At 50.8% G+C, this 142,567-nt stretch overlaps 4 protein-coding genes across 6 annotated transcripts; 3 read left to right on the forward strand and 1 right to left on the reverse strand.

Moving 5' to 3' along the window:
* Window positions 1-53,986: 53,986 nt before the first annotated feature.
* Window positions 53,987-56,441, forward strand: FOXF1 (forkhead box F1; the record flags this gene model as incomplete). Its single annotated transcript, XM_080936676.1, has 2 exons — window positions 53,987-55,018; window positions 56,281-56,441. Exons 1-2 carry the CDS (start codon window positions 54,043-54,045, stop codon window positions 56,439-56,441), a joined length of 1,137 nt encoding a protein of 378 aa, XP_080792802.1. The 5' UTR covers window positions 53,987-54,042.
* Window positions 56,442-66,604: 10,163 nt separating this feature from the next.
* On the reverse strand, window positions 66,605-76,289 carry MTHFSD (methenyltetrahydrofolate synthetase domain containing). 3 transcript variants are annotated; one of them, XM_080936869.1, is made up of 9 exons: window positions 76,258-76,289; window positions 74,766-74,869; window positions 74,049-74,162; window positions 73,026-73,139; window positions 71,537-71,627; window positions 70,150-70,262; window positions 69,892-70,017; window positions 67,610-67,769; window positions 66,605-67,379 (listed from the first exon to the last, which is right to left on the reverse strand). In XM_080936869.1, the coding sequence occupies exons 1-9, from the start codon at window positions 76,271-76,273 to the stop codon at window positions 67,312-67,314; spliced, it is 906 nt and encodes a 301-aa protein (XP_080792995.1). In that variant the 5' UTR covers window positions 76,274-76,289; the 3' UTR covers window positions 66,605-67,311. The 3 variants fall into 3 exon arrangements, with proteins under 3 accessions (XP_080792995.1, XP_080792994.1, XP_080792996.1); XM_080936868.1 differs by having other exon boundaries at window positions 66,605-67,769; XM_080936870.1 differs by lacking the exon at window positions 74,049-74,162 and adding an exon at window positions 74,193-74,306 and having other exon boundaries at window positions 66,605-67,769; window positions 76,258-76,285.
* Window positions 76,290-86,505: 10,216 nt separating this feature from the next.
* On the forward strand, window positions 86,506-88,245 carry FOXC2 (forkhead box C2; the record flags this gene model as incomplete). The annotated part of the gene is made up of 1 exon (XM_080937399.1): window positions 86,506-88,245. One exon carries the CDS (start codon window positions 86,506-86,508, stop codon window positions 87,988-87,990), a length of 1,485 nt encoding a protein of 494 aa, XP_080793525.1. The 3' UTR covers window positions 87,991-88,245.
* A 9,435-nt stretch (window positions 88,246-97,680) lies between these two features.
* Window positions 97,681-98,703, forward strand: FOXL1 (forkhead box L1; the record flags this gene model as incomplete). The annotated part of the gene is made up of 1 exon (XM_080937455.1): window positions 97,681-98,703. The coding sequence occupies one exon, from the start codon at window positions 97,681-97,683 to the stop codon at window positions 98,701-98,703; it is 1,023 nt and encodes a 340-aa protein (XP_080793581.1).
* Window positions 98,704-142,567: the final 43,864 nt, after the last annotated feature.

Consider the following 142,567-nt stretch of genomic DNA (forward strand, 5'->3'; position numbering starts at 1 on the left):
CCCTCCCCAGCAGAGTCCTGTAAGCTTATCTCAGGGTTCCTAACGGGAAAAGGAGGTATTTACAAGAGGTGAAGTCCGCCCTGGCCACAGGCCAGCTCACATCCTTCGCAGAGGGCAAGTGCTTTTTTCAGACTTCCATAGCCTGTGAAGCTGAAGAAATGCACTCCTGCATTTTCCCTGGAGAATGGGGAGGAGTCGTTGCCTGGCTAAGAGCAGAAGAGTCTGCCTGCCCCAACTTACAGCTGCAAAATTAATCACATGGGAGGAGTGGGTGGGACCAGGAAGGGCACTTGCCTAGCATGTACAGTTCTGGCTCCGAGCAGAAGAAATAAGTATTTTTCCCCTAACCTGACATCAAATGGACCCCAACACACTCATGGGCCCGGTCCTGTTTGTTATGTGAGGTGTCCAAGAGCTGACAATACTGGACTGAGTCTGTGGCCCACCTAGTCACCAAACAGGTACAGATCATCTAGGAATTATTTTAATATATTTTTATTTGTTAATATGTATATTGTGATATGTATTAATATGTTTTATTAATAAGAAAATTGATTTATTATTAATATTATATATATGTGTGCAGGGGGTGTGGCTCAGTTGGTAGAGAATCTGCCTAGCATACATGAAGCCCTGGATTCAATCTCAGGCACCAAATAAACCAGATGAGGTGTACATTCTTTAATCCATCACTCTGGGGGTAGAGACAGAAAAATCAGGAGTTCAAGGTCATTCTCGACTTCATAATGAGTTTGAGGCCTGCCTGAGTTGTGTGGAATTTTATCTCAAGTAGACAGATAGAGAGAGAGATAGATACATTCATACATACATGCATACACATAGATAGATGATAAATAGATGGAAATAGATGATATAGATAGGTATGGATAGAGATAGACAGATTCACAGGTGTGGCGGTACAGGTCTATAATCTCTACATTCAGAAGCTAAGGCAGAAGGATCATGAGTTCAAGGGCAACTCCGTAAGAAGTGCTTAGTTCAAAATGTAAGAGGAAGCTAAGGATGTAGCTGAGAGTTAAACAGCGAACAAGTGTCTATGAGGTTCTGATGAGACTCTGGGTTCCATCTCTAGCACTGCAGGTAAATAAAGGGACAATAAATAAATAAATTTACAGCCCAAGTTCCTGTGCAGAAAATGTTAAGAATGGAAAAGAGCTACATAGTAAAAGTTGGTCTGCAAGATCAAGTCCAAAAAAATGACTCAGCGGATAAAGGAGCTTGCTGCCAAACCTGATGGCAAAATGGGAGAACCAGCTCCAGCAAGTTGTCCTCTGACCTGCATATCACACACACACACACACACACACACACACACACACACACACATTTATGTATACACACAAACATATGTGTAAAAAAAAATAGGGGGAGAGACCCTGAGATCATGGATTAGTTATTACTTTCAAATACAGGACAGAAATAAAGATATAATTAAAATTTAAATATGACTGGATTTAAGGGGTCAATCTTAAACTCCTTTATTTAAGGGGTTTGAAATAGTGAAAACCCTTCTAAGTAGGTTTGGGAAGGCTAGGTAGAAAGGAGTTCTACAGTTCCCAGGTCCCCCAAAGCTTACTGAACTCCACGTACTAGCAGAGACTTGAACCCCAGCTTAGAAAGTACAGGGCATGAGGTTTTCCTGTGCTAAAGTACAGTGTGTGTGGAGGTGCAAGGCTCAGAGATGCCCTGGAGTCCCTAAATGTCTGCTCTGCCCACACCCCCTCATACCCATGCTGTTCTGCATAGTGTGTGAGGTACCCTGGAACAGAGCAGGCCTGTTGGCTGTTCCAGCTCCAGAGCATTCAGTGTGGGTCCATTGTGTGGCCCAACCCTTCTCAGCATTGTTTGAATCTCCATCCCCCAGAACCAAGCTACTGTGGATGCCCATAAAACACAGAGGCCCTCACCTTCCTGTTTTTCCAACCCTGGTTCCCTCAGGATATGCCTCACCTCAGGGGTTTGCTCAGGTTCCCAGGCGCCTCTGAGTGTGCAGCTCCAACATCTGTAGCTGCCCAGAGCTTGAATCTCCGGGGATAGCCTTGATCCATGGTGGGGGGGGGTGGGAGGTTGTCCAGAGAACTTGGGGGCGGGGATTTATGTGGCTGGGCATCCGTTATTCTCAAACAGCAATCATTGAAGGGATATGTACGCCACACATGACTATGAGGGGTGTCCCAGGTAGCTGATGCTGTGTAACGAGTCATCCCAAAACTTAGAGCTGTGGCTCAGGGATCACCCGCCATTGCCTGTGTTCATTTGCGGAAAACGCTGGACGTCTCCACTGCAGCTTTCACTCCCGGGAGACTCACACAATAGTATTTCATCCTGTCAAAGACCTGGAGCTGAGGGCACACGTTTTCAGACATAAGAATGAAGCCAAGAAAGCAATCAGAAATGGGGTGAAGCTAGACTCTCGAAGCCCACCCTAGAGGCATACTTCCTCCAGCAAACTGCACCACCCTAACTTTCCCAAACAGCACTGCCAACTGGGGACCAAAGTGTCTGAACACCTAAAATGACAGGGGATACTCATTCAAACCACTGCAATCTCCTTTAATTTGAACCTCTGTTAAGACCCCATTGCCAAATAAAATCACCCAGCAGGGGTTGGGACATACATCTTATTTATGAGAAAGGGTTTATGGGTGCATGCTAGCATCCTCTCTGGGTCCCATGGTTGCCAGCAGCAGGGTAGGTTTCCACCCTCCTTAGGACGCCTGAGCTTATCAAAGCTAGCCACGAATCACTTTGTGTCACAGTTACTCAGTATCACAGGTGACCTTTCTTGTCACCCAGAATGGATACCTATATGCGGCAGTACATCCCAGGGACTTAGAGGCCGGGCATGTGGGGAAAGCCCCTTCCTGTACACCCTCTGCTGGGGTCTGAGTCAACATCTGGATCTGCCACAGTACCGCACTGCAGGAGCGTCAGTGAAAGGTGGCTTTCCTAGAGCAGAGTTGGAAACCTGAAGACCAGGGTAGAGCAGATGTCCTGCAGGGGTGGCTGGTTGAGCATGAAAAACAGGGAGCAGACAGCAGGTGCCTCCCTGGAAGGAGGGGCCTCAGCTTGTCCTCTCTAGGCACAGTCTCCAGGGATCCCCAGGTCACCAGTCACATCTGAACATTGCTGAGAACCTAGTGCCTCCTCCTGTGAATACATGTCCAGTGTCATAATCTTTTTTTCCCCCTGTGTCATAAAGACACCCTTCCCACTGACAAAAGTGGGGCCCGTAGACTCCAAGTTTGTGGTGACATCACACATGACCGCTGGCAGGGTCAGATCTGGGAACAGAGTTGTAGCTGGGAAGCAAAGACAGACAGACGGCCACCAGACAGCCTTCACTTCGGGACAGCACCGGCTTCCTCTGTGAGCACCTGCTGAGCTGTCTGTCTGTCCATCCCTTGCTACGGTTTGCATCTCCCAGTGCAAGGTGAGGTTTACTGTTCCCATCTTTGACACAGGATAGGGAGAACTCACCACAACCAAGTCTTGCACATCATTGGGATATATTACAGCTGTCCTCACCCTGGGTTTTGTGGTTGGTAGCGGAGACTTTCCTCCAATGTGGAGATGTGGACAGGGAACGTACGACTTCAAGGGGTGGTTCATCAGAGGTAAGTGGGAACGATGGGACCTGAGCCTGTGTTTACCTGATGCCAAAATCCAAACTGAACCCTGAGTGCCCCCCACCAACCCTCCCACTCCACAGATACCAGATGTTTGGTGTGGGGTGGCCATATCTGCTTATTGAGCTGAGTATTCCAGTTGTCAGTCTGTTCCAGTCTTAGAAACCCACCATACCTCACGCTCACACTGGGAAAGACCAGCCCCGTGGGAGCTAGACCCGATTTATCCCAGGACACAGATGAGTCTAGAAAAGACCACGGGTGGCAACAGGCCTGTTGAGGAGAGGCCTCCAAGGCCACGTCATACTCCTCTGCCCCCATGAGAGGCCACTTTGAATAATAGTATTAAAGGGTCAGTGACACGTGATCAAAACAAGCCAGGCACAGACGGATCCGTGTAGAGCTGGCCAGGGCCGCACATGGTTTCTTAACGTGGCCTCAGCATCAAGGACGGGATTTCACAAACCTGCTTTACGGCTCCCCTAAGTAACATTATCTTGTTAAAGACATTAACCTCAGGCCTTGGCTGTTACATATTTAGTTTTATTGTTTTTTCATCCTGGGGAGAGACCTGTAGGAGACACTCCTCGGGCGAGAAAAGGGTCGAGGGTCAAGAAAACATTGAATGTCAAGGTGGCCAAACGGCTGCTTGGGGAACGCTGGCCAATTACAGAGAACAGGCCGTGCTGCTCTCCCGGGTCTGTTTTATGGTCTAAAAAAAAAAAGAATCTATGAAATAGCAAACGTTAATAACCCTTTCATGGTTTCGCCCAGTATGACACAGCTGTGAGAGAAGGTTCCTGAGCTCGAGGGTGGATGCAGCCCAGAAAGGCTGTCTTCCTGTCCCACAGGACTAAGGCCACCCCAGCTGGGGAGGGTCTTCAGAAGAGCGAAACCCATCCATCTGCCTGGGCACCCCACCTGCAGGCCAGCCAAGGACCTTTATTCCTACCGGATCTACTAGGGGGACTCTGCAGACAGAGCCTGAACTTGTATGGTCTCAGCTTGTCTAAGAGTTAGGATTCCCTCATGTGGTGGTTTGAATATGTATGTCCTATCTGGCCTTGTTGGAGTGGGTGTGGCCTTGTTAGAGTAGATGTGTCACTGTGGGTGTGGGCTTTAAGACCCTCATCCTAGCTGCCTGGAAGCCAGTCTTCTAGCTACCTTCGGACCTAGAGGTGGAACTCTCAGCTCCTCCTCTATCATGCCTACCTGGATACTGTCACGTTTCTGTCTTGATGAGAATAAACTAAACCTCTGAACCTGTGGGCCAGCCCCAATTGTTGCCCTTGTAAGAGTTACCTTGGTCATGATACCTGTTCACGGCAGTAGAACCCTAACTAAGACATCTAATCTGAAGAGAAAAGTCTAGGTATAACTGAGGCCAGTGGGAACCAGATGGATTCCCTGGAGCCAGGTTACAGATGGTTATGAGCTATCTGACAAGGGTGCTGGGAGCCGAACTCCGAGTACCTCTCTATCCCACGAATCTTTCTGAATCGTGTCCATTCCTTGCTTGATGGAAACCCTGGACCTCAGTACTAAAGCAAAGCCATGTTCTTCCCACATGCCACAGTGTTTCTCCTTGATCAGCCCCAAGATTGACCCGCAGAGTCTGAGGCCACAAATGAGTGACTAATGGTAGACCAGGCACTCAGATATCTGAGGTTCCTGATTGGATGATTCCTTTGCCTGCCTTGCTCTGACTAATTAGCCTTGTGAACTCATGGCCTGTCACTTGACCATCCTGTATAAGTTTATAAGTTTATCTTCTCCATCTGAGACAGCTCTTCTGGTGCCTTGGAATGGAACTGACTCAGAACAGCGCCTTGCCCACCTTCTTCCCATCCCATGTACAAATGCTTTGAAAGCCCAAACTGATGCTGGAGAAGAGGCTTCCTTGAGAGGTCTGCACAGAAATCGGCTTCTCCATCTTTCCCGCCATCTTTCCTTCTTTTGAAGGCACAGTGGAGCACTGGCTCAGCTTCCTAAAGTAAGAATATTCCAGCTTGGAATATCATCTGAGTTTTCGTGGCCAAACAGCCTCTGCAATACTGGAGTCTTAATTCAGGAAGTCTTTTCAAAACCCTGCCTACTCTCAGTCCTGCTCTTCAAAGTATAGATTTGCTCAAAGGGCTTTTCTGGAAGTCTATGTAGTAATATCTACCAGCTTTGAATAAACAGCAACTTGGCTTGCCCAAGGTTAGGGATTACAGAGAGGAAATAATTGAGGGTGTGTGTGCACTTGCCAATGAGATGTTCACTGCGGGGATGTTTATCTAGATGTCGGCCCCGTAAGTGATGCCAGCCGCCCTAAACTGCAGGAGATTCCATTCGGAGAACGAAAATGAGCTGATCCGCAGCTACGGAGAGACCCATCACAGCTGCCTGCCTGTATCACGGTACAAGCATCTGGGGAAGGGTGAGGGCTCTCAGGTGGAGCTCAGCAGCAAGACATTGCTTCAGTTCAATCCCAGAGCCATGATGATGGTGGGGAAGGGAGGGAGAGAAGGAGGGAGGCTGAGAAGGAGGGAAGGAGGAAGGAAGGAAAAGAGGAAGAGAGGGAGAGAGGGTGAGAAGGAGGGAGGGAGGGAGAGGGGGGAAGCAGGGAGGGGCTGGGTATATGAATCATCAGGGCCATGCAAGCACAAGGACCTAAGTTCTGTCCCCAGTACCTAGCAAAGCTGGGTGGCATTTCATGTCCTAGCTCTGGGGATGTGGGGACAGGTGAATCTCTGGGGTATGCTGGCTTACTTTCAGGCCAATGAGAGAAAATATCTTTAAAAAACAAAACAAAACATTGATGAATGAAATGTCTAAGTGGGTGAAGGTGACTGAGGCCAATCCCCAGCAGCGTGGGCATTGAATGCCCATGGTGGAAGGAGGGAACTGACTCCATAAATGTGTACATACATGCACACATATATATACATGATAATAAAAACCTGTGTATAACATAGCCAAGGTTGTTCTTGGTATGCACACACACATGTATATATACATACTCTAGCATGCACATGTGCACACATGCATGCACACATGAGGACACACACGGATATGCACACAATGCACTCACAAATGCACACACATGCTCACACACGTATATCTGTGCACACACACATATACACACATGTTCACATGCACTCGTGCACATGCGCACACACACACACAAATCAGAAAGATCTGGGTTCTTTTCTCAACTTTCCTCTTTTTTTTAGTTGGTCTGGAACTTCAACTCAGAGGACCGTGGTGGTCATATTAGGAGTGGGTGTTCCTACTTTGATTAACCCTCTCAGGAAACGTTCTTATAGACACACCCAGAGGTTCAGTGTCTTCTCTGTGATTCTAAATCCAGCTGACAGTGGTGATTAGACACCTCAGTCCCACCCATCAGCAACTGGAGGCCTAGATCCAACAATTTGAAGCCACAAGACTCCATCCCGACCCTCACAGGCTCACCTCGCCTCATAGTGCAAGATACCGTCAGTCCAGCTTCAAAAGCCCACATAGTCTTAACAGTTTCAATGTTTTAATATCCCCACGTCTCTTCTAATATTCACAGTAATCTCTTCTCAGTGAGGCCCTTATGAAATGAAAAACAAGTTAGACTCTCCCAATAAATACCGACACAGAGCAATCATCCCCATCTGTGTGGAAAAGAGGTATAGTAGGGAAAGACCAGAGCAGACCAGACCAGAGCAAAATGTAGCAGGACAAACACCAAGTCCTGCTGACCTTTGCCCTGCACCTGGAGCTCCAGGTGGGCTCATCATGGATGCCCACAGCTCTGGGTAGCCCCACCTACCTCCTGGCATCTCCTACATCCTCGGGGCTTGTCGCCTATTGTCCCACAGAAGAGCCAGAGGTTTCTCTTTATTGGCATTAGTATCTTGAACAATTACCGCCACCTTCTCCACACCCCCTTGCTTGAGACACGAGGCTTGCTCACTCTTCCTTCCTAGATGAACAGTCTGCTGTTCACTTGCTATGTCTGCTTGTTATAGGCTTTTCTTTTTCCTCACCGTCTCACTGGACCATCAGCCGAGGGTGGTGAGCAGTAACCGCACCACACTCTGGATGCCCTCCTGTCATGAAATTTCCCGCACCAAAGAAGGCAGCTTGTTGCTCTTTAATTTCGGGCTGGACCAACTTTTGAGGACGTAGTCGGGATGTAGCCAAGCTCTTAGCCTGAAGATGGCCTGAAAGGTCTCTAGCTCAGTTCCCGAGAGACTCCTTGTTCTCAGCAACTGCATCGGACACGTTTCTCAAAACGTTCTTGTCTTCTAAGATCCCACTGGAATGGTCCGCTGAGCTCTGTTGGGTACCTTACTCCACAGCCCCAGATTCAGCAACACTCCTCAGCACGCTATTTTTAAAGGCTCAAGACTCCACAACCAGCTTACCAAAGCAACAGCCCCACTCCTCCGTGTCAACTGCTGTTCTAGTCACCTTAACGAGTCACTGAGAGGAAAGAGCGGTTGCATCTTGACTCGAAACCGTCAGAGAGGTGACAGCTGGTGCTCAGCTCACTTTTTCCCCCTCATTTCTCTAGTTTAAGTCTGGCACTAGCTCAGAAGATGGTGCCGCTCACACTTGGGGTGGGTCCTTCCTCCCCAGTGAAGCCTCTGTGGCAACACCCTCACACATACCTCGAGGTCTGTTTCTCAGGTGAATGAAATCCTGTCAAGCTGACAGCTCAGGCACATATTTCCTTATAAATGCTAACAGCATCTCTAGACAGAGCAGAGCCCTAACGGTGGTCGTCGAGAGGAGGACAGTACACAGCTTCTGGGGGCAGAGACAAGACACAGGTGGGTGGATGCAGTCTTGTGGTTTTATGTTTTTATTTTAATCCTATTTGTATTTTCTTAGGAGCAGGCAAAGCTCCTACGAGATATTGGAGCACCGGCTCTGACCACGGCTTCACGTGGATTAAGCACTTCTTGGTAATCACTTTGGCTTGCCAGCATCTCTTTCCAAATCTGCCAGAAAGCACCAGGCTCTCTGTGCTGTGAGACTTTTGGCACCACTGTCCTCTGCAGGCCTTTTCTCTTATCTAGACGGGTTACCTCTGAGAGATGAGCTACAGCCCCTCTCCTCATCACAGCTTACAATACCGGTCCCTTGGAGAAAGTCGGGAGTCCGGGAAGCCCCACCCTCAGCAGAGAAGGGGGCAAAGCATGACCTGCCAAAGGGTGGGATGGGGAGGTTTGGACCCCAGATGCAGCTGGGGGGCCACAGCAAGTGCCTTGAGTTGCCTGACCCGGAATCGCAGGGACTCCTGTGGGCCACTGAGTCTTCTAAACAGGCCGGCAGAGGTGATGCCAGCTTCTATGGCTTTGGCTGGGCAGAAGAGGCCTGCAGTTCAGTAGTGTGTGGGGCATTGGAACTTGGGGAGCTGGCAAAGGGGACAGAGCCAGTGATAGAAGTACCTAGAGGCAAGAGACACAATGGTTCAAGCCTTCCTTCCCCTGTAGGGTCAGTGTGCACTCACAGCTGAGGGGTTCTGGACAGCAGGACTTGATTCTAGAAAGTTCCTGACATTTCTCTTTTTCCAGCTGACTGGGAGAGCTGACTGTGCAGCCCTGGCTTCCTGCACACCCTCCTCTACCGCAGACAGCTGATGCCAGGGTTGGTTTCCCCAGATGCATCTTTGAGAGATTTTCCCTCACACAGGTAAGTCTCAGTGGGCAGCTGGGGCCAGGCTGCCCGAGTGTCACACAGCAGGAGCAGGGTGGGAAAGTCAGAAAGGTGTCAGAGAGGTCTGTGCGGATCCCTGATGGAGCCACGGGTCAGTGGGTTACCTCAAAGGAACATGAGAACGGAATGTCAAGCAAATAGAGAAAGACTGCAAACACTTGACTCGTCAGGTCGCCTGACATTCACTCTGGTTTGTTCCAGACAAGTGTTCCAACCTCTTACCCATCCCAGGCTGCCAAGGTTCCCTAGTGCTAGCTCCTGGCAATGACACAGCACCACCACCGCCTGCTCCTCCTCCTCTACCTCCTCCTCTTCTTCCTCTTCTTCCTCCACCCCTTCCTCTTCCTCCTCTCCCTCCCCTTCCTCTTCTTTTTCCTCCACTTCCTCCTCTTCCTCCTCTACCTCCTCCTCCTCTTCCTCCTCCACCTCCTCCTCCACTTCCTCCTCTTCCTCCTCTACCTCCTCCTCCACCTTCTCTTCCTCCTCCTCCACCTCCTCCTCCTCCACCTTCTCCTTCTCCTCCTCCACCTCCTTCTCCTCTTCCTCTACCTCCTCCTTCTTTTCCTCCTCCACCTCCTCCTCCTCTTCCTCCTCCACCTCCTCTTCCTCCTCCACCTCCTCTTCCTCCTCCACCTCCTCTTCCTCCTCCACCTCCTCCTCAATCACCACCATCACCCACTCTGCTGCCACTGTACCTAGGGCAGGGGAATGATGAAGTTTCCCAAAGTAACAGAAAAGCATTGCAAGCCGGGTTAGCAAGGTGAAGGGTAAGGACAAGAGTAGGGTGGGGGATCACATTAATACCAAAACCACCATGACAGGGAGACTCAACTCAGGCCTGGCTTCCAACTGGGCAGCCTTGGGCAAGGAATTAAAATCCTAAGCCTCTGGTGGCCCTCTTTAAAATGAAGACTTGGATTAGTCACAAGCTGATCATGGAAACCTAGTACACTATAAATAAGGGGCCGTGTGGGTGACAGAAGGTTCCCAGGAAACAGTGGCTGCAGTGGTCTAGAACCTTCTGTTGTAACTGGAGGTGGGCATTTGGGCCCCAATGCTCTGCTCCACAAAGCACCTAAGGATCTGCTTCCACCCTACCTTGCAATCTTACGTTCTTTCATGGGCTTTTCTTGCTACAACGGCAACTTAGTCACCAGCCCAACATGCACAGGCCATTCAGGATGAAGGGAGACTATGTCCTTCTATTTCTTGGGCACCAGCAGTGTGGGATTGTCCCCAGGGTCATCCTGAATCATGGGAGGAAGGTATCCAAGTCTAATGGATACTGACTAGACTCCAGCTTAGGGCACTTTCCTAAAAGTATCCTGGGTGATCAGTCCCTCACCCATTAGCTGCCCAAGAAAGCAGTCACCCATCCCGGACGAAAGGTACTCATAAAACCTTACCCAGGCCAGGTGGACAGGAGACCAAGTGGTACCTGGTGTTCTTGGGCAATTAAAATCAGAGCTGCTCTCACACACAGGTCACCATCTGGAGTCCTCTACCATCCTGTGGTTCTGTGAGGAGACGCCCACCCTGAGCACCAGGAGGTGTACAGAAAACCTATTGGCCTGTGGCCTACAAAATGGGCTTGTTGAAAGAGTGGGTTTTGTGACGTTCCCAAGGAAGCCTGAGGGTACAGTAGAACTAGAGGTTGGCGGCAGACTAGGCAGTCCCTGGGTTATCTCAGGATAATGGTTCATCTCCACTTTCCTCCCAGGTTTAGAATCGTCGGGGAGACACACGGTGTCTCCAAGGGTGCTTCCAAGGAGCCACAACTGATGGAGAAAGACATGTCCAGATATGGGTGGCTCCATTCCTGACTGAATAAAAAGCAACTTAAGGAGGGGTTTGTTTTGGCTCAGTTTGAGGCGACAAGGCCAGCACAGTGGGAAGGCACAGTAACAGGAACATGAGGCAGGAGGCCCATGGCGTCCGCAGTTGGGAAGCATAGATGTGAAAGCTGGGTCTCAGTTCCCTTTCCGTTCAGTCCGGGATCCCGATCCAGGGAATGGAATCTCATCTCAGCTAACTTGATCAAGACAATCCCTCCCAGGCCTGACCAGAGGCTAACCTAATCTAAGTAACTCCTCACTGAAGTGCCTGGAGGCCGGTCTACTGGGCTATTCCAGACCCAGTCATGCTGACAAGCTGTGTCCATCACCATAACCCTGGGGTCACCAGCTCTGTGGCTGGATACAGATCCAGCCCCTCCACTCCCTGGTCACATGTCTTTAGGCAATGTGGTGTAAGGGTTTGGATCCTTGCCTTCCATCCTGTGTAAAACAGAAGACAATAGAGTCTGCCCCAGGGTGGTGTGAGGGGTTGAGGAAACCATGAAGGTCAAGCTTCTGTCATGTTTATGGGTAGAAGAGTCTTCCTGAACGACAGTTCCTTCCATTTGAAGCAAACATAAAGAGTGTATCAAGCCTCCCCAGCTCAGCAGGCACACCACCAACCGTTTAAATATATCTGAAAATATATTATCAGTAACCCAGAGGGGATCCAGATGGGGATGGGGGCTGGGAGAACGCCTGACAAACATCCCTGCCTCCTTTCTGACTTTGTGTTGTCTAAGCCAGAGTTTAGGGTTCTTGTCAGACCCCAAGATGTGTTCCTGTTGGTCAATGGTGGAGAAAGGATCGTGTGTCCACCCTCTATCAAGTGACGCTAAGCCACAAGGACTCCTTTGTGGTTTCGGCTCGCCAACCCAACAGACCATCTGGACACTTGGTGCTGTGGTTTATTGTGTCCCCATATTCATGTGTGGTAACCACTTGGCCCTGTGACAACATGAAGAGGTGGGGCCCCAAGGGGAGACTGGATCTCAAGAGAAATTTCCTCATGGCTGGGATTAGGGCTTGGTGGCATATCCAGTCTATTCCTACCATCCCTTCTACCACCCCAGGACATGGCATTTAAGATGCCATTTTAGAAGCAAAGACAGGGCCCCCACCAGACATGGAACCAACTAAGAATCTCTCAGAATCCAGAACTACAAGAGAGAGGAATAACACCCTTTGCTGTTTATAAATTACTCAGAATGTGGCATCATGTGATAGCAACACAGATGACTCTCACACATGGGATGCTCACCTTAGGGTAACCCCAATGGCTTATCTCATGAGGCAGTCACAGCATGGGACAGAAGACCAGTCTCTAAGAGCATGCCCCTGGAGTCCAAAACATTTGTCACTTTGGGTAGTGAAACACAGGATGGAGGCTCCCAAGGGTTGGCCATCTCCATACTGTGTCCTGACACATCCCCTTTCTTTCCTGGTCACTGTGTTCAGAGCCATTGATGTCCCTTTTGCTCTGAGCAAACACAAGCTTGTAAAGAGCCATCCGGGGTAACTCTGAAATATAAGTTGGCCACGAGAGGTTGGGAGATGGCTCAGTCTGTCCAACCATGAGAATATGAAATGTGTGTCCAGCATGATGGTACACATCTAGAATCCTGACAGTGGGGATCAGAGACAGAAGGATCCCCAGAGCTCACTAGGCAGCCCATCTAGCTGAATGGACGACCTCCAGGTTTAGTGAGAGAGGCTGTAACCAAAAGGAAGGAAGGCGATGGAAGAGGAAGTGGATGTAGACCTGTATGGCCTCCATACAGAGGCATCTGCAACCACACACGTACCCACAAATGCATATGCCTGTCCATACACCCACACACTCATGTATGCACCCACACATATACACACCCACACAATCACACATGTGCCTACGAACCCACCCACCCACCTGCCCACCCACGCACTACTGGCAAGCATTCACCTCTAGCACCTAATGCTGGGTTCTGATCTTGACCTGTGTCAGGCTCAAGAGAGGGTGTAGGGTGTGCCCCTTCACAGCAGCCCCATCTAACCACCCCCCAGGAAGAGTCATCACCCTACCCAACCACTTCCTGGCTGAAGAACAGTCTCATCATCGTGAACTTGATCATGAGTCAACCAGGGGGCACCGTCTCTCCTGGGCCCCCTCCGTTGGGCCCCTTGGAGCAGGTGTTCCCCGGGCGAGGTCTCAATGCTTACATAACCCTGGTTCCATTTGGAAGGATGAAAAATCACCCTGCAGTTCACTGTAAACAGGCTTAGGCTCACCCAAACACACTGAGGAAAGGTCGGCCGATTATTCATGAGCCTCTCCTGACCCTTTGCCCCTCCACCCCACCCCAGCTGAAGACATCCTGATACTCACCCTCTTCACCTGGCCAGCCAGGACACGGCAATGGGAGTTGCACTGAGGACCCTGCCTTGGCAACCATTCCCACTGGGTCTCCAAAAGAGACCAGGGGGAGGGGCACAGGAAGTCACTGGAGAGGCCTCTGTGAGTAGAAGCTTGCTCATGGAAAAGCCATCTTTCACCAGGACAGAAATGGAGCTTGGAGAGGCCGGAGAGTTTTGTTCAGAGGAACAAGGACTCGGCTGCACACCAGCTAATGGAGCCTCATAAGACCTTCACATGCCACACGGAGCATCCCACAGGTGGCTCGCACAGATCCGAGACAGCATCGAGCTAAGCTAGGCCTCTGCTCTGTGGGCTCTGTGTGGATGCAGCTGGATCCCCATCCGAGATGGCACAAGATATATGGTGGCAGCTGATACCAGCCCAGGTAAATGTCGAGACTTGGTAAGGGTCTCAAGAAGTGTCCCATTTGGAAACATAAGCTGTCACGATGACCAGAGGTCCACAGTTAGGCATACTTTTTGCTAACACAGAGAAATGCCCTGTGGATAAGATCCCAAGTAGACAGTAGCAGCAGCATCTGGAAACTCCATGGAATTAATTTGGGTGTCACTCAGAACTCCTGAAATGTCGTGGATAGGGAACCGCCTATCCACGTTCTCTTGTTTGTTTGCTTGTGTGTGTGTGTGTGTGTGTGTGTGTGTGTGTGTGTATGCACACTAAGCAGGTGCACATTAATATTTGAGTACACGTACATACACGCATGTGTTTAGGTGAGAGATGGCCAGTCATTTTTTTTTACTCTTCACCTTATTTTTATTATTTGAAAAAAGTGTTTCTCATTGGCCTGAAGCTCAGGGAGTAGGCTAGGCTGACTGGCCATCAAGCCCCAGGAATTACCCTGTCTTGTCTCCATCTGTGTCTGTCTGTCTCTGAGTGTGTGTCTCTCTCTGTCTCTGTCTCTTTCTCTTCGTGTGTGTGTGTGTGTGTGTGTCTCTTTGTGTGTGTCTGTGGGTGTCTTTGTGTGTTGTATGTGTGTGTCTCTGTGTGTGTCTCTCTGTGTTGTATGTGTGTGTGTGTGTTAGTGTGTTGTATGTGTGTGTGTGTTGGTGTGTTGTATATGTGTGTGTTGTATGTGTGTGTGTTGTATGTGTGTGTCTCTCTCTTTGTGTTGTATGTGCATGTGTGTTGTGTGTTTGTGTCTCAGAGCTGGGGTTACAGTCATGAGCTATCATGCTTAGATTCTTTCTTTAAAGGCTTAAAAAAAAGATTTATTTATGAGTACTGTCGCTGTCTTCAGACACACTAGAAGAGGGTATAGAATCCCATTGCAGATGGTTGTGAGCCACCATGTGGTTGCTGGGACTTGAACCCAGAACCTCTGGAAGAACAGTCAATGCTCTTAACCACTGAGCCATCTCTCCAGCCCCCATGCTTAGATTCTTGAGATGGAACACGGGCCTTCCCCATTTGGTGACAAGCACTATCCTGACTGAGCCATCTGTGTTCTATAACTACACTATCCTGTGCTGCTGAAGTGCCAACTCTGCAACCTGATGTGTTGACTGGAGTCTGTTGGGCCCAACCCAGGTGTTTAAGATTGGCAGAAAATGCAAAAGGAGATTGGACCAATTTTTCACGCACTAGTTACATCAACCCCAGAAACAGGGCGATTCCTACCTGCTCCCTGGCACATTGTGGACATTGCCCAGATCTAGCAGGAACAGTGGGGACACCTTTATGCAAATGCTGGGGGCCACACAGCCATAAAAGCACCTCCTGTAGGAGGACCTAATTGAGGACTGCCCATGAGACCAAGGATTGCTGGTGCAGGCGATGCCAGCCAATTAGAAAGAGATGCTTTCTTGGGACCAATGGGGTGCAGATGGAGGGCATTAAATGAGCTTGCAACAGAGTTCAGATGAGTCTGCTGTCTGAGCCACCTCACCTCCAACCCCCAAGGGCAGGTAGGGTAGTGCATGGCACAGGCAGCACCCAGAGACTTGTCAGAGAAGTTCTGAGGCTTCCCGTGGACTCTGGCTGAAGCAGGGGACAAGTGGATGGGGCTCAGGGTGCCCTGTGCTGGGTCAGGGCTCATGCTTGGACAGCAGGCTGTGGTGGGAATGAGGCCCTGAGAGAGGACTCAAACACAGAGGATAGTTTGGGGATCAGGATCATGAATCATGATCCTGGGGAGCATAACCAGGGAAGAGGCCACTTGGGGTGAGTGAAGCATCTCGTGTCATAAAGTCCCCAACCAATAGTGTGGTGAATCCCATATGCCCAGTTAGAGTTTCTATGGTCATACCCGTTCTTAGCTCTTCATCTTTGATGGTGTGGTGGTTTGGATAGAAATGACCCACATAGATTTCTGTGCTTAAATGTGTGGACCATAGGGAGGGGCACTATTAGGAGGTATGTCCTTGATGAAGTAGGTGTGATCTTGTTGGAGGAAGTGTGTCACTGAGAGGGTGAGCTCTGAAGTCTCAGATGCTCAAGACAAGCCTAGGGTGACATTTACTTCTGCTGCCTGTAGAATTCTCAGCTCCTTCTCCAGCGCCATGTCTGCTACATGATGTCACTCCTTCCTACATGAGAGCGGACTGAACCTCTGAACTGTGAGCCAACCCCAGTTAAATGTTTTACTTTCTAAGAGTTGCCTTGGTCATGGCGTCTCTTCACTACAGCAGAAATCCTAAGACAGAAGTCGGTACCAGAAGTGGAATAAGGCTGTGACAAGCCTGACAGGCTTCTGCTTGGAGAAATGTGGATTTTGGAATTTAGGATTAGAAAAGCAGTTGAATGGTTTAAGTGGAGCTTAGTGGGTTATCCTAGTAGGAACACAGGAGACAGTGGTGCTGAGGGTGATTTGAACTTTGGGGGCCCTGCTCAAGAGGTTTCACAGGAGACTATTGATATGTGGCTTAGAGATCACTCTTGTGATATTTTGACAAAGAATGTGGTTGCTCTTTGGTCCTGTCTGAGAAGTCTACCTGAGGCTAAATTGAAGAGTTTTGGATTTGTCGCTTTGGCAGAGGAAATTTCAGAAGAGCCCAGGGTTGACTCTGTCATGTGGTTTTTAGTGTTCACTCTTATGAAGATCTTTAATGAAAAGGAGCAAGCTGAGCAAGGAAGAAAATAAAATGTACAGGTGGAGGAGAAAAGGGCACCGGTAAGCAGATGGAGCTTACCTCCCTGTGTACAAGGAGAAACTGACTATAGGAAAGCCAGATGTTTAATTAAATAAAGGGAGTGGTGGTCTCGGGGCAATAGATATCCCACCCAGCCAAGCTTCCAACCTTTGAAAAGGGATTGAAGAACAGCTTATGTGCAGACATGGTGGTGCACACCTTTAGTCCCAGCTCTCTGGAGATAGAGGCAGTCAGATCTCTAATTTTGAGGTCAGCCTGGTCTACAGAGAGGGTTCCAGGACAGCCAGGCTTAGGCAGTGAAGGAAACCATTGAAAACAGAAAGCTAATGACGATGGGTTTGGATGAGGGGGCCGTGTCCCAGCTCCAGCAAGAAGCAGAACTTGGCCGCTTCTTCAGGCACGTGGTTTAGGCTTTAGAGTCAAGGGCAGAAGAAAGGGATTGTGAACTCCCTCCAGAGCCAAGGAATGTGGCTCAGACCTGGCATAGGTCAAGGGTGTCCCTGTACGGAGGAAGCCCTGTTGTGTGAAGCTGTGAAGGTGAGGTCTGGATTGCTCTGGAGACCCCAAAAGGATGCAGGTGCCAGAGCTGTGGGATCCTGCCAAGGACAGCTGCAAACAAAGTAGAACCAGCCACAGAAAGAAGGTGCTGCAGCCAACAGAGCTGGAAGAAGTGGGAGATCTCGAGAGCTTTGACTTCAGACGTGGAGATGCAGAGTTTGGAGTCTGCCCTGATGGTTTTCAATCTTGCTTTGGTCCAGTATTTCCTCACCCTGCTCTGTTTCCTCCCCTTTGGAACAGGAACGCATGTCCTGTGCCACTGTAGGTTGGAAGTACGTGATCTGCTCTTTGTATTTTTGGTGTTATAGAGAATCACAGTTAAGAGATTGCCATGAATCTCAGAAGAGACTTTGAACTCTTTAAAAAAAAAATCAGAAAAAAACTTTTTATTGATTTCTGACTTGGTGAGTTTCACAGCATGCACCCCAACCCCATTCATCTCTTTGTTCCTTTGTACCCACCCTCCGCCCTGCAACCCCCCAAAACAAAAACAAAACAAAACAAAATAATAAACAAAACATAAAAACATCTCATTGTGGAAAGCATTGGTGTGTCACAGTGTGTCCAACAGTATACCTTCGGTCCACACTTCTTTACTTGCAAATGTTTGTTACAATGATTCATTGTCTAGTCCTCTGCCTCTGGCTTCTGTTCTATCTGCAATACTGGATCTCCACCAGGACTCATCTCAGATCTCCTCCTGTTGCCCTGTGTCTTGGAGACCCTGCGCAGCTTTGGATCAGCAGGTCCAACCCTTTCATGTGCTCCAGCAGTTCACAGGAGGGGTCGATGTTGGGGTGAGCCAGCTCAGAGCCCTGGTGGCAGCTGAGGTCAGCCTGACAGCTCACTTCCAGGGTAAGCTCTCCAGTACTCCCCTGGCTAGCTCACCCAATGGTGCAGCCAGCAAGGGGCAGGGCCAGCTCTCCTGCTCCCTCATGCCCTGGGGGCTGACTAACCCGCACCATGCCACCAGAACTGGCACTAATGTGCTGCCCGGGGTGGGGATAGGGGAAGGACCCACTCTCAGGAGTGCTACTGCAGATGCTGGGTAGGGCGGACTCTCCCAGTCTCCTGACCCAGACTTCCACCTGCCACAGGTGTCAATGGGCAGGGTGGCAGGGATGACACTTCCCCATTCCAATGCCACTTCTTGTCAGACAAGTGGTCAGACAGCTCCCTGAACCCCCATGCTCATGCCCTTGGAGCGGATTCTCCCACACCCCCACCATCAGGGCCAGCTCTATTGTTCTGCCTAGGTGAGGTGCAGGGCCCTCTCTCCTGAGTGCTGCAGCCAGTGGGGGACGATGAGGAGGGGATGGAACTTTGAACTTTTAAACATGTCTAAGACTGTTGTAGACTGTGGGAGTTGTATTAGTCAGAGTTCTCTAGAGACACAAAACTTATGGGTAGTCTCTATGTTGTAAGAGAATTTGTTGATAATTTAGAGTCTGTAGTCCAACTCCCCAACAATGGTTGGCTGTAGCTACGAATGGAAGTCCAAGGATCTAGCAGATGCTCAGTCCTAGAAGACAATCAGGCTAAGAGAGCAAGTCTTCCTTTTTCTAATGTCCTTATGTAGATCTCCAACAGGTGTGTCCCAGATTAAAGGTGCACCACACATCTAGATTTGGGACTTGCTTTGTCCCAGATAACCTTGAGCTCACAGATCTCCTTGCCTTAGTGTCCTAAGATCTTGAGCATCTATGCCTCAAGATTAAGATGAGCCTCCCAATCCTGGATTGTGGCTCATTCCAAAGGGAGTCAAGTTGACAACAAGGAACAGCCACTACAGGAGTGTTGGAGTTGTATTGAATGCTTTTTTTTTTTTTTTTTTTTTTTTTTTTTTTTTGCATTATGTTATGGTTACAAGCCTATGTGGGCCAGGGAGTGGAATGTGGTGGTTTGAACAGGTTTGGCCTCCACAGACTCATATACTTAATGTTTGGCCCATAGGGAGTGGTACTGTTAGGAGGTATGGCCTTGTTGGAGTAGGTGTAGCTTTGCTGGACAAAGTGTGCCACTGTGGGGGTGGGTTTTGAGGTCTCAGATACTCAAGCTAGGCCTGGGGTGACATTCACTTCTGCAGATCAATATGTAGAACTCTCAGCTCCTTCTCCAGCACCGTACCTGCCTGCATGATACCATGCTTCCTACAATTAAGATAGTGAACTAAACCTCTAAAACTGTGAGCTAGCCCCAACTAAATGTTTTCCTTTAAAAGGACGACCATAGTCATCCTGAGCATGCTTAGTGATGAATGCGTGTTTGAGTGGATGGATGGAAGTAGACACAGTGGGTTAGTGGAGCATTGGTGAAGGGTGAATAGAAGGTGGGTGGATGAGGTAAAGAGATAGGTAGACAGACGGACACATGGGTGAGAGGATGGGTGGGCTGATGGGTAAGCTGATGAGGATGGGAGGATGGGTAAGCTAATTGGGTTGATGGGTAACCTGATTGGGAGGATGGGTAAGCTGGTGGGTGGATGGGAGGATGGGTGTATAAGCTAATGGATGTGTGTGTGTGATTGGCTAACCGTAGATAAACAGATGGGAGATGTGCAGGTTAGAGACAGTAGATAAGCAGGTGGGGAAGAAATGGATGGACGGATGGAGGAATCAGTCTCAGCCCACCATGTGCTCCTATGCAGATCTCTTTATCCAGCCAAAAATTCCTAGATAGACTCTGGGTCCTCGCCCTATCACACTTGTATTTCCGTGTGGTGCTGCAAACACATTAGTAAAACCCAAAGCAGAGACATTAAGTGGATTGGGCTAAGTTGGAAGCCTCTTTAAATCAGCAAATTTGTGAGCCAGTCAGAAACAGAGCATGGGCCTGAACAGAAGTACAAATGCCCAGTGAACATTTTCTTTATTGCTCAAGATCCATGGTTGGACCCAGTGGTGGAGCCCACACTCAACAGTGTCAATCAAGATGTATCCATTGGTGTTAGTGGCTTGAGCTTTATGGGAGTAACCAAACACTTTATACTTGGAGCCAAGGCCAGTTTAATGTGAGGGAATTCATGCCTGGTACTGTAAATCGGCTTAAATATTAGACACTAGGGTAAAACCTACAACTGTTGTTTTGCTTAATTGACACATTGTACATACGTCTCTTTCTACTTATAGATTAGTGCTGCTTCCGACCTTGGTCAGGGAAACATCTTCCTGCAAGAGGCAGTAGTTAACTCAGAGACTCATAACTGGTTAAAGAACTAAGAACGTGTAATAGTGGATGCTCAGCCATAGACAGGACACCTGTATCCACCATCTCTCTGCCCCAGGTCCGGGGAACATCACAGCAAGGGACAAGGGAAGAATGTAAGAGCCAGAAGATGGATCAATGCTCTGAAACGTCCTCTGGACAGGGCGTGGTTACTGCACTCATGAACTCAAAGCAGCTGGGGGCACCCGGCACAAGATCGAGCCAGACAGCATTCCAGTACAGATGAGGAGGGGCAGGGCTTATGATGCTCCATCCCTGGATTCGGACTTTTGACAGCTGATGGCATCTGAGGGAGGGAGAGTGACTCTTCCTTGGGGCATGAACACTGGTAGAGTGCCCAGGTTCTGGTAACACCACACCTATGCACACCAGGGCAGCACTCACTGAACGCATTAGGTTTAAAGGGGAAAAGCACATGTAATCGGGAAAGGGACTTGAGGGGATCCTGGGGACACACGGAGGAAGCAGAGAGAGATGGGTATGATCAAAATACATTGTATACATGTGTAACATCCTCAAAGAACAAGTAAAAGTTACATAGTAAAGTTGTAGAGACTACTTGAAGGGCACACAGAAGCATAGCTGTGCAACACCAGGTCAGTGGGTAAAATAAAAGAAACATAAAGAATAAACAAGGCCTGGGAGATGGACAGAGGGAGGGGACAGCAAATTTCAGCAGCTGTGCTACTTGCTGTGAGTGTGCCTCGGCAGGGTGGCTTACTCTGCTGGCCTGAATTCAGTTCATGTCTTAAAACCTCATAGGACATGGGAGTATTTTTTCCATATCACGGATGGGGAAACTGAGGCTCCTCAAGAGCACTGGGTATTCACGGTGTCTTTCTCCAAGGTCCTCATGGGGCTGGAGGCTGAATCTGAGAAGTTGTATGCCACATTTAATGGCCTGGATTTTCCCTGTATATGAGGTGACTCAGTTTCCCCTCCTCCTTCAGTTTCCACTGAGCCAGGCACACACTCTGAACCAAATTCTACACTGGTTCAGCATAACCCACTGACCTCAAATTTCCCACAAACTTAGAGCCAAGACTCTGGGGGTGGGGTGGGGGTGGGAACAACCGAGTGGTCCCCACCATGCTAGAGAGCTCTGGCCACTTCAGAAAGCTCTGAAGCAACTCAGATGTCAGAGGCTTCATTCAAAAGTGTCAAGGGGAAGTTCCAGGAGGGAGGATCATGAGTCACCACAACTTCTCCCCACTTTGGTAGTAATGTCAGCCTCCACCAAGCCAAACCAGGACAGGCGGGGGCTGTGAGTTCAGTTTATGGGTCTCTTGGGCCATTTTCGGGTCTGTATCAGCAGCAGGCAGCAGGTCAAATCTGTTATGACTGGGCCTTTTCCAGCCCTCAGTGGTTGGAGGCAAAACCAGCCTTACATAGTAGCTCATCCCATGTCCCCAGCTACAGCTTTCCTCGATGACACTCCAACCTCAGAACTTTCCAATGTCCATCTTCCCAGTGGAGGTGGGCCACAGCCCCCCCTTTCCTCTTCTCCTAGTGAGAGGGGTGTGGATGGTTTCTGAGGAAGATGATGGGTCTTTCTGCATTCCAGACTCAAGCTGGGAGCACCTGGGAGTCAGTATTCCCCAAGTATGCCCCAGGAGTTTAGACCACAGGGGAGGGACTCAGGAGCTTCTACTTACAAAGCAGCCCCTCCCAGGTATTAGTGAGGTGTCCTAGTCAGAGGGCCATTTCTGTGGCTCTGTTCATGGTTGTTGGAGCCACACGAGAGGGGTCAAAAATGAACTCCCCACCATCAGCACTTCCTGTTCAGTAAATATGGATTGTGGCCAGGAATAGATATCACCGTTTATAGTCATTTTAATTAGCATGCAAAGTAATGGGTTCTAGAGGATGGAGGTTGGGGCCAGAGAGTGTGTTTAGTGCGTGTGAAGCCCTGAGTTCGATACCTGCTATTGTAAAGAGAGCAGGGGGCTCCCTGTGGCATGTCCATAACTTTGCCTTGTTGGTCTCTGCAGCATGGGTCACTTCCACGCATAGTGAAACTTCCTACACCCCTCTTGCCTGACACCTGGAGACCCTGGCCAAGAAGTGCCAACCTCTCGTCCCACCTGTGGAAGGACACCTCCTACCCCAAAACAAGGGGCTCTGAGGGCAGCTGTGCCTGCGGTGGGGAGGCTGCAGTTGGTGTTTCAGGATTACAGAAACCTCTGGGCAAGCTCCAAACAGCAAGCCCGGGTTCTCATAGTAACAATGACAGAGCTGGAGACCTGGGAGAACCTGGCTGGGAAGAGAAGGTGACCTAAAACATGGCCAAAGCAGGGAGTGGACTGTGCTGCTAGGGAGTGTCTGATTCATATTGAAATTTAGATGAAAAAGCCACAAGCCTCACCTCTAGAAAGAATGTCCTTAAGAAAAAAACAAAAATAAACAAAGAAAAATCAGGCAACTGTTTATTAAAGTCAAACGTTAAGGACAGAAAAGCTATAACTTGGTGTAAGGTTTGCCCAGAGTGCAAACATCTCAGGTTCCATTCCCAGCACCATCAAGTGGAATGGTTGCATGTGCCTATAATCTCATCACTTGGAAGGAGGAAGAAGGAGCCATCAAGGTCATGGTCATCCTTGGCCACACAGTAATCTCATGTTCTGCCTGTGCTACAGGAGACCCAGCCTCAAAAGTAAATAAATAAATAAAACTGTAAAACCCCATAACAAGTAAAATACCAAAATGCTTTGAAAGTACAAAATAGGATTCTGACTTTATAATAACTCTTCCTTGCTGGCCCCTGCCTGATCCTGGCCCTTAGCCTAATACAACTTTATTAAAAAAAAAAAAAAAAAAAGCAAAAAAACAAACAAACAAAACCATACTAGCCAATCACAGCAAATAATGGTTTACAATTTTTGGTTTTGCTCCTACTCCAAACTGCCAGTCATCCGTCACAAAGATTTCAGAAACACTTTTCGTTTAAGTTGTTGGAGACAGAACTCAGGGACTCCACCACACTGGGAAAGGTCTCTGCCACCAGGCTGCACCCTTGGGCCTTAAGTGCATTCAGCAGGTGTCTCTGTCCTGTGTTGTACTTCCTGAATCTGCCAGGCCTTATGCATGGCACACTTGAGGCTCGTGAGCAGCAGGGCTTGGATTTGGGGGTACAGCTACGGTTTTCTGGGTCCTGCCCTGCTTGACGAGCCTGCATATTTGCAGAGAATGTTCTGGGGTTCTTTCTGCTGACAGGGCACAGCCCTTGCCAGGGGTACTGGCATCAAAGTCTTTTCAACTTTAATGATGTATGACATTTTTGAGACAAAATACAGTTGGACTAATCATATTTTAATGGCCCTACCTTTCTGTGCAGCCTGCCCTGCCCCGTGCACAGTGATGATTTAATTTCCCAGCTCTGATGAGCCCCATTCCAACAAGGCATTTAGTTTCCTCTCTTACAAGTTTCTCTCCCAGATGTCTGATGCCAGGGAACTCTCCTGAACAACTCCACAAATATAATACTTAATATTGGATGTCAGTTTGGGTGTTCCACTCAATTTCCTGGAAAGAGCTTGAACCGCCTCTCCTTTGGGTGGGACGTCCAATCAGCTCTGCGCTCCCAGCCCGATGGAGTGCTGCATAATACCACGGAACCGAGCACTCTAATTTCTGAAACGAAAATTCGGAGCAGATGTAAGGAAAATGTGTCATTTATTTCCAGATGCGGCCGTTATCGGCCCAGGCAGGCAGGAGGAATAGTTAGCGAGGACCAAGCTTGTGAACCTCTTCCCTCCGCTGCAAGGCAGGCTGTCTGGGTAGCTCATCAGCCCCCAAAGGAAAGGCAGGCAAAGGTGGCTAGCATAGCACCCAATTCTTGAAGAGGAATGAGGGTAAGATGCAGAGGTTTGAAACAGGCTTTGCATTGGAGTTGGGATTTTATTAAGAAAAAAGTCTGGTATGGCTCAGGCTAGCCCCAAATTCACTATGTAGCCCAGGATATCCTTAAATCTATGCTCTTCCTGCCTCTACCTCCCAGTGCTGGGATTACTGGCATGCACCATCATACCTTTATGTGTATGCTAGGCACTCTACCAACTGAGCCATATCCCTGGCCTCTGACTTAGAGTTTCAGAGCTACGTTCTTGGGATGCAGACAGAGGGAAGAAGTCAGCCCATTTCCAGATATCCACCCCAGTTGGAACCCAGAACTCGTGAATATCCTCTGTCCAGCTGTCTCTTAATTTCTTGAGGTCACCCAGTTCTTTGAGCTTCGAAGTTTCTGTTCCTGGCAGAGGTTCCTTGGTAACTTTATGCTGCAGTGAGCTGGAGAGAAAGCCCCAGGGCAGTGTCATAGACAAAAACAGCCTCAGACATCCAGGCCTGGAGACGCCCCAGACCAGAGCAGACAGTGTGTCAAGGGTGAGAATCCTGGATCAGGGGACATCTTTTCTAAGAAGCCACAGACACCTTAGCAGCCTTGAGAAAATAAGTGATAGGCCCCTGAATCGGGACCTTCTCTCTACAGATGGTGACAGAGCAAAGCTGGTAAATAAAGCACCTGCTGATGGGACAGTGAACTCCTGAGACCTTTGTGCTCTCTCTAGGCAAGCCTTCTGGGAGTCTGTGAAGTCGGAAGGTTGGTGTGTTGTCCCAGTTCTCCTGAACCTCCGAGGAACTCACTTCACCATCTGGGCCTCAGTTTCCCGTGTCAAACTGAAAGTGGGACAGAGGAGCTTTGAAGTCCTTCCTAGAACTCCAATTTCTCTTCTCTACTTCTGTTGAGGACAGAAGGGGAAGACAGGGCCCTTTGTCACATGTTTTTGCCAGGATAGAAGGCAATGTGAGTTCTTGGTCCCAAGCAGGACTTAAGGAGCCACAGCTGCATCACCGTCTGGGGGAACTGTGAGGGTGATTTCTGACTACCTCCTCGGTTCTTGGTCTGGCTGAGTGTTCAGGAGTATGTCTGTACCCCACAAGGTTATGGAGCCTCCTTTTCTCTTCACCCCCATAACAAATGAGTGGGCCTCCCATCTGCCGATGTTTAGGAAATCCATTGCTAATTGAATTATAAAAGATGACCTCTCCTCACAGTTGTCTGCAAAGCCAACTGGGTCCTAGTAACTGGGGTCAGTGAAGACTGTGGGGCAGGATTACCTGGAACATTCTCTGCAAGGGCTAGCCTGGTGTTGGAGGGGTGGGATTGAGAAATGACCCAGGTAAACGGAGAGGGCGCTTGGCTTCTGGGGAGGGCAAGGTCTCTCTGTAGACCTCACCCTTGCCATGGGAAAAAATGAAGTCCTGAGCCACCGAACTATACCCGACCAGTGGCACATCACGGGACTGTGCCCACCGTGTGGTACTCAGTGTACAGTACTTATCTCATAGTGCTCATTGCACAGTGCTCATCATAGTGCCCACCATGTGGTACTCAGTGTGAAGTACTTATCTCATAATACTCACTGTTAGCATTCTAAGCTCCACCCCACAGTTACCTGGCAACAGCCAGGTGTGCCTGATACTATAAAATGAGCTGTTTTCCCCCTCTTCGACCTCTTGTTCTCTCTTGCTCTTGCCTTCCTGCCCGTTCTCTCCCCATTCCCCTCACCCTCTCTTTCCACATGCTCATGGCTGGCCTCTACTACTACTAGTTCTTCCTCTTCTTCTTCTCCTTCTCCTTCTCCTCCTCCTCCTCCTCCTTCTCTTCTTCTTCCTTCTTCTTCTTCTTCTTCTTCTTCTTCTTCTTCTTCTTCTTCTTCTTCTTCTTCTTCTTCCTCTTCCTCCTCCTCCTCCTTCTTCTTCTTCTTCTTCCTCCTTCTCTCTCTCCCTCTCTCCCTCTCTCTTTCTCTCCCTCTCTCTCTCTCTGCTTTTCTCTACCCCTATTACTTTCTTAACTCCCCTCTCCATGCCCTGAATAAACTCTATTCTATACCATAATATGGCTAGTCCCTCAGGGGAAGGGATGCCTCAAAATGGGCCCACCAGAGGCACCCCGTTCCCCCACACCTCACCACAGCCCCATAGAATATATCTCCTTTCTATCTTTTTATAAACACATCACTCATGACAGTGTACACACACACACACACACACACACACACACACACACACACACACACCAGATTCTCAGCTCAGCCCAGACCTTGGGCTACTCCCTGCATCCTGGAGCCTGGATCCATACGCTCCCCAGCCAATGGTCCAGCCTCCTCTCTCCTCAGGTCTACACTGGTTCTCTGGATAACCCAAGGAAACTACTGAAACTGTCTCACAATAAAAAGTAGGAGCAGGGCCCGGCAGGGCTAATCGGTGGTAGAAACCAAGTTATCCTCTGACCTTGGCATGCTTCATGCACACACAGTAATAAAGTTTAAGGTTTTGCTATTTATGTGCACGGGTGTTCTGCCTGTGTGCATGCATGTGCACCACGTGCCTGCCAGGTACCTATGGAGGCCGCAGAGGGCATTATTTGTCCCTTGGAGTTACAGATGGTTGTAAGGGGCCCCGTGGGTGCTGGGAATCCAATCCAGGCCTCTGCAAGAGCACCTACTGCTCTTTACTTCTGTCCCATCCCCAATGCCCCTCCCCCAGTTCTTAAATGTTTAAAATAAACAAAATGGGGAAAGGCAGGGACATACATCCCAGCACTCTACAAAAAGCCTGGGAGCTTCTGGATGCTCCTGGGTGTGCTAACGTAGTTTTCGGCTGTGTGTGTGTGTGTGTGTGTGTCACAGTCAGGGCTGAGCATCTAACCTCTGTGTGGATGATCCCAGCAGGCATCGGAGGTTGACAAGTGCCGCAGTTACTCCAACATCCACAGAAGCTGCTGTGGGGAGACCCTCAACTGTAGACTTTGCAAGACAGCTTTTCCTGGCATTCCTGAACTGTGCAGAACAAACTATTTTCTTATGGGGGGGGAATGTCCTTTTATGGGAAACAGGCTCAGTCCTGTGTATGATTCTCACATGAAAGCTGCTCTGCCCTCATTTGTGGCCGCCTGACCACAAGACAAGATCTTTAATTAAAATCGGTTTGGTTGTGTGTATGTGTCTTTCAAAGAAAACCATGGAAATGATGTTTGTGAGTCAAGACCTAAGAGACACCACTTAAGCAGTCTCTTCATCTAGCCTGTCCCACACGAGACACTGCGTGGCTGGAAGGCGGAGGCATTTTGGGCCTGTGGGGCCAGGGCTGGTGAACCCCTCTGAGCATAGTTGTCCTGGTCTTTACCAAGAGCAGGAAGACAAGGCAGAGGGTGCCTATGGTATTTCATGGGCAGGCCTAGGCCAGAGCTGGGGAAGGCCTGGCCCCTGAATGGCTGGAAGGCCAGGGCCAGCCCAGATAGATTTGCTCATTATCCACACATGGCCAGGGGGCATGTGGAATCAGATGGCTTTTGGGAACTGTGTCTAGCCCAGGAATGAGCCTGCGGAGACCTGCGTGCCATCTAACATGTTAGCAAAATTAATGCTTAGCAATGTTTTTGGGAATTCTGTGGTTGGGCGTTCCATGTTTTTTCCTCTGCCAAAAACTCGCTGCTCTCCTCACCCCTCCACTTGCTGTGACAGGAAGCCAGGGCTGCACAGGACAGAGCTCTGCACTAGCAAGACCCAAAGCTGCCGGCTTTGCTCCCACAGGCTCGCCCACCCTGCACAGTGCTTAGCTCCTGCTCCCAGAGACAACAGCTTCTCTTCACCACAGACCTTTTCAAGTCTGCAGCATGGGCCTGGACTCTGGCGTTCAGACATGCACATAGTATTTCCCTGCTCCCTCTCCTCCCCAGCTGTGCTCAAAGAGCTACATAAGCCCAGGTGGACATCTGTGCTGCAGAGGAGGAAGCAATCTGCTTCCCAATGGGCAGGAATGGAACTCCATGATCTAGGGGTAAGGGCAGAGTCCAATGGTGACAGGATCCAGGTGTACCAACTTGGGACGGGTGTTAATTATACACAGTCAGCGACAGGATTTGCATTTTATTTTATGAGCCGTCAAAGTCCAGAAGAATAGAAGTGCTTTTCTAGGAAAGCAACTGAAGGAGATACCGAGAGCTGGACAAGTGGGAAGTGTGTGGTCCTCGCAAGCCCTGCACACCGTCAGCGTGTGTCTGCGGCACATCAGCCTGTTTGTCTCACCGCTGTGACGATAATGCCTGTCGAAAGCCCCTTAAAGAAGGAAGGGTTAATGTTGGCTCACAGTGTGAGGGACACAGTCCATCAGGGCAGGGAGACATGGTGGCAGGAACATGAGACAGCTGCGGATCACATGACATCACAGTCAGGAAGCAGAGAGAGGTGACTACTGGTACTCTGCTTGCTTGCTCCATTTCATTCTCTGCAGGATCCCAGACCATGACCAGACGGCACTGCCACACACGCACGGTGGCTCCTCCCACTTCACTGAACACGATCTAGAAGCTTCCTGGAAGGCATACCCAGGGGCTTATTTCCATGGTGGGTCTGAGTCCCATCAAGTTGACTTTCAGCACACATCCCAGTGATACACAGGTTACATAAACTGGGACCTGTTCAAATCCCACCCTCGGCTGATGGAATAAATGAGCAAGACAAACTAGTAAACTCACGAGGCTGACACATTCCCACCCATCATCCTGACCTGAGGAATTCAGAGTACTCACCCAGTATCTGTAGGTGCCTCATTCTTTCTGAGCACGTAAGAAGCCGACACCAGGACACACCACGGTGTGGGAGTCGGACATTGTCATCTGTCACACGGAACTGAATGTGCAGCTGGTTCTCTGGCTGCACGGGAGCTGTCTAGACCATTTCAGGGTAGCTGGAAGTTAGGAGACAAAGCCAAAGTTCAACAGTAGCAATAATGGTATAACATATCGGAAACCAACTGTGTTCTGACTGGAACTGAGGTCTGCTTTGTTAAGAGGTAATTTAAAAGTCTAGTGCTGTACACCTGGTCAAAGCTGTGGGTCAGGAGCTCACAGGCCCTAGGGGAGAAACTACTAGTTAAATGGACACACTGTTAAATTGCCTCCTAAATATTTCTATTTATATCTTCAAATTAGCACTGTTCTAGGCATTGGTCAGGGAAGCTTCTTCTTCCAGTGTAGTGGTTAGTGCTGGGACCCACAACTTGGTCCAAGTGCTAACAAGAAGTGGTTATGAGTGGTCAACCCTGATGAGACACATCTCAGGGGACATTGTGGGACAGGAAGCAGGAAGAACATCAGAGCTAGAGGCTGGGGACAGGGCGTGAAATGCTGTCATCTGGTCACGACGTGCGCATCTGATTCACAAACTCACAGCGGCCGTGGTGATGTGTACACGATCGAGCCAGTCAAGATCCAGCATGGACGGGAGGGGCTCATAAAGTCTCATCCCTGGGTGAGAACTTACTGACAGCTGATGCTTCCAGGGAAAGAAGGTTGGTCATTGGATAGCTCAATCCCAATGGCATCCAGGCAACACTCACTGGACTCTGTAGTTTTAAAGAAGAGGAGGAGAAGGATCAGGGAGAGGAGGTGTTGAGAAGACATGGGGAAGTGAGGAGGTGTTGACATAAAATGTGATCAGCAAACACTACATGTGTACATGTATGGAACTGTCAAAGAATAAAGTGTGTGTGTGTGTGTGTGTGTGTGTGTGTGTGTGTGTGTGTGAAGGCAAAAACATTCATAGCTAACAGAAGCACACATGGGAGAGAGCTCACCCCAGACCAGCAGCAGCAAGGAAGAGCATTTTCTAATTTGCTGCGTGTGGCTCACAGGATCCTGGGAGAAAGAATTCTGGTTGACGTGTCACGTGAGCTATGAGTGACGTTTGAGTAGGTCCTGTGAGCATCTGTGTTAGGGAAGAGAAGAGGGAAGCAAGTTAAACTCAAGATCCAAGGGAGGGATAGCAGAGAAGAGGAAACAGTAAAGGGCCGGTGTTGCAGTAAATTTTAAAGAATAAAATATCTCTTTATCGGCCCTGTGGTCTCATTCCGCAGGCCCAACTTTAGTACAGAGCTCCGAGCAACTCTGTTGCCCTGTCCGAGCTGCCATCCACGGTCTCTCTTTGTTCATGTGACTCCCTTCCCTTGGTGGTTTTACTCTGCCTGTTACTGCCTCTCTTCCAGGGTGTTTCCTTACCCCAAAGCTAAACACAAACACAACTCTACAGCCCGATAGCTTTTTATACATGTTTATGTATTCAATTCTCAATCCACAAACCCTCTACACAACAAGATTTCATCAAATAGACAAAGATACAAACTGCCCTTCTATATAAAATATTAGACCTATAAATCCTAAATATTCATAGCTATTTAACGCCAATTAAGCCCACCAGTATCTAATTCATCCTTCTGGAGGTTCATCTTGGAACTTCTCCACCCTCCTTTGTCCTCTAACCTCTGACCCTCCCTCTCCACCTTCCTTACCCCACCCAGCCACTGGCTCTTCTTTATTTTTCTAATTAAAATGGGAAGGTTCGGATGAAGTCATCTCGTTAGGATGTGACTAGAAAGCCCTTCATAGGGAAGTGGAATTGACATTAAAATACAAATGGCTGCAGGATAATCTACAGGCTTGCAAGATGGCTCAGCAGGTAAAGGAGCTTGGTACTGAGACCCATGATCTGGTTCCCATTCCTGGGACCTATACGGTGAGGGAACTGACTCTGTAAAGCTTCCCTCTGATCTCCACATGCATGTGCTAGCATGCAAACAAAGAAACAAAAGCAAATGTAACAAAAAAGACATTAAAAATAAGGCAAGAGAAAAAAAGCAGAAAATTAATGATGGCCCAAAGCAGTATCTTTGAAAGAATTGATACATGGGATATATCTCTGTAACAAATGTCCAAAGAGGAAACACAAGAAAATAAAATAGCACACAAAGCACAGATACTAAGGACAAAGGATGAGCCATCACTACAGACTTCACAGGTTTCCTTTTTAAATGATCTGCATAGCCTGGTGCTGGTAGTGCATGGCTTTGAGCCCAGCACGTGTGAGACAGCACCAGTACATGTGAGACAGCACCAGTACGTGTGAGGCAGATGGATCTCTATGAGTTTGAGTCCAGCCTGGTTTACAAAGAGAGTTCCAGGACAGCCAGGGCTACACAGAGAAATCCTGTCTTGAAAACAAAACAAAACCAGAAAACAAACAAAAACTTGGTCTGCAAAACACAGGAACCTGTTTATGATAATAAATTCAGTGAGAGAGATGTGGAAACTACATGCATGCACACACACACATACACACATATGTCTAAGTAACAAGACTATCTCAACATCTCTGAGTCCACTGAGGTTGGACACAATGCCCATTCTTCCTTGACTCTCAGGTCCTAGGCAAGCCTGGGTCCCAACACCCATACCTGTGTTGTATGTGACAACTGCAGCCAGTGCACAGACACTCCCATGATGCACTTCTTTCCATATGTATCTCATCGAGAACAGGAGACCGCAGGAGTCTGAGCAGAAAAAGGACCTCTCTCCCAAAGTCATATAGGGCAGGCTGTCAAGTTTGGATAGTCCCAAGGAAGCATATGCTTTAGTCACCAAAGTCTCCTTCCCTCCCCTAAACAGGATTCTAGCTAGTCAGTCTGACCTACATGGTAATACAGCCCTACCGGACCCTGCTGGTCAGCAAAAGACACAAGTGGTTCACTCATGGCAACACAGCCAAGATCTGCATCCTGGTCATGGAGTGTGTCCTCGTAGTATCTATCAAGTTGTCCAAGATAGACAAGGGACCCAGAGCTAGCCACCTCACCTGCCTTCTCCTGATCCTGTCCTGAGGATCACAGGGTTTATGGAGGGGCGGTGCTGGCCCTGACATTGTGATTCCTCGAGGGAAGAAAATAGATACATTGTTGTAGGCCTCCAAGTACTCATCCCCAGCAAGTCTCACTTCCACCCACTAGCTTCCCAAAGGTGGAGGGTATCATTCTGTTATCATTGCCTCCAAAGAGCAGCTCAGAGAATTTCATGAACTTGCCTGAAGCACACAGCCATTATGGAACCATTTTATAAAAATGCTTTGGGGAGCTCTGGGATTTGTGTCAAACACTTCCAGTCTCATGAAAGAGCAAAATCCAGCCACATTCCCTTCATGTTCTTTCTAGTCCCTTCTGGATGGCTGGGTTTCTTCTGTGTACCCTTAACGGACTTCACACTGGGACAGTCCCCAGGCAGCCCATGCTCCAGAGGGATATTCTACCCTTCTCAACACACGCTTGCTTGAGTGGGTTGGATATTTGGAGTAATTTCTGTTCATCACCAGTAGGGTCAAATAGGACCAGACGGCAGGGATGCATGCTGTAAAATGCTGGCTCTGGCCAGTGCACTATTCTTAGGTGGGGAAGCACAGAAGTTCAACCACTGCACATTGAGGACATCCTCTTCTCTTGCTCCTTCTGTGTTTCCTTCCCAGAAGACACCATCTTACCAAGGCTACAGGGAAGGCTGCCTTCCTCCTGGTCTGGGAACCATTTTGTGTGGGAAATGGAAGCAGCTCTTTTGACCAAGTAAAAGGACAGGGTGATCGCCAAGTGCACACAAAATCATTTCTGCGCTGGGAGCCGCCAGTACTCAGCTTAATTACACAGAGGACCATGCCCTGAAGAGAGCAATTACACTGCAGAGCTTCCCCAGAGCATGCACAACCACACATGCGTGCACATACATGCGCACACTCAGCATTCACAGTCAGATGGATCCAAGCCTCCTCTCATCCCAAAGATCCTACCTCCCTCCCTCCCTCCCTCCCTCCCTCCCCCCTTCCTCCCTCTCTCCTTCAGGAGTGAGTGTGTCTGGCTCTTTACAGGGTTTGAGAGCATTTGGCTGACTGATCCAGAGTCCACAAGGCCATCGGACTACATTTCTTGCCCCCATGTCATCTGTCACCAAACCTAAGCCGGGAGCTCAGAGGTTGTCAGCCTTACTTGTACCTTTTAGGGATTCAGTCATATTGTCTACCCATTCTACCGTGCCTGGTCCTTCTCCTACAAGGAAATAACCTCCTAATAGAGATGTTTATTAGTGCTCTGTTCTGCCCCTGTTTACAGGGACTACACAAACACACAGCTCTCTGTCCCCAGCATACACATGTGCATGCACACACATACACACATGTGCACATACATGTACACACATATACCCACGCACACATGTGGGCATGCACACTTATGCATACACATATATGCACATGCATACCCATGCACATACATATTTATGCACTCACATAAAAACATACACTTATGCACACACATGTGAACCCACACATATGCACACACATATACACATATCCATATACATGTGAACACACACACATGCACATACACACACATGAACATACATACTTATGCACACATATGTGCACACACTTGCACACATATGCACATACATACATACACATGTGTACATGGAAGACAGGGCATGTGCCCCGGAGCCTAGGTGGCTGGGGTCCCACCCCATCAGCTCCTCTGAAAGGCCCCTTTGTAACAGGAGGGTTCTGACCCCACACAATGCCCTCTTGTCCACTGGCTTCCAGAGAAGGAAGGGAGTAATTTTGCAGCGGTTTCCCCAGCCCTGAATTCTGCCGGAGACTCACGTTTCCCAGACTGATCTGCAGCACAGACTCTATCCCCAAGGAGACCCAGCCTGTGCCTGGAGAAGGCCAGCAGGGCGGGAACACAGGAATTCAGGGCCATCCTCCCTGGATGCTGCAAAGCTTAACTAGGCTGTGGCCACACTCTGGCGGGCCACTGGAAACAAGGTATCCAGAAGGAAAGCCCAGCCGGCAGGCCAGGCAGCACCTTTCTTCCTGTGATTTGAAAGAAAAGCTCTGCCTGTTTGGAAAGGCTGATTAAACTCTGGATTGGGAACTGACTTCTTCTCCTCACTGAGGTGTCAATCACAGAAGCCTTATCCACATTACTGTTTACAGGTGCCACCTGGGGACAGACCACACTCTTCCTGTGGGACAGCACAGTTAATTTCTCTAGAACTCCTCCTACCTTGGCCCAGCATCGTCCTGGCCCCGATGATGCCACCGGCTTGTGGTACCCGAAGGTATGGTACGAGCCCCTGAGACTCAACCTGCAGAAGATTCCTGTTGAATCCGGCAGGAAGAACTTCTGGGCTTTTATGCTGTCTTTGGGTAAGCCTGAAGACAACCTACAGCTGAGTGGAATAAACTAAACTGGCATTTGGGAAAGTCTTCCCATGCTTCTCCAGAGTCCGCAACAGGAGTGACTTCTCAGAACGTTCCAGACAGGGGAGCCTGAGATCTGCTGTCTGGTCCTGCTCCAAGGTTTGCAGACACACCCTGTGCTGCTAGCATACCATGACAGAGCGGTGGCATCCTGAGATGGCACGGAAAATCACATGCCTGACCACCGCTGCTCTGTGTAATGGCCATGTGTCTGGAGACCTGAGTTTCCCATACCTAAGCAATAAGTATATAACTACAGCCCCTGAGTATACACAAAGGGGTTAATACTTACAGTGGCCGAAGACGGCTGGTGCATAATAAATGCTCAGCATGTCACCGGGGCTGTCTTCATTCTCTACACACATGTGATGGATCCACTATTACCCCACAGCTCTACCAGGCTGGCACAGAGACCAGTGGTGGAGGCTGGGACTCACCGTGCCACACTTGGACCTGGAGAATGGCAACACAAACTCTACTGGACAGCATACTTATTGAAGATCCCTGGGCCAGGCTTGGATCAAAATGGCCGACAGTGGCCTGCCCAGTGCCCAAAATGGACCTGCAGGGCAGATGGACAGCAACGTTGGCGGATTTATGTATCTCTATAACCCAACTGCAATCAAGTCCCTCGTTGCTCCCAAGGCCTTTGGTGGACATGGTGATGATCTAGTCCTCTGGCTTTAAGTAAAGGAGACAAGCTGCCATAAAGAAAAACTGGGATTTCCAGGGCGGGGTGGGGGGAAGCACCCCAAGGTTGAGTGTCAGCACCTGCATCAGAGCCCGGCTGTGGCTATCTGACAAGTAAAACCTAGCCGCTGGAAGAATGGCTGACTTTGTCTCCCTTCAGTGCCTCCCCACCCCCACCGCATTCCCTCTTTACACCAGGTACTGAGGCAGGCACTGGGACACATAAGCAGGGCTGTGTTTAATTGTGGGTGCCAGGACAGGTGAGAAGTGGGTCTTTCTGTGTGAAGTGCTGGGGTCCAGAGCCTCTTCCTTTAGGGACCAGCACCCCATACATGTAACCACTGGTTCCGTGCCTCTGAAGATCTGGGAGGTCTTCCCAGAAAGTGTCCCCATCATCTTCAAGCTTTGTCCTCCCAATGTTGGCTCCTATTGTGATGTCATCACGGGACATCCGGTCTGGTTCTGGTCACTCTGGATCCTGTTCATCTGTAGGTCTGCTTTGTCCTTTTCTTCCAGAAAGAAGTGTGTGATGTCTGGAACACCAAATAAAGAAGCCACTAGGTATGGGGATGGGTGTTAGGGGGGCGTATCCTGTGAGCAGGTCTCGTGACTCCCAAAAGCCTGGGATTATGTTTGTTAATGTTTCTTGATTCTGTTTCTATCCTTAACCTCTGCCCTTAGACAGGAAGGCTGAGGTCTCAGAGTGGATACTTCCCTTCTGCCAGGCTCACGTGCAGGAGGCTTTGTCCTCAAATGTGTCAGAGCTGGGATATGGTAGGATATTTAATGGGCATGTCCTAGAGGAAGGTGGTTGGGTCGCACAGCATTAATGGGGATTCATAGGAAAGAAGGCACACTCAAGTGAGATAGCCCCTCAGAGTCTTTCAACGGGGGTCTAACCTTGTCTGTCACTGTGATGCTATTAGTCACACCGTGGCACAGCCAGGGCTTTAACCACACCACACCCCCATGCTGGTTAGGGTTGAGTTTTTAACCCCAGTTTGTCTTTGTGAACTTAGTATGGGCTGGCATCATCTGGGGAGAGGGAGCCTCTATTACACTGTTCTAGGGATAAGTCTGTGTGGAATTTTCTTGGTTAATGTGGGACAGTCCATCTCACTATGGGTGATGCCAGCCCTGGGTTGGGGTTCTGCTACCTAAGAAAGCAGACAGGGGGCTGGTGAGATGGCTCAGCAGTTAAGAGCACTGACTGCTTTCCCCGAAGTCCTGAGTTCAATTCCCAGCAACCATGTGGCAGCTCACAACCATCTGTAATGAGATCTGATGTCCTCTTTTGGTGTGTCTGAAGATAGCAACAGTGTACTCATATACATAAATCTTTAGAAAGAAAGGAAAGAAGGAAGGGATGAAGGAAGGAAGAAAAGAGAGGAAGAAAGCAAGCGAGCAGACTAAGCAAGCCGGTAAGCAGCTTGGTTCCCCATCTTCAGTTCCTGTTTCCAGGTTCCTGTCCTAATCTCCTGCCCTGGTTTCCCTCAATGATAAAATTTGAAATGGGCGTGTTATCAGCCAAATAATCACTTTTTCTTTCCAAATGGCTTTTAGTCATACTGTTTTTCACAGATATAGGAAGCAGACTAGGAACACATGCCACGCACGCACGCACGCACGCACGCACACTGCCATCAAGCCTCTGGTGTTTTATAAGAGAAAATGCACTAAAGCATTTTGCAGAAGGATATCTGTCCCCAAAACTCACAAGGAGACTCTAGAGAGGCAACTGACTGAGCCAGCCACCCCAGCCAGGGCAATGGCACTCTATGTAGAGCTCATTTCTGGGAAAGGCTCCACAGTACAAAACCCCAAACCCCACAGACCCGCCCCCGAGAGGCTCTGCCTCATGTGTCTCCACCATGCTGGGAAGTTCAGCACTGAAATGGGTTTGAAGAAAAGTAACTTCTCTTGTTTGTCATGGCCACATTTGTTATTTAACGGAGTAAAATAATTTAACCCAGCAGCCCAATGCAGCTTTGAGTTTTTACCTTTACCATCAAGTTTGACATAATATTCACAGGATAACAGAAGCTGAGGAACTTTATCGGTCACCTATGACTTACAATACCGGATCTCTTATTTAACAATAGATGGAAATTAGATTCTTTGCTGTGGTCGGCTTCCTGGGACCAGCTTCTCCATTTATCTGACTCAGGGGCTTAGACAGCACAGCCCATTTCTCGGTGCTCTGGAGGGCAGAGCTGGCCAGTGAGGGCACAGCTGGTCCTTTTAGGGGATCTGGGACTGTTCTGCCTCACTACATACAGCATCCTGTGTCCCCAGCCATCTCAGACCTTAGACCTGAAATGACTCTTCCAATGTCTACCTCTGTCATCATGAGCCTGTCTCTTAAAAGTTGTGGAGGCTGGAGAGGTGGGCCAGCGGCTAAAGGTGCTTGCTACCAAGCCTGCTGGCCTGCGTTTGATCCCTGGAACCCACATGGTAGAAAGAGAACATAAGCCCAGCTGGGCATAGTGGCACAGGCCTCTAATCTCAGCACTCAGGAGGCAGAGGCCGGTGAATGTCTGCATTTGAAGCCAGCCTGGTCTACAGTTCATCTAGTTCTAGGACAGTCAGAGCTACAGAAAAGCCCAGTCTCAAAACAAGAGAAGGAGGAGCAAAGAAGGGAGGGAGGGAAAAAAAAAAAACAAAGAGACCTCCCCAGTTTACCCTATGTGGGACCAATTAAGAAGACAATTTTTGGCTGCACATGGTAGTACACGTCTATAATATCAGCACCTGGGAGGCAAAAGCATACAGACGTTTGTAAATTCAAGGCTAGCCTGGACTACATATCCAGTCCAGAGAAGCTAGAGCTATATAGTGAGTCACTCACTGTCTTAAACAACAAACAAAAGGCCACTTTATTCCTTTTTAGTCACAGAATAACAAACCATAACAAGGTGAGTGTGGTAGTCAGCCTCCGTGCACTGAGACCAGCGTCAGCCAGACCAGCTCAGGCCTGCCTTACTTCTTTCTGCCTCGTTCCCACCTCTTTCACCAGGTTGGGGTTCACCCTTCATCTGTGGATGGGGCTGGCTTCCACAGAGATGCAACTGCTGACTTATCCTGTTTGCAAAGTGTCTGGATGAGGGACAGACACCCTAATTTCTCTGAAGAAAGAAAAGGCACAGGTAAGAATACACACATTCCCATGTGCATACACATATACACAGGCATGCAGGAAAGGCATGCAAACTCATACATGGGCATGCAGACACATCATACACAAGCTCGAGTGCACGGGCACGGGCACACACAAAATGTGACTCCAGGTGCTTGAAAACCCCCAGTCAGCACATGTAGAGATTCAAGATTCAGCACCCATACATCCTGAGCCCAACTCCTTCAGTACCTTCCAGTGGGAAGTGAACTAAGGCTCAAGCTCAACCCCTTAAGGTCACATGATAAAGGGTATCAGCATCCCTGAGGACTCCAGCTCAGACCCTAGTCTGGATCCTGGCTCCACCACTCCCCAGTGTGAGACCCTGAGGGCCCCTCCACCTTCTCATCTGATGCCTCCCCCTTCATTTAGCTTCTGTGAGCCTCCCTGCTGCTCAGGAATGATCCCTAGACACCTTAGCCAAACTGGCTGGATACCCTCTTCCTTCAGCCTCCCTGTGGGTCAGCTATGATGATGATCCTGGAAAGGCAAAGGAATAGGTCAAATCCAATTCCAGAAAAGCACAGTGGAGCCTGATCCTGAGTCTGCTGAGTGTCACTGAGCTAGTCTCCCGAAAATCCCACCCTCAGAGAGAAATACACACACACACACACACCCTTTGGAATATAAAGCCTGGGCTGTGTCCTGAGGCATTGGTACCACAGTGGGCACTCGGCCTGCCTTCCTGTTGGAGCAGCTGGAGGTAAAAATGGCTCTGGAGGGAAACAAATCTGTCATCTCTCACGGAGAGAAACTGAGAGACGACCCCAGCAACGAAACAGCCCAAGTGCTAGCGAAGATGTGGAGATTCTCTGGCTTCTGATCCAAGGAACAGGTGGCCAGAGTTCACTGGCTGGGCACGGAGCCTGGTGACAACGTATGGAACTCTTCAGCAGAGCTGTCACCCCAACTGCCCATGTCTTCTGTCCCTGGTTCCCGCCTTGGAGGAACAGGAGCATAACCCGGACCACTTTCTGTTCCGATCTCACCACAGTAATTCAGACCTCTACATCAAGCGCTGGAGAATGCGCCTGACAATAGCCTCCGTTGATGCTGATGGGGGTGAACGCTGGAATCTGCATCCAGCTCTCTTGTGAACAGACCCTCTGTTTGCCTCCCAACTACCAACCAATGCAGTGAGCACAGCCAGCAGCACCAGGCAGAGACCTGGAGACCAGGGAAGAAGGCTGTCTTCGCTCCCAGGCCAGACCCCAGGTTATCATCCCTCAGCTCCAGCTTGGGCTGAGCAGAAGAGGTTCCAAGTCACCCTCTAGCCTCCTCTGTCACCCCACTGCCCCATGCCGCGCCATCCTGGGAACAGGTGGCCTAGGTGGACACGGACCCTTTCCCACACACCAAAAGCCACCCAAGTCTCAGAAGTCACAGGCTCTTCTTGTCAGCTGGAAGTGAGCCTTCAGTTTCTTGCTCAACTTCTTTGATTCTGAGAAACAAGGGCTGTGGGGACTGAACCCCTGTGAGAAACCAGTATTTCTTTCTCAGGGTTACATGGTGGTGCCACCAAAGAGCTCCAGTGGCCCTCCCTGAAAATGGTCATGTGCGTGCGTGCATGCGTGTGAAAAGGAAGGTAAAAACTGGTTCCCCTCACCAAGGCTGGAGGTCAGGCCCAGACCCATCTAGGGTTTTGAATGGGTGCTAAGGAAGGGAGAAGAGCAGGAGCATTCTGGAAGCTGAGATGTGTGCCTGTGTGCATGTGTTTGTGCGGCATAGGTATGTATTTTAGCAGACAGGGCCCAGAAGACCTCTCCTCTAGCCACTACAGCTCACACTGTGTGAGACTCAGGGTGTCCAGGCAGAAGCAGGGAGTACAGGTAGAAGGTTTTGCTTGATCTTGCCTGACCTGGAAACTGAAAGGTGAACACTGGCCAGCTGAGCTAGGGACCTAGACTATGATCTTCTAGATCATGGCTGGGGTGTGTGTGTGTGTGTGTGTGTGTGTGTGTGTGTGTGTGTGTGTGTGTGTGTAGGGGGCATTCAGTCTTGTGACTAATCTGCCCTCCAGAGACCTGGGACAAACATTTAGACTGGGGACTCCCTCCTCTCCTCTGTTCCATCCAAATATTTGTAGCTTGTGGGTCACCCAAGCCACTTCCTGAGAGGCAGGATCTAGGATGTTCTTGCCCACACAATCCTGGTCCCTCAGAGTGAGGCTGAGAGACTTCAGTGTGTGTGAAAGGTTCTGGGTCCTCTGTCCCCAGGATGGTGCAGGAGGGGGTGCTGGGGTGAGAGAGGAAGCAGGAAAGAAACTCTTGAAACCTCTTCTACTCAGCCCAGGCTGGATGCTGAGGGATGCTGACCTGGGGCCTCGCCTGGGAGTCAAAGCACAGCCCTGTCTCCTGGTCCCCAGTTCCTCTGCCTGGTGCTGTTGTCTCTGCTCTTTCAATCCTCCCAGAAACCAGGAGTTACCCTCCATTCCTCACTCACCCTTCTCCTCCCCTCCCCCTCCTCCCCTTTCCCTCACCTCTCCCCTCTTTTGTGATAAGGTCCAACCCAGGACTTCAGGCAGGCTGCCACACTGAGCTGCACCCCCAGTCTGACCTTTACTGTTTCTCGAAGTCTCTCCCTGGCTGGCCTGCAGCCTTCAATGAACTCTCCGACTTAACTCCTCTCAAGGGTCCTGGGAAGAAGCTTGACTTCTCCCCTATACAGCACAGAGAGGCTGGGTCACCCACCCAAAGCAGCCCAGCAGCCTGTAGAAGTTGTTCATTCCCACACTGTTGCTGGCACCCCTGGGTACAGTCCTCTAGAGGCCTCCCAGTTGCAAGCCTGGTGGGCATTTGTCAGAACACCAGCTCCTGGTCCACAGCGGTGCAGCAAGTCAGAGGCAAATGCCAGACCTGCGGTGGGCACAGGCAATGCCAGAAGAGCCTGGAAGCCTGCTGCTCCTGCCTAGGTCGCCTGGAAAGCCCAGCCTGTACTTAGCTCTCGTGGTAAATAACAGCCCTGGTTTCTGCTAAAAGGATTCATTCCCAGAATGCAGTCATTTCCATACTCTGCTCCGGACAACCCTTATTTTATGGCTAAATATACGCCATAATGAGGCTCTGGTCTGATAGCGTCGTTAAGGAGATATTTGACCTCGGGTTTAATTGCAGGATGGACAAAATGGCTGGGGCGCACACCAGGGACCCTGCCAGCGCACTCAGGACTCTGCATCTGGTGTCTCCGGCCCAGGAGAAAGTGGAATGGAAGAGAAAGCTGTGCCTGGGGCCAGGGATGCTCAGCCAGGACCCACCCTGGGGTCTTAGACCCTCCTGCTCCTGCACCCCAGGGGCAAATAGAAAGGTTGGCCAGCTCGCTGACAAACCCACTGGGTTTGGAGGTGCAGAGGTGCAGATGATGTGGACTGCACCTGTACCCACAGTCAGGCCCGGAGATGGATGTGGGGCCTGTCCACTGCAGATCGTGGCCTGGCAGGAAAGTAAGGGAAAGTAGGAGAGGAGCTGTAATCTCGCTGGCCTGCAGCCACGGAGAGGCTTCCGCTTCTGACTCTGCATCTCCCTCTGCACGCTCCGATTCCTCTCTAGGCTGCTCAGTGTCAATGCTCCAGAGCCTGTCAAGGGGGTGTCAACAAGTCCACGGGTTTGAAGAACATCTTTGAAAGACAGCTAGCTGCCAATGACTGTGACTTATGCCTGCCTTGCTCTGTTTTGGTGGGTTAGGACCCTAAGTGTCTGGGGAAGTCAAGGTGCTGCCGTACTCCCCCAACCCCCACCGGACAACCACACACTGCCCTCGCCACTCAAGATCTTTTGGTGACTAATTAAGAAAAGCCCAGCAAGCAGGGCATGAAGGTGTACACATTCTGAGTTCGAGGCAAGCTTGATCTACAGAGCAAGTTCCAGGACAACAGGGCTACTGAAAAAAAAAAAAAAAAAAAAAAAAAAAACCTCTCAAAAAGCAAAGCAAAACCAACAGAAAGGAAGGGAGGAAAGAAAGAAAAGAAGAGAAAAAAAAAGGAAAGTAAAGAAAGGCTCCATTACAGAAAGTGGGGACACCCAGGGGCCAGCCAGTGCACTCAACCGAAAGGTGGCTGAGCAGAGGAACTAAGTCCTCAATTGTGTGAGCCGGCTGGATGGTTAACCCTGGAGTGGTAGTTCATCAGGCCTGTAATCCCAGCCTTCAGAAACGGAGGCAGGAGAATTCTAGTAGTTTAGGACCAGTGCTCAGGGTCCAGTTAGGCTGCATAAAGTGAGATCCTGTCTCAAAAGTAAATACAAATATATGTTTTCAAACCCAAAAACTCTCCTCTTGAACACCCCATCCGAGGACAAGCTTGTGGCAGAATATCTTATGGGGTCCCTCTCCCCTTCTTTGGGAGGTCTCTCCTGAGCTGGGTTGGGCTCAGCTCCTTCATGTTGAGTTGCCAGAGCTTTACAGTTGGGAAGAAGGCCCTAAATGAGGGGGAGATTATGGTACCCCAAAATTGGGGTAGGAAGCTGACATGGCCCCCTCCTCCCTGCAGGCACCACTGAGGCCAGGTCCCATGCAGACTGCAGAACAGAAGTGTCAGATAACCCTAACTGCCCAGTCCACTGTCTTCCAGGAAAAGAGCAGACAAGGCTCTGAGCTGAGCAGCTGCGTGGACAGTCCCTGAGTGGGTCTGACCTCATGGTCAAGCTGCTGTCCTGTTAAGGGACTAGAAACATTTCTCCAAAAGTCCGGCAGCCCTCTTGTCCTGGTTCCTACCTCGTTGGACCACCACCCACCTCCCAGAAAAAGCATGTGGCTCCCGGTTTGATTTTTTTGTCTTCTGAGTTCTCCTTTGACAGAAGCCTGTTCTGCTTTCCCGTGGGCGGAGAGGGGGAGCAGCAGTTGTTGGTGAAAAGGAGGGGGAAAGATTGTCTTAGGATGAGGGTCCCAAGTCTGTGTTTGCAAAGACCTCTGCTCCCCCTCAGAGCAGAGGTCTTTGCAAAGAGGGAGAAATCAGAGTCAAACTCTTGGCAAATTCTGTTCCGGAAAAGGGAGAAAGGGAAAGTGTGGTGGGGAAGGGTTACCACCCCTCCCAGGGCCCTTTTAGAAAGAGCCCTTTGGGTCCTTAATGAGGCCTTTCTTCTCTGTAAACCCTATTACGCTGCTGCCTGGGGCAGCAGAGTTTTCTAGGTGGGGAGAGCTGTGTGCGTGCACCCGTTGGAGTTGGGGTTCCTACAGCAGCACCCCATGCTGAGTGGTGTTCCCTGCGAGTCAACCCAGGGGAAGCGAGAGCCCTTTCAGAATCCCCAGCGGACCCTGACTCCAATCCCGGGCTGTTTGTAACACCATCCTTTTTCCATTAACGTAAACACCACTTGAACAAAAATATACAGGGCCACCTACTTCGCGGGAAGATGGTCCAGCGCCCACTGGCCCGCCGGCTTCTGTCCAGGCGGGCGCTTGGGGTCGACTGGCTCCCCCTCGCCAAGGCAGCCGCACAACAGGCGGCTTTGAAGCCTGGGGTTCCAGCCTCTCACCTCAAATTCCTGATTAAGCCACTTGCTGATAATGCTCTGTGCTAGCAGGCTCCTTCTCAACCTGCCTAGCAGGATGCTCCCTGCCCTGCCGGCTGCGCAGGCCAGGGCTGCCCGCCGCCCCGCCTTTGCACTAATTGGGTTGGAGCCGGCCAGGTCTTCCTACAATTGAAGGCCGAGGAGGAAGGGGGAGGTAAGGCCGAGTCTGGGACCTTAACTAGGCGTTGGCGACTGGGAAAATGACCGCTCCGGTCTGTTAGGGGCTCTCTGGTTTCCATTTGGGCCCAGTGATAGCTGGAACTGAAAATTGAAAAGTATTGGAAAATCAACCGGACCCGCTAAACCTCGATGGAAGCCCTTCTTGACAGGACCGCTGAGGATTTTTCGCGACTGGATCCACCATCTCCCAGTTGAAGACCACCTCTTGAGTTGTGTCCAGTCTGGAACACACCTTCCCTCAGAGGCAGCCTGGGCTGCAGTCCTGCACCCTTGCTCACTTCTCCCCTCCTGGCCCCAGGGTGGAGGGCCTGTATCCAGGGTTGAGTACTCAGAACTCACTCAGCCAAAGGAGGTGTCCAGGACAGAAGGTGCTGAAGTGGGTCCCCCAGAAGGTGGCTAATGTCTCCCTTGGGCCCCCTATTGCGAGAAGAGGGGGGGGAAAAGGAAGGCTGAAACCTCCCCTAACCCTGATAGCTATTGCCCAACTGGTTTGTGTGGAGATGGGGCACAGTAGGAGAGAAAGCCTCAGCAGGTTTCCCAGAAGCACAGTGGGATTTGGGCCCGAGGGTCTTTCCTCTGCTTGCACTCCTCCCCCGACTGGTAGAGGGAAAATAAACACCGAGTTCACAAAATCAGGACCCGTCATTAGCCCAACCGCAGTAAAGGAACTGCTCTCTGCAAAGAGCGTCGGGAACCAGCCAGGCACCCTCCCCGCTGCCTTGCAGCTGGGGTCACCCGGCCAGAACCGACCCAACTCAGTCAGCTACTACTAACGGTGCTTTCTCAGCCTCTTCCGTCACCCAGACCAACACCATTACCGCCTCGGCCGAAGGCCAGCCAGACGTGCTTTTTCCCTGAGAGACTACGATGAAAAAAAAAAATGGTCCCGACAGACTCAGAATCGAGTGGGGGCTCCGCTGCTTAAAAAGGAGAGAGAGGAAATCTTAGGAGCAGGTAGGAGGCTGCCAAGAGCAGCGTGGCACTTACCTCCTTAGGAAGGGAGTTCAGAGAGCCCGAAGAAAACCGGCTCAGAGCTGGGAGGGAGGAACGGAGGGAGGGAGAAGAAAACACGCGCGCGTTCAAGCCCGCGAAAGAGAAAGAGCGAATTCGATTCCTAATTAGGTTGGTTTTCATGGCGAATTAAATAGGTCTCAGCCCAATTTGCAGGAAAAATAATGACCCCATCAGAGGGCAGCAGTAGAAAAGGCTGTCTACGAGTCTTCACAGGGAGAGGCGACCTGACCTAGGGATAACACGAAGTATTTGAAAAATGTTTGCGTTTATATTTTTTTTAAAAAAGCAGCTAATTATGAACATCCTCCCATGCGAGGGACTGAAGTTTTGGAGGCAATTAATTGAGAATTACTAAGAACACAGGGTGTGGGAGCTCCCTGGTGCTGGGGTAGGGAGCTTCTAAGTACGAGTGAGGCGGGGAAATTCCTTTCACAACGAACGAAGAATGGGACCAGGGACTGCAAGGGATCAAACTGTGAAGAACTGGGGGTACATCTGAGCTTCGAAAAAATAAATTGTAAAATGAAACAGCCGTAGCTCTGTGGTGGTTTTAAGTCCTTTTTGTTTTGTGTCAATTTGCCTGGTTAGGCTGGGGGCGTGTGGGAGTAAATACTTCAGGCTGGTAACACCTTGAAAGTTGAGTGGGTAGCAAAAAATAAAAGCCCTAAAGAGATGAGGATGAAGAGGAGAAGGCGGGCAGAGACACAGAGAGGTAGGGAAGGGATGGAGAGAGAATCATAAACTACCAGGGACTAACGGTCTCTGTCTGTCTGTGCTAGTGGGTTTCTGCAAAGGCCCTAGATAGAGACCCTGGTTCCTAAGTACCCACTCACTGTTTGTGACAGGAACTGGCAGCTCTGGCCTCCAAAAAACAAAAGCCCCTTCTCTTACAAGTTCATACCTTGACAGGAGCCTCAACAACGACGCTCTTAACTCCCCCTTAAGGAGTTAAGGGAGGTCGGAGGGGTGAGTCACCTACTGACTGGGACAGCCCTAAAGACACTGCTGCCCCTGAGGTGGTCAGCTAGCGACACTCCACCCCTCCCCCTGCGCTTCTCAGAAATGGGCAAGAGAAAGTGCTGCTGGGAAACTCCTGCTCAGCCTTTCTGCCAAGCCTGGAGAGGAGAACCAGTGGCCGGGAGCAGAACCAGACCTGGGGAGCTGGAGACTTGCTTTTGTGAACTGTGGCGGAATGCACGCAGTGGTGTCCGACTCCTTTAATCCCAGCAATCAAGAGGCAGAGGCAGTCAGATCTCCGAGTTGGAGGTCAGCCTGGCGCGCCGAGTGAGTTCCACCGCGACAGCAAAAGGAAAATAAAAACAAACCTCACAAAAACAAAAACCACCACCACCACAACAACAAAGAAGAGAGACCAAGAAAGAGAAGGAAGGAAGGAAAAAGAAAGAAATAAAAGGAAAGCGACAGACAGACCTGTGTGGGAAGCTAGTGCACCCAGCATCAAGCTTCCTTCTGCCCAGGTGGAGTCTGGAGACACAGAATCTCCGACCCCGTCCCACAGCGGCACTGAAGGGATCTCCACATTATCCAGAAGGGAAGGCCCTTCAGCCAACTCTCAGAGTACTGAGACCTTCCTGTTGCCTGCTATCCCACCATGGAGCAGGCTGAGCTGGCAGGTGCTCAGAGCTTCCCCCAGGCAGTCCTGAAGTCTTCAGGGCAGCCCTGAAGGGAAGCCCTTCCGAACGAATATCGCAATATCGAGCTGCCTGGAAATCGGGGCCTCTGAATGGGGAGGGAGCCTGCTCCAGGACAACATCCCGTGAGAGCGGGAAGCTCGTCCAGGGCTGAGACCAGGACTAGTTCCGTAGAAGCCAGCACCTGAGCTGGCACCCGCTTCTCTGTGTGGGAAGAGCTCAGAGTTATCCAAGGCCCCACACCCTTCTCTAAGAGGGCAGAAGCACTTGTTCCTTACCTGTACCTCCATCTCCGACCCTCCTTCCATTTAGCCCCTGTGCCTAGGCTAGGACTCCACCACTTTGAGCAGCTGCCCCAAAGAGGGGATTAAACTCTCAACTTTCAGCCCTGTAAACAGCAAGGCTCCTGGGATCTCTGTACCTTGGGAAGAACAACCCCAGCCAACAATCACTGGCATGTCTGTTTCTCTCAACCGCACAGAAGAGAGACTGTATCCTTACTCTTGTCTGCACAGAGAGGCAAGACCACTGGCTCTGGGCCACAGAGCAATGGAACCCAAATGTAAACCATAAATCCTTACTATAGGGCCTGAGTGGTTATGTGTGCTTGTTTCGTTTAACAATTTAGTATGGTTTGGGTTTATAGCATCTTTCCTCCCTGACCTGCCAGGCTCCTAGAACACTGTAGTTCTGATGTTTCTTTTGTCCTGGGTCAGCCCAGGAATGGGCAGACATTACCCTGTTGGCAAGATGAAGAAACTGAGGCAAGTACCCTGACAGCCCTTTTTTTTTTTTTTTTTTTTTTTTTTTTTTGCCTCTGGGACCTTCTCTGTACCAACAGTGGGTAATCAGAGTCGACCAGTTCCTCACCAAAATGCTCGAGCACTCACACACATACACAACCATCACACATACAGGCACAGGCACATAGGCATATGTGCACAATACAAGCATAGGATTGTGTAAACATGCATAGGTGTGTGTGCGCGTGTGTGCGAGCGAGAGTGTGTGCGTATATAGGAGTGTGTACACATTCACAGATATTTGAGAGAGGGAGAGCTCTCTTCCCCCAGGACCCTACCCTGCAGCAAACACACTCTTCCTGAGGGTTCTCGGTCTGTGCTTTAAGCTTCTCTGTGAGGATGCCATACTCTCTGCTTCCACTTGGTCCTCTCATTCCAATGAGCCCCCCCCCCCATCCCCTTCCCGGTCTCTCCAGGTGTGCACTACTGACTTCCCATCCCAATGGAAATCCTTCTACCTCAGCCTTCTGGATTGCAGGTGCCAGTCAGCCGTCACTCCCCCATCCCATGTTCCAACCTCATTTCCTCTCTGATTCCCTAGAAGATGTCACCCCCCCAGGCTATTAGTTTATTCTTGTAACCTGAATGCACAAAGCGGGTCTACCATGAGCCCAAATATAAATCCTTCTAACTGGGCTGGAAAATAAAAGAAGGGGGGCAGTGGGAGAGACAGAGAGAAAGACAGAGACAGAGAATATATAATATCCACACAATAGCTGGCAGGGGATGTCACCCCTACGTTTTTTTTTTTTTTTGCCAAGCCTTGGCCTTTGCTGCAAGCTGGCTGGTGAGCTCCCTCCTCTCTTGATAGCAAGGCTGAGTGGACTTTGTTTCTCTCTGCAGGCCCCTACCCCTTTTCAATGCCCGGCTGGCTGTGCTGAGGCACCTGGGTAGTGAGCCCAGCACACCACCAGGCTGCTGGCTACAAATTGCTAGTTTTTAAGGAACAAATGTGGGCTGGTTTTCCTGCCAGACTGTTTTAGCTAGTGGCTGAAACCTCTCTCGGTTCCCCTCTGGGTGCTCCTGCAGACTGTGTGCATGCTCTGTGTCGGAATAGATATCTCCTACAGTGAACATGAAAATAAAAATATCTGACCCTTGACATTGAATGTGTTTTCCTGTTGGCTTGTTTTGGAAGCTCACTCAGCTTCCCCTCCCCTCATCCTTCCCTTCAGCCCTAATTTCTCTGGGAACCCACCACCACCACCAATCCCTCTGCATCCTCAACTCTCTGTGAGGAGTATCCCCCTGCTCAGATCTTGTCCCAAAAGTCCTCTCTGGTGGCTGTTTCTGTCACCCCCAACACACACACACACACACACACACACACACACACACACACACATTTATCTCCATCCAAGTACAATCGCTCAGGCAGATAGAATTAAAATGTCTGGAGATAGCTGAGGTGCCTCTGCTGCAGGAAAGAGCTGTGGGATCCTAGCCTTCTTGAAGTACCGGGATCTGACGTCCGGGAAGGCTCCCGACCATCTCTCTCAGGGAAGAGCTGCAAATTCCGGGACTGCAATGCCATCGAATATTTCACTGAGGGACGTCATGGAAAATGAGGCTTTGGGATATAAGGGCCAGTGGAATAGCAAGCTCAGGCTTTGGCATCAAATGTTGCTGGCTTTCTTATTTACTTGTTTAGACAGCGTCCTGTAGCCCAGGCTACCCTCAAACTCACTGTGTAGCTCAGAATGACCTTGAATTTCTGATCTGCCTGTCTCTACCTCCCAGGCTTGTACCAAGCCGATTTATCTGGTTCTGGAACCCGGGGCTTTGTGCATGCCTGGCATGAGAATTTTTGTTTGTTTTGCTTTGGAGTTTTTGTTTTGTGTTTTTGTTGTTGTTTGTTGGTTTTTGCCAATTGTGCCGCCTTCACGGCCTTCTTTTTTAAACTAAATTAATCTGTTCTCCAGAGTTGAGCGCCTAGTGGGAATAGGGGTTTTAGAAGCTGGTGAGGGCAGCTGGCAGGCTCCAGACAGGGGGAGCCCTCTGCTCCCCTCACCTCCTTCCAGGGAGAGCAAATCCCCTGGGCTTGGCTAGGCAGAATACCCAGCCCCCCCTTACTTCACCCCAATACGGCTGCCCATGCCTTCTTCAAGGGCACCCCCTCCTACACCCCTGACAGAAACGGCTCACAGCACTCTGTACACCCCAATGCTGTTTTTCTGAGACCTGCAGAGTTACAATAGTCTACCTTCTGGGCACATATTTAAAACACTCCAGAACACAGACCACATTTCTCCACTCTGCATAAAGCAGTTACACCCTGCAGGTGTAATTACAACCTCACAACCCAACACTGTTCATGCATACAGGGTGTCTTCCACTTTTTTTTTTTTTAAATCTGTGGAAGAGTGATCTCAGATATCCCAGGCTGGCCCTGAACTTGCTAAATTCAAGGACGACCTTGAACTTCTGATCCTCCTGATCGCCTCTGCTCTGATTTACCAGCGTCAGAATGGAACTGAGTGTTTCTGTACACACTTTAGATGGACAATCTACTAACTCAGCCGGCGGATAAATTGAGCGTCCTGCCCAGTTAGATTTTTCAAATAATGATTGCACGTGAAGCCACCACACCAGGTCCTCCAGTCGTGAGCGGGGCTGAATGCATGGTATTTGTTTACTCGCCATTCACCCTCTACATCTACCTCTCAAGTTTCCAGGAAAGTCCTTGGTACCTGCCCCCACGCGTGCACTTTGCCCATGAGTCACCTTATCCGACAAGCAGCACCCCAGATTCTGATGTTCAAAGTCTGAATTATCCGAATCACTTTCCCTCCCCCTCGCCACCCCTGCACTTCGGCCCGCGTTCCCTGGCGCTCCCTCAGGATGCCGGGGATGAGCAGTCTCGCGTGGGGTCGGCCCTTGTTAACGTGCAGCAGGGCGGCCAGCCTCGCTGTGGGTGGTCGGCGGCGCCCGCGGCCCGACGGCCGAAGCAGGATCTGGTTCCGCGCTCGGGTTTCGCCGGGCGCGCTCTCGGCCGGTGGCTTCACTTAAGCAATTAGCCAGCGTAGATACCTGGGGCCCCGGAGTGGGGGCGTCCTCCCCGAAATGTGGGCATTCTTGGGGACAGTGCTAAGCACAGTGATTTGATGTGAGATGGAGGGGGAGTCTTGTGGACTTTCAGCTCCGGGGAACTTTGTGTGACGCTCGTCCCTTCTTGTAGTCTCATCTCTGCTGCCACAACCTTACGAAGTGGGTGTTTCAGTAGGAGCTACGTTTAAAGGGGGAGACTTGGTTTGGTACAAAATGGCCTAGGCAGGGAGCATCCAAATTTGTAAGTGGTCCTACACTGGAATATTGGGGAAAGCGGCTCCCACAGCCTCTCAGGAGGGAAGCTTGGTGACCCTGCTCCTGAAGTCAGACTCGTCCTCGTTACACAAAGTGGTCAAGAGTTTGACACGCCACCGCCCCCTCCCCCAGTCGCAGTTGGCACTTTATAAAAGCCTCAAAGAGTGGTTTGGAGATGGTTTATGGGGTCAGGAGGCATACTCATCAACTGATAGAGCCCTATGACTGAACCTCCCTTTCTCCCCTTCAAAAATGCTAGGTTTGGGGAGATCTCAGAGAGAGACACACAGGCAAGCCCCCTCGTTGCTATAACTGTAGTTTAACTGTGTAATGGGTCCTCTAAGCTACAACACGAAGCTCTCAGACTTCCTATGCGCTTGGGTACCACTTCCCTCTCTCTCTTCAGTGGAAAGTGGGAATCTGGGTAACCCTCGGGCTGCTGGGCCCCCTCTTTTCCCTGCCTCGATGACTGCTATCCTGACCCTACCCTCAGAGGCGGCTTTTGGGCCTAGGCCTGAAGAGCAAGTGGAACTCCGACTTCAGTTTCCTCCCCCGGGAAAGGAAAGTTCTCTACAAAATAACCTAAGGATCCTCCAAGGGAGGAACTTTATGAAGGACTGTGGGAAATTCTGTGCGATTTTGGGAGGAGTTGGCAGATATGGAGGTCACCTATGGGCAAAATCCTCTAACTGGAAAGGTGCGTCATGCCCCTGGATTTGAGGGACCCTTGATCTGAGATCAGAAGCACTGATCAGGGCCACGACCACTTTCTTGGACTGAGTGAGCGAGCAAAATGCAGCCTGTGCTGGCTCAGAAACTGGACGCCTTCCTCAGCTCACTTCTCACTAAGATCCAGTATGTAGTGCCCTTCTGAGAACTTCCGTCCCTGAGGTACAGCCCAGAGTCCCCAGGTCTGGAGTTGACAATGAGGAGAAAAATGGAAATAAAAAAGAAATAATGGAAAGGAAATGACAGGGAGAAAAGAAAGACGGAAAACATTGGGGGTGTGGGAATGCGTGGCTTGGAGTGGGAGGGTGTGCCCTGGTCTACAATGTCCATTCCTGTGATCCTGTGGCTACGTGTGGGCGAAGACACAGTCCAGCAGTGTGTAGGCCACAGGTAGTCCGTCCTCCCAGGGTGGGGCCCCTGAACTGTACTTAAGTCCCCCGAGAAGGCGAACGCCAGTCAATGAATGGTGCTGAGAGATGCTGGCTAGGCCGACTATGTGCGACAGAAACCATCGTGACAGAGCGTCTATGCGCAGGAACACATAAGCGTTCACGTCCCCCTCCGCCCTTTTTATTTAGTTGAACCACAGAGTTCTAAAGTCTGTCCTGGAGAAAGTTCCGGTATAGCGACTCTCGTCTCCTGCGAACCCGGCCGGGCCAAAGGAGGCGGCTACAGAGCAGCAACCTAAGTCAGTAAGCCCCCAGACCCTCGCACTGACGTGCCAGGCGCCTCAAAGGCGACAAGGCGCCTACCGCCACGGCTGAAGACGTGGGGGTTGGGGAGAGGATGGGAAACTAGAATTCCAAAGAAACTTGAAGCCAGCGGGCTTTGAAGGAGACCCGCACTCAGCTCTTGCAGCTCGCGTCAGGGCTCAGTCCTCTAGCTCCAGGATCCCTCGCACCAACTCGTGAAAAGGACCCCTTCGTCACCATCCCTGCCACTAGGGCTCCTTGCGCGCGCGTTTGGGCTGCGGAAGGCCCACACTCACCTGGTTTTGGGAGCGCAGAGTCCAGCTGGGATCCTGAGCGGTCCTGCGCCCCGCACCACCTCTCCACGGCCACGACCCCGCAGCCAGGGCCGCTCCCTACCGCGCTCCCCGCCTGCGCCACCCGTTTTCCGGAACCCGGCCTGGCGCATAGCGCCAGAGGCCCCGCGGCGGCGGCAGGCCGAGCCCATAGGGGCATCAGGCCAACTCCCCCCGCGCCCGCGGGCTTCTCTACTCTTATTATTAAAGGATCCCCCGGAACGTGTTTACGTTGAGCCTTGTAAACTTCCTGCCCGGGACTTTGCCATCTCTCAGGAAATCAGAACCTGCGCTTGTAAAAGGGGACACGGGGCCGCGGGGCCAACTAAGCGGATTTCAGAGTTAAGCATGGGGGAGGGAGCTCCAAGGAGACTTTGCTGTGTGAGTTCAGGCCTGAGAGTGGCAGCTCCCCCGGAGACCCTGGGGATAGTGAGTGGGGCGCGCACTGGGTGCTAGCCTGAGCGTCTGAGTTGGTGATTTGTAGATTCAGTTGGGGGCATCGCTGTGTGTGCACGCATGTGCGCTCCATCGTGAATGAGTGCACGGAGCCGCCTGCTAGGGAACCTGTGCGGCTCGTGGCCCTGAACGACCTAAAGCCACTCTCCGGGTCCCGCTTGCAGCGCTTGGAGACAAAGCACCCGCTAAGCCGCCTGCGGTTTCGTTTTCCGCCCGCCCGCGCTCGGCCGGGGCAGTGGTTGCAGCGAGGTTGGGCGAGTCCGAGGAGCGCCGGGCGCCGGCGCAGCGCTTCCCAGGGCGGGGAGTGAGGGGAGGCGGTCCCTCTCGGGAACTTACGCCGTCCTGCCCCGGGGGCCGGGAACCCAATCGCTCTCTCTGCCCGCGCTGGTCACGACCCTAGGCCTCCGCCACCGCCGCAGCCCCATGCGCCGGGAAGAGCGGGGTCCTGGGCGCGTGTCCAGCACGGTCGTCCGGGCCTAGGAGGCGGGGACCGGCGCACCGGGTCCAGGTCGGCAAAGGCGGGGCGGACTGCGCAGTCCCGGGAGCGGGGGTGTAGGGGGGGGCTGGGGACGCGTGGGGAAAGGACCTGGAGGGGGGCTTGAGCCGACTGAGTAGCTACGGGGAATCGGACACTGCAGGCTGCGGGGGCGCAAAGGCGTGCAAGGGGGGGTGGGAAGGCAGGGGGGCGGTGCCGGGCCCCCTGATGCGCGTGGCCTCCCGCAGGGAGGAGGAGAATAGCGCCCCTGGGGAGGGCGGGCGCGCGGGGGAGGCGCGCTCGGGAGCCGCAGTGACGGCAGAGGTGCAGCCGCCCCGCGCAGCCCCCTCCCCTCCCTCCCCTTCTGCTCCTCCTCCTCCTCCCGGCTCCGCGGCGCAGAGCAGCGGCGGCAGCGGCGGCGGCAGCAGCCATCCGATGTCCGCGCCCGACAAGCAGCAGCCGCCGCACGGCGGGGGCACAGGAGGAGGAGGCGGCACGGGCAGCCAGGCCATGGACCCCGCGGCGGCGGGCCCCACCAAGGCCAAGAAGACCAACGCGGGCGTGCGGCGGCCGGAGAAGCCGCCCTATTCGTACATCGCACTCATCGTCATGGCCATCCAGAGCTCGCCCAGCAAGCGCCTGACGCTCAGCGAAATCTACCAGTTCCTTCAGGCGCGCTTCCCTTTCTTCCGCGGCGCCTACCAGGGCTGGAAGAACTCGGTGCGCCACAACCTGTCGCTCAACGAGTGCTTCATCAAACTGCCCAAGGGCCTCGGGCGACCGGGCAAGGGCCACTACTGGACCATCGACCCAGCTAGCGAGTTTATGTTCGAGGAGGGCTCGTTCCGCCGGCGGCCGCGCGGCTTCCGAAGGAAATGCCAGGCGCTCAAGCCTGTGTACAGCATGGTGAACGGGCTGGGCTTCAACCACCTCCCCGACACCTACGGCTTCCAGGGTTCTGGAGGCCTCTCGTGCGCGCCCAACAGCCTGGCTCTGGAGGGCGGCTTGGGCATGATGAATGGCCACTTGGCGGGCAACGTGGACGGCATGGCTTTGCCCAGCCACTCGGTGCCACACCTGCCTTCCAACGGCGGCCACTCGTACATGGGCGGCTGCGGTGGCTCCGCGGCCGGGGAGTACCCGCACCACGACAGCTCGGTGCCCGCTTCTCCGCTGCTGCCGGCCGGCGCCGGCGGGGTCATGGAGCCGCATGCCGTTTACTCCAGCTCCGCAGCAGCCTGGCCGCCCGCGGCCTCCGCGGCTCTCAACAGCGGGGCTTCCTACATCAAGCAACAGCCTCTGTCTCCTTGCAACCCAGCGGCCAACCCCCTGTCTGGCAGCATCTCTACCCACTCCCTGGACCAGCCATACCTGCACCAAAACAGTCATAACGGGCCAGCGGAATTGCAAGGTGAGTGCCGGGGTCTCCCACCCCAGACCCAAGCCTTGACATTCACTATGAGTCAATCTTGATTCTCGAACATTAGCCCCAACTCTGAGGGCAACAGCCCACCGTTCCTTTGGGTATCAACTGTCCTCATTTTGGGGGAGTGAAAACAGTTGTGACATCCCCGGTTTAGACTGGTCCAGTTTCGATTCTCTTTTTCTGGCTGCCCCAAGCCTGACCAGGTAGGCCCCATTCACACCAAAAAAAAAAAAAAAAAAAAAAAAAAAAAAAAGCCCTCAGACTCAGCGCTGTGAAGTCCATTGTACATTTGGGTTCCTTTACTGTAGCAAAGACCCTGTGTATCTAGCGAGGGGCCTAGCCCTGGCCAGCAGGCCCACCTTTCTGATACTTCGCAAGCAAAGAATCTCTGTTAGGCAAGAGCGTAAGAGTTAGGCCCAAAGCAAGAGTTAGGCCCAAATCGGCCTGGGCCCAGTCCAGGCCCTTCAGTAAACCTGAGTCCGAGGGCATTCTGTGCTGACATAAGCTTCATCCATGTGGTGACCAGACCTGTGGTTGGGAGTCTGAGTTACACATCCTAAGGCTGTCAGGATCCAGGTTTCAAGGCCCCTCAGAGTTCACCCCAGACTCAGCCACTGAAAAAAAGAAGGTAGCTTTCAGCTTCTGAGCCCGGTTCTGGAAGGAAAATTGGGTAGAGGGATAGCTATAAAGAAGCTGTCAGAACCGCTCCTGGGGAGACAGAACGGAGGATAGAGGTTAGCTGGTGGTCTACCTCTCCACAGGGTCACCCCCCCCCATTTTGTACCTGCCCTTTAGGGGACTCTTCAGCTGGCTAAACCTTGATGCAGGCTTTGAATCCGCTTTGGGCTTTTGGCTCCACCAGAGTGGAAGTCGCAACTGTAGAGATTTCAGCCTTCCAGGCTCTGGGGCATCAGAAGCCATACGGGCCTCCTCGGCCTTCCTCTTCCCCTTCCGCATCAAAGAAGCCGTCTGCCGGCTGGAGAGGCCCAAGCAGCGAGCAGGACTGGCAGCCAGTGATTTAGTCCAGGGAAACACAGAAAGGCTCCATTCCCCGTTTCCAGTTTGGCCCCCACCAAGGGCTGGGAACCCCAGGAAGGTTTTACTAGGAAGTGGGGCTAGGAAGAGTGTGTGGATCAGGGCTGAGGTGCCTAGTGCATCCAAGTTTGTTGGGACTTCTGGGCCTGGTCCTGAACCCCTGCCCTATAAACTAACGTTTTGCACCTTTTTGGTGTGGCCCAACCCTACAGGCATCCCTCGGTATCACTCACAGTCCCCCAGCATGTGTGACCGAAAGGAGTTTGTCTTCTCTTTCAACGCCATGGCCTCCTCTTCGATGCACACTACCGGCGGAGGATCTTACTATCACCAGCAGGTCACCTACCAAGACATCAAGCCCTGTGTGATGTGAGGTGAGGCCACAGGCCCTCCAGCCCAGCCTGGCCGGCCCAGGGACCAGGAGCTCACCGACACAAACTGCTTTACTCTGGAGGTATAACGGGCAGCGAGAGAAAAGGGCCAGCCCAACCCCTAATGGATTATTTGTAAAGAACACCCCAACACAGACTGGGAACATCGGCTGGCGACACCCCCATCCCCCTCACTAATTTCTAAAAAAACAAACAAACAAACAAAAACAAAAAAAAAAAACCAAAAACCAAGTGGGGCCAGGTCGGACTGCAGCTGTCAGTAAATAAATACTTACCTTCAACCCCATTGAAAGCGGCTACGGAGGTGCTGTGTTGGGGAAGCCAGATATGTGGAAAAAATTCTACCAGGGTCTCTCCACCCCTTCCCACACCGAGGGACAGTTTTTAGAAGCAGGGATTCATGAGACCAGTCATTATCAAATACTTTTATTTTTGGTTGAGTATTTATCTTTTAGTTTTTAACTTTTTGAGAGAATGTCTTGAAATGCACCAATCTCCCCTCGACCATCTTTTCCCCACTTACCCCCCTGGGGGGAGGAGGATGGGGGCCAGGTGTGGCATCCCTTCTCCCAAACTGGGGTCTTCTCTGGCATCACAGGTGAATCTTTCTGGGAATGACGCAGATATTTTGGAGCCACTGTATTTTTAAAAAAAGAAAACAGTGTCTGAGAAGCTGTCCCAGCCTCCCGCCCCTCCATTTTCTTCTTCCTCCAGGGTCTTTCACCTTGCTTGGAGTTACATTTTGACTCTCCCCTCCCCGGGTGTTTTTCTGTCTCTACCTTGACTCTGAAAAGAAAGGAACACATTGAGATGTGGGGGAACCGAGGCTCGGATCTGGCGGGTGTAGTTCAGGTGTCTGATACCGCAGACAGGCTCGGCCTGTTATTTATTCCGCTTTACTGTCCTACTCAAAACACCACGTAGCCCTGCTCTCTCAGTATTAATGGTGTGACTTGGTTGGCAATATTTGCCATGTAGAGTTGTTGATTTTTTTTTTAGATATCCATTGTAAATTTGAACCAAAGACCAATCCATGTAAAAACAAATTTCCATATGTTTTATATAAATATATATAATATGAAAGACTGTCCCCCTCCTTTTAGTTTTTTGGCCGCAGAAGTGCGGCGTCTGTGACACATATTTTAAACCTCCTTTCTGCACTGTGTAAAAGGGACAATCTGAGGGTATGCTTTTTGTGTATTTTTTTCCTACAAAAAGAACAAAAATAAAAAATGTATAACATTTGTACAAGGCCTCTAAAACTCTTGTCGCTAGATAGAAATTCGAAGGGCTGGTTTATTGGGAGATAGTAGACCAAGCAACTCATTGGTACCCCAGAAACCTCAGCCCACTGTGGAAGGGGGATTAGATCCAGGTGATTCTGAATCTTGTTCTTCCTAATTAACCCTCTTCATCCTTCATTTCACACGGGGGAGGTTGGGGGGCTGAGTAGGGATAACTTTTTCTTCATTTCTATCTTTTGAAAATGAACCACCAGTATCCCTCTAAATGTCATTCTTTAGTTTTGAAGAAATAATCAGACATTTAAAGAAAAACTAGTCCTTCATTCCAGGTAAAGGCAAGTGTGTGTGTGTGTGTGTGTGTGTGTGTGTGCGCGCGCGTGCGCGCGCGCGCGGGGGAGGGGAGCCTGGCCTGTTGTAGATAGTGAAGCAACTTCAAAGCTCTGTTTGTTCGTTTTTTACTTATTTTGTCTACCAGGTTTTTTTTTTTTTAATTGCCTGATGCCCTTCTGTGGAATTCTATAAAACCCAGTCAGGAAGGGATCATCCGTGGGTTCTCGGGGCTACGCCCACGCTCCCGCCCCGATCACATTTCCCTTTTAAACCGTAATTTTTTTTTTCCTTCCTCTTCTGGAGACAACGAACAGCTAAGCTCCAGTCTCCCCTGATCACCATCTCCATCACCAACCGCCCACCTAGGAAAACAAACATAATAAGGCGCATTTTTCGGTGCCGCGGTCCTGACCCACCGCAGTGTCTGTGCACCGTGGGGTCGCGCCTCAGAACCTGCTTCTTCTCAGACTTGACATTCTGGACGGGAGGGTAATTTCTCCGGTGCTCTGTTACATCAAAATTATCAATAAACTAGTCCGGGCAATTAATGTCCCCAACTAGCAGCTGTCTATAAAACCCAGATAAAGAGGACAGGGGAAAGCCAGAGCTGGGGCGCCTGGACCATCGGGCGGGGGCTGCGGCCTTGCTGCTCTCTCAGTCCCGCGTCCTGGAGCAGGTTCGAAGCCAGGGGGCCGGCTCTGTCCTCAGCAAGCCGAGGCCTCCTCTCGGGCGGGAAAGCAGGTCTAGGAAAAAGCCTCCTGGCCCTAGAGCCGCTGCCTGGAGCCGGGGCACCTCCTTTCCCAGGGCAGACTGAACCCCAGTAAGGACAGGGATGTGCTGAGGCGGGCCCCGGGTGCAATGGCTCCTGCGCTCCGGATCGGATCCGTGGACCCCGGATTCCAGCTAGTCACTAGGCTGCTGTGTGGGGCTCAGTGGGATTTCCCAGCTCCCTCACATCGGGGCCAGCTGGGTGGAAGGCACTCAGAGTCGCCTCTGGTAGAACTGGCCAGGACCCAGGGGATGGGGGACTGGCTCTGCCTCTCGCCTGATCTGTCGCTCGGAGGATAAGAGGGAAAGTCCGGCCTTCCCCGGAGGAGGCCGGGCTCCAGGCAAGCCTAGAAGGGCCGGATTCGGCCGGCCGGGAAGATTGCCTGAGGTCTGCTGCCGCTTTGTTGGCGCCCGGGTTTCTCTAGGGGCACATTGTGGCTTAGCGTGGTGGAAAGCGCCCGCCGCGGTGCCCAAGCAAGCATGTGGGCACCTGTAGGTTACAGGCATGAGTATCACAAAGTTGTGTGTGAGTGCTCACCTTCGGCTCAGCGCACAGTGAGCATGCGCTAGTTATGGCCAAATGACCCCTGCAGAACCTTCCAGACTCACTGTGTGTGAGACAGAAGGCAAGGAGATGGACAAGCCGCAGGGAGGCACAAAGCTCGACCCTGGGTACACCTCCTCTGAGGCCCTGAGCAGTGCCTAAGGCCTAGAGGGCAACAGGGTTGTGAGCTGTGACTCACAGGCGCCAGGCCTACAGAAGTGCGGTCTATACACAGTTGTCCTTATCTTTGGGGTTGAAAGGTTCGGACAAGGAGGGGTTGGTACTACACCAAAACCTGGCTCCCTGTCTGCCAGGCCCACCAGTGATTTTTATTCCCAGGAGGGAGTGGAAATACTGACCCGGAGTCCTTGCCCCGATGCCACCTGGCTTTGTGTAAACCAAGCCACCCCTCATCTTTGAATTCCTCTTCTCTGACAATGTTATTCCAGTGAGTTGGAGTGGTGATGCTCAGGAGGAAGGGGGCATATTTTCCTGGCACCCAGAAGGGAGAATGGTGGCCTTCAGACTTCCTGGGGTTTCTCACTAGAAGGATGGGGAACACAGCATAGGAACCAAGCCACACTTCCCAGAAACCTCCTCTTGGGAGCTTCCTGTCAACATCCAGTGGGGGGATATCTGAACTGCAGGTTTGGGCCTGAGACTCCCACACAGACTACAAGAATATTCTGACACTTGGTCCCAGGATGGGAGAAGAAAAGTCACTTTGTATCTGCCAATGACTCTGAGACTCACCACATGGGGGGTGGTGTTCTGTTCCAGTCTGTTAATATCTGGGGGAGAGACAGGGAGAGGAGTCCCTACCCCAACAGGAGCCATGGTAAGGGCTGTTGTAAGCTCTTCATTGGAGACCCTGCTCAGGTAGCTTGGTTTGGCCTCTTCAGTGGGTTGGGAAAGCTGGGTGACCAGGGTAACAGGCAGCATTCTGGGGACACTCCCATCCCCGACACCCAGCCCTTTCCACAGGGGACATTGCAGCCCATCCTCACAATGCCCCTTAGGTGGCTCTTACTCCCCCCATCCCCTCCCCCTCCCCCCACAGGAAAGCCAAACTCAAAGAGGACAGGGGTAAAATAAGAAATCTAAGGACTGGGGCTCAGTTTCCCTGGGCTTTCAGACCCCAATGCCTTTGACCTGTTTCACTTGATGACCCCTTGTAGGCAGAGAGGGGGATGTTGAGGGAGTTTGGATCCAGCCCAGTTTCCCCACTGAGCCCAGGAGGGCTACAGCTCCCAGACTTACAAAGATGGCCATTCCCATCATCGCCCCCCCCCCCCGCCTTCCTTCAGCCCCTTGGTACAGTGGAATAAACAGCAAAGCTGACACAGGACTGGAGAAACTGTGGATGGTAGTAGAGCGCAGCTGCCTGAATCTGTTTCTCAGATGTGAGCCCTCCCGAAGGGGGGGGGGAGTGCGTCTTTTCTGCTTTTCTGCAAGACCCCCCACCCCTGGGGGAGGCAGACAGTACCAGTCACTGGACTCTGAGCTACCATGGAGAAGTACGGTGGCTCAGATGGATCCCTGGAGCTTTAATGATGAGCTTTGTTTCCTGATTGCATTTCCTCACTCCCAGCCCAGCCCACTTCTCCCCACCCCCTGCCCTTTCTGCAATGGGCATCTTAGCCAGGGTCTCACTCTAAGGATACCATTTACTGTAAATCTCTACTCCCACCCGAGATACCTGCTGAGACAGAGTGGCTACGGCTGTTCAATCCACCCACACCGAGCGCCCATGGATGCCTGCCATTGAACTCCTTCATGCAGGACAGGTGGGCCCAGCCCTGCTGTCGCCTGTCACCAGGCTGGTCGTATAGAAACTTTGAGGAGAGTCTGATGGGAAGGAGGGATTACCAAGATGGGACTGGGTGTGTGCTCTGTTGAGAGTAGGCGCAGGGTCATGCTGCTGTTGGGACTACCAGGAAGGCTTACATGGATCCCCTGAAGGGGTGACACTGGGCTTGGGTCATCCAAGAGACAACGGGGTGGGACAGACTGAATGTTGTTTAAAAAGTTAGCCCTTCTAAACTCAGCCATAGTGCCGGCAGGGCCCTTGCAGTGGGCCGGTTTGCCTGTCCAGGGCAGACAGCATGGCTGGGACCCAGCCCACATTACATAGTTCTGCTGTTCAATGCCCTTGTGGTGAACAGCACTGGCCTGGGGAGGGACCATGTGCTAAACCTCTCTGGGCGTCTTATTAAAACTAGTGACCTCACACCAGGGAGGTAGGGGCCCCATGTTCCCTGACTGTCCCGGTCATGGCGGCCACGTGGAAGAATGCCAGGTTCTTAGATGTCCCTGACAAAGGACAACTAGTCTGTCTTTGGGAATGTGCCCTGAAAGCAAGTTCTAGACAGGCACACGATGTCTCTGGTTCTGTGACAGGGGCCTGACCAGCCTGGGGTCTCACTGGACTCCCAGCACCCACTCTAGTAGTGGAAGTGAGTCAGAGAGATGGGCCGGTGTGTGAAGGAAGGACCTGTGTGTGACCTTCTGCTACACAGGAAGGCAGGGCAGCAGGTAGGAAGGGGGCAGGGAAGGGGAGAGGGAACAACAGGCTACACTTTGTTGTGGTGTCAATATGAGGAGAAAGCTCAAGGTTAAGGACCCCTTGAAAAGAAGGGGGAACCTTGGATACTGTGTGAGCTGCTCCGGAGACTAACCTGGCAGTGTGTCCCCGGCTGTCTCTCACGAGGAGACAGCGCCCCCTGCTGCACGTTTCTCACAGTGCATGTTAGAACTACGGAAAATGGGTTTTCACCAGGCACCAAGCCTAAGTGCACAGATGTGTGGACCCTACTTATTCAAGGCCCCATGACCTTGGTTTAGGGGAGTTTTGGAGAGATGTATTATTTTTGTTGGAAGTTGAACTAATTTTTTTTCCTAGTCACACAAGCACCTAGGGCTTCAGAAAAGTGAAGGCCCCTGGACACATGCCCTGTGTAGGAAGACCCTGTGGACCCCTGGAGAAGCAGATGACTGACATCCTGATTCAGGGTTTCAGGCCTCTGGGTGGAGTTACTGGTTCTGCCTCTCCCCAACTTTGCTTCCCTCCTGTGGTGCATGGTGGGTGACTTGAGAAACACGCTATGAGTCTCAAAAGCGTTTAACTGAAGAGCTCAGGCACAGAGAGCGTGAGCCCTTGCCTGAGGTCACACAGCTAGAACACACTGCAAACCCACTGCACCCTTCAGGCAGTGTGTGACTGACTTGGAATTCTTCCACCACTAAATGTTCTCTGTGTTCTGACAAGCTGCTGTGGCTTCCAGTTGGCCTACAGGCCCGCTTGTGGCAGGTCACTGTTCCCCCTGGGACTAGCCTTTTTCCACTCAACAGGGCCAGGCTCCAGGGCTTCAGCCAGTTCTGGCCTGAGACCCTTCTCTGGAAAGTGGCTCCTTCTGGTGGGTTTGTCGGACCTGCAGGTGGGAGCCCTGTTAGGCTTACCCACAGCTCAGCACCTCTAGGCCGGTGCTTACGGGCTTCCAACCACCAAAGTGGAGCATCTACACCACACAGACACATGTCAGCTCCAGTTTCAACCTTCAGGATTTATGGTCCTGGGAAATAAAGGGCTTCATTCACAGAAGACATTCCTGTCCCTGCAAGGGAGCAAGGGTGCAGCTACTTGCTTAGACCTGCTTGTCCGACTGTCTCTGTGGCGGTCCTTGGGTGACCCAGTCTCTCTGGGGCCTGGTAGCATCGGGAGGATTAGGAAGAGTCCACAGGACTTGCAGGGTGGCCACAGGAGCACTAAAGGGCAGTGGCCAAAGCCTAGAGATGAGAGGCTTGAACTAAAGGATGCAGTAACAGCCCAGCACAGTGGGTGACCCTGACGTCCACGCCACAGACCCAAGTTCATGTTTCTTCTGCTGCAGGAAGACCGGAGTCACCACATAGGGAAGGGCTGGTTTTCTCTCCTGCCAAATGGCCCTGGCCCGATCCCACTCACTGGGGGTAAAAAGCAACTTGGCTCAGCTTCTGGGGCTCGGCTGCCAGAGGAACCTACACACGATAATGGAAGTTATGGTGAACCCTCTACCTGTACCCTGTGACTTGCCTTTCTTCAGAGGAAGTACAGGTCTATGCTTGATGATTTATGTGTACCTGCCATCGTTAGGATTGATTACTGAGGAAGCAAGCATTTGCTCCCCAAGTCAGTAGCTTAAAACTGTAAGCCATCTCATTCATGAGCTTATATGGCTGCCTCGCTGGACCCGGCTCCTCGGGGCTCCTCTGCCTGACCTGGGATCTCTTCCAAAATGGCGCGCAGTCCGGCCAGTGCTGGGCACCTGGTCCTCTCTGTAGGGCAGCCCAGCAGCACCACTGTATGGGACTGGTCTCCAGATGACAAGCCAAAGGTGGTGTGACTTTAGTCAGATTTGGGGGGATGGCTTCTGGTGAGGAGAGCTGGAGTATTTCCTAGGAAATTGCACCAAGTACCAAAGGGCACCTTGAGTTTTCTTTATTTTAGGCATATCTTCCATTTGAGGTGCTAGTCTGGGAACCCAGACAAAGGTGCAGGAGCATGGCTGCTTTTCATTAAGTCTGCTGGGGCTGTGAGAACAGCAACTTCAGAGTGTCACACTGAAGGTGACATCACCCCCCCCCCACCTAATGTGGGATTGGGGATAATGACAGCCCAGCTGTCCAGGACCCACAATCAGGCTAGGACTAGGAGGCAAGCCTGTGTTGGCTCCTTCTACAAAGACAGAAAACTGCATCTCAGGCCACAGAAGACCATCAGGACCAGGTTCTTAAATGTGTGTTTTCATGGGCCTGGCCATCTAGAGCGTTGGGATCATCAGTGGGTGTTTGTTATGGGTGTGTCTCACAGATACACACACTTCCCCTAATGTGATTGCTAGCCTTACACCAACTTGACACAAACTGGATTTTTGGAAGAGGGAACCTCAATTGAGGAAATACCCCCACTAGACAGACATGTGGGCAAGCTTTTGGTGCCCTTTCTTGATTGACAGCTGACAGGAAAGGCTGTACCATCCTTAGGTTGGCAGTCCTGAGTCTTACAAGAAAGCAGGCATAGCAAGCCATGAGGAGCAGGCCTCCTCCGAGGTCTCCACATCAGCTGACCTGCACCCTGACTTCCTACAGTGACAGACTGTAATATGGACCGGTAAGATGAAACAAGCCCTTTCTTCCCACGTTGCTTTATTACAGAACAGAAACCCTAAGACCTGCAAAGTGACCCTTCTGCTTAGCAGCCTCTCCTCTGTCATTCTAGCCTTCAAGCCTCCATCTTGCTCCTCAGAACAATGGCTACTGCTGCTCTTGTCTCTCCTGGGGGGATCATGGCTTCAGTATTAGTGTGGTTTCATCATGGCAGGCCGCAGGAAAAAGGCAAATGCCAGCAACATCACCTGAAGTTTGAACCTTGTAACCAAATCATCTCCAATCCAGGGCTAGAAGCCAGTATTGGTTAGATTATTGCCCTGGGGGTCCTTTGCCAGCCAGCTTCATTCGGTTTACATGTTCCTATGTGTGCACGTGGGAGACTATAGGCCAACTTCTGCCATCTGCTCTTGTGGTAACAATTCCTGATGATCTTCGTTCCCTGAGGAACTTCTACTGACATCTTTCTGTGGCTCTGCAACCATTTTCTGTCGAATTCATCAGCCAGTCTTAACTACTTATGAGTTTTACAGCTGGCAGGGATGTGTGCTTGTGCGCACAGTGCTCATGGAGGCCAGACAGGGGTGTCAGATCCTCGTGGCTAAAGCTGTGGGTGCTTGTGAGCTTTGTAACATCATGGGTGGAAGGAGCTGAACTCGGGTCTTCTGGAAGAGCAGTAAAGGCTCCTAAGGGCTCTACCATCTCTCTAGCCCTTGCTGTTCCATTTCTAGAAGCTACGTTATAATGGTTGCAGGGAAAGTCATTGGTTTGTATCTTCCTGCATTAGCTTGTCAAGATGCCCAGAAGGGTTTGCTTGGCTTCAGGTATCAGTCCGTTGTCACAGGATGCTGAACTCTGTGCTCATCAGGACAGCCAGGATGCAGGGTAAGCACACACACACACACACACACACACACACACACACACACACACGAAGAGGCCAGTGTGTTGGAGAGTTTTATGTCAAATGACACAAGGTAGAGTCATCTGAGGGAAAGGAAATGCCTCCGAAAGATCAGGCTGCAGGGAAGCCTGCATAACATTTTATGATAGGGGAGGGTCATCCCTGGGCTGCTGTCCTGGGTTGTATACAAGAACAGGCTGAGCAAGTCAGTAAGCAGCACCGTCCATGGCCTCTGCGTCAGCTCCTGCCCCAGGTTCCTCTGCCCTGCTTGTGTTCCTGGCCTGATTTTGATGCACTCACCGAGGAACTGTGAGTGAAATAAACCCTTTTTCCCATCCCAAGTTGCTTTGGTCATGGTGGTTCACACAGCGACAGACCCAGAGTAAGCCAGCCAGTAATGCAGCCCCGAAGATGAATTCTTCCAAACAGCCTCTTGGGCCTGGGTCTCCACTGCCAGCGAAGTGGAGAACATGAGTGAAAGAATGGAGGGGCCCTGAAGCCTGCAGTGGCATTGACAGTGTCTTCGCCACCTGGCACCTGCTCTCTGTCCATTTTGATCATGTGTGCTATACAACTGTAGTGACAAAGAACACAGTGACTTGGTCACCTGTGTCTCCTGTCATCTGGAGAACCAGACCTCAAAGGTACCCGGAGACAGGCTACACCCTGTAACATCATCTCCAGGGATCAGACTGAGGGGGCCTGGCCTTTAGTGCTTACACACTTTACACAAGTGGCTTAGACTATGTCAACACATTTGGATTATTCTGGCCACAAGGGACAGGAGGCCCACACTACCTGGGAAGCCTGTGTACTACTGATGGAGTCAGGCTTTGTTGGTTTTTGGGTGAGGCGTCGTCTTCCATTTTCCAGCCCAGACAGAGCTCACAGAGATTTCCTGAGTTGCTCATGCCCAGCTGGTCTCCAGCAGGAGCGGACAGATGGCTCCATTCTGCTACCTGCAGGCACCGTCCCACTGGGACATCAATGGTTAAGAAGGGACACAAGGGGCAGGCAGAACCCTGAGGAAAGCAGAGGTGAGGATGGGGTGGCCTGTGGCTGTGCTGGGCAGGAGTGGGAATGAGACCAGGCCAGCAGGGTGCCTGCTTCCCTCAGCCACTCCTCATACCAACTGTGACACCTTGGAAGCAGTGGTTACCGGTCTTGCAAGGAGACGCATGCCACAAACTCTTTTTCTTTAATGAGTGAGGCCTGCCCTTCTGGGGCAAAGGATGATGCTAACAGTCACTGTGGAAGACCCACTGGTAAAACAAGAAACTTCCCAGGCATGCATATTTGAACAGAATAAACTCCCCACCTAATGCCTATGTTTGTCCTTAGGATCAATGGCGCAAGCGCTTCTGGGAGAGCACAGGCAGCCGCCACACTCCTCACATCCTCACCTGAGGGATGGCCTGGCTCTGAAGAGCATGGGTAGATCACACACATGCGCACAACAGAGCTTGAGATTTGTGTTCTATGGATGCAAAAGCCCCGCCCTCCCCACTCCTGCTCTGCTGGGCTGGGTTGGTCCCCAATTGTCTCAAGGACACCCTGCTTGGCCTCATGCCCTCGATCCCTGCCATGGCCTCTTCTCTGCAGGCCTCTGTTCTCTTCCTCAAACACCTTGAAACAGGTTTCCATTGCCTACCTCTTCTTTGGGCTGCTCTGTCCCTGAACCTTCTGCATGCAGAGAACACACTGATTTCACATGAACTGGAATGGGTCAGATCACAGCATCCTGAGTGCCAGGCCCTGCTGTTTGCTATCGTCCCTACCCACTAGGGAAGTATGGCATCTTCCCAGGAAGAACAGAGTAGGTGCCTCACACAGCAGCAGGTCATCACCCACGGCAGACTGTCACATCACAGATTCATCCCAACAGCAGAAAGGGCACGACTTCTTCTGGGGACTGCTCACCAGGTCACGTGTCCCTCTGTTGACCCAGTGACACCCTCAAGGCGTTGGCACCCAGACGTAGGCCCTGTAGGAGAGAGGCAGCCTGCTGGGCAGCAGCTGAGTCTGTATAGTGTAGAAATGCCCTGTGCTGTGGCCCCTGCCAGGTAAGCCTCAGGGGCACCGCCCCCAGCTCCTGGAGGGCTCTCTTCAGCTCACGTACACGAGCATCATCGTAGGGCAGGTTCCCCACGCACACAGTAGCAGCTAGTTGGGTGTCCATCCCCTGCAGGGAACTATGGGACCCTCCTCGGGAACCTGTTTGTGACTGTGGTCTATCCTGGGGTCTCCTGACAGTGCTTGGAGCTGGCTGCTGGCTGCCAGGCTCGGCTTGAAGAGTGACATCCTTCCCTGCCCGCTTCTCTCGCTCTCGGAGGCTCCTGAGCACTGGGATTTTTGTAAGCATCTCACAGCTGACCTGAAAGAGAAAGCAGCCATAGCTGTCTTGGGGTGTCCGGGGGTAGTCACACCAAGGCCATGCCTGCACACTCAGGAGAAATTCTGGCAATGCCACACCCCATACCCACACACACAGATACACACTCATGAATGCACCTATGCACGCACGCATGGGCGGATGCTGTAGGGCCCAGTTCAGTCTCTGGGGAAATAAACTCTGGAGTAAAGCACAGGCCTTCAGTCTAGACAAGGGCTCTACAGCTCAGCCACTTTTCATTTTGAGACAAGGCCTAGTTATATTGCCCAGGTTTGTCTGAAAACCAAACCTGCCATTCTCCTGCCTCAGCATCCAAGGTGTCAGCATGAGAAGCCTGAACTGCCAGAACTGTCTGGGATTCAATTGTTTAGCAAAAGTCACCAACCCACAGCTCTGACGTGTCAGCCAGAATGAGAGTTCAGCACTCTGGAGTTTCCCAGATTGGCCCTCCATGAGCCACAGTGAGGGTGGAACAGGCCTCTTATTTTCCTGGAGGCCCAGGAAGTAGAAATGGTGGGAGTCCTTGGCTCCTGTAGTCACTGGTATTCAGCGGCCACAGAGGGCAACTCCCTGCCAACCTCCAGGAGGGTGAGGGCTTCTACTGTGCCTGAGGCTAGGATGAAGTCCTTTACATGCTTAGGGGCATCTCCTGGATCAAAGCGAGGCTGGCCCTACACACACAGCCAGGCAGGTCTGACACAGAGCATGACTCATGCAGCACTTCCTAGCAGAGGGCCACCAAGTTGCTAAATGAACAAACAGATTGTTGAGCTCAGTACCAGCCTCTGGGTCTGTTGCACAGACCATCTGTGGCCCTGACTGACTGGTACAGTTGGCCACCAATAGCCCAACAACCTGCAGGCACAGTGGGTGGCGGGAAGATCACCACATGAGCCCGGTGTGCCTTGGACGATGAGCCAGGTGCCTGATCCATGTGCACAAACATGGCTGGAACCCTGAGGACCACGACTCCCTGAGCAGCCCACTCACTGGCGACTGCCTGGCCTGAGCCAGCAGGTTCAGTCCCAACAACAGTACCTGCAGTGGACCAGGAGTCAGAACTGTTTAGTCATTTCTGACACCTCGCAGCCACCAGAAGTTTTCTCCTGTCTCTGGGGGCCACAGAGATGCTGGACAAGCACTGAAAGAACAGCCATGGCTCGAAGGCAGGGTCTCTCCAGCGTGGACACGAGGTCAGTTTTCTACAGTGTGCACATGAGGTCATTGCTCTAGAGTGTGCACAAGTCATCTCTCAGGCTCTGAGGTTGCTTTCCTACCAAGCAGAGAGGCTCGAAAAAGACGACAGCCTTGTCCAATGCTCAGGTACTGTGGAGCCAGGCGTCGCTCCTCTCTAGAGCAGCCTGTTTTGAGTAAGGAGTGATAACGCGAGTGTGGCTTGGCTCACTTCTCCATAAGCCCGAACCCCACTGGCTCTGCCATTTCCCAGCTGCTCATATTTAGGCTCAGAACAAGGCTGTGCTATGGCCCAGGCAAGTTCTGTCACACACCACATGAGATGAAAACATACTTGTTAATTACACACAAGATAATCATGTCATCCTATGAAAACTAAATGCAGATTTGACTTTCACAAGTCAATTGGCTAGAGTTTTGTGGCTACCTGAGAGACCTAGGCAGTGAACCCTGCCTCCAAAATAAAATAAGCCAAGGACCATGAGGCAGGTCAGTGGAAAAGTGCTTGCCCAGTATCACAAGGCTGTGAGTCCAACCCCACAGAGCCGCAAAAAAACAACAAAAAACCGAAACCCCGCAGGATGTGGTGGCGCATTACCTGGGGAATGACGCCCAAAGCTGACCTCTGACCTCTGCACATGGGCATACATAAATGGGAGAATGCACAGAGACACAGAGAAAGAATGAAAACCATTGGCAAGGGAGCCACGGCACAGTGACCCTCCCTCCCCACCACTGCTTTCTAGGTAAGACTCTAGGACTCAGCCTGAAGAGGTGACTTGGGCTACACCATTCAAAGTTGTGGGTAATGCTCCTATCCAGCCACACAGGTGAGTGACAGCGGCCAGGACACACAAGAACACCATGAGAGACACTACAGTACGCAATGTCAGCCACTGTGATGACCCACCTTGGACCACATAATCCCTGTTGGCTTTGGGCGTGCACAGCCTGTAGTGATGACCCTGGTGGGAGTAAGGATGTAGTCTACAGTGAGGTCGTGGTCCTCCAGGAGAGCCTCAGGGATGTCAACGACCTGGACAGGGTGGGAGCCGACAGTCAGGTTACAGCAGGGTCCGCGCAGCAGGAACAGAGCACCGCCAATGTAATGGCACACATGAGGAGCAGCAGCTGGCAGGGACACGGGTGACACATCTGCAGGACGTACCTGGCAGTCGTGGACAATCGTGACAACCGGTGTCCCCTTGTGGACAGCTCCCATTGACACCATCATGGCATATTCAAGATCAGCGTAGCCTTCCCCCTTCCCAATTCTCCAGCCTAAGAGACAAGACAGGGCACAGTGGAAGTGGGTTCCTGTCAGGTTTCTGTGGAAAGGATGGGATCCCAGAGTTCCTCTTGTCCACTCCAACCCATGGCGGTCCTGGAACATGAACCCACAGGCACCAAACACACAGGCACAGTGAGGGAGCCTCAGATGCCATGTTGAGTGACCACGCTGGCACTTGGGGGCCTGTCCTGACAGCAAGACACCATGAAAAGCGGTGGGCAGGGCCAGGTGCTGTGATCACAGCACTCAGAGGCTGGCTCAGAGGAGGGCGGAAGGCTCTGCCATCAAGAACAGGAAGTCAGTGTGTGAAGACAGAGAACCAAGCTCTCCTTCCAGGGACAGGATCTGCCTGCACAGGAAGAAAGGCAGACGGAAAGGAGAGGCTGTGCGCAGTGGGCTTCACAGCCCTGGGCCCATGCAGACAGAAGAACAAAGGACCACAGCAGTGAGCAAGCAGTAATGGCTTTCAGCTTCCAGTGTGGGCCTGGGTTGGCCTTGCCTGGAGTCTGAGAACCACAGCATCACCCAGGAGCAAGCACACCACCAAAGTGCCTAAGACAGAGACCAGCTTGAGCTCCTGACAGTCAGAAACGTACAGGCAAAGGAGAGAGTCAGAGACAGAGGGACTGGATACATGGCTAGGTGAGCTGAGGCAGGAGACAGGCAGGCAGGAGGTTCCCAACTGCCTGCAGCCCTTTAATAAAGTTCCTCCTGTTGTGCTGACCCCACCCATACACTTAATTCAGTGGAACATCCTTTGCTACTGTTATGACTCATAATGTAAACATCTGGTATGCAGGATATGTGAGCCCCAAAGGGGTCAGGACACACAGGTTGAGAGCCACTGTCCTCCATGGTGGCACACATGGGGTCTGGAAGGAGGGAGATAGGAGGAAGACTGAGTACACAGAATAGAACACTGTGAGGGCACAGTATGGAGACTGTAGGCTAGCCTGGGCTAAAAAGCAACACTCTATCTTTAAAGAGCAAAACTAAAGGCAGGAGAGAGACTACGGCTCACCGTCAGTCGGCTCCAGACTGTGAGTTGAGGTGTGAGACTAGATCCGTCCCATCCCACATCTCAGCATTGGATGTGGACTGGACAGGATGGAGCAGCCCAGGTGAGCAGCCCAGGTGAGCAGCCCAGGTGAGCAGCCCAGGTGAGCAGCACAGGGCTGATGTTAGGCTCTCAGCGTGGACACTGGCAAGCAGGGACTGCACGGGGAAGCCTTCAGGACACCCAGACAGCCCGTCTCCAGCTTACCTTTCTCAGACACAGCAACAGATCCCACCACAACTAAATCCACGAGCACATTGGAATCCAAGCCCACTGGGACACTGAAGTTCCGCACACCCTGTGAAGAGAAACGTGAGGTGGAGCTCGCCGTCTCTGAGGGGGTAGAGTGAGTGTGAGTCCCACACTACCCTCCAGGAGGCAGTGTCCAGGGACAGCCAGTTCTGGGAGTAATGGGAGGGTGAGTCTCCTACAGTCCCCATCGCAGGAAGATGGCCAGAGGGTACTGAACACGTAGAATCATATGGCACTAATGCCGGTGAGCGCCACAGAGTACCAGGTGGGAGCCAACGCAGGCAGGACAGAGTCTGGGGAGTCGCGGGGGCTTCAGCTCACAGCACAGGGACACCAGGGTGCTTGTTTGAAATGAGGCCAGGCTATGCATCTTAGACACAGTAGATTCCCCGTGTGGCTGTGCCTTCATGCAGGCACCCATCCTGATCTTCAGAAGCCTGTGTAGAAAGTGTGAAGGGACTGCACCTCTGTAGCAGGCCGGAGACCTGGCAAGATCACTGAGCATGCCCGAAGCACTCACCTTTTGCGCCACCCTCTCTGTGGTCATGAGAATAGGCTCCTCCCTGCCTGAGTACCATCTCTGAGAACCCTGGGCCATGGGCCCGGGACTGACCAGAACTGCTATTTATCTTACTTTCCCCTCCTCTTCTCTTTTTTGAAAATCTTTTCCCATTTTCTTCAGTGATGGGATGGGATAAAGTGCCTCACACATCTGCGAAAGAGCTCTACTGAGATGCATTTGGACCAGCAATCCTCCCACACCAGCTTGCCCTGCAGATGATGTCAGACACGCACCACCAAATCCAACCCTCTGCACACACATTCTATCTTCATAGCATATTTTACACACTTTTTTAAGCTGTAGACAATTCTATTTTTTCTTTTTTAAAATTCTATTTCATTTTTTTCATTTTTTATTTACATTCCAGTCATCGTCCCCTGACAATTCTATTTTTTCAATAAGAAAAGTTATGAGGAAACAGTGAATCAATCAACAGCTACATGTTAGACTCAGGGACAATCCTTTTATGAAAATGACAGGGGGAGTTGTGGCTCTTTAAAAAGCTACCAAGTGTTATTTTACGTAAGATGCAAATCCTGCCTCTCCATCCCTTGAGTCTGTCTCCTGACGAGTTTATCTTTATCGGGACTGTGAAGTTTCTGGTGATATGCAATCAGGCTCCTTTCAGCAGTTCCAAAAGACAGGCACTTCCCAGCCTGCTCTGCGGAGGGACCATCACTGCTTTCTGCAACCACAGGTGCACAGCGCCAAACCCACCACAGGAGGGCGCCAGGGTGCCGATCTGGGTCTCCCCAGCACACTAACAAGCATTTCTACCTGGCGAAACCGAAACCATCCATTCCAGGATCTACTGCTGGGATGGAGTTACAGTTTCCTGCCTCACAAGCACGGTCCTTGAAGGTGGGGGTTTCCAGCACTCACCTGGGAGGTGGCACATTTCCTCAGTATGTCTTTGGTGGCTCCAGGGGGTGGTATGATCTTGTTAAACAGCCCGGTCCTCAGTCGAGGTGTCGGGACCAGCAGTGTTTTTTTGCTCTTTGAGGGAGAAGACAGTCAGTCAACTATAGGGCAGGTACATGTTTTCCCCACTGCAGGAGGAAAGGGATATGGGCTAAGGAACACCTGAGCACACCCAGGCTGCTTCATTTCTCCTGCCTGGTTCTCCTCAGGGCCACAAGGGGACTATAGGTGAGAGCACAGGACAGTGTCTATTCTGTGCCACTCACATCAGCCACGGCTCCCTGCTGCCTCCCTGGTGCCTTGTGGTCCAAATCCTGCTCAATGCTGCCTAGCTTCAAGAACAGGGTAGGAGCCCCACATCACTGCTCTTCCTCTGCGCAGAGGCCTTACGACCGTCCTTCCTGGACCACGCAGAAGGCGTCCTGCACATTTGAGGCTTCTGTATTACTATGACAGCAGGGGGAGGCAAGCGAGTCACCCCTGAAGCCTCTGGCTGTCCTAGAGGGATCCTGGGGGCATCTCCAAAGCCCGGTATCTGACATGCAGAGCCAACGGCAGCAGAGCTGGCTCTACAGAGGTACAGTCAACATTACATTCATCGTGTCCTTCCAGGACACCTTTACAGCAGTCTTAATCACTCTGCCTGCTTTGTGAGATACAGTTGCTTAAGAGCTAGAAGCATTAAAATGCACACTGGGTTCTCAGCTCATACGGATGGAGAGGCTATAGAGCAGTTTAAGTCAGTGCTGGGCTGCTCCCTGTGCTTTGAGAAGTGGCCCACACAGACCTGTTTGGGAGACACAGTATCAGATTTCTAACAGAGGAGTTTCTTTGTTGCCAGGAGTTAGAACATTAACACTGAAGAAATAAGGCTGTGGTAAATTGCAATCATGGCATAGTCCACCTTGCTACTCTGCGCCCAGGCAGCAGTTGGCTGGACCTTGGGCCTTCATGCCTCAGGGCAGCTTGGGAAAGTGGAGTTACCTGCAGTGCCAGTAATCGGACACCTTCCAGGGGCTTATCGGGGTCCACTTTCACTTCCCGTGTCCCAGCAAAGACTTCCAGGTCTCTGATGCTCTGGCCAGCCAGGTAGGACCCCTAGTTAGGCAGAGACAGTGCCACCCTTACCTCCAGCACCAGGTAGCGGGTGTTTCTCTGAGGAGTGTCAGGATTGACTTTAATGGTTCTGGCCACACTGAAAGCGTGGAGGTGTGGGAAATGCTCTGCAGCTCGAGAAGCACCCTGCGTAGACGTGACTGTGTGTCACCAAAAAGACACGGGCTAGGTCTGGCCTAGGCATCACAGCCTAGCATCCACCCAGATTCCTCCAAAGAGACAGAAAGAGTGCAGGGTGGAAAGGGGCTAACCCAGAGGAAACTCTGGAGAGAGCACAAATCTCAAGTGCAGTGTGTGGGATTTCCACAAAAGAACGGAGCTCGTGTAAGTGCCACCCAGTCAAGGAGCAGGATGCCCCAGGCCCCCTTCACTCTTCTAAGTGTCTAAGGAAGGCCAGCTCTGTGAAAAGCACTGGGAGCCGCCATAGTGCAGACACTGTGGCCCAAGGAGAGATGGAGTAGGCCTCCTCAAAACACCACATGCTCTCCGGGCCCTCCTGGACTCTGCCCCCAAATCCATCCCACCAGAAAGCCGTGGATCTGTGTCACTGGTCCCCTTCTAACGACCCCAGGAACACTTCTGTACCTTGAAGTTGGGGATCCTGTGATGAACGGGTCGGGGAAAGTCAGCTATATCATGGGATTCCATATAGTCCCAAATCCGTTCGCGTATGCTTTGCTTGGAGACACCTACGACAACGAAGGGCTGTGATGTGCTGATAAAAAAAAAAAAAAAAAAGCAATCCCACAATGCATGTGCCCACATGCATACCTGCTGTGGTGACACCACTTGTATAGGAATTTGTGACAGCATCAGACCATTTTAAGGTGACCGAAAATCTTAGTTTTTCCCTCAAGCTCCCTTACCAGTTGTGAGAAGTGCCTTCCTGCTGGGAGGCAGCAGCATACCGTAAAGTCTAGCTGTAAGTTAATTTGTATTTGTATTCTTGTCTCTGCAGTACGAGGGGCCCTTGCATATTAGGCAAACTCTCCACTAGTGAGCCACACGCCTTTTTGAGGCAGGGTGTCACTCTGTTCAAGATGGTACTTGAACTTGAAAGGCTCTTTCTTCAGCACCCAAGTCGTGAGGGTTACCTGTGTGCCACCAGACTAGAAGGTAGTCTTCTGAATTATTTAATGATCCAGTAGGTCAAACGTGGGGTTTTAAGTTGCCAAGCAAGAGCAATATTACTGAGCCACCCTCCCCCCAACCTGTCCTTTTAAACTGTTAAACTTAACAAATGACCTTGTAAATGTAACCAGTCTAGCGTAAGGAAAGTATATTTGTCTTCCTTGTTATTTATGGCCAGTGCCTTGGTGGTTTGACCCTTTAAACCCAGTTCTTAGGAGGCAAAGGTGTCGAATCTCTAATTTTGAGGATAGCTTGAAATACAGAGTGAGTTCCAGGGCAGCCAGGACTACACAAAGGAACCCTGACTCGAAGAAAACAAAACTAAAGATGTGTTTATTGTGTATGCGCACTGCTAAAAAACCTGCGGGGTGGTGCATGCAGGTGCCGGAGGGCACTGGATCCTTTCCCGTGAAAGTGAACTTGTGAGCCACCATTGGACTTGTGAGCCACCCTTCTCCTCTCCTCTCCCTCCACCTAACCCTAACCCTCCTCTCTACTTCTCTCTTTCTCCCACTCTCTTCTCTTCTCTCCTCCCCTTCCTCCCTCCCTTTTCTCTTCCTTTCTTTCTCTCCTCTCCCCCTCTCTCTTCTGTCTCTTCTCTCTTCCCCTCCCTCCGTCTCTCTCTTTTCTTCCTTCCCCTCTCCTCTCCAGCCCCAACATCTGTGGCATCACAGCGTTTGCACCAGCAGACCCCACTGAGCAGCAAAAGATGCTTTCCAAACTTTTGCCTTCTACTTGTGGATAACGCTTTGTAGCGTGGGCAGAGAACCTACTGGGCAAATGGTCCCCAGCCTGAACCAGACTGACCCTCCCTCCCTCCCCGCTGTCAGCCTCGGGCGTCCCAGCTGGAACAGGCAGAGCTGCGTCCTCCCCACGATCACTCAAACCAAGTGGACAACTGCGCCGTCCCAGCCTCGGTTTCCCCATAGTCCCCTGCACTCCTCACCGGCCAGAGCCTCCATAACTAACACGTCACCAAGCGACTCTCCTTAGCACACGTCCGGCGCACAAGTGACGTCTGACGCCTGCCCTTCCTGTTGCTCCTGCGCACTGAAGATAGGTTCCCGAGAGGCACGCATGCGCTGATGATGCAGTGGACGAGGTTCCCGTTCTGAATTTGGGGTTTCCAGCAGTAGCAAGGGACACCTTAGAGGATCGAGGCCACCGCTGCAGCCGCCTTAGAACGGGGATGCCTTGGGACTTCCCGGGACACAGACGCACATGACCCGAATGCATTTGTACTGTATGGGACATATTACACCCTAGAGCCGAGATGGTTCAGAGAGTGAAGGCACGTACTGCCAAGCCTGACAATTTGAGTTCCATCCTCTGGACCCATTCACAGGGTGGAAGAAGAAAAATGACTCCCTAAAGTTGTCTTCTGACCTTCACAACCTGTGCTGTGTCATGAGTGCATACACACACACACACACACACATATAAAATAATGTATAGTACCTGTAGAAACATCCATTGAAATTCAAGGTTAACAAGGTGTCTTAGGGTTTTATTCCTGCACAAACACCATAACCAAGAAGCAAGTTGGGGGCGGGGTTTATTCACCTTACACTTCCATATCGCTGTTCATCACCAAAGGAAATGAGGACTGGAACTCAGGCAGGTCAGGAAGCAGGAGCTGATGCAGAGGCCATGGAGGGATGTTTCTGGCTTGCTCAGCCTGCTTTCTTATAGAACCCAGGTCTACCAGCCCAGGGATGGCACCATCTACAATGGGCTGGACTCTCCCCCCTAGATCACTAATTGAGATCTCATAGAGGCACTTTCTCAACTGAGGCTTCTTTCTCTGTGATTAACTCCAGGTTGTGTCAAGTTGACACACAAAACCAGCCAGTACAATTGACCCCTTGTCATCTTGACACACAAACACACTATTAAGCCTCAACCCTTACTTTCTTATTCATTCCCAAGACCTAAATAACCTTACAAGTCCCACAATCTCTACAAATTCTTACATATTAAAATTGCAGTTGCTTTAAAATAATCAGTCTCTTTTAAAAATCAAGGTCTTTTTACAATTCAAAGTCTTAACTGTGGGCTCCACTTCTTCAAGAGGGAAAAATATCAGGGCACAGTCACAGTCAAAATCAAAATCAAACTCTAACCATCCAATGTCTGGGAACCACTTAAGAACATCTGGGCTCCTCCAAGGGCTTGGGTCACTTCTCCAGCTCTGTCCTTTGTAGCACGTACCTTGTCTTCTAGGCTCCAGCTGCTTGTTTGCCACTGCCGCTGCTGTTCTTGGTGGTCATCTACTAGCACTGGCATCTCCAAAACACTGCTGTCAGTCATGGGGTGCTAACTGCAACTGAGGCTGCACATTCATCGATGGCCTTCCATGACCTCTCACAGTGCCGAGCCTCAGCTGCACTCTATGACCCCTTCATTCCTTGAAAACCACCTGGGTGACTCTTACACATTACCAAGTCCAGCCACAGCATGAGGTACAACCTTGGAAAACAGCCTCTTTGTGCTCTCAGAAAACAGTTCCCAGAAGATTTCACCTCAATGATGCTGGTCTCTTCTTAATCACCACTAGTTTCTTAGCTCCAGCTGACCAGCATCAATAGTCCCAGTAATGCAAAGGTTTTGCTTTAGTAGTTCTGGTATCTTGTTAATCATGGTTGATTCTTCAGCCCCAGCTAACCAAAATGACACAATCTTCACAATCAAAATAGCAACAGCCCTGATAAGTGTCTTTAATCATCCCTCTGAAATTTCACAAGCCAGGACTCCATCTTCCGCACTGTTCTTAACATTATCTTCTAAGCTCCTATAGAACATTACAAAGAGCTCTTAATATCCCAGTGGTTCTTCTAGCTCAGAGTCCTTCCACAGTCCTCCACAAAACATGGTCAGGTTGTCACAGGAATACCCCACTCCTGGTACCAATTTGTCTTAATCAGGGTTTCTATTCCTACACAAACATCATCACCAATAAGAAAGTTGGGGAGGAAAGGGTTTATTCAGCTTACACTTCCACATTGCTGTTCATCACCAAAGGAAGTCAGGACTGGAACTCAAGCAGGTCAGGAAGCAGGAGCTGATGCAAAGACCATGGAGGGAGGTTACTTACTGGCTTGCTTCCCTTGGCTTGCTCAGCCTGCTTTCTTACAGAACCCAGGTCTACCCGCCCAGGGATGGCTCCACCCACAATGGGCTGGGCCAGGGATGGCTCCACCCACAATGGGCTGGGCCCTCCCCCCTTGATCACTAGTTGAGAAAATGCCTTACAGCTGGATCTCATGGAGGCACTTCCTCAACTGAGGCTCTTTTCTCTGTGAAAACTCCAGCTTGTGTCAAGTTGACATGAAAAAAGCCAGTACACAGGAAACCTGTGTATAGGGGTGGATCTAGGTGACCAAACTTTCTGTAGCAAGAACTGTACCAGGAACACGTGGTTAGTTACAGAAACACAGACTGTTTATTAAGGAAAAAAAACGGCACTCCTGAACTGAAGAGGGTTGTAAGCCAGGGACAGGAGAAACTTAGAAGTGCTGGGCCAGGAAGCCTCTGACTCCTCATTAGTCACTTACATACACCCACTGGAGCCTTTGTCCTTCTCTGGCTTTGCTGGTGCTTGCTTGTAGTCATCATACTGTGCATTTGGAGCATCTGACTGGGCTAAGGATGTGCAAGTCTGTGGTGGCTACCCCCAGCCCCACACACCCCAGCCTTTGACTGGGCAGGGGCAAAGATCTGTCTGTTTTGCAGCTTGCCTTTGCACCTTAGGCAAGGCTTCATGGATTCCTGCATTGGCTGGGGTCTGTTAACACTATGCCCTTCCTGTCTACTAATCACCAAAATGATTGGTGCACTATGTTTGAGACAGGGTCTGACTATGCAGCCCTGGCTGGTCTACCATTCTTCACGTAGACCAGGCTGGCCTATAACTCATCACGTAGACCAAGCTGGCTTTGAAATCACAGACACACTTGTCTCTTCTCCCAACGGCTGGGAGTAAATTTGTGAGCCACCATGCCTGGCTAATGTTTACTTTTCTGCCCTGTTCCCAATTCCATCTTCCTTTTTCTTTTCCTCTTCCTCCTTCATTTTCTCTTTTCTTCTGCTTCTTCCTGTTCTTTTAAGGTATTTCGAGACAGAGTTGTACTCTGTCCTGACCTTGAACTCACAATCCTCCTGCCTCAGCCTCCCAAATTCCCATGTGCTAGGATTGCAGCCCAGTGTCATCTCAGCTCAGCTCATATGTTCTTTCCATTTTCTTGTGCGTGTTGGAGAATTGCTTCCCATGTGTGTAGGTATGAGGAAGCTGGTGACACCCTCAAGGGCCACTCAGTTTGTTTTCTGACTCACCTCCAGGAAGCTGCCTGTCTCTGCGGGAATTCCAAGTGCATACTGACGTACCCAGATTTTTATTCTTTATCATGGGTTCTCCTTACAAGGCAAGCATTTGACCAACTGAGCCCTTTCTTACTCCAAATGCCTCTGAAGCATGTAGTATGGAGGAAACAACAGTGTCCTGTCTGGTGTCCTCTGGTTTCCATAATTGTCATTACTATGTCCGACTGTCCTGAGAGAAAGGACTGGGAACCCGGGCTTTTGACTAGAACCCTTCTGTGTGGACACCGGGCTACCTGGCCCACTTTCCTGATGCCCTCTCTTAGATTAAATATGTTTCCCTGGAGGTGGAGAAAACACCTCTCCAGCAGGTTTTTAACAATCATCTATTTATTTAGTTTGGATTATGAAGCAAGACCTCATAGCCCAGAACCTACATGGTAGAACAGAGCTGACTTCTGACTCCTGGAAGCTGCCTTATGACTTTGGCACAGTCAACCTGGTGCACGACCCCCCTCCCTGAAACAAATAAATGCAAAACACTTTCAGTTTTAAAAAAGAACCGATCCTGACACAGGGGTCTAACCTGCTCCATGTCCTCCTCTCCTGCTGTGTGTGGCCTGGCAGCAGATACAAGCAGATCCCAGCACATTGACTGGTGTAGCTGAAAATTACAGACCAGGGCAAGGGATGTGTATATGTGGAGGGGGAGGAAGGCAGGTGGTCCTCAACTTTAGAGAGAGTGGCTAGGGAGGCAAAGGTGCAGCAGGTGGGGCTGGAGAGGATCCTGGCTGAAGCAGGGTGGGGGAGGCTGACCCTGGTTACCCTTAAAGGTAAAGCTGATGGTCCAGGCAGTGGCTTGATCCCCAGGGGTCCACTCTGTCCCTGCTCTACCCAACCCATGAGCATCTTACTGTTCTAGAGTCCTTCTTGTGGCTACTTGGGTCACCAGTCCAAATTGGGGAGTTCGAGTATGGCTCATCCTCAGAGTAGGAATCCTCAATCTCCAGGCTTCAGGGGCTTTGAATCCCAGATCCAGTGTCTACCTTGGGACCTTTTCCTTTTCTGACTTCCACAGAAGCCCATTTATCCTGGAGGGTGAGTCACAGGGGTTCACACTGCCAGGGTTATTCATGGCCAGTTTTAGAAAATCCCAGAACAGTGGGAGAGGGGACGCTGGGAGGCTCTTGAACATTTGTTGCTCACTGATGATGGTGGAAAGACCTCTGCTCTCTTCTATTTCTGTTCTATTTTCAGAGCTACAATGATATTTTGATCTTGAAAATTTCCTAACTTAACAGAAATATCACAGGGCTGCTACGACAAAGGCCGTAAGTCCAAAAGCCCGCATTTTGTTACATTGTGTTACATTTATGGGGCTCCGCTTCCTGCTCCTGTCAGCTGTGATACTTAGTGTCCACTGTCAGTTTGACAGACTCTATTCTCACTTGTGAGAGGGGACTGTGAGCTTGTCTGTGGGTATTATCTTGAAGGTATCAACTGGCGGGAGCATCCAACACTGTGGGCATCACATTCCCTGACTGGAGTCCTGGAGTGTGTGAATCAGAGCTGAGCTGAACCCCAGCACCCATGTGGTTGTCTTGGCTCCCTTCACTGTGGCTACAGTGTGCAGCTCCTGTCCTGTCTATGTACCCCCTTCCCCAGGTTGCCACTGCCACCTCTTCTGCAAACTCAAGAACTGTGTACTGAAATTCTTTTGTCAGAGTATTTATCACAGGCTGGGAAACAGGCTAATAACCCCACCCACCACTGAGTACTTACTATACCCTCCCTCTTCCTTCCCCTCTCTCCCCCTTCCTTTTGTTCCTTCCTCCCCTTTCTCCCCACTTCCTTCTCTTCTTCCTCCCTCCCTTTCGCTATCCCTGTCCTCTCGGCAGTGCTGGGATGGAAATCAGGGCCTGGCAATTGCTCTGCTCCATGGCACAACCTCTTTCAAATATTTAAAAAATTGAAAGGCTGTAACATCATCCCTAAATATTTTGATGTGTGCTTGCTACAGGCAGGACGTGTTCTCACCTAAGCACAAGTCCAATTTCACTCAGGAATCTTAACTTGGGGAGGATGACTGTCCAGAGCACATGCTGGATTCTGATTCCCTCAGACCTGCCCTTTGTTAAGCTTTCTGCCACCCAGCATCAAGCATGCCATGGAGTCTCTGGGTTCTCTAATGCCCTATTCTCATCCTTTCCTTTACCATGTGGCAACTTCTAGAAAATTCTCACTAAAATGAAATAAAATCCATCAAGAACCGAGACTTTTGTCCTGAGAAAGGTATATCCAGAGGTTCTGAGTTCAACCACAGGGTGGCTCTCAACCATCTGTAATGGGATTTGATGCCCTCTTCTGAGCAACAGTGTACTCACATTATATATATATATATATATATATATATATATAATCTTTTAAAAAGTAGTTCTGAGGGCTAGGTGGGAGTGGCACACATCTTTAGTGCCAGCACTCAGGAGGCAGACACAGGCAGATCTCTAAGTCTGAGACCAGCCTGGTCTACAGAGAGTTCCAGAACAGCCAGGGCTTCACAGACACGAGAGAAACACTGTCTCAATCAATCAACCAACCGATCAACTAAGAGCAGCTCTGGCGCTGGGGTGTGGTGTGCACATTTAATTCCAGCACTCAGAAAACAAAGCTAGGTGGATCTCTTGCGAGTTCCAGGCCAGCCTGCTATACAGAGCGAGACCCTGTCTCCAAGGAAAGGGGCTTTCTTTGTTCATGTCTAACGCACAGGTCAGTTCTCAAGTAGCCTTTAGGAACCTGGGACTCTTCTGCTATCTGGTTCCTAAAACTGAAGGCATCTCCTGGGTCCAAAGGATGCTGAACAGAGAGTTGAGAACAAAATCTGCTTCTAGAGTGTCTGCCTCGGTCCAGGCCAGGCCTGGAAGGTGGAAGTCTCCAGAAGTGGCCTTTTGCCACACATTGGTACAGTCAGCTCACAACTTCCCTGCTCTTCCCTATAACGCACCTCTGCAAGTAGTAGCCGATTTGTTCAACAGCACTATTGGATGTTTCCAGCCTTCTGCCAGCCATGGAAAGAACCTCCTGGCTTCTCTAGAAACTTCCAGGAGTCTCAAAGATGTTTCTGTCTCTCAGACTTGACACATGGCAAAGCTTCCGTGAAAGAGACTCCTGCCAGTGGGGGGGGGGAACCCTCCTGGACCCCGGATTAGGTACAAACCACAGGCAAACACCTGTTTTCACAAAGAGAAGGAGAAGGAAGGTTAAAGTGGCTGTTTTCTGTCTCAGGCACAGAAACCGCAGCCAATGAGCTTGCAGTTATAACTTTAAAGAAGAACAAAGAGAGTCCTGTGTTAGAATGCACTAGGATGCTGTGGTATATTTTGACTGGACACGTTAACTAGGTGAACCAGCTGGGATTTCTGATTGCAGGACTTCAATACTTTGATATCTGGATCTTTGTTGTCAGCCTCAGGAGGAAGAAGTGGCCAAATAAGAGAATAGACCTTCGGGGCTAGCTCTAGGAATGTAATCTAACGTTTTTTAGCCAGGCAAAGGGAATGAAAGAGAAGGGTAAGGCTCGCCAGAGACATGTTTGCCATGCTCGAGCTGGCCAGAGCCTTTCAATCGGAAAATGGCTTTCTGTAAGCCAAGCGCCTGGCACCATTGGCTTATCTTCTTTCTGAGTTTCTCAGGCTTGATTCTTGCAGTGCAAAGCGTCGTGGTGTCCACAAGGTGTCAGCACCTTCATTAGAACCAAACCTGTCTGGCTTTCCTCGCTCCGCCCTTCCTCCCTCCTTTTCGTTGTAGTTCCACAGCTGACCTCAAGATGGCACCATCATCCACGGAGTATTCGCCAGGCGCCTCCAGGTGCTGAAGCCCCGGCGCCTGCCGAGGAAGAAGGGCGGGCGGGAAGCCGGGGAGGCACCTCCCTGCCCTTTTCATCGCTTAGTATTTGACAAACACACAGGGCCCTCTGGGGTCTGATTTGCCTTCGACTCGTTGACAACAAGACAAGGAAGAGAAGGAACAGGCAATAGGCAAGAATGGAGCAAGTCTTAGGGAGCTGAGGACTCTGTAGCCGGGACCTGGTTCCTGCCAAGCCCAGGTGTGTGTGCAAAGTGCTGTTTTAGAAACCGGAACAAACATCTCTCTCAGGGCTTCCACAGAAGCGAGAAGCCCAGGTCCAGAGCAAAGGAACATCCCTACCACTGAGCCTCCCCGAGAGCCCCCGCCCTCTCTTTCGGAAATCTTTCTTTAATCGAGAATTAAACCAAAGGTCTTTTAAGAAGACTCTGGGTTTAAACCTGGGCATACGTGGGCAGAAAGTGAGTGTCCTTTGTCAATTTAGATTTCATAGTCAGAGGCGTTCGGTTTCTGCCCCGTGCTTTGATAAAGCTGTTTAACCCGGGCACACACACACACACACACACACACACACACACACACACCCTCATAGAAGCAGAGTAAATTGTACCCCCCTGCTGGAAGCCTATGATGGCGGGGGGTGGGGTGGGGTGGGTGGGGTGGGGAGGGTGTTTCTTGATCAATGAGTGGAATTTTCAGCAACAGCATGAGAAAAACTCAACACTACCTGTCACTAGTTTCATGAGGGGCAAGACGTTTTCTGTCACAGTCATTTTTTAAAAAGTGGACGCAAATACACTAGGGGCGTTGGAACAATAACTCTTAGTGGGACCCTGAGAGTTGAGGGGAAAGCTTAACTCCTACCTTGATCTGCACACGGGAAACCTTATTTTGCAGCTCAAGGTAGGGGGGGTTAGCCAAAAAAGAATCCAGAAGAGCCATCCCCCAAAAATTTTTTTCCCAAGATAATCCATCCAGGTCAGGGAGCCCTGTGCCGCCCTTTCCTTTAAATTTTGGCTATGAAGGCAAAGATAATACACATAAATACTTATTTTGCTGTCTGGAGGATAAGTCATTTAATGCCACTAAAGTCTCCTCACGCATCAAAGCTGAAAAAGAGCTGAAATTTCTCACAGCCCTTTGCGGAAAATCTAACGGGGGAGTCGGAGAAGAAGAAAGGCCGAAACAAATGTTTTATCTGTCCTCTTCTTCCCTACCCAACCGGACCAACAACTTCCAGAAGGTTCTGCAAGGCTAGAGCCTTTCAGTGGGGAAGTCTCAGTGCTTCTGAGGAAGCGGACAAGCAGGGATCCGATGACGGACGACTGGAGGTGTAGAAGGAATAAATAACCAGTCCACAAATAAACAAACTGTCCCCGGGATTCCGAAAGGCAAGGAGCGCGCTTGAAGGTCGGAGAATTCTGTGTCGCTGTGCGTCAAGACTGGCAACGAAAAAAAAAATGTTTCAGTTACCAGGCCCTCAGCTCACCTTACTAAAACCCAGTGAAACAAACAGCCTGAAATATAGTCAGTTTACAGGGTCCTAAAGATGCTGCCCGGGGAGTGGGACCCGCTCTGGGCCCAGCACGAGCTAATGAAGCGGGTCGGAGGCCAAGCAGTGCCGCACTCCTTTGCGTCTCCAGGGGCGAAGCCTGGGGTATGGAAAGCAGGCCTGGGGCTCCTCACGCCGAACGGGGACACCAGCTCCCGGGGGCTGCCTTGTCCTAACCTTCAGGCAGCGCTTTCATAGGGGAAAAGGGAGAGCGGCCAGGGTGTATGGTACGGGAGGCTAGCCTTCGTCTACGCTGGAGAGGAGACCGGGAAAGAAATCCTTAGTAGGTTCATGCGCTTCCCTGAGCCCTACAAAATGGGCTGGAGAACGCAGATCGATCACTTGGACCGCAGCGAAGACCGAGGATCAATTGCTCCTTAGGTATTACCTTCCTGGCTTGGCTTTCCCACCAAGCCTTCCTTTCCAGCCCGAGCCCGTTGTGAAGGCGAGAAGAACCGAATACCCGGCCTCCTTTGTGGAACACCCCGACCTGTAAGCGTCCTGTGGATCATTCATCACTACGTTCAACACGCTCAGTCCGTTTTGCTCTGAACCCATTACAACAAGGCATCGAGAATTAATAAATCTAATTATTCGCCTTTTCACCCATTAATAAGAAAAATCTCCAGGCTCTTTCCTACTTACAAGGTCTTGGGGGCAGATCTTTGCCCAGCTTGATCAATTCGATTTTATATTTCAAACTAAACCTCTTTTTGTTTTGCAAAGGAACGGGTTTTTTTATTTTTTGCTCTGGACACGTGGTCTCGTTAAACAAAATGTGATAATAAAATAAAATTTAATAAGATGTAACTCATTTTTAAAAGTCCTCAAGTTAACTTGAGCTGGGGTGGGGGGGCACAATCTGGCTAAGAGCAGCTGGGTCTTAGAGCCGACGGATTCAGGCGCTCCTCGTTCTGATTGGTGCCATCTTTCTCAGAGCTGCCAGATGATTGGTGCAAACTTCCTGGAGGGGGCGCGGCCTAAAGAAAGTAAAAACTCGCTTTGAGCCAGAAGACTTTTGAAACTTTTCCCAATCCCTAAAAGGGACTTTGCTTCTTTTTCCGGGCTCGGCCGCGCAGCCTCTACGGATCCCAGCTCGCTGACACTGCGGGCTGCTGTTCTCCTGGCGGGGTCCCGAGAGCCGCTGTCTCCTTTTCTAGCACTCGGAAGGGCTGGTCTCGCTCCACGGACACGCGTGGCGTCGGTACAGCCAGCTCAGGGCTGCCACCCGCCGGGCCGAGAGCGAGCGGCCAGCGGGGCCGCCCCGGGTGCGCCCTCCAGGATGCTGATCCGCCTGGTCGGCTGAACCCGAACGCCCGCGTCTTCCACGCGTGGCCCCCGAGGCTGCCCCGAGCCGGGGCTGCCCGCATCGCTCCGTCCCTTCCTGCTTTCCTGCTCCGGGCCTCGTTCGCCGAGGGCCGCAGTCGGTGCGCGCAGGCGGCGGCCGGGTGTCTGGGACGCAGCATGCAGGCGCGCTACTCGGTGTCGGACCCCAACGCCCTGGGAGTGGTACCCTACTTGAGCGAGCAAAACTACTACCGGGCGGCGGGCAGCTACGGCGGCATGGCCAGCCCCATGGGCGTCTACTCCGGCCACCCGGAGCAGTACGGCGCCGGCATGGGCCGCTCCTACGCGCCCTACCACCACCAGCCCGCGGCGCCCAAGGACTTGGTGAAGCCGCCCTACAGCTACATCGCGCTCATCACCATGGCGATCCAGAACGCGCCGGAGAAAAAGATCACCCTGAATGGCATCTACCAGTTCATCATGGACCGTTTCCCCTTCTACCGCGAGAACAAGCAGGGTTGGCAGAACAGCATCCGCCACAACCTGTCGCTCAACGAGTGCTTCGTGAAGGTGCCGCGCGACGACAAGAAGCCGGGCAAGGGCAGCTACTGGACGCTCGACCCGGACTCCTACAATATGTTCGAGAACGGCAGCTTCCTGCGGCGGCGGCGGCGCTTCAAGAAGAAGGACGTTCCCAAGGATAAAGAGGAGCGGGCCCACCTCAAGGATCCGCCCCCGACCGCGGCCAAGGGCGCCCCGACTGGGACCCCGGTAGCTGAGGGGCCCAAGGAGGCTGAGAAGAAAGTAGTGGTCAAGAGCGAGGCGGCGTCACCCGCGCTGCCCGTCATCACCAAGGTGGAGACGCTGAGCCCCGAGGGCGCGCTGCAGGCCAGTCCCCGCAGCACAGCGTCTACGCCCGCCGGCTCCCCAGAAGGCTCGCTGCCGGAGCACCATGCCGCGGCTCCCAACGGGCTGCCCGGCTTCAGCGTAGAGACCATCATGACCCTGCGCACGTCGCCTCCGGGAGGCGATCTGAGCCCAGCCGCCGCGCGTGCCGGCCTGGTGGTGCCGTCGCTGGCGCTGCCATACGCCGCAGCTCCACCAGCCGCTTACGCACAGCCTTGCGCGCAGGGCTTGGAGGCTGCGGGCTCCGCGGGCTACCAGTGCAGCATGCGGGCTATGAGCCTGTACACCGGGGCCGAGCGCCCCGCGCACGTGTGCGTTCCGCCCGCGCTGGACGAGGCTCTGTCGGACCACCCGAGCGGCCCCGGCTCCCCGCTCGGTGCCCTCAACCTCGCAGCGGGTCAGGAGGGCGCGTTGGGGGCCTCGGGCCACCACCACCAACATCATGGCCACCTCCACCCGCAGGCGCCGCCGCCCGCCCCGCAGCCTCCTCCCGCACCGCAGCCTGCCACCCAGGCCACCTCCTGGTATCTGAACCACGGCGGGGACCTGAGCCACCTCCCCGGCCACACGTTTGCGACCCAACAGCAAACTTTCCCCAATGTCCGGGAGATGTTCAACTCGCACCGGCTAGGATTGGACAACTCAACCCTCGGGGAGTCCCAGGTGAGCAATGCGAGCTGTCAGCTGCCTTACCGAGCTACGCCGTCTCTCTACCGCCATGCAGCCCCCTATTCCTACGACTGCACCAAATACTGAGGCGTCCAGTCCGCTCCAGCCCCAGGCCCGCACCGGCTTTGCCTCCCCGTGGGACCTTCTTCGACGGAGCCGCAGAAAGCGACGGAACTCGCCCCTCTCTCAGACCCGGGAGCAGAGAGCTCCGTGCAACTCGCAGGTAACCTATCCGCAGCTCAGTTTGAGATCCCAGCGACTCCCTTTAACGGGAATGCAGCCCAGCAAAACGAAATACCGATTTTTGTTTTTTAAATCCCATTTCCCAACCCGGATGCTGCGCCTCCCCTTGGGGCTTTAATAGATTAGTTTATGGACCAAACCCCACAGGGACCCCTAATGACTTCTGAGGAGACTCTCCGTGGGCGCAAGAGGTCTCTCCGGATAAGGTCTCTCTTTCGTAAACGAGTGCGGATTTGTAACCAGGCTGTTTTGCTGTTGCCCAGAGCCTTTAATATAATATTTAAAGTTGTGTCCACTGGATAAGGTGTCATCGTGCCCAACTGTTACTGCCGAATTGAGTTCAAGAAACTTGTGTGGGTCTCTTCTCCCCACAGTACCACGATAAAATAGCCCCCCCCCCAACTGTAGGTCTTTTACAAAACAAGAAAATAATTTATTTATTTTTTTGTTGTTGTTGGATAACGAAATTAAGGATCGGATACTTTTCATTTAGGAAGTGCATGGTTTTGTACAGTAGACCGCCGTCTGGAGTATTCCTAAAACACACAAAAAGACTTTCAAAGTTCAACTTCATCTGCGTTTGTCTTATGTGATCTCAGTGTTGTATTTACCTTAAAATAAACCCATGTTGTTTTTCTGCCCAAAGTTCGGACAGTGTCTTTGTGTTCTTGAATTTTCAAAAAGGAAATAGTAAACCCAGTTGTGACTTTTTATGGTACAGGTGGCCGGTACGTGGGTGCATATACAGGTCACAGCACAATGGAGCTCTCCGTTAGTAATAGAAAGGGCTCTTGGTTTGTTGAAATAGCCCATCCTGGGTTTTTGTTTTGTTTTGTTTTGTTTTGTTTTGTTTTCTCTGCTCAAGGAATCTGAGAAACTGTTCCCCATCCACACTTGGACAGGGTTGCCTCAGGGCAACAGGCTGGCCTGTTAAGGAAAGGCTTTGCTTTGCGGGGTGCCGAAAACTGTTGCCAATTGTCAAAACAAAATGGTGTCACTCTGTCTCAGTGTCCAGCTGTCCTTTGTTTAGGGGAGAAACGGAGAAAGGACAAACGGTCTGCAGCTTGCTAACCTCGATGTAGCTGGAGCCTGGGTGAGTCCTGTGTTCCCTGCATTTCCTTAGATGCGGACTTCTTACCCCGTTGGGGTTTTATGTGCCGCGCCAGCAAGAAGCAAAGAGGGTTGGTCTCTGGTATTTAGCGGCTGGTTATGGGAACAGATTAGAAGTGAATTTCAGTCTGATTCACATCTCAATTTGGGCTTTAAATATTTACTCCAGTGTGGTGGAGAGAGAAACCTCTGTGACCCTCAAGAGCATGGTGTTCTAGTGCCAAGGCAGCTCTGGTTTTCAGCATGCTATGTAATAGAATATTCTTCTTTTTGATTCCGATATCTCGTTTCTTTAAAATTAAAAAAAAAAGAAATAAAGGAAGATAGAGCAGGACAAACCTTGCTAACGTACCTGGGCACAACCTCATTGCAGGCCTGTGTGTTGGACTTTAGGCATATCTCGGATTCCCACCCCAGTCGGTAACATGTACTGTGCTCATGGAAGTTTTTACTGCACAGACCATGTTGGCTGGGGGAAGGGGTGACTTTGAAGGTCATCGGCTTAGCTCTGTGGTGGCCACTGTAGCATGTGTATCTGTGTATCAGGTTACTGTTAAAACTGCAAGTTTTTATATCTGTGATGTTTTGAAAGAGAATTAGGGCAGGTTTAAATCCTGATACATATTCCCTGTGTATGTGAGACAATCTTTCAACTCACAGAAGCAGAATGTACTCCACAATCGATCTTCCATAAGGTGGGGAAACTGAGGGCTGGGCTGGGGTGTGGTGGAGGTGGGCAGGCCAGGTATCTTGGTTCCTGAGCAGAGCAGATAGCTTAGGAAGGGGTTGGAGAGATCTCTGGTCCCTCCCAACACTGGTTTCATTTTGCATGGTTCTCTTCAAACCTCTTGCCCCAGGAGAAGTGAGCTGTTTCCAAGCCAGCTGGTTCACTCCTCTCCCAGATGTTTTAGGGGGGCTCCCTGAACTTGCCCTCCTCTTAAGATTCAGAACTCCGGGTGCCTTGTGACTGACCCAGGGACTGAAAGGAGGCTGTGTGGGCAGGGAGCTTTTTAAAGAGGACCTTTCGGAGTAGGTAGCTAGAGAGAACCCCCCCCCCCCCATCTCCAGCAGGCTCTATGCATACACTTTTTGTTGCAGGCTTTTCCCAGGCCTCTTAGACCAGCACTATGAAAAATAAGGCCCTGGGAAAAGTTGATCTGGGGTGTTGCTTCCCTAGGGCAGTCAAGGAGGAGAAGGAGAGTTACCAGAAGGTCAGATTCCTAAGGTTTGCACTGAACTCTCATGCTAACAACCCTGCTTGGCCCAGCCTTTGGCATCTTAGGGGCTTCATCTCCACTCCAGACAAACCCAGAATCTGCCCTCCTCACACATGCCCCAGCAATGTTACCAGCAGCAGGGAGGCACGGTGAGGCCATAATATTGAGGTTGTTACAGCCACTATTGAAAGCTGGATACTTTTTGGACTACAACTTCAATGGGGATACGGGTTGTTCTTGGCCCTACACGGGTCTATCTGAGGTTGCTCTGTCACTGGCAAGTTCAGTCCAGAGCAGTCCAGGAAAAGGGGGCAAGGAGTTCTGAGATGAAAATCCTGGACTGCCCATACCCCAGGCTGTCCAACTCTCTGCCAGGGTGACTCTGGTCTTCACCAAATACAGCCTTGTCTGATAACCGAGACATGGGAGGAAGATGAGGCTGGGCTGATCTCAAAGATACAGCAGATACAAAAAACCCGAAAGCAAACCCAGAGAAACTGTCGGAAACCTCCAAGTGCCGCCTGGCCTTAACCAGGTGCACTGGTTAAAACACCGTCTAGTTTTGAGGACAGATCCAGGTCTGCGCAGGGCTCTCCACGGAGGCTCCAGGGATGCAGGCACTTCAGCTGGAGGGAGCGGTGCTCTATCAGTACCTTAGTACCTTTTTAGGCTGAGGTTTTCAGGAAGCAGAGTCCCTGCCCACTTGGATCTGCAGCCAGAGCCCTCTCACTCTGTCGCCTGATGTGAGACAAATGAAATATTGAGGATGACTTTGGTCCAGGATGTGTCCAACTGGGAATTCAACTTCTATATCTTGAAGCATGAACCCCTGTCACCTGGGCATCACCAGGATTCCTGGGATTGACCAGTTCATCATTCTTAACCCCCTTTTACCGAGGCAAATGAAGGTCAAGGTTAGAAGCAGTTGTAAAGGAAGCGTTCCTCTGGGGTTACCTGTGCTTCCCTCTTAGACCCTTCTCTGTGCCTTTCCTGCCTGGATCTGGGAAAGCCTTGTGGATATTGTCAAAAGGAGTTTCCAACACCCTCCCTGCCAAAGAGGTCTGTGGGCTACTGTCTTCTCCTTTATCTCTTGTTCCCATTCCCAAATCCAAAGGTGTGTGTGTGGGGGGGGGGTTGTGGAAATCTCAAACTTTGTTGTAAACCCAAACAGACAAGTATGATTACAGAAGTGTAGACAACGCCTCACAGCCTGCCCAAGGACTTGAAAAGGCATCTCCCCATCTGTAGGGCTTCTCCCAAGACTGCCCCCATATTGCTGTGCCACCTGCCACTGTACACTCCCAAGGACAGCTGTGGCCTGAAGATGGGTCAGTGGGTGGCTCAGCTAGGAATGGAGTCCACTTTCCGATTCAGGTGAGGTGACAGACTAGGTCAAAACCAGAGTGCCATCTCCCCCCAAACTCAGCCACTCAGCTCAGAAAAATTCAGAATGCTGTCCCCAAACTTTGAGAAGCATTCCCTGCCCACCTTTCTCTCTTGCCCTCCATTGCCAAGGCCTTTGAAATGATTGCTTTTTTGAGACAGGCACACAAAGAAATGTGCGGGGGGGGGCATGCTTCCAGAGCATTAGGAGGCTGGCAGCCACACCGGCCTTCATTGGGGACAGTGTCTGGGAAGAAGCCATGTACCTTTAACTTACGTCAGCCTTCCTTTCAACACCCCTGTGAGGAGACAGCAGAAAGACACATCATGGGTATTGTTATGTGGAGCCTTGTCTTTGGGGGGGGGTTGTCTTTCTAAGTGTTCAAATTCATCCTGGGGCCTGTGAGAGTGCACAGAGTCAGGAGGGGCAGTAGCGGAGGGAGGTTCAGACGTGGAGTTACAAAGTGGTAGAGCCCTGTAGTGGGGGCTTTTGACCTGCCCTGTTCTGTCACAGAAGTATGGCCCTGTGTTTTCGGACCTCAGCCTCTGGCCCCTGCTGCCGAGAAGCCAGGATGGCCGTCAGACAGCCTTGGCCTTCCAGCCCAGAGTGCCTGGCTATTCCCCAGGCACTCCGCCTCCCAGGGAGTCTGTCTGCAATTGAAGCCCAGTAACATTCCAGGCTCCATGAGCCAGCTAACTTCGTCCCATTCCCTTAAGCTCTGGGGCCAGTTTCTTAGGTGATTTTTCTTAGGACTGTGAAATAAAGTTGTAATTGGGGTGGGGGTGGGGCCAGTTCTAACTTTAACTCTGTTGGTGCTCTCTGTTGGAGGCTGCAGCCATGGACTATCTTGACTATCAGGATGGCATTGGGTGGGGTAGTGGACATGCCCCGGGGGCCTCCTTGGGAACCTTTCCATCCTTACTGGGAACAAGGTGCTCTATAAATAAATATGTCATTTGGAAAACCCTGCTCTGCTCTCTGGGCCCCATGTAGCATCAGCTGACCAGACCCAGCCTCTCTTTTCTTCAGGTCCCACACCCATCTACACACCCTGGGGTGGGGAAGGCAGATGCTGCTCAGCCCTTTCTAAAGGGGGAGGGTGAAGAGCAGAAAGCCTTCCAGGTTTGTGAGGATTTAGGGGTGGTCCCTGAGGCTCCTAACAAAGTGGGGAGGCTTTGTACTTCTCCCATTCCTTCCCCCTCTGCTCTTCCTCACCCTCCTGAGGATACCTGAGCACCCAGGCCTCACCTTTGAGGACAAACTGTGACTCCTTTCATTCGGGCCTGCCAGCCAGCAGTAGCTGGGGAGTTCTCTATGTCTTAGCCTCAGTTTCATGCTCTATGGAATGGGTGGATTCTTCAGATTTGTCTTTCACATGGCTGGGAAGGTAGGAAGGGGTCTGTCCACAGGAGTCCTCAGTGCCACATACAGGGTGTCTGTTATAATGTGATTTTGACCCTGTCTTTGGGACACGTCTCTGTGGGAGAACTGAAATAAGTTAACACCCCAAGCCTCAGTTTCTTGGTCTAAAAAATGGGAGTAACAAATGTTTTTCCTTTACTTTTTTGTGTGTACATATGTGTGTGTGCACATAAGTGTGTGCATGTGTGTATGTGTGCGAACATATGTGTATTGTGTGTGCGTGTATTACTGAGAATTGAATCCAGGATTTCTCACACGCTGGACACATGTCACATTACTCTCCCTACAACCCCTTCATTTAAAACGACATTTATCACTTTTCTATTCTGTCCTTGGAGCTGGAGTTACAGGTGCTTGTGAGCCATGCCCAGGTGGGTGCGGTGAGCCAGGCTCATCTCTCCAGCCCCAGCCCCTCCTTTTTGAGACAAGACTTCATGTAGCCTAGGTTGACCTCAAATTTACCATGTACCCAAGGATGGACTCTGAACTTCTGACCCTCCTGCTCCAACCCCTTAGATGCTGAGGTGGCTGGCTTAGGCCAGCTATGTTTGATTTATGTGGGCTTCCTGAATGATACCCCAATACCTAATTTTTTTTCTTTTCTTTTTTTTTAATTTTGAGACAGGGTCTCACTGAGTTGGCCAAGTTGCTATGAACTCACTGTGCAACCCAGAGAGACCTTGAACTTGGAACCGTCCCGTCTCAGCTTCCTGAGTAGCTGTGGAAAGATGCTCAAGGCTTCACGATATCATTGTCGTAGGGGTGAAATGACTTAATACAAACACACATCGCACAATCACACAGCGCGAAGTGGTGTTCAGTCCACTTTAGTCACGATGCTTTGTCCACCGTGCCCGCACCCCCCACCCCTTTAAGGGTTTCTCTGTGTAGACCGGGCTAGCTTCAAACTGAGATAAGCCTGTCTTTGCTGCGGAGCGCACGGATTGAAGATGTGCATCTACCCGGTGTAAAATAAGTCTTAAAAGATTATTAATGCAATGGATAGGACACGGACTGTCGGCGTTTGTCTGTGCTCTCTGGGAGAGTGCCAGGACAGCATAAAGAACTCCATGTGTGTCATTTATTATTAATGTCACCAAGTATACCTGTGAGAGAAAGGAGGTGGCTTCACTTAGCAGGTACTAACCAATGCCAGGGCCCAGTGAGCCTGTGAACTCCCGGAAGTCCCGAAAGGCAGGCCCCACCCCCACACTCGGCTCTAGATTTGATAGCAGCTGCCACCACCACCTCAGTGTCCAGAATGGGTTTTAAGTTGTCATTAAGGTCTAGTTGCCAATCCAGACGCAGTGCAGTAGGTGAGATCAGAGGCGCAGTGCTTCTGAATGAAAAAAAGCATTGGCGTCGCGGGGAGAATACAGCCAGCCCTTCCTTTGGAAGCTCGCTTTGTTCTGGGTGTCCCTGGGGGCAGTGGGAGAAGATGCTGGCTCTCATGCTGGGTTTTGAGGGGCCTGTCTCCTCCCCATAATCTCCGAGAGGAGCGCACATCCGCTTTGTTCAGGCAGTGGGACTGTGGCTGTCCTCTTCCCACGCAGAAACCTCGGCCCATTTCTGCTCCCTGGCGTCTGGTCTGGAAAAGCATGAAGTTCTTCTGGGAGGGAGGTGGCTGTCTCCAACTGACTGTCCAGTACATAGAGGGCTCTCTGTGTGTGTGTGTGTGTGTGTGTGTGTGTGTGTAGGGGAGGGGGTCGTGCGCGCGCGCGCGAGAGAGAGTGGGGGTTGGACGCTTAAGGACCCTGCTTGGAACCCCTTCTCTGCAAAGCCCACTTCTCCCAGGCTCCCCCACCTAACCAGGTCGGCGTTCAGAAGACTAAGCTTCCGCACGAGGGCGCATCCGCTCCTAGACTCAGGGACTCCCATCCTCTACGTCGCAGTCCCCGGAAAGGCTGGACCCTGCGCGGGTCGTCCCAGAGCAGGCCCTCTAGGGCTAAGTAAGGTTCAGTGTCACCTGAGAACCCAGGCTTCAGACTGCGCCCGGAGTCGGACCCGGTGCACCAGCTCCCGCCTCTTGCAGGCGCTGCCAACTGCTGGGCCTGCGCCTCCAAACTGCTGGTGCAAATCCACGGGAGGTTTCTAAACTCTTCCCCCTTTACGGTCTGTGCCCCGCCCACCAGCCGGGCGTGTCTCCGCCGGCAACCAGCCCACGCCTAAAGTGGGCGGTGTTTATTATTGAGAATCGAGCTCAGATTCGCCTTAGGGTTTGGAAGAGGCGCCCCGACAGCGATGCGGGTCACGCCGTTCGTGCGGGTCGAGGGTGCCCGCTAGATTTGGAGTCTTGGAGAGCCCTGGGATTTGCGGGGGACTACGGGGACTACGGAGACGAGGGAGGGAGTTTTACAGCGACAGTTGCTTATCTCTGGGTCTGGGTCTGTTAAAGGGAGTGCAGAAGCAAGGGAACTGGTTGCAAAGGTGAGGTTGCTCACACTTTTCATCCCAGAATTAAAGGGGTGTTCTGGGTTAAAGGTTGGCTTCTGAGAAAAACACACTCCGACCCTCTGGGTAGCAATCTTTCCCCAGGACCTAGGCCAGTAGTCAGATCGGCCTGCTGGACTCAGGTTAGAAATGTTGAAGTCACAGAGGGAAATGGAATGGGGAGGGCTAGCTGGACAATCCCACAGGCCCACTTTTCACCAAAATCGGTGGGATTTTTTTTTGTTATTTGTTTTGTGTGTGTTTGCCTGTTTTTGTTTTCCCAAGAATGAGGGACACCTTTCTGGCTCCTTGCTGGCTTCTTTGCGGTGGTGGGGTGCTAGGGCATCATAAACACGAAGGGTACACTCTGGACTCTTCCCTTTGGAGTGGGACTCCACTTCTCCACATTCAGAGGCCATATGAGTACCAGCCGCTGGCCCAAGCTTCAGTGTGTCTTCCCCTTCTCAGGGATCGCAGAGATTATTTCTTTACCCACTACACCGCCAAACACTTCCTTCTTCTTTGTCAAGTTACTGGGGGGGGGGTGTAGCTACTAACCCAGATCTTAACACAGTTCCACTTTCAAAGAATACTCGAGTGCAGATCAGAGAGAGAGAGAGAGAGAGAGAGAGAGAGAGAGAGAGAGAGAGAGAGAGAGAGAGACTAGTCACACAAGGTTAACCTGCATCCTTACCCTGCTGGAGGGGAGCCACTTGAAGAGATGCCCCTTTTCGAATGAGCATCATTCAGGAGTTTGGATTCAAAGCTTGATGTGGCTAAATGTAAAACGAGATGGGTGGGGGATGCTTACACCCCTGGGTGGGTGGGTGGGGAACAGCATGCAGGCTTTACAAATGCTTAATGTAATCACCAAGCAGCTGTGCACACTTGTAAAGCTGTTGTAACCCCCCTCCTTGTTATAAACAGGAAAGTACAGAGTATGGAGCTAAAGACCCACATTCACGAACACCAGCTCCCCGCCAGCTGCCACCCTCCCCCCTTTATGGTGTGCCTTTCCTGCAACCTTAGCCAGACCGAAGGACCTTGTTTCCCCCCACCCCACCCCCCACACACTTTCCAAGGGGAGTTGTTTTGCATTCTTAGTCTGAGGTGGAGACCAGGTACTCTGCCCATCCTTAGCTTTTCAGAGCCGTTTCCCCGCTCCTTAAAGGTTGGCTCCTGAGATCCACTCCTCTGAGTCTCCAGGAGCCCTGTTAGGTGGGGCCTCTGGGACAGTAGTGCCCCAGAGAGTGCTCGTCTCCGTGGGGGGGGGGGGAGTCTAGTGTCTTCCAAAATGCAGAGAAGGATGCAGTCTCTACAAGGCCACTTAAGCTTGGGGAAATAAAAGATCTTTTGTGGGAGGATCCCCAAGACCAGATTACAGTGTACCCCTTTGCTTCCCCATCTTCATCCCTCCTTCCTGGCCTAGCAGACCCAGCTTGGGGAAAGCCACCCGTCCCTCCACATCCTGCCTCGCTGACTGTGTGCTTACAGCGTCAAGGGGTGGACGTGGTATTTCAAACATCAGATCAGTGCGTTTATATATTGGGTGCCCGGAAATTTTTCCAAATAAACACAGCTTGATTCAACTTGGGTGGGCGGACTTATCAACAGACTAATTCTATAAACAAATGAGGACTAGCCCCGAAACCGATTGGCTGGTATCAAAAAGACACGTGGAGGGAAGAGCTGGGAGATTTTCAGCAATGAAATTTTAATTAATGTGGGTGGGCTGAGAACACAAGGACTGTTTATCATAGACAATTTATTTTCCAGCGCTAAGTCAACACATAATAGCAAACTTACAACAATTATTTAACATTTTTAAAGCCATGAAGAAGGGACAGAGAGCGCAGCGGCTGGGGAGAGCGGCAGATCGCAGGGCAGACGCACGGAGGGCTTCCCAAGAGGGCCCCGGCGTAGGGCAAAGTCCCTAGGACTCCCCGGTGGAGCGGAGAGGCTGCGGTAGCCATGAGCCACCTCTTTAGTCCCCCGCTGGCCGCTCTGGCAGCCTCGCCGCTGCTGTACGTGTACAGCCCGGAGAGGCCCGGGCTGCCCCTGGCCTTCGCCCCTGCGGCTGCTCTGGCCGGCCCGGGCCGCGTCGAGCCCCCGCAGAAGCCGCCCTACAGCTACATCGCGCTCATCGCCATGGCGATCCAGGACGCTCCCGAGCAGAGGGTCACACTGAACGGCATCTACCAGTTCATCATGGACCGGTTCCCTTTCTACCACGACAACCGCCAAGGCTGGCAGAACAGCATCCGCCACAACCTGTCGCTCAACGAGTGCTTCGTGAAGGTGCCACGTGAGAAGGGGCGGCCGGGCAAGGGCAGCTATTGGACCCTGGACCCCCGCTGCTTGGACATGTTCGAGAACGGCAATTACCGGCGCAGGAAGAGGAAGCCCAAGCCCGCCGCGGGTTCCCCAGAGGCCAAGCGCACCCGGGTAGAGCCGCCGGAGTCCGAGGTGGGCTGCGATGTAGGGTCTCGGGAGCCGGCCACTGCCCGTCCAACGCGCGAGCCGGCTCGCTTTCAGTCCCCGGCGGGAGGCACCGCGCGACCCATGATCCTTCCCTGGCCCGACTCTGAGCCCCGGGACCCCGACGCGGACCTCACAGTCCAGGACGCAGGAGCAGTGGGGAGAGGCCAGCTCCAGCGCCCCATACACTATCCTGTACACGACCTGGGGTCCCCTCTGCTCCCGGCCTCCAGCGGCTCCCCCAAGGATTCCAAGTCAAAGAGTTTCAGCATCGACAGCATCTTGGCCGCGAGGCCAAAACCAGCCTCAGGGGCCGAAGCACCGCTGATCCCTAAGCCTGTGCCCGGCGCGCTGGGATCCTCTCTGCTGGCCGCCTCCTCCAGCCTACCGCCTCCCTTCAACGCTTCGCTGGTGTTCGACCCGCACGTCCAGGGCGGCTTTTCCCAGCTGGGGATTCCCTTTCTTTCTTATTTTCCTCTGCAGGTTCCCGAGGCCACGGTGCTTCGCTTCCACTAAGGGGGATTAGCGGCTGCTTCCCCACCCCGCGATTCCCCCCCATCTCCAGTGAGCCAATGCTTGTGGGCGAAGGAGTCGCCCCGTCTCTGTCCTGGCAGAGACTGTGGGTTTGGAGCAGAGTACCCATGCCGGCCAAACGTGGTGCACTGAGGGGCCACATCCATCTGCTTTCTCCGAATATGACTTAGCCAGCCACCAGTAGCTTTGCAGATTTAAAGGGCCGGTGCAGTAGAGGACATGATCGATATACACTCAAAACTCAGCGTTCACATCCATCTTCAACAGAAGCTCCTTGTTGGCCTCCGCAGCATTGTGCAATGACCCACCACAAGTCCCTGCTCAGACCTGAGTCTCCTGCTGACTCTGAGGGCAGGACTTACAGATATAGTGAACGTCTCTATGTGGAGGTTCAACTGGACCATGGGAGGTTCAGCGGGCGGGCTTCATGTGACATAAGCCTTGGCTTTGACTTCTTTGGATGGGGTGGGGGGAGCTTGCATCCAGGGCTCTGGGGATGATCGACGGTCTGCGGGGTCTGGGAGAGATGTAGGCCTGGTTAACGTTTACAGCTGAGGTTGAGCAAAAGCAGGCTGAGAGGAAATGTTCTCTACCTATCCAGACAATGAAAGACCATTTAATCTTGGCTTATAAATCAGGCTCCCCTTGCTATAGCTAGTAGCTTCTTTTAAGGCACCCCTTTGTGTGGCACGCACCCTGGCTTTACAGTGGCATATCAATGCATTCCATAATATAGTCCCTTGTTAGCATCTGCTTTCCTTTTTAAGGCACCAAGAGAGTTCAGGGGACACAGGAGGATGTGTGCACGGTGGGGCCTTGCCTCAAGGACAGAATTTTAATTTCTGTAGCTTTTCAAGCTCTATGCTTCTCCCTCCACGGACACACACTTTCCAGAATCACACGGTGAAGGACTCCGCGTAGCCAGAGAGGTTGGGGGAGCAAGCCCACTCCTGAGTGTGAGGCTTAGCCTCCAGGCTCAATACGGGCTCTCTTCAGACACAGCCTGTGGAACCCCAAGTCTGCGTTTCCTTTCCACCCCTCCAAGGGGATCTGGATTCTGACATTACATAAACACATAAGAGGGGACCAGAGAGTAGGGGTAGGGCCATCAACAAAGAGCTGACTAAGACAAGTGAGTTAGTTACAGTTCAGTCCAGCTTCCAACGTTGGGGAAAACTCTCAGGCCTTTGTGGTGTTTGAGACTGCTGGTGGCTCTGTGGGTCCTTGAAGCAAGAAAGGGACCAAAATGAAGAACTGTAGAGCATAGGCCCACAGCGAAGTCTCACAGCAACTCAGGGGTGCTGTATCACACCTGTGATCTCAGCACTTGCAAGGCTGAGGCAGGAGGATTGCTGTGAGTTTAAGACTAGCCTGTCTCAAACCAAGGAACAAAATCCAAACAAATGACCACTTCCCAGGACTTGGGCAAAAATGCTTAAGAACTCTCTAGTCCCCTGCTGGTCAGCTCTGGAAAAGCATTTTGGGCCTTTGTGATACTATTAGGTTTCCCAGCTCAACCCAGGTCTCACCAGGTCTGGGGACTGGACAGGGGCTCTGTCTGAAAGTTCTTGCTCAGATTTCCTGGTGGATCCAGGTGGCTGTGACTGAGCAGGAGCGCAGCCAGCAAGCCGCCACTGGATGCTTCCCATGTGTTCAGCCTTTGAATAAAGGTTTTTTTCTTTCATTAACCTCTCACTGACTGGTTCAGTGGATTATGAGGACATAAACAAACAGTATAGCAGGAGAGAGAGAGCTCGAGCTTATATCCGGGAAGCGGTCAGCATCTTTGGCAGCCTTGGCTTCTGAGGGTGAAGACAAGCTGCAGAGGAGGGACCAGAGACTCCCCTGAGCCCCCGAGGAGAGGGTGAGCCGTTCTGCGGTACTGGTGCGTTTAGTTTTTCTTTCCCTTCTTGTGTTTGACATGCTGTCTTGTGTGTGTTTGTTGATTCATGACAACCGACTTTTGAAGAAGCAGCTGATTTAACGCCGCGGTTCTTAGAAGGTGGGATTTTAGGGTTATAACTCAAGAAGCATTTGTAAGTGCATCATTTTTAAGGGGCAGACAGATGCAAGAGCAGGGATCTACTTTGTGTGTTTACGCAGGAAGAGTCTATCCAGTTTCCGCTTTCATCAGGCACAAAACTCGCTGGAGAACTGGACTGTGAAGATGTTTTCTATTTGGTCTGTGAGTTCCTCTCCTACTGAGGAAAAGGGACAGGGGCTGGGTCCCATGTATTTAACTGGTTTAGTTGTATGGAGTGCTGTTGTTGTTATTATTATTATTATTGGTGGTGGTGGTGGTGGTGGTAGTACACCAAGAAATGGTTTCAGGCCAGGCATGGTGGAGCATGCCAGTAATCAGGAGGCAGGGTGATCTCTGAGTTCAGGGGCAACCTGATCTACTGGTCTACATTGGAATTCCAGGTCACCTAAGGTTACACAGTGAGATCTTGTCCCAGAGAGAGGGGAGAAGGGGGAGAGACAGACAGACAGAAAGAGAGAGACAGAGAGAGACAGGCACACAGAGAGAGAAAGAGAGAGGGGGGAGGGAGAGGGAGACAGACAGAGACACAGAGACACTGGGGGGGAGAGGGAGGGAGAGAGAGAGGGAGGGAGATCTGCTAGTAATTAAGACAGAACTCCTGTTGTGTTTAAGGAGAAGCAAAAGGGAGACTATGATTCTATTCTCATGCAGTCAGAAAGGAGTGGCTCTCCTCTGATAGCTCTCTCTGTATGTGTATATGTGTGACTCTCTCTCTGTGTCTCTGTCTTTGTCTGTCTGTCTCTCTGTGTGTGTCTGACTCTCTGTCTCTCTCTGTCTGTCTCTGTGTGCCTGTGTGTCTGACTGTCTCTCTCTGTCTCCCTCCCCTCCCCTCTCTCTGTGTCTGTGTCTGACTCTCTGTCTCTCTGTGTCTCTTTCTTTCTCTCTGTACACACACACAAATGTGAGCACACATGCCCATGTGTACATGTACATGCAAATATTTACACATGTGTGTACAGTGTACATGGTCACTTGTGCATGAAGGTGGGACTTGGATTGAGTGCTGAATTCTGTGGCTTTAAGCATGATTTCCTTTGTAAAACTGTGTGTGTGTTTGTGTGCACGAGTGTGGTCATATGTGTGCTATAGCATGAATCTGGAGGTCAAAGGACAAGCCCTGTGTCAGTTTTTATCTTCCATCTTGTTTGACGCAGGGTCTCTCTCATTTACTTCTGCACACACACAGGGCTTGCTGAGCCACCAGCTTCCAGCACCTCTCCTGTCCCCACCTGCCATCTCCGCAGAAGCCCTGAGATCATACTTGCCAGCTTTACAGCATCTGGTTTTTCATGGGCTCTGGAGATTTGAACTCAGGTCCTCAAGTTTACATAGCAGAAATCTACCCACTGAGCAACCTCCCCGGTCCTGTAAATGGCTCTCCATAGTTTCATTTTCTATCACCCGACTAGGGACAGATGATCCGTGTTTCTGCCTTACTGTGATGAGACTGACAGAGGCGTGGTCTCAGAAGACTGCCTAACCACGGGCCCTTGCCACACTTATCAGTAGAGAGTTCTGTAGCCCAGATGTTTTGGATGCTGAAGGCCTGATGCATATTTCTGAGTACATAAACAAGACCTGTCTGGGGCATTTCGGGTGTGGCCACCAAGTCCAGCCCTTCTCAGATGGACCCTGGAGCTGCGTGTCTGCCTTACCACTTCAAGGAGTGACCAGTGACTGTTCAAGATGGGGCCCCAGATGGTGACTATTGTGGGAGCCAGGGCTGGTTAACCCTCATGTCAGCGGCCCGAGGTTTCTACCACTTTGAGAAAATAGATACATAGCCTGAATTTTGTGCACAGCTCTGCCTCATGGTGTCTGGAAAATTGGTTGCCTTCTAGAGTAGAAAGGCTCAGTGATCGAATCATCTGTGGTTAGAGGAAAAGAATGGGATTTATGAGGAAGGCAAGTTCATTTGCTATGCATCAGAGCAGTTTAAAAGTCACCCAGTGACATGTGGTCCTTTGTGATGCTCTGGCCTCAAGGTTCCAGGGCCAGGTTCTGCAGGCCCAGGCAGATGCCAGAGTGCTTGCAATGACTTGGGAGGGGCCACAGTGAGGGCTGAGACCTGATGGCATGGATTCCTGTCCTTTCAAATGGCATCTGAGCGCCAGTGACCCTGGACAAGATGGATAGGTGCTCATAGGCCTGACTGGGGAGTGGGCTGGATACATGTACCATGGGGCTTGGGGGACTTTATCTTTGGGTGCCCTTGTACCAGATATGGAGAAAGAAGGGCAGCTGTGGGGCAAAGGTTGGCCTTGAGACTCCTTTTCTATAGGTTTGAGAATCAGGGTTCCATAGGAAATAGAAGGAAAATTGGGGTTTCACAGATCAGTGATGAGGATCATATTGTGGGGGCTGAGGCTCAGGTGAGGAAACCAGGTGGATTGGTAGAGTGAGGACATATCCCACCTTTCCCTCCCCTCCAGTCCATGCCACCACCCCAACAGGTCCACCCCTCCCCCCAATCTCCTTTGTCTGCCTGCCTTATGCCGCTAATACCTCTGATTGGCTGTAACCTGCCATAATTCTAGCTGCAAGGCAGACTGGGTAACAAGGTTTACAGAAGATAAGATATATATATATATATATATATATATATATATATATACATATATATATATATATATGTATATATATATATATATATACATACTTGGGGCAGAGTGGGCCTGAACAAGGACAAGGGTGTGGGAAGCCAAATGACACCAAACGACAGGCTGGGAGGTTCTTCTTCTTGGGCCAGTCAGTGGCTGTTGTCCTGACCACAGTGATGACAATTAAGAGACTGGGATGGCTCAGATGATGTTGTGCTGAGCCTTGACTTCCTGGAGATCCGGTCCCTTCTGGGCAAGCTTCCAAGAGGACAGAGCAGCTCTAGACACTATTCCTGAGCCCTTTAGATGGGCAAGGTCTGGAGCTGCTCATGACTCTCAGGGGACCCATGGCTCATGGGTCAGGTGGACATCGGCCAGGCTGACTTTCAGTGGTGACTCACAAACCTCATGATGTACAGTGAGAGAGACGCTGTAAGCCTCAGGCACCCTAGTCATCCGGCTTCCATATCCTCTGCTGTGAGGCTGGCTTCCATCTGTCACCCTGTTCTTTGGGAATGTCCCCACCTCTGGACACCCCTGTCTGCCATTAGCTTCCCAGAAATGTCTCACCCATGTGGACTCCAGGTTTAGGCTGGGTGGGAAGAAGGCATCAACTGTGTCTAGTCAAGTCAGTGACCAGCTCTGCCTCGACTTGCTACCAACTGGCAAAGCCACCAACCTCTCCAGGTCTTGACTTATATCATGTCCAACGGAAGGAACACTCATCACTGCCTCTGTCCTACAGAATTTTCACAACCAGTGGCCTAACAAGTGGGCAGAACATCTCGTGGGTTAGCAGCTTCAGCTTAGGGTTAAGTTGGGTGGTGTGGGTGAGAGACTCCAACCCAAACTTTACTGAAAACTCCTCAGACTTGGGACAGTTTCTGGAACAGCAGCTCTACCAAGGAGGTGCAACACTGCCCATCCACTCCCGCAACCCAAGCAGGCCCAGGCTAGCCCATGGAATCCCTTTGTTGCATTTAGTTTATCTCCTGGGATGGGCTGAACATGTGAAAACATACAAAGTATAGGAACTGGCTGACTCAGCAGGGAAGGACAGCAGGAGGCTTGAGGGAGGGCACCGGGGACAGAGGGGATGACTCCCAGGGACAGCAGAATGAAAACCCTGCACACATCTTTGTCCAGGCAACAAGGGCTTCAAGGACACTTCCTGGGACCCGAGGTCTAGCCTGGTGAGTTTACAGATTTACAAAATCCTATTGGTTTCTGCCCAAGGACTGAGGCCCTCCATGGGGCAAGGGAGACTCCCACACCCCTCTTCTGTGGTGAAGAGCGTCTGCAGAAGGCTTTCCCTAAACCCTCCCATCTCATGGCCCGCCTTATAAAGAGCGTGGCTTTTCAGTGCTGCCACTAAATATAGCAAGATCGGCGAGAACACTTTTAGAAAGCACATTACAAATCAGGAATGTTTGGTGGGAGAAATAAACTTTCCCACATTTTTGGACTTGGCATTGGCACTGTGTGCTCCGTTTTCAGCACAGGATGGAGGCGGTGATATTGAGCCATGTGGGCACTGGTCCCCACTGGTGCCCGAGGACATGGGCACTTTGCAAGGATCCAGGTGGTGAGACAGAGGCTGGATGAGCCTCTTGGCGGGGGAGTGCAGCACTGAGTCTCTGTCAGGGCCGCTTAGCCAGCAAGGAAGTCAGATGCAAGAAACAAGCCTAATCCTGGGTTTCTGTTTCTTGTCTCGTTTTCCCCAGTTTTCTCCGAGGCATTCACTGAGATGAGATCACAGCCACGAGGCCATGGGCCGTCTACTCTGGCTTCCTGATGCCTGTGTCCTGTCCCCAGAGGACAGAGTCAGCTGGTGGTGGGACCAGATGGCTGAATTTTTGTTTTCAATTATTTTTTTTTTCTACAGAGTATTTCTATTTTATGCGTATGGGTGTTTTAACAACATGTATGTCTTCATTGCCCACAGAGGCCTGAAGAGGGAGGGCATTTGTAGAAGACAGTGAGACACTGTCTAGGTGCCGGGAACTGGACCCAGGTCCTCTGAAAGGGCAGCCAGTGCTCTTTAATGCTGAGCGTTAAGTCCTTCCTGATGGGTGAGTTTTTAAAAGCTCCCTTAAGTGATACTGCAGATTGTGGCCAGCAGAGATGTCAAGGCTGGATTTAGGGAGAAGGAGGGAAGGAGAAGCCAACCACGGATCAGTGTTTCCCCAAGATGCTCTCTCTTGCCCATCTCTCACATCCGACTTCCCACTTGCATATTACTTATGTGCTCTGAGGATCTGTGAGCAACTGTCCTTTTCTTGTCTTCGAGCTCTCTGATGATGACATAGGTAACCCCCACAAAGCAAAGAAGAGAGAAACCCTATTGTATGTGTCACCCAGATGGTCCAGGTGTGTGCTTAGCAAGGCACCTTGCTATATATATATTCATATTTAGTTATGTGAAATATGCACCTTTTATGGTGCAGGAAATGGGACTCAGGAACTTGCACATGGTAAGCAAGGGTTCTAACATGAAGCTGCACCCCCTAGAATGTCTATGGATGGTTACATCATCAGTGGGAAATCGTCACCACCATTATTGCTAGCACCACCAACATCAAGATTACCATTACCATCTTCACCACCACCATCTCTACCACCATCATCACCAGCACCACCCTCATGGCTGCTATAAGCAGAACCTGTTTACCATTCCCTGTGAAGGGCAAAGACCTCTGGATGTAATAATTCTTTTCTGCTTGCAGCCTGCATGTGGGAAGACATGAACAGAGAGAGATGCATTAAATCAGTAATCTTGACACAGGATGGTATGAGGAACTATACAGGCAGATGAGAAATATTTTATTCAAGGTCTTTCTTAAAAACTTGGATGTCAGGGCTGTAGAGATGGCTAAGCAGTTAAGAGGAATCGCTGCTCACACAGAGAGGACCTGGGTTCCACCCGCAGCATGTCAGGTGATTCATACAACCTGCAGCTCCAGTCCCAGAGAATCTGGCGCCCTCTTCTGGCCTCCACAGGCACTTAGTAATCACATGGTGCACATAAACATGGAAGCAAATATTCATACACATACAGTTTTTTTAAAATCTTTACAAACTAAATCACAGGATACAATCATGTGCTCTCTCCCTCGATCTCATGTGTGTGAGTGTGCATGCATGTATACATATGTGTGTCTGTATGCATGTGTTCACCTACGTGCACGTGTGCATGTATGTGTTTGTGTCTGTAATGTATATGTGGGGCACATGTGTGCCACAGTGCATGTGGAGATCAGATGCTTTTGTGGAGTTGGTCCTGTTCTTCCTTTCCATGGGTTTCATTGCTAGAACTCAGGTCGTCAGACTTGCACAGTCAGCATCTTATCCCATGGAGCCATGTTGTTCCTTGTTCAAGAACTCCCACATCTACCTTTTCTTCATTTTAAACCACCCTTACATGCAGCTTTATAAATACACACCACTTCTCTCTGGAAATCAGGGGACATGCCCAACATACGTAGTCATTAAAACAACCTCTCCCGTAATGGGTCAGGGGGATGACTTGATAAGTAGGGTTAATCATTTAAGCCTGGAAATCAGAGTCCAGATTCCTGGAACCCATGAAAAGATCTAGATGTGTCGACACACACCTGTGGTACAGCACTCCTGTGGCAAGATAGAAGGCAGAGACAGGGAACATTGCCCTGAAGCTTGAGAGCCTGCTAGCCTGGGGTACATAGCACAGTGAGAGAGACCCTGGGGCAACCAGTTCCTGGGAAGGCAAGAATCAGCTCCAAAGGGTGTCCTTTAACTGCCACATGAATTTATCTCTCCTCTCTCTCTCCTCTCCCCCCCACCTCTCTCTCTCACACACACACAGACATACATACGTGTGCACCCACACACACCCATATCCTTCATAAAATGACCTTTGGATTGTGCAAGTTATGTATGAAATATGATTAAATTAGGATTAATGTCATGTTCACACTTGGGGCTCATGCCCAAGATGGCTCACATGCAAACATTTCAAGACCCTGGTAAGATCTCAAGCAAGAAGCACCCCCTCCAGTCCTGAGCTCTTTGGACGAGGGTTCTCTCCCTGTAGCACGGAAGGTTGGCCACCCACATGGAACCTTTTGTGACCTCTCCGCATTGGATAGAAGGAAATCAACCCATGGGACAACCTGGTCTTTTTGTCATCTTCTCTGCTGTGACAGGTTCACAGAGCTCTGGAACTCTCTTTCCCTTTCCTTCTTGTGGTGCAGGGGATGGAGGGTCGGACTTGGGGGCATTTGTCTCACCCAGGGTCTGTCACCTCTAACTGTACTTCTTAAGCTGGAGGTGGGGTGTGATAAATGACACCTCTGAGTTGGCATATGTTCTCCTTCTAGACCAGTGAGCCAATAGAGAGCAGTTCAGCGACGGGTAGTGGCTACATTTAAAAAGCGGAAAGAAGCAGGCAAAACTAATTTTAGTAGTATATTTGATTTAACCTCAGACATCTGACCTCATATATCAAAATACTATCATTTCATTGGGGGATTCAGTATGAAGAATTACTGAGATAGTTTACATCTTGTGTGTGTGTGTGTGTCTGTGTGTACTTAGCCTTTGAAAGCCTGTGTGGACTCAGTGTTCACAGGAACCCTTCATTTAGACAGACAGTGCTTTCCACACTCACGGGCAGAGGAAGCTTACAACACATGGCCGCCAGGGTGGATGGCCAACCACATCCGCCTTGGATCTCTCCATCCGGGTGCTTTTGTAGAACTGGAAGGGCTTTGTAGTAATTGTCCATTGCGATAGTTCGGATAAGAAATATTCCCCCATAGGCTCAGATATTGGAATAACTGGTCCCCAGTTGGTGGCACAGTTTCCCAAACAGGTTACGGGGAGGTGGAGCCTTACTGTGGGAGGGAGGACGTTCATTGCTGAGGTGGGGCTTTGAGAGCTCGAAGCATCACACCACTCCCAGTTCGCTGTCTCTCTTCGACCTTGTGGTAAATAATTTGATCCTCACCATCTCTGGCTTCATAAGCCTAAATACCATCTGCCTTCTATAAGCTGCTTGACTGTGGTATTTTATCACAGCGGCAAAAAGTAGCTAGGACACACGTCACCGCCACTGCCACCACCACCATCAGCACTGGCATCACCATCATCACCACCATCACCATCGTCACAACTACCATCAGCATCACCTTCATCACATCATTACCGCCATCACCAAATTTAAAAATGGCTTAGGTGAGGCTTGATGGAGATGTGCTTGCCTAGCCTGTGTGAGGCTCCAGGTTAAATCCTCAGGAAAATGGAGGAGGAGGAGAAGCAGGAAGAAGAGGAAGAAGAAGAGGAGCAGGAAGAAGAGGAGCAGGAGGAGGAAGAAGAGGACATGGCTCTGTCTTAGATGCATATCTTTCTCCTCAGCTGTTCCATGGACGTATTAGGACCAAGGTCCCATCATTCCCCATGCTCCTTTTTTCCCCGTGTGGTGCCAGATATGTTTGTCACAGGATTAAACTTGATACCCGGCTCTCCCACCCGAGGGGAGGCGCATATAAACAGTGTTTTCCTCCAGAAAGCATCTCTTCCCGTACCCACCCAGACCAACGACTAAGTGAAGAGTGCATGTCACCTTGGAGATGCTACAGCCTCCAGATGAGCTTTTGTAGTTAGTGTTGGGTGCCTGGATGTCTTCTTGGGACTCTGGTGATGACGTCATTACAGAACCTGGAGGGGATGTGAGCTCTTCCCCTAATCATAAAGTTACAGTACCAGGGATGGAGGGTTTGGGGCTCAAGAGTGTGAACAGGACAGTGCTACCCCAGTGAAAACCAAGATGGTTTTTAATCTACCCTGGGTATGGCTGTGGCGTGATGCTCCCTGAAGAGCCAGGGAAAAGACCTCATAGGCAGCAACACTCCTTCCTGGAGGGACACAGAACCCAGAGCTTCTGCCTCTGGGTTTACAGGCTTTCTAGTGGGTTTCATTGCCTGCTCCTGGCTAGAAGGATACCCAGTGAAGGATGGTTTTGTGGTACGGGGGATGTGGGTTGTGGCTGAGATCATGAAACATGAGGCAAATCCTTCACATTCCAATGGGAGTGACTGGTCATCCTTCTTAGCAACTGAAGTTCCCTATGAGCCCCATAATTCACCCTGTTGGGTCTGGCTTGATGCTGGCCCCTAGAAGTTGGCCCGAATGGCCATGGGATGGTGATTTGGGTTGTGTGTAAAGTGGAAGGCATGGCTTTGGCCAGGGGCAGGGGTGGGGCCGTGAAGACTCTCCACCCTGCTCTTGTTCTGACTGGGGGGGGGGGGGAGAGTCCTCCCGACTTGCTACTATCTGGTGAGCTCTGTCATTGTCCCAAGCCTTTGTTTTTCTTAGCAAAGCAATACATGATCATGGTTGTTAAAATAATTGCATTTCTATTTTAACATCTGTAAAGATTAAGTTGAACAGTGTGAAGCCCATTAAACCATTTCATGGCATGACGCCATAAATCGCCCTTCATTCCCGTGGCTTCTTCAACTGCAGAGTCAACTTTGGAGATGGGCTCCCACTACGGAGGGTTATTTATAGCGGCTCATTCATCAATAAAAAACTTCAAAAGGAATCTTTTACTCTTCTATTGGGAAGCCAAAAAAAAAAAAAAAAAAAAAAAAAAAAAAAAACCACAAAAACGACCCCATTAAGAAACAAAGTGGAGACCACCACAAGACTCTGGTTCAGTACAACTCAGATTTCTAACAAATGGTCCATCCGGGGAGAGATGGCCAGCAAACCAAGTTCATTTAAACAGCTCGGTTCCCAATTGTATTGCTAAAATAAGCTGTTAGACACTTGTATTTACCTTGGCTTCAAAGGGCGCAGGCCCCTCGCTGGGCTTAAAAAATGTAATAAATTTTTGATTTTTGATGTGGTGAAGCAATTCTTTTATCTCAAGCCCTGTGTGTGTGTGTGTGTGTGTGTGTGTGTGTGTGTGTGTGTGAAAGAGAGAGTATGTGTGTGTATGTGTATGTTTGAAAGTGTGTGAACATGTGTGTTGTGTGTGTGTGTGTGTGAGAGAGTGTGGTATTTCTGTGTATGTGTGTGTATTTGTGTGTATGTTTGAGAGGGTGTGTGTGTGTGTGTATGTGCATGTGTGTTTGTGTGTGTGTGTACACAAGTGTTTATGTATGTATGTATATGTTATGTGTATGAGTGTGTGAGTGTGTGTGTTCCCACTTTGCTCACTGTTTATAGTTCAGGCCTACAGTACTCTTGGCTTTTCCTGGATCAGAAGAGGCTGATGATGGGAACATCTTTATTCATCACTCACTAGGGTGATATGATGCCCTTAATGGTAACTAATGCAAATGATTCCATTTAACAGATGGAAAAACTGATGTTGAGGGAGTTATCTGTGTCCATCAGACTGGGTAGCAGCCATGCCTCTGCCTTTGGTGGCTCTGAGAATTACAGTGGTTCCTTTTCTGTTCAGGTCTCCCAGCCAGCAGAACCAGCTAATCTACAGGGATATTTATGGACGTTATTAACCTGTCCAACACCTGGCTGTCTGTGAGATGGGTTGAGAAGACGCATAGAAAGGCTCAGGGGGCAAGGCGCCCTGGTGTTTCTGTGCCTCTGTGAGGGAAGGTTCTGGTCTGTGGTAAGTCGATTCTCTGGGAATGCCATGAGGAAGGAGTCTTCTGCGTCTCATTTTGCACAGGTGGTACAAGGACTGCCCTTAGGCTTATGATAAGGTGAAAGTTCAAAGTTACCCACCCAGAAGATAAGGTGGGGGTTCAAGGTTACCCACCCAGGAGATAAGGTGGGGGTTCAAGGTTACCCACCCAGGAGGTTGGCAGTGCAGGGATTAGAGTTTACCCAGAAGAGAGAGAGAGAGAGAGAGAGAGAGAGAGAGAGAGAGAGAGACTCCCTACCCCACCCCAGATTACAGAGGCAGGAAACTCTGCATTCAGGAAATGCCTTAGAAATGCAGCCAGGGGTGGTGGTGCAAGAGATTTTAATCCCAGTGGCAGAGGCAGGTGGATCTCTGTGAGTTCAAGGCCAGCCTCATTTACAAAACGACTCTCAGGGCTGTTATACCTGAAACCCCGTCTCAAAACAAAATTGAAAAAGAGTCAAGCTTGCTCACTTCCCAGAGCACCTGCAGAGAAGCCGGCTGATTGGATAGCCACCATGGCTCCTGCGTGTCCACCTTGCAGTTCCAAGCCGAGGCGCCTCCTAGGCTCGAGATGGTTCTGGAGCTAGGCCTATCAGACTGGAGATCTGGCTTTGCCGGTGGTTAGCAAGTCACTCAGCCTCCAGGAGCCTCGGATGTCTCATCCCACAAATGGGGCTAATAACGCCAAGTGGGGAGGATTAAATGGGATGAGGTCATTTCTGTGCGGTGATTGGCACATCCTAACGAGAGCAGCGGGCACTGCCTAAGCACTACAGCCGAAGCAAGTGTGGACTCATGCAAGGATGCTGTTTGTCTCCCCCTACCCCCTCTTCCCCGAAGCTGGAGTGTTACCATTGTCACACAGCTCTCCAGGGTGGGGCTGGGAGGCAAACGCAGGCAGTTGGGTGCTAGAATTAGTTCCCTCCCACTATGCATGTCCAATGGGCTCTGGATGCGTACAGACAGACAGAATGGAGGGTGAGTTTCCACTGCACAGACAGGGCAGGAACAACCATAGTGTGTATTCTGGAAACTTCTGGGAGCTTTTTGTTTCCAGCCCTGGGAAGCACAGTTACACGGATTTTCAGTCATGTTCTAGATCCTAGACATCCAGAATGTTGCATTGGTCTGTGTTCAGCCATTTTGGGCTACAGCATCGGTTTGTCCTTAGGGAATGGGAAACCCGGGTTCTATCTGCAGCCCCACAGCTGCTTGCCCTGATGGGAGACGCCGAAGACCTGGCCACCATCTGCTGCAGTGAGTTGAGGGTTTCAGGGTTTTGCAAATGTCTGGACCTGAAGTGTCTCATGCTGTTTTGACTGTGATTGTGAACGGACATCCAGAACCTTGCATTCAGCCTGAGCTGGGATGGGGTCTGGCTCAGCTCACGGGAGCATGACTACGTGATGTTCCACGACTGACTATGTGACGCTCCATGGCTGTGTGATGCTCTGATGGAAACCATGTTGGCTTTTTTGTTGACAGCTGAGGAGAGGACTTTGGTACTTCTCTCACTGTGTTCGGCAAACAGAACACCCGCAATCTTTGTCAATCATCACGTCCTTGAACTTTCTTTCCCATCCTTTTACCCTTCAAGAAGGACAGGGGTGGCTGTGAGGACTGGGAATGCCATGGCTCTGAGAGCTGCAGTTTTTAATGCAACTTTTGGCCTGCTGGACAGAAGCCGAGAAGCCAGTGGCCAGGGGTAGTGTACACCCCTTATGCTTGGGGGCACTTCCTCCTGAACCCAGCAGTTTGGACTTTCTGACCATCTCACACTATTTGAAAAAATTCATGGGGTTTGATAATTATGAGAAGCTATTTGCCAGCCCCCTTCCCCTTCGTATTTTAAATCCTTGTGGATTTGAAGGCGAATTCGCTCCATATGTGTCTAGCTCATTTGCTCAAAGCTCATCAAAACCTTGTTTCCGAAAAGCTATTTGATGTTCAAGGAGCCTTTGCAGTTGGGTGGGTTTTAAATCTTTTAAAGTCTTTGTTTCCAGGCTTTGAAAATGAGATGTCACATTTTTCCAAGTGCAAATGTACCTCCGCATGAGTACAAGTTCATGTTTGGTTCATGATTAGCCAACTAGAGAACTGTGAACTCTGAATGGGCCACGTGGCCAGCGAGGCCTGGAGTCCTTTGAAGACCTGTCAGAGTAGCCTCTCCCAAATCTAGAACCAGGCCCCCAGCCTTAAGAGAAGAGCCTTTCCACTGGCTTGGGGTGACAGGAAACAGGAGAGCTATGCACACAATGCAAAACCAGTTCTTCCTGGAGGAGGGCCACTGTGGGACATTTTGAGGAGCACTTGATCTACATTTGGATAATGATGCTAGGGAGACTTCTAATGTTTTTTTATAGGATCTGGGTTATTGTAAACTTTTATGATTATAGATTAGGTAGGGGGTGAAGGGATGGCTCAGGGGTTAAGAGTGCTGCTCTTTAGAGAACTCAAGTCAGACAACATGCAACTGCCTATAACTCAGCTCCTGAGGAGCAGAAGTCCATTTCTGGACTCCAACACACAAGTATGTGTACCTACTTATGCACAGACACAGACACACATACATGAATACACACACACACACACACACACATACATCAGCTTTCTTGGATCAGAGTCTAAACAATGGTTGTATGCTGCTTTTGTTGTTTTAAAGGATTCTCTCTTCTCTTTTCCATCTCTCATTCACCGACTTTTCTTCTCTCTTTCTCTTCCTCTTCTTCACATTATACTATTTTTTTTTATTTTGTAAGATATTTCAATCAAACTCACATTTACATTTGGCATACAAAAATCGATTTAAAATACTCATTTAATTTTGAAATTATGTGTAGGTTCATGTGTGACCAGGTGCCGAGGAAACCAGCAAAGGGCAGAAGGCTGTGAGCTACCTAAGAACAGAACTTGGATTCATTACAATAGCATTAATCCTTCTAAGCTCCGATCCATCTCTTCAGCCTGCTAAAAACATAAAAATAAAAACAAAACAAAAACTACAGGATTATTTTCTTTTCAAGATAGGGTCTACTTCTGTAGCCCTGGCTGTCCTAGAACTGGATGTGTAGACCTCACAGAGGCTAGCCTCAAACTCACAGAGATCCTTCTGCCTCCACCTCCCGAGTGCTGGGACTAAAGATATGTGCCACCACCACCTGGTCTGTGGTCTGTGCTGTCACCTTGGGCCATGTTGATTTATGTGGGTGCCAGAGGCCATGTTAACATCTGTGATCTGTGACACTGCCAAAGGCTATTTGTGGTCCATGCTGCCTCCTGGGACCAGGTGGATGCTTATGATCCTAGCTGCCACCAGAAATCATGTTGAAGTTCAGGATCCAAGCTGCTCTGGGCAGGCAGCTTCTTTGACAGTGGTATCGAGACCCGAGAATGAGAGACACTGAAGGTTTCGGTGACCTTCCCTCTTCCCACAAAACACAATCCAGACAGGAAGCCATTGAAGAGAGTCATTAAAAACTGTGCTAAGGATGTTGAAGGGTAGCTTTTCCAAGTTGATGTTGGCTGGCAGGGCTGGGGAATGGGATGGGACGGGGCTGTCTGCTGGGAGTCTGACCATGCTCCAGTGAGTATATGGGCAATGTAAATTGGACTTGGTGTGTTGGCTTGTTGTTTGTTTGTTTGGGGGAGGACAAGGGTGGGAGGGTGGGCCTGGGAGCAGTGTTATCGAAGTGCATGGCACTAAACTTCTAAACCATTAAAGGGAAATTGCGATGGGAATTAACAAATTAACAACAATGACAATAATGACAACGGTGTTGTCAAGGTACCTACAGAGTCCAGGAAAGCAGATGCTAAGCACAAAGTGAAGTAAAGTCAGACCAGCGTGCCTGGGAACAGACTGTGCCTTCGTCATCTTACGAGGAACACACTGCCCGCGGTAACAGTGGATGGCCTGCACCTTGGTTGTCCTTTTGGCTAGACAAATGCCTAGGCTAGTGAAATCTGCTTCTGGGCATGCCCATAAGGGTATCTCTAGAAATGATTGGGGTGTGGGAAAGCCACCAAAGGGGAAATCCCACTCCCAAATGTGTGTGGTACTGGCTCAAGCAGTAGGCAGAAACCCAACAGTCTCTGTCTGTCTGTCTGTCTGTCTGTCTCTTCCTGACCCCCCCCCCCCATGTCCCCTGTTTGTATGAGGTAAACACTTTTACTCTTCCACACTTCTGATGCTGCAAGATTCATTCTCACTCAGACCCAAAGGGATGGAGCCATTCATGGACTCAACGCCCCTCAAACCACGAGCCCACACCAACCTCCTTTTAAATCAGTAGTTTTCAATCTGTGGGTCGAAATCCCTTTGGCAAACCTCTATCTCCCAAAATATCTACACTACAATTCATAATAGTAGCAAAATTACAGTTATAAAGTAGCAATAAAATAATTTTATTGTTGGGAATATCACCATATTGTGAGAAGCTGTATTAAAGGGTCTCAATGTTGGGTAGGTTGAGAATTGCTTCTCTATTTATTCTTATTTATTAATAATTTTATTTGTTTACATTTCAAATGTTATCCCCCTTCCTGGTCTCCTCTCCATGTACCTCTCCACCCCTTCCCCTCCCCTTTGCCTCTAAGAGGGTGCTCCCCACCTACCAACTCTCGCCTTATCCTTCTAGCATCTCCCTTCTCTGGGGCATCAAACTTCCACAGGACCAAGCACCACCGTCCTTTAAATGACCTGTCCGCTATTTGTCACAATAAAAACTAACCTAGACCTCCCAGCACCTGGGAGGCAGAGGCAGGCAGATCTCCATTCTAGCATAGCCTGGGCTATGCAGAGAGACCCTACACTAAAACAAAACAACAGACAAAACAAAACAAAACAAAACAAACAAACAAAAAAAAAAAAACAAGGCTCTAATCTAGACTTCAAGGCCCCTCTCTAAGTTTCTCTCCCACCTTCCCTGTGGTGCCCACTCCCAGCCTCCATCATCTCCTGGGAGAATTAGCTCAACTTGACGTTCCAACACATTTATAGGATTCTTACATTGTGCAGCCAAGCTTGCTGCCCTCCCTCACTTCCGAGTGGATTTTAGAGGATGCTCTTGCCCGATACATCAGGGCACTTCTGTAAGTGTCAGCTTTCCGGTTCGTGAGCCGCTCTGTCCCTGTGTGGACCAACTGCGTTCTGCCACTGAGATGCACACACGGTGACGCGGCCATAGGTAAGCCAACAGCTGTAGCTGTTCTCCAGACTTTATCACCAGGAAATAGCCAAGATTTTTATATGACCCAAAATAACCCTAAGGTATTGCCAGACTCCTGTTCCACAACCGCTCAAAAATTAGAGAAGGCAAAGAAAGCATTTGCCTGCAGAAACAGGGCACTGAGTCTCATCTTCAGGACTCAGCTGGGCGGGCAGGGGGGTGCTGGGAAGGAAAGCCAGGCTGTCCTGGGGTCCACTGGAAGCCAGATGACTTGCTGAGTCCTAGGTCCAGTGAGAGACGATGGGGGCTAAGGGGAAACACCTGAGGCTGACCTCTGACCTTCATACGAAGGCCAGGTCAGTTTTTGCTCGGGGGTGAGTGTGTGTGGGCTCCATTTAATTGATATTTTCTCTAAGGCTAGTATTTTATTTCTGACAGAATTCTTTCTGGTTAAGAGCGTCTCCACGGAACCCAGCATCCTGTGCAGGCTAAGCAGGAAATCCACCAGCAAACTCTATCCTGCCTTGTTTTGAGGGGTGCATGTGAGTGTGTGAATGCCTCACAGCGCGTGGGAGGTCACAGGACAACCTGTAGAGGTCCGATCTCTCTATCACGTGGGTCCTGGACTGGACTCAGCTTGTCTTACTTGATGGCAAACATCTCTACCCGGTGAGCCCTCCTATCGGCCCCCAGAACCTTTCTGCACTTAATGAAGGGAACCCAAAGTCCTGGAACATCACTGAGTCAAGCATGCATTGTGCATCTGAGTTTTAGGTGGTGCTCGGATGCCAGGGACATGTACCTTTGCTTCACGCTGAGGTGGGGAAAACCCTTTCTCACCCACTCCCAGGCTGCCCGATTACATCAGGGAGAGTCAGCTTTGTGGCTAACTGCCTCCAACACCTGCCAATCTCACCATTTAACAGACAGTTCAAGCCCCGGGCGAGGCACCCCCGGAGGGGAACAATGTCTTCCTAGACATTAATCACGAATGGCTGCTGTGCTATATCACCTCAGTGCTTTCCTCTTCAAACCGAGTCAACCTGAGAGAAATATTTACCGGGACAGCAGCCTGCTGCTGCCTCCAGGCCTGAGGTCTGAGGAGGCGGGGGGGGGGGGGAGGTGGGGGTAGGGGGGCTATCAATCATCATCATGTCTTGGGATCTGACAAGTGCCTGGTCTTCGGCAACCACCCCACTTCTGCCACATCATCTGCGAGAGAGCTGAGCACCCTGACTGGGCCCCACTGCCTTCCAGGGCTGCGGTTGGGAGCAGCGTTGATGAACGAGGAAAGTGCCTTGTAAACTTTAATTACCAAGCAGCCCTAATGGTCTCTGCCCTGGCTAGCTGCCGGTTGCTTCAGCCGCCTCCTCCTCCCTTTCCTCCTCTTCCCCTTCCCTTTCTTCTCCTCGTTCCTTCTTCTCTTCTCCACCTACTTCCTCCTCCCATTTCTCCTCCCTTCCTCTTTCTTCTCTTCTTCCTCCCCTTCCTTCTTATCTTCCTCCTCCCTTTCTTCTTTCCTCTCTTCCTCCTCTCTTCCTTCTTCTCTTCCTCCTCTCCTTCCTCCTTCCTTCCTTCTTCTCTTCCTCCTCCCTTCCTTCTTCTCTTCCTCTTTCTCTTTCTCCTCCCTTCCCTCTTCTCTTGCCTTTCTTCTTCTCCCTTCTCCTTCCCATCTTCCTCCCTTCCTTCTTTTCCTTTTTCTCTGTCTCTCCTTCCTCCTGCCTTCCTTCTCCTCCCCTTCTTCCTCTTTCCCTTCTCTCTTCTTCCCCCTCTTCTTTCTCCTCCTCTTCTTCCTTACTTCCCTCTTCTTTCTCCTCTCTTCCTCCTCACTTCCCTTTTCTCCCTCCCTCCTTCTCCCCTTCCTCCTCTCTTCTTTCTCCTCCTCTTCCTCCTCACTTCCCTCTTCTTTCTCCTCTCTTCCTCCTCACTTCCCTTTTCTCCCTCCCTCCTTCTCCCCTTCCTCCTCTCTTCTTTCTCCTCTCTTCCTCCTCACTTCCCTCTTCTTTCTCCTCTCTTCCTCCTCACTTCCCTTTTCTCCCTCCTTCCTTCTCCCCTTCCTCCTCTCTTCCTTCTCCTCCTCTTTTCCACCTCTTTTCCTATTCTTCCTCTCCTCCTCTCTCCCCATACACTCCAAAGTCTGTCTCCTTAACACCCGATCCCCTGCTGCACCAGGCTCTTCCCAGCACCGTGCTGGAACTGTAGCAGAATGACAAGCTGGCCACTGGGGAGAGCCTAGACAGCAAACAGACTTTTCTTGAAGGCACTGTGTCGGATCAGCCTCTACCCTTGGCCATAGTGACTGACCCATATTCAGACACGTGACTCTCATTGGACCAGTCAGAGCTGGCTCAGGGCTTTTGCTATGGAGTCTGGAGGCATACCTCTTTCTCTGGGGTGACGATGGCCTCTGGGGTGGGTGGAGAGGCTGAGAGCCTTTTTCCACCCTCCTGACTCGGTGGACTGCTCCGTCAGGTCTCGAGAGGCTTTTGGTTTTGCTTGGAAGGAAAAACTGAGGTGGGGGAGGGGAGAGAGAGAGAGAGAGAGAGAGAGAGAGAGAGAGAGAGAGAGAGAGAGGGAAGAGTGAGCTAAGTACAGGAGTCCATCCAGGAGCGTGTCCAGGGCCGCATCCACATCTGACTCCCAGAGGCACACTGTGTTCCTGAGATTTGCTTGAGGAAGCAGAGATTCTGAAGCTAATCCGGGTTTCTGTCACCATCACTTCCAGAGCACACACTAGACTGTGTGTGACATCCTGGACACAGACATCTGCAGTAGACATCGGATGGGTCTGTAGCTCTACAGGATTCTCCTCGCAGCTCATCACCTAGTGGCTTGGTATGGAGCCTCTTCCAGAGCCTTCTGTCCCATCACCTCCTAGGAGCTTTCACGCCAGTCACCATGGCTCTGTGTGTGTGTGTATATCTGTGTCTGTGTATGTGTGTGTCTCTATGTGTGTGTCTGTGTTTATGTGTATGTCTGTGTGTATCTTTGTGTCTCTGAGTGTTTGTGTGTCTGTGTGTGTACTTGTGTATGTGTGTATGTGTTTCTGTGTGTATATCTGTGTATGTATCTTTGTGTCTCTCTCTGTGTGTTTGTGTGTCTGTGTGTGTATTTGTGTATGTGTTTCTGTGTGTATATCTGTGTATATATCTTTGTGTCTCTGTGTGTTTGTGTGTCTGTGCGTGTTTGTGTGTCTGTGTGCATGCACCTACAGATCAAGGCCAGGTGTTGTTGTTCCTGAGGAGTCATCAACTTTTTTTTTTTTTTTTTTTTTTTTTTTTTTTAACGAGACAGATTCTCACCGGCCAGGAGGCCACAGACTAGGCTAGGCTGGCTTGCCAGTGAGCCTGGAGCTCTGGCTAGCTGGTGCTGGGATTTTAGACCTGTTCCACGTTACCTGGCTTTCTGTGCAGCTTTGGGGAATTGAACTCTGGTTCCCACAATTGGGCATCAAGCACTTCACTGAGACGTCTCCCCAGGCCCTGCTTCTTACTTCAGGATCATGTTTGCTCTATAAAAAGCAAGTAAGAAGTTACAAAGTCTTACATCCCCACACACCCTCCCAGTCCGCCAGCTGGATAGAATGTTTTTCACTCCTGACCCCACAGAGAGGAAGGAGTCTGTGCCACCTGGGCAGGGGCAGGCTCTGGTCGGCTGTCACAGGCTTGTTTCTTCTGCACACCACATGAACTCTTTCATACATGTTGTCTTTCCCTTCATGCTGCGGCTGTGAGCTTCCATCACTGGGGCATGTAGGGAAGACTTGTTCCCTCTTCAGTGCTGAGCGGTACCTCTCTGTAGTCTATACCACCAGTTGCTCTCCTAGCCAACAGCCCACTGGTAGATGTTTGGGTTCTTGCTGTGAGCGAGACTGAAGATGTCTTCTCACAGGGCAGAAACGACATTTTCTCCTTTTTCCACTTGTGTGAAACTGGGTTTTCTGGAACTCAATATGGAGCCAAGACCGGCCTCAAAATTTGGTGATCACCCTTCCTCAGCATCCTGAGTGCTGGCCTCACAGACAGGACCCAGCACCCCCAACGTTTTCTTTTCCTCCTTCGGTTTTTTTTGTTTAAAACAGAGCTTCGCTCTGAAGCCCAGGCTACTTCAGACAGCAGTTCTCCTCCCGAGCCTTTGGAATTCTGGGACACAAACCCCTCTTCCCAGGCCACAGTCACCATGACTGATACCAGGAACCCTTTGCTATTACAGATAACAGTGCTTCCCTAAACTCTTGTCAGAGCACCACAAGGCAGATGTCAGCACACCCGGTTCACAGATGGAAGCCATGGCCGGCACAGACACCCCCCTGCCCACACATTTGTAGGTGGTGGAGTTGGGACACAGGTTTGCCTGGGGTCCATTCTGGTCCTCTCTACTCTCTACACTGTGGTGTGCCCCACAGTGCCCTTGGCAATCCCCAATGTCCATTTCCCAGACTGTTCCTGCAGTTTGTCTGTCCCACAGCAAGAGAGAATTTCTCCTAGACAGTCCTGCATCCCCCAACTCTCCAGGGGCTCGGGGTGTGTTTATAAAAGGCCCGGGGCCTTCTCCCTCACTGGCCTCTATTGACAAATAAGTCACTGACTCACCCTGGTAAAAATACACTTCTGGATCTGAGCCGGGCAGAGTTATTAAAAGTTTGTTGTGTCTACTTGGACGGGACAGCCCTGCCTGGGCTGAAGCCGTGACGCCACTGTAGGCTGACTACTGAGAGCCCCGCATCTCCTCTCCTGACTCAGTAGCTTCCATGTGTTCCAGACACCGTGACAGGCTCACAGGGTTCCTGGTGATGGCTCCCTTCTGCTATTCAGGCACATTGTAGTGGTACAGAGAAGAGGGCATATGACTTAGAAATTTAGGAATTAATGTCCTCTGGAGCTGTGAGGACAATGGGTGTCACAGTGTTGTCCCTCATCAGCCGTATGACCCGGGGTGAGTCACCTGCCCACCAGGAGCCTGTCTCCCTCATCTATAAAATGGGAATTATGAATCTACCCTCCAGGGGTTGGCATGAAGTATCCCCAAAAGTTATATGAAAGCCTTCCGGTTAGGAAGTGACTGAGAAATGTTGGTGGTGGGGTAGGAAGAGAAATTTATGTCCCAGCACCTAGGAGGCTGAGGCAAGAGGATTTCTGCAACATTGAAACCCGAGTTGCCTTGAAATGACATTGGAGGGCTGGGGGCATATGGGATGGGGATGCTCTGCTACCTGCCCCTCTTGTGTCCCTGCAGACATTGCTAGTGGATCACAGAGTTTCTCCTGCTGGGTCTGGAAATAGAGTCAAGACTTCTCAGGGTATGGACTAAGATGTAGTCTCATCCTCCAGTCAGAATTAGCAGGCTCAAAGCCATTTTGGTTCTCGTTGAAGATCAGAACCCGCCAAGTTTGCAGCTCCATCCCATCAATTGGTCCCAAGATGGCTGAGGCAGGGGCATGCCACCTGAGGCTGAGGCATTTGATTTAGAAATTCAGGAATTAGTTTCCTTTTGACTCCAGGATGAGGAACATCTCAGTCATTGCTGACTGAATGCACATGGGATAAGGAGCCTGCCTCCACGTTAGACAGAGCTTCCCACCACGACCGTCCATCAGATGTTCGTAAGTGGAAGCATCTGTATTCAAGGGGTCCACTCATTTCCCGGCTGTTCTCATGGCTAGCTGCTTGCTCCTAGGGCTCCGTTGTCCAGGGCACACGGAGATACCTTTTAAGCCAAATTGGGTGAGCCATTGCAGAACAGAGTTGGGATCTGAGCGTGCTGCTGAAGTGATGAGTGGCAAAATCAGGGGACAGTGTGCCAGGCTAGTTATGTTGGGATTGGGGAAGGGTTTCAAGGCTGTGAGCAGGATGCAGACTTTTAGAATGCTGATGACGTTGTGGGTAGAGAGGGAGTGGTGGGCTTGAATAAGTGTGCTTTGGAGTGAGGGTAGGGAGGAGTAAGGGTGTCGTTCAGCATGGGTGCCTGGGTGACAACTTACCAGGTCACTAAGGAAGCAACGATATGAAGGCTTTCTGCCGTTTCCAGACCTCAGGTTATTCGGTATGTAAATTTCTTTCAGATTCATGTATTTTATTTTACACATACGGGCATTTCCCTCCGCATGTATATTAACTGGTGGAGGTGAGAAGGGGGTGTCAGATCTGGAACTAGAGTCACAGACAACTGTGAGCCACCATGTGGGTGCTGGGAACCAAATCCCAGTCTTTTGCAAGAGCACCAAGTGCTCTTAACTTCTGAACCATCTCTCCAGTCTGCCCTTTTGTGTGTAGCTGAGGATGACCTCAGGGGACCGGTCCTCCCCCCACATCTCCCAGGTGCCAGAATTACAGGTGTGTACCACCACACCTGGTTTATATGACTGAGAGTCATACCTACGGCTCTGCTCGTGTTAGACAAGCAACTACCAACTGAGCTCTCTCTCTCTCCAGCCCAGAGTCTTATTTTTACTGGTGGCAGAAATCCACTGGACGTGAATTGTACCCCAACCATCCTTATGAACCGCTTCTCACGTTTTTGACCACGCTTGTGTGTTGACCGTCAAAGTCACTCACTGCAAGTCCATTTCCAGCATCTTACACGCGAGCTAGAACCTCCACTCCTTCCCTCGCATCCCTGGCTCCACTATTAACGGTCCATCTTCCATAGTTACATCCCACACGCCATCACTCAAGCCTGCACTCCATCAGCCAGACTACAAGATTCACTGTCCATGCTCCATGGTCTGCGGTTCCACAGTGTACACTCTGACTTTGGGGACATCGCTGTCTCTCGTGGTCAGTTACACAGCCACTGTCCTTCTGGGACTAGCTTTCCTCATGCATCAGAATGTCCTTAGCTTCTTTCACACTGGAGAAGGTTCCTGGACCTCCTTCCATGTGTGGGTGGCCGACTGACAGTCTGAAATGCGCAGAGACCCATTTCGCCAACCTCGTCTGTCCCACTTGCCTTTCAGCTCTCGTGAGCGGCTCTCCTTTGAATATGCTTGTAGTGTTTGCTGGAACCCTAACCACAATTCCTGGGGCACCCTGTCTGGGTCCTATAACTAGCACCCAGCCCTTCACCCCACAATTTCATCCTTTAGCGACTGACAGAAATCGGGAGGTGATCAGCTGGGCCAGCAGACATCACAGGAGAGACAGGACTTCCTGACAGCCCTTCAGCTGCCAGCTCTGTGTTAAAGCCCCTCCAGAGGCAGAGCTAGTGACAAGGACTTGTGCAGGGGGACTTTGTCTCTGAGGTAGTCATGGAAAGCATCCGAAGGGGTGTGGGGATGTGAGGTAGAGAGGATGCAGGGATACAAGAGATGCATCCATGATGGGGCCACAGGAGGTACATTGAGATGTGACTACAGAGGGTTCTGGGTGCAGCCTGCTGGGGTCTCCGAAGAGGAGCAGGTGCCTCCGCTGTCCCAGGCAAGAGGAAAGTACTCTGTGACAATACCATACTTTCTCATGTGTGTGAGGGCTGAACAGAGATATTAAGAGGCAGGTAGGAGACCATCGTCATGGGCAGGAGACAGCATAAGGAAAGGACTAGAGTTTTACACACTAAGGGAGATGCTCGGAGTTCTGCTCTGGGGATCAAGGCTGGTCTGTGTTCAGTTTGCAGCTACCTGGATGTCAGAACCTATTTGCTCTCTGCCCCTCTGCATGGATGACTGGTCCATCAGAAGGGGCTTCCCTGACAGTAAAAGACAGATCAGCCTCACTTTACCAGGAAGGGATCAGCCTTCCTGCTGACCCTGGCCCTCTGCTTATGTCTATGTCTCCCATAGCAGAGATGGAGTGCTCCTTCAAGGGTCTTAGTATCCCCAAGGTCACAGTGGTCCAGGTGAACAATCTCCAGCCTCCCTCACTCCACAGTTGGGTCTGAAGCTGATCTTGGGCACTTCTCTGCTTCCTTATGACAAAGCTGCTTGCGAACAGCCCATCTCCTGCAGCCTTTCCCAAAGGTCCAGAGATGACCTTGTGGTCCCACTCGTGACCTTGAGACTGCTTTCTGGTTGCTTAGCCCATGCAGTCACCTCTTCCAGACCCAAAGCTAGGGTGGCCCCACAGACTGACGGTGATTTTGCCACTGCATTTGAAATTTCAGGTACAATACCAGCCACCGAAAAGGCAAAAATCATGAGCGGCACCAAGTTTCTGACATCCCCACTGTTACACGGGGAGGAATTCTGATGTTGAAGGAAAGTACACCGCTGTGTCTCCACACTTCGTTTGGTGGGTTTGCATATGATATCCAGGAACCTCAGGCACACTGTCCACTATGGTCCACCACTTCCTCCAGGTCAGTGGAGGGACCTGTATGGGATCTGCAAGAGCCACACGGAGGACACATGGGCTTCTCCAGGGGATGATAACTCTCCAAAGAGACACATAGTTCCTGCCAGGAAGTTTCTTTCATCACTGGGAAGAACTTGTCCAACAGATGACAGGCATGTCCTCTCACCTTTGCTGCAGTAAAAATAAAGACAAGATTCTGTTGCCACTGGTCCTGCTGAGTCTCACTCCAGTGTGGAGCCGAGTACAATCCCCTAGGTGGTTAGTTACCAAGCCTGGTACCCATACATCTCGTTCCACGGCGCCCTTTGCACTCTCTCATGGCCCCGAATGCCCTCATCTCCCACAGGCAAAAGAGCTGGAACTGCTGGTTCCAGTTGCCTCTCAGCCATTGCTTTCACACACTGTCCTCCTCAGCCCAGTAAAAACATGACTCAACAATCATTAACTTATCAAACAGATATATATGTTAAATTCTCAGTCCACAATACATCTAAACAATAAATTCACTGCTGATTAATAAAGATATAAACCTCCCACCTAGACAAGATAAGACTGATCTAGTTCACCTTTGTTCTAAACCACCCTCCTCTGCCACCTCCATCTTGAATCTTTTTGCTCCTCCTCCTCTCTTCTTCCTCAACTTTTACCCGCTGGTAGGTATCATCCAATGATAGACTCAACCTGCCTTGTTGTATAATGACATCATCCTACACACCTGAGATTGTCACTTTTCAGAGAGTACAGAAGTCTGAAAGACCCACCATTGCAAAAACCCAAGGTTCTTTACAGTCTTGAATTTCAAACAGGCAGGGGTGTGTCTCAGAGTAAAGTGTTTATCAGTGTGCCTTGGGTTCTGAAAGATAAAACACGGGCCTAGGTTATTGTCAAGACTTCAGGAAGCTACAGGAAGTCATGGCTCACAGCTGTCTTGCAGCAACGCCAACCTGTGTGGCTGGCAACTGATTCCAGAGACTCCCATACCATGCACAGCTGCTGAGGTGCATGCCTGCTCCGTGTTTGCCAGGACATAGGAGACTAGTCTGCCTCTCACAGCCTCTCTCACAATTTCTACTTTGTGTCCCCACTGACTTGTGTCCTGTAAGCAGATCCGGCCAGTGACATCCATTTCTCCTGAAGCTTTGGGAAACAAAGCTGAAACCCAGGTGTCTGGGAAGATATCTTCTTTTTCCCCCAGCTCTGAGATCTGAGGAGGAAGGTAGGTTCCAACGTGTCCCAAACACATTTAGGAACTATCCAACCAAACAGCAGCATGGTGCTGTCTCCATAGCCTCTGAAGCCAGGGGGTGAGCATGGGCAAAGTTACCCTTGTGAGAGACAGAATGAAGTTTGGATTCAAGGAGACAGGCCTAGAACAGACCCAGAGCCTCTTGGTGACACACAGGTGTGAAATCTAGTGCTTGTGAGAAGGGGACCCCTCAGGCTACATAGAGGGGAAGCTCCCTTTGCTTAGGTAAGTACAGTGTATCCCATGGCAATTGCTTGCTCTCTCCATTGACAAGTGGGTGAAGACAGGGCTTTCTGCATCTCAGGGAGGCACTGGGAGGAGCATTAGCTTGCAGTCCTTACAGTGGGACACTCCCTGACCATCATCTACTCCCTTTCCGCTGCCTGGTGTCTCTGAGCTCTTGTCTTGTCACCAGCTGTATCTGTCCTCAAGTAGAAGGTTCTAGAGCTGAACTTTCATAGCATGCAGTCCCCACAAGCCCCACACAGCTGTTAACAGCCACTTGGAAGGAACTTTTGCACCCATTGAATGTTAACTCTCCGAGGCTTGGGCTCAGACCTGGCAAAGATAGAGGCTGAGATAGAGGCCCAGCAAGGGTAGCCTCGTTCAGAGACACAAGCTTGGCAGGTGAATGGCAGCCTTGTCATGTTCTCTCATTGGTGCTGACATCATGGGGTCCAGGAGTTGCTGAAACTGTCATCTCCCTGGTAGCTGTACTGCAGGGGCTCTGCTTGGCCTGCCTACACTCCTCTGCACACTCCCACAGCGCTGATGAGGACAGCTCTTCAAAACACCCCACTTCTACCCACTGCACAGCACCGACTGGCATGTCCACACCTTGCTTGGCATCTCCTTTTGCATCTGTTTCCCTGTTTTTATACAGTCTGCCATCTGAATGTCTTTGCTTTCATATATCCATCCAGTATCTGTCCTGTCTCCCACCCATTCTCTGCCTCTTCATCTGTCCATTTATCCATTCGTTTATCCACCCATCATCCACCCTCCCCCAGGTCATCCATCCACACACCATATATCCACCCACTCATTTATTGTCTTCCCACCCACACTGCACCCAAATACAGGTACATTTGTCAATACATCTGCCCATCTATCTATGCATTGCACAATATGTCCTAGTCCACCTGCCCACCCACTCACCCATTCATCCATCCATCCATCCATCCATTTATCCATTCATCCATCCTTCCATCCATTTATTCATCCATCCATCCATTTATACATCCATCCATCCATCCATTTATACATCCATCCATCCATCCATTTATCCATCCATCCATTTATACATCCATCCATCCATCCATCCATTTTTACATCCATCCATCCATCCATCAATTTATCCATCCATCCATTTGTACATCCATCCATCCATTCATCAATTTATCCATCCATCCATCCATCCATCCATCCATCCATCCATTTATACATCCATCCATCCATCCATCAATTTATCCATCCATCCATTTGTACATCCATCCATCCATCCATCAATTTATCCATCCATCCATCCATCCATCCATCCATCCATCCATTTATCATCCATCCATCTGCACACCCACCCACTCATCTCTCCATGCATCCATATACCCACCTGTCTCTTCATCTATGCATCCACTCATCCATCTACCCATTTATCCACACACCCACAAGTCTCTCCTTCCTTCCTTCTTTCCTTGCATCCTTCCTTCCTTCCTCCCACCCATTCATCCACCCATCCACCCTTAACATCCACCAGTGTTCTTCCAATCATCCACACACCCGTCTTTCCACCCTCCCATCCCCCACCCTTCTCTATCAGACAGGTGCAAACAGGACTGACGGAGCACATGATGTCATTTAATGATGACTCCACTCTTCACTGTTTGGTGTTGTTATCTCTCCTCCTCTGGCCAACAACACGAACAGATTGAGCTCTTTTCCCGAGGCCTAGCTCTCCTCCCATCGCCCACACAGGCTCAGTCAGGAAGGCATGGCTCCTCGGTCCAGGGTGTGGCCGGCTAGCCTCGGGCTGTCTGTCTTCTATCTCTTCATCCATGGCTGAGCATGTGCCTTCCACGTTGGGAACCATGAGCTGGCAGCCACACGATCTGATACTATGCTGGGCTAGGGAGGCTTCCGCATTCTGTCATCCCTGCAGCCCTGGCGCCAATCACTCAGCCTGAGTGCTGGGGAACGGGGCTGTGAGGCCCCACAGCCACCTTCTGCATGCTTGGACATGGCTGGACAGTCTAGACAATTAGAGCACCCAGGAAAACACAACTGGTCTGCCTGCCACTGGAGCCCAGGGTCCCAGATCAAGAGCCTGTTCTGACACCAACTGCTGGAGACTGTCTTCAGATCTACTTGCTGGAGATCAGAGAGCAGGTGACCTGGGGGTCGAGAAAGGGGATTCTCACAACTATATGTGAGATCAAAACTGTCAAAATTGTGTTTGTTAAACTATCAATGTGGATTTTCCTTTTGACTTCTGCACTTTGAGTCTGTGCCCTCAGTGCACACCAGTCCTTCACACCTGTTTCACTAAAGTAACAATAATTCATACTATCACATCCACATAATACCACATTCCATCTTCACTGAATCCTTAGAAGGTTCTTTGTGCACTTAGGAAGGGGCCCAGAGAGGTTAAGGCACTGGCCTGAGGCCACAAAGCAGAGCTGGATATCATCTGTTCTACCATACACCCAGCCCAACATGTCTATTTATCTGTGGTGGTTTGTATATGCTTGGCCCAGGAAGTGCCACTATTAGGAGGCATGACCTTGTTGGAGGAAGTGTGTCACTGTGGGGGTGGACTTTGAGACCCATCTCCTAGCTGCCTGGAGGCAGTCTGCTTCTGGCTTCCTTTAGATGAATATGTAGAACTCTCAGCTCCTCCAGCACCAGGCCTGCCTGGATGCTGCCATGTTCCTGCCTTGATGATAATGGACTGGACCTCCGAACCTGTAAGCCAGTCCCAATTAAATGTTGTCTTTATAAGAGTTGCTTTGGTCATGGTGTTTCTTCACAGCAATAAAACCCTGACTAAGACGCCATCCACCCACCTGTCCGTTCATTAATCTGTCATCTGTCCATCCATCCATCCATCCATCCATCCATCCATCCATCCATCCAGGGTACTCCTAGAAGAACACTCAAAGGCGAGGATATGAAACACAGTTTGCCGTCATAAAGCATGATTACCGTGAATTAATTAATATCTGATCTACTTAGTTTTAAACTTTTGTAATAAAGTCTCTCCATGCATCCAATGCTGGCTTCAAGCCTACAGCTCTCCTGCCTCAGCTCCTCATGTACCCTAATACATTCTACAACTAGCTCTTTGGTCATTTATTTTCTCATAAATATTTAACATGAATTTATTTAACATGAACTTAGGGGGTATATTTTGCTGAGTTTTGTGAAAAACTCTGTTTACACTCCCTTTCTTTCTCCCTTCCTCTCCCTCCCCTCCCTCTTAATACCCTGCCCCTCCCTCCCCTGCCCCTCCACTCACTTCCCCTCCCTTCCCTTTCCCTCCCTCCCCTTCCTATCTCTCTCTTCCCCTCCTCTCACTTCCCCTCCTCTCAAGTCCCATCCCTCCCCTCTCCCTCCCTTCCCTCCCTCCCTGCCCCCTCTCTCCTTCCCCTCCCCTTTCTTCTGTACAGCCCAGACTGACCTAGAACTTACAGTGTAGCCAAGGGTGATCTGGAACTTCTGATTCTCCTGCCTCCAGCTCTCAAGTCCAGTGATGACAAACATGTACTACTGTGACTGGTTTGTGCGATGCTGAGGATCGAACCCAGAGCATCGTGTACGCTCGGCAATCACTCTATCTGCTGAGCCACATCCCACTGGAGCCAAGATCCAGAAGGTGGGACTGACTTGGGACCCCTGCCTGGCTGTCCCCACAGCCTCATCCCTGATCCCCACCAGTCACTGTGCTATGCATATTGGTCATACTTCACGGAACCACACTCGTGGGCAGCTGGGCTGCACACACAGAGCAGCGGCACTACAGATGGCAGCCCTGCTCTCCCTGACCCGACTGGTCTGAGCATAACTAATGTGTTGTGAGCACCTCTACAGAGACACACAGAGCAGGGTGGCAGGGAAGCAGTAATTCCCATGGTCCTGTGCCCTCGATGGGACTCTGTGTGGATGCCAATTGCCCTGTACTTCCAGGGGCCCAGGGTGCACACTCAGGAAGCCACTCAGAGGTAAGTATGTGTAAAAAGCGGTTTGCCTGGGAAGGGCTCTTGGGTTTGTCACTGAATCACAGACAGCCTTGGGGTTTGTCACTGGATCACAGACAGCCCCCAAGGTTAGTGTCAGGATACAACCATGCCCACAAATTTTGCCTGTGACTCAGGCTGGGGCAGAGCTTGTGGCCAGTCATTTGTTACCTCTGTGTAGTGTGAAGTGTGAAGCCCATAGGGTGTGGTGTCCCATCACAATGTCACTGTGGCCTCTTTTATGTCACTAGGTTATATAGGATGTTCAGCCCCACGGACATCTCCCTGTGACATCACCACTTCCGGTCCAGTACACAGCATGTGCTTACCTTTAATACCACAGAGGACAAAGCACACCCTGGTATCTAGGAGCTTGGAGCCGAGCCATGTTTCTTCTAGCTCTGAGGAAGCAAGGTTGGGGGTGGGCGAGGAAAGGGGCTGTACTGATGACGCTTGCCTTTTTAAGGCCATGTGGTGTCAAGTGCCATAGGCTCCTGTGATGCCTTGAAGAGTCCTGACCTACTGTATGACATTAGATCTTAGGTGGCTTCCGGAACACCAGCGAGACATAGAGGACAGAGCAATGGCTGCCTGCTTCCTCCTATCTTCAAGGAAGTCCTCACAGGTGACGATGCTCCCTGCTCTCATGAGTTACCTCATTAGGCAGGGCTTTCATGGGATTGAGGTGACAGTGGGGTGAGAGATGATTGGCGGAGGACTTAGGGGCTCGGGATTGAGTAAGCTTATGTGCTAGGCAATAAATTCAGACCTGCACCCTGATGCTGGTCTCCAGAGTCTGATTCCCTAGATTTGTCATGTGACTTTGTCACCTCTCATACCCATCCTTGGACCTGTTCACACAGTCAGTCTCATAGTCAGCTACTTCTACACAGCGCAGGCCACCTGCCTAGGGATGGTGCTGCCCACAGTGGGCTGGGCCCTCCATTATTAATTATCAGTCACAAAAATGCCCCCAGACCAGTTTGATGGAGGCAACCCTCTTCCCATATGTATCAGGTTGACAACCACGATGAGCTACTACAGGAAGCAGCTGTCCACACTCTGGCTCTTGTTAAACCCGAGTGGTCCAGGGCAAGGGTATTTGGTTTATTATTTTCTCATTTGAATGTACAAATTTTTTATGAAAAATTTTACTGAACCACCGGGTTAGAAACTCAAAGGCATCTTAGAAGCAGAAGAAGGGTCTGAGTCTGTTCAAATTCAAGGGTAGGGAATACTGTGCCTTGGGACAGATCAGGAGTTATCTTGGTGGATCTGCTGCAGGACTGTCCCGCACTGTGTTTGCACAGTATCCTTATAGGTGAGATGGGCTGAGCCACGTGTTTCCTTTTTTGTCAAGTACATACCCCCACCCAAACCAAAGGCTACACTGTAGCAGCAATGGGCCAAACCGCTTTGGCTCCCAGAGGGTTGCAGGTGCCCACATGTCCACACACCCAGGAGCTAGACAGACAGGCACGCACAGACACCCGCGCACACACACACCAGTTAACTTTACTGTGCCTTGACTAGCTCAAAGATTGGGTGTTTCTCATCCTTTTAGCTGTTAGCAAACACTCCCCTCTGGTACTTCTGAGTAAACATCTTTTAAAATCTGCATTTCATCTCTGCTACCCCAAACACAATTGGGGGAGAGGCCCGAGTGGCCACTTTCCCTGATTCTCACATGCTGGCATGCTTTTAGGTCTGGTCTTTCTTCTTTCCCTTCATGGCGATCTCTCCCTTCCACTCTCCCCCAGTTTTTAGCCCCAAATCCCCAGGACCCACCTGAGTCTACCTGCCCAGCCATTGGCAGTACAGCAATTCTTTATTGCCAATAAAATCAGCATCTGGGAATGAACAGCCTTTGAGAGTCAAATTGAATTGAGGCAGCATTAGAACCAATCTCTAACACTTAATCACCAAAACACATCTTGGGCAATGGGCCAGGTTCAGTTGCCCTCCCAAAAATTCAGAATTTGTAGGGTGTGTGTGTAGGCTAAAGACTGATCTGGGACATTATTCCTCAGGAGTTGTCTATCTTGTTTTTGACACAGGATTTCTCACAGGGACTGGAAGTTTATGGATTCAACTATGCTGGCCGTCCAACACGACTCAGGGGTCGACTTGTCTCTTCCACCCCACTACTGGGATTGAAAGCATGTGCTACCACACCCAGCTTTTTCACATGAGCTCTGGGGATTGCTTACAGGTCCTTACACTTCTGCGGCAAGCATCTTATCTGCTGAGTCATCTCTCCCTCTCCTCAAAGATCTTGAGAGGGCTGGAGGGAAGGCCCATTAGTTAAAAGCCTTGGTTGCTCTTGCAGAGGTATAGGGTTTGTTTCGCAGCCAGCACAGTGGGATCCTACACCCTCTTCTGGCCGCTGTGGGCACTGCATTCATGTGGTTCACATACATATTTGGGAAGTATTCATACACATAAAATAAAAACAAAGACACTTTAAAAAAGGAGTCCTTAGATAAGACAGGATCCAGGGAAGTTGGGGAAGAAAGGTAACATAGGAACCTGGGGTCAGGAACTAAAGCAGAGGTCATAGAGGAGTGTTGCTAACTGGCTTGTTCAGTCTGCTTTCTCACAGCACCCAGGTCTACCAGCCCAGGGATGGCCCCACCCACAACGCACTGGGCTCATCCGCACCAATCACTAATTAAGGAAACACCCACAGGCTTGTTTACGGGGTTACTATCACACAGACATTTCCTTAGTTGTGATCCCCTTTTCTCTGATAACTGTAACTTGTGTCAGGAGGGGACAGGCAGGTGACATTAGGAAGTCAGGGAAGCTGCAAGGACATCTGATTCTCTTAAGTTGCATAGAAAGCAGCTCAGCTCCACCCGGGGAGCAGAGGCAGGTCAGAGGTGTACCAATGGAGGAGGACCTGGGACTGCTGAGCCCGAGAGAGGATGCTTTGCTTCTTAGGCACAGTTGCATAGCTCGTGCAAAGCACAGGCGTTGGCTGAATCATTTATCTGAACACTACTAACTCTTGCTCACGGCCTGAACCTCATTCAGTCTTTCCTCCTGCACCCACTCTAGGAGAGTCAGACTTTTCCAATTAGCCACAAGCCAAGCATCATTTCTCCTGAGTTGCAGCTACCAGACTCAAAGGCACAGGGACCCAGAGCTTTAGTCCAGGGAGCTCAGGTACCCATTAATCTGAAAAATAGCCATTACAGTTACAGGTTACCACCCTTCATGTTTCCTGCTGGCGTGTGTGTGTGTGTGTGTGTGTGTGTGTGTGTGTGTGTGTGTGTGTGTGTGTGCAAGTATGGAGAAGCTGTCAGTATAGTTAGACCTCCAGCTTCGTAGCTTGGTAACTAACCTCACGAACTTTGGAAAATTGCTCAAATTCTCAGAGCCTCCTCCGAAAGATGAGACCAAGAATACAAAGTGTGGAGGTTGATCTGTCCTGACTGACTAGAGTCCTTTCATGGATGGTGTCCGGTTCTCAGTGAAGACTGCCGGGACCCATGATGACGTCATTGGAATTCCACACCTCCTCATCTGAGCTGGGGACCAGGTCATCCTGATGGCCGTTCTTCCATTTTGACTTCATCTGACAGCCCTACTCTGTCACTGGAGCAGTTTCTGTGATAAATTGAGTTGGTTCTTCGGTGGTGGAGCTGAGAGTCACATGCCACCACAGAGGGTGAGGGCACCCCAGCCTTTGTGTGCCTGCAGAGTACATATTGACACGCACACACAGCTCAGGTCCAGAAGGTGACAATTCTGGGTTTGTTCAAAGGGGAGCGAGTGTCAGTCAGCATCGTTAGCCAGGGCTCCATCATTCAATGCCAGGCTCTGTGCCCATCTGATAAGACGTCCAGAGGTTCAACAGCAACAGTAGAACTGCTGCCAGGCCCCCAGTGGAGTTGGCTGAGCCTGGGGCAGGCGGAGACGCTGCAGACAGGAGGGAGGCTAGCACAGGGATAAACTTTCAGCAACACAGAGTCCATTCATAGCCCAGGCTGGGCTAGGGTGCCCCAGGGGTGCACTTTGTCCTCTGTGAACCATGTTGAAGGTGATGGAGACACCATTCTCGGGAGTGGTCTTGGCTTTCTGTCTCTGAATTGCATGGAGGGACACAGAGTTTGTGGCTGATGGAGACACAGAACTGGAGGGAGGCTGGGGCTCCTTGGCTGTCTTTCTCTACTAATGTGTCCAGCCTTCCCCACCTGAGTGGAGAGAGAATGAAACCTGTTTGTTTTAAATAAATACTTTAAAGTTAATTTAGGAGCGTTTTGATTGCAGGTATGTCTGTGTGTTACATGTCTGTAGTGACCAAGTTGGATCCCTTGGGATTGGAGTTACTGATGGTTGTGAGCTGCCATGTGGGTTCTGGGAACCAAACCTAAGTCCTCTAGAAGAGCAGCAAGTTCTCTTAAGCGCTGAGCCATCTCCCCAGCCCTGAAAATCCAGTTCTTCTTCTTCTTCTTCTTCTTCTTCTTCTTCTTCTTCTTCTTCTTCTTCTTCTTCTTCTTCTTCTTCTTCTTCTTCTTCTTTTTCTTCTTCTTCTTCTTCTTCTTCTTCTTCTTCTTCTTCTTCCTCCTCCTCCTCCTCCTCCTCCTTCTTCTCCTTCTCCTTCTCCTTCTCCTTCTCCTTCTCCTTCTTCTTCTTCTTCTTCTTCTTCTTCTTCTTCTTCTTCTTCTTCTTCTTTTTCTTCTTCTTCTTCTTCTTCTTCTTCTTCTTCTTCTTCCTCCTCCTCCTCCTCCTCCTCCTCCTTCTTCTCCTTCTCCTTCTCCTTCTCCTTCTCCTTCTTCTTCTTCTTCTTCTTCTTCTTCTTCTTCTTCTTTCTTCTTCTCCTTCTTCTCCTTCTTCTTCTTCTCTTCCTCCTCCTCCTCCTCCTCCTCCTCCTCACCCTTCTCCTCTTCTTCCTCCTCCTCTTTCTCTTCTTTTTTTTTTTAAATAAAAGAGTACCAGCCTCTTTTTATTTAAGATTTACTTATTTATTTTATTTATGTGGGTACATTGTCTCTGTTCTCAGACACACTAGAAGAGGGCATCAGATCCCATTACAGATGGCTGTGAGCCACTATGTAGTTGCTGGGATTTGAACCTAGGACCTCTGGAAGAGCAGCCAGTGCTCTTAACCCCTGAGCTATCTCTCCAGCCTGAAACCCAATTCTTACTGCTTTCATCTCTATATTTTATTTTAAACAAGCCCTTTTAGATTTATAAAGTCTGAGGCTATTGTCTAAAAAGTTTTTATATGTAAGAGTTAGGCCTAGTTCTTCCTCCCAACCCCATGCTTCCAGAAATAAGATTCAAACTCAAAATATATTCACAAATACCTTGGCCATATAGCTAGGCTCCTCTCTGACTAGCTCTAAGTGAAATATCCCATTTATTTATATTTACCCTTGGTCACCAGGCTGGTTACCTGTGCTCAGGTATCACGTGTCTGTCTCCTCACATCTTCCTGGGAAAACCTCCTTGCCTGGCTCTGTCCCAGAATCCTTTGTGCTTCTTGAATGTCCCACCTTTCATTTCCAGCCTATGCCATAGGCCTTTTAATTGGCAGGTGGCGCATCCATACAACACACAAGACAGTCTCTCTTCACTTACATGCTCCACATCCAGTTTCCTGTGTTGCTATTTTACATCAGGATAGGCCAGTCGGAGACAGTTGGTTATTCTGTCTCTTGGGGCTGTGCTGGGTTATGAGAACCGCCCAGACTCTCTTCATGGCTGACATCTTTGGTGTCTTACAGGAGTGTGGTCTTTGTAGAGGGCACCTCCACTGGTTCCACCTATGGCTTTCCTTAGGGTTAGACAGGATGGGGCTTCTGGGGAGGGTGACCCCAGGGGAAGTGCCGAGACCACACTGTCAGCCTCCTTTGCTCCATCCTCACCCAGTGCTGACATGGAGTATGGTTCTCTGGCCAGGCCTGGGTCTGTTAGGTCTCGATGTCATAGACACAGACCAAGAAACATTTCACCTGCGTCCAACTCGGTGACATGACCAGCTTATGGCACCCATCACTTAGGGTAACACTGGTGAGTCCAGACAGCCACCCCCTGAAAAGCCACCCCCAGTGTTTGTGACGACTCATGCAATCTGCCCTCCTGAAGTGCTCTGCTCAGCTTGTGAGCAGCTTTGCTGCAGAGATCTCTCTGCCAGGCGATTGCTACTGGGCTCCCAAGTCTCCAAGCCATTCTCCCACCTCCAGGAGAAAATGCTTTACTTCAGAGGGGCATCTACAAGATAGGCACGCTCCACCATGAAGCCACCATCTTCCCTGCTCTGGAGAAGACAGTCTCTGTGCAGCAGGGCGGTGCTTCACAATCCTAACTTCACACCCCACCCTTTCCCTTCCAGTCCAGTGTCAAGATTCAGTGAACCATTCCTGCCAAAGACCAATCATACAATTGCAAATAGCTCTGGCTTCATGAGCCAACCAGGGTCTCGAGCAGTTCCTTACCCTTGCAGTTACTGCCAAGAAATGGCCGTAACGGGTGTTGAGCAAACTCATGGGTGTGGCTGTGCTTAAATAAATAATAATTATTATTTTCAAAGACAACCAGGCTAGGCAGGTAGCCCAGTCAATAGGGTGCTTGCTTATAGGCTTGAGAATCTGAGTTCAGTCCCAGCACCTGTTTTTAAAAACCAGGCTTGGTTGTGCGTGCTTGCAATCCCATTGTTAGGGAGGGAGGCAGAGGCAGAAGAATCTCTGCTCATCAGCTGGTGTAGCCAATCAGTAGATCCAGGCCAATGAGAGACCCTGTCTCAAACAATAAGGGAAGAAGACACTGATGTTGATACTTGAATTTCACACTCACACACATACTTGTGCACACGCACACACATGCATATGCACATGAGCAAGCATGTATGCATCCACAATTGCACATGCACAATTGCATGTACACATGCACACACAGCTGGAGGATGGGCTTGCAGGGGTGACTTAGCATTAAATAACTGAATGCTGTGACTCTGTATTTGTGGGTGCACCCATGGAACCTCACTGCCAGGCATTCAGCTCAGCCCTGAGTTTTGCAGCTAAGACTTTCTTGACCACATGATCAGTGGTCCTCTAGGAAAAATCCCCCAAGGACTGTGGCCTCAGGATTTATGCCTGTCACGGTCTTTCATGCACTTCACCTGAGCTCTGAGCATGGACATTTGGCTCCATGTGGGACGGTCACTCAGAGATGGGCCCGGGGAAGCTCACGTGGAAGGAGGTGTCTGGGGAGGAGGTCACAGCCCCTTAAGGCTCCATCCTGCCCCTGAGCTGATACCAAAGAGGTCGTGTTTGGTTTCATAGGCTCTGGAAAGCAGTCATGTGCCCACCCAGACTCAGCTCTCAGGATGACATTGGTCTTAAGCAGCTGTAAAGTGGGGAGCACATAAACTGAAAGCCATAGGGAGAAGAGCATAAGAAATGGGGAGGGGACAGATGGCAAGGGAGCAAGCAGGATGCTGGCTGGTCCCTAGGACCTTGTGCCACTGCCTACAAGTCAGGAGGGAGGGATTACAAGGAAGGGACAGACCAATCTCATTGTTTAAAAGGAAGCCAGGAGAATGCTAGGGGCATGTAAGGAGGCTTTGAGTAGTCAGTCTTCCTTTACCCCCCCAGTATTTACTAACTGACCCTAAACAACACTCTGGTTAAGCTTCGGGAGAAAGACCAACAATTTAGTGTAACACAAGGACACAAGTGTGGCTGAGAGTGAACAAGACTGTTGGCACTGAAGTCTGGCCTTATGAGGGTGTCAATACCATCTCTAAGTTCACGGAGTTGGTGTTGAACCCAGTCAGTGTTTGCTGGCATCTCCTCCGATTCCTCACTCTTCTCTCTCCCTCCTCCTCTCTGCCTCAGGAAAGCACAGGGTAAACACAGATGCCTTCCGTGATGTAAGTCAGTTCACAGTGTACTTCAACTAAACATCTCTGGGTAGTGGGGCAGCCCAGGGTTTTGGTTGTTACTGGGAGTGGCTAGGGCACCAGGGATGGAGTTCGGAGAGGTTGGCATCTTCAAGGTTCTGTGCAGAAAGGAGACTCTGAAAACGGACACCCGGGCTCTTTGCTGGGAAGCTGCCTCCTGTCACACCATGTTGGCTTCCTAGTTCTTCCCAGCTCAGTGCTCTGGGGACAGAAGTGCAGATGGCCAGGACGGGGTGTGGTTTCTGAGTGCTCAACTTGTATTTCTAAGATGGCCACAGCTTGCTCCTCTCCTGCATTACCTTTCTCACAGGGATGCATGTCCCGCACCTCTCTTGCATTCGCAGCCATGCTGTGGCAGATGCTAGCAGTGTGACAGCTGGGGTCAGCTGTCGAGTGACCAAGTATCAACCTGGAATCCTTAGGACATGTGTATCTGGAAGGTGGCTACCATGCTTCCAGGAGGTGCAGAAGTCACTCAGAAAGGCCACATCTTGGTGTCCTGACCCCAGAACAGTCTGCGGTCTTGGTGTCAACCCCATATCTAGGTAAGCCAGAACTTCTGATGCTTCCAGCCTCGAGGGTAAAAGGCACTACCTTGACGTCATGGCACTGCAGTGGGTGTCAGATATTTTCTCAAGAATGTTCAGGGCTCAGGGTTCACAGGGAAGAACCTGGGCTGTACTGTCCTCAGCAAATTAGGTCCTGCTGCCAAGGAGCCGAAGGGATGGCCCACGGCCCCACATCCTCAATGAGGAAGTCAGCATTTATCTTACCCACTGGGGACTTTTAAGATCAAGATTGGGGTGCCCAGGGTTTAGAATAGTGATAAGGTACTTTGAAAAGGGTGGCGGTTTTTGCCTGGGGTCTCATTCAGCCAAGGCGAGGGCACCAGACCCTGGGACAGACAGCAGGACGCAAAGCTTTCCAGTCGTCTTTACAAACCGAAAAGAACTGGGTGCATGGCTGCAGCCGCCTGCCTGCCTCTGGAGCCAGTGGGGTGATAAGAGCAGTCACTGGCTCAGCATCTGAATGAAGACGTGGGGGTTAATCTGAGGGGATGGGTAAACGGGGCCAGGAACTAAGTGTTGAAGTCTTTGGTGTGTTGCACGTGTGAGTGTGGTTGTGCTCCCCCAGCCATGTGCTTCTGGAGGCCGGAGATTAATATTGGTGGGTCTTCTCTGGTCTCCAGTGCTCTCTGTGTAGATTTTTGTTTTTGAGGCAGGGTCTCTCACTATTGTCTCTGCTCCTTGCTCTAGAGCTATGGAAGCCAGACGGAGAGCTGCTTTCTGTGAGTACGCGGGATTAGAACTCAGACGGAGAGCTGCTTTCTGTGGGTACGTGGGATTAGAACTCAGACGGAGAGCTGCTTTCTGTGAGTACGTGGGATTAGAACTTAGACGGAGAGCTGCTTTCTGTGAGTACGCGGGATTAGAACTTAGACGGAGAGCTGCTTTCTGTGAGTACGTGGGATTAGAATTTAGACGGAGAGCTGCTTTCTGTGGGTACGCGGGATTAGAACTCAGACGGAGAGCTGCTTTCTGTGGGTACGCGGGATTAGAACTCAGACGGAGAGCTGCTTTCTGTGGGTACGCGGGATTAGAACTCAGACGGAGAGCTGCTTTCTGTGGGTACGTGGGATTAGAACTCAGACGGAGAGCTGCTTTCTGTGGGTACGCGGGATTAGAACTCAGACGGAGAGCTGCTTTCTGTGGGTACGTGGGATTAGAACTCAGGCCCTGTGGGTTGCACATGAAGCACGTTACCACTGAGCCATCCCCCCAGCCCTGAGCATTGGGCTTTTATTTCCTGCTCAGCTAAACACTCTGGCATGGTGGTCCCTCAGATCAAAGCTGTTATCTGGGTTGCTTTAATGAGTGTCTCCAGAGGCCCATAAATTCTGTGTCTACAAATGTCTCGGATCTTAGTCTTACCCAACAAGAGCTCTTTCTGGAACTCACGTCCCCAGGGTTGTGTGTCACTGGTTCTATGAACTCACTTGTAAGCATCAACACCAACCTAGAATATTTTGGAAAATCCAAAACTTTCTTCAGGTACGAGGCAGCTTCGGCTGGCACTCTGGTGGTCTCCGTGAGCACTGGCTGTTTGCTGCTGTCTTTGTCTTGACACCACAATGCAGGACTTTTTTTTTTTTTTTTTTTTAAAGTGGCTAGAGAGAAGGCTCAACCACGAAAAACAGCACTTACAACCAAAAGGGCAGAGGTTGGGTTCCTAACACCCACGGCTGTCTCCCCGGCTACCTCTACATAGACACAGACAGACACACAGACACAGACACACACACACACACACACACACACACACAGAAAGACACAGACACACAGAGAGACACAAATACACACAGGCACACATACACACAGAGACACACAGAGACAGAGACACACACAGACACAGACACAGACACACTCAGAAACAAATACATACACAGACACACATAGACACAATACACACAGACACATAGATACACAGATACACATACATACACACACAGATACAGACACACACACACAACTAGAATTTGTAATTACTCCAGAGTTGATGCTTCCTTTCTCCCTGCCTTTTCTTTTCTAATTTTGGGGGAGGGGAAGGCAAGTGCCGCACAGTCCCAGCCAGTCAGCAGGTCCTGGACGTAGGAAACCATTTTCTAGTTTGGGACATCTGAGCCCAGGAATTAGTGAGCATTCCAGGTCAATTAGGGAAACAGCTTGCAGTTTCCCCTAACTCCTGCTGTCTGAAGCACATCAAATGCAGAGCGTTGCTGTCCTATGTCAATGTCAGAGGTGAGGCCAGGCCCCTTGGTCTTGATTTCAGGCATGGCTGGTCTGCCTCACACATGCGCAGGACCATGAGGCAAGAAACAACAAGCCTGTGTCCAAAGCCCCAGGAGCCCTTCTCCTGTCTCCCAGACCTCCCGCCCAACCCCGGGGGATTTGGAGACTAAAGGCTGGCTAAGTGCAGGTAACGAGACAGACAGAGACCCTTGAAGTCCTTCATCTGTCTTATTATTGGGCAGAGATGGTCACTCCTCAGAGAAGACAGAACTTGGTTTCAGCCAGAGGAGACCCTAAACCAGAGCTCCTTCTAGTGCTGCAGGGGAGACGGAGAACCTGTGGTACTTACCACCAGTGTCAAACGTGTGGCACGCTTAGAAGCCTCCTTCCATGATGGTGATCCTGTGTCACCACCCCACCCCCACTTCCTGACACACTCGGTTCTGGCCAGATATCTGCCGTACAGTCAGACGCTCCAAAGACCTCACTTCCACACCAGCCTTATCCGACCTTCCATGCAGGGAAGCCTTTTGATAAAGTATCACTTCCTCCCCTTAGCCACTCCATCTCCACCCAGAACTCCCAGAAGATTATTAACTTCCACTTTTAAAAGTGCTGATAAAATCCTGTAGACGTTTGAACCCTGTCCAGAGAGGGGAGTGGGAATGGTGGATCGGGCTGTTGAGCGGAGTAAGGCAGACATGTAGTCTGTGCCCAGCACCCATCCCTAGGGTCCCGGGGAGGGGGGCTTGGTGGTCCTCTTGCTGCATGTGCTTAGCCACTGCACCATGATCTAAGGTCATGGGACTGCTCTGCAGTTCTGCATCTGGCTCTTTTATTCATCTTTTGGGTAAGAGGCTGAACTTTATCAAAGGACAGAATGACTTAGTAGGAATTAAAAGGAATCTTCTGGAAAGCCAGCACAGTGTGGGGAGAGAGCAGAATCAGGCATTCAGGCATTTCCCCTTCTCTTCAGGAGAGAGGGAGGCTGCTGCCTCGGCCAAGGGGAGGCAAGGAATTGGCTGGCGCCATGTGCGGGGACAGCTGGTTTTGCTTGAATAGAACAGTGTCTGTCTCCTTGGTTCTTCTTTACACGGGAGCTGGGTCACAGGAGCTGGGTCACAGGAGCTGGGTCACAGGAGCTGGGTCACTCACAGGAGTTCTGACCAGCAAGGAGCATTGACCAAGACACACTGGAGATAGGTCTGCAGGCCCTGACTCTACTGACATCCCATATGGCCACAGACCCTGCAGATCCTGCCTGTGTCCTTGCAGTGGTCTCAGAGCTGTCTGCCTGTGCTCCTCCTGAGATCGCAGGGGCTGTGTTATCATCCCCTCTGAAGCCTCTTAGCTCTGTCACCACTCTGGGTTAGCAGCAGCAAATCCTGCCTCTCCCAATAGTTTTCTCTGCAGAAGCAGCCATGAAGTCTGGTGGAAAGGTAGCAGATTCTAGCATGATGTCAACCCATGGAGTATCAGGCCTTCACGGCTGGAGCACAGACCACAGTTTTCAATGCCTTTCTTGACAGCAGGATCTCAGTGACTTCCTCTAGTGAAGAAGTTCCGAGATCCTCTGTGGCCTGTGGTCCTAGACAGCCTTTGTCCCTCTCAGAGCATGAAATCTGCTGGGGAGTGTCACCAACTCTCATCCTGTCCTATCTTGGGCCAGATGAGATGTGACAGGGACCTCCCCAGCCTACGGATCTCTGAGCCAGGACCCAGGAGGCCTCAGGACAGTCAGAGAGCATCTCCACAGGGCTCTAAGTATTTGGGTCACTTTGGCTCTGAAGGGACACTTATAAGATACAGCTGGCTACAGACGCTAATCACCAAACCAAATGCACGGAAACAGGGAACTAACGAATCCATATTGTATCTGGGATCCTGTTCCCTCCTCTCCTTTTCAAGGTAGGGTCTCACTGTGTGGCTAT

This window comes from Micromys minutus, assembly GCF_963924665.1.
Source record: "Micromys minutus genome assembly, chromosome: 24".
NCBI classification, from domain to species: Eukaryota; Metazoa; Chordata; class Mammalia; order Rodentia; family Muridae; genus Micromys; species Micromys minutus.

What these genes read in the sequence shown, in the direction of transcription:
- MTHFSD (XM_080936868.1), bottom strand. An exon ending in TCCGATTACTGGCACTGCAG is followed by an intron (nt 73,140 to 74,048) that starts GTAACTCCACTT and finishes TCTCCCTCAAAG; the next exon opens with AGCAAAAAAACACTGCTGGT. An exon ending in GGAAATGTGCCACCTCCCAG is followed by an intron (nt 71,628 to 73,025) that starts GTGAGTGCTGGA and finishes TTCTCTTCACAG; the next exon opens with GGTGTGCGGAACTTCAGTGT.